The sequence below is a fragment of the Nomascus leucogenys genome, chromosome 8, assembly GCF_006542625.1.
Source record: "Nomascus leucogenys isolate Asia chromosome 8, Asia_NLE_v1, whole genome shotgun sequence".
In the NCBI taxonomy this organism is placed as follows: Eukaryota; Metazoa; Chordata; class Mammalia; order Primates; family Hylobatidae; genus Nomascus; species Nomascus leucogenys.
In genome coordinates, this window is record NC_044388.1 from 94,199,343 (window position 1) to 94,343,521 (window position 144,179).

The following is a 144,179-nucleotide window of genomic DNA, read 5'->3' on the forward strand; positions in this document are numbered from 1 at the left end:
AAACCCAGCAGGTCTGGCTTAATTTTCTGGGGTTTCCTTCTTGTTAGGAACTTGGATCCTCAAGCCCAGCTGCCTTGACAAATTCAGACTCCAATTTCTGTCTCCCTATCCTTTTCAGATTGCCAAAACATCTGATTGTTTTCCTGCCTCTTAACCTTGACTTTCTGTTAGTATCTTCAAACTTTTGCTATGATCTCCAACTTGCCAAATGCTTTGAGAGGAAATATGACTTCTAGAATATTGGTTCATCACTTTCTGGTTACTTTTTCCCTTGAATTTTGTCCATTCAAATTCTGAATTTTTTATTGATACTTTGATGCCTTCATTCAGATGTTTTTACTATTTTTAAAATATTTTATTCACCTTTTCTAATTATTCTTGGTGTGTATGTTCTGCCATAAATTATTTCACTTTAGCCAGAAATAGATACTTAGTATATATTTTAGTTGAGTAGAAACAGTCATGATTTTTCTCATTTTGAAGATGGACATCGAACCTTAGAGACATAGAGAGATATGTCTAAATTCCCCTAGTTAACAAGAGTCTGGGCTAGATCAGGAAACTATAGTTTGCTGAGTTTAGCCTAGTGTTCTCTGTACCAATTTCAGGCCATTTTAATTTCAGCTGATCAACCAATTATTGACCTAGTGGAAAAATACATATGAGACTATAAATTACTATCTACACATCATGGTATGAAAATAAAATTGGAATAAAATGGACTCAGTGACAGAAATAGTTAGTTTTATAAAACTCAAATAGTATATTTCTTTTCTCTTCTTGGTAGGGTTGTCCTTTTAAGGATCTCAATTTTTCTCTCATATTTCTATCACACAACAGGTAGTACTTTTTGCATTGTGTTTAATATTAAACATTTTGTTCCAAAACAAAATCTTGCCTCAGTACTCCATACTCATATGAATAATTGTCTACTTAATATTTCCACTTCAATGACACACAGATATTTCAAACTTAAACCAAATGTTATGAATTCTCGACTCCAGCTTTCTCATCTCTATTGCTGAAGCTGAAAATCTAGGAATTGTCCTTGATTTTTTATTTCCTTCTCACGTCACATCTGTGCATCTCTAAGTCCTTTTTCTATTTTCAAATTATATTTCAAATCAATCTATTTTTTACATGCCCACTGTCATATTCAAGTCCAAGTTTATGTTATCTCTGCTTTCCAATAGGCTTCTAACTCATCTCCCTGCCTCAATTTCTGCCCAATTTATTCTCATAATAACCCTTTTACAAAAACACAAACTTGATCATATATCTCACCTGCTTAATATTGCTTTATTTAGAATAGGAAATGAAAAGTGCTGTTTCACTATTTGGAAAATATCTGTTTGTCCACTGTTCATTATCAAGTTCCACTTCTAGATAGTAAATCCCGACAGGACAGGGTCTGGTCTCTTATGTGCATCATCCTCTGCCTGGTACTTGCATCCTAGAGGTCCAGCAAATATCACCTGCAATGAATAAATAAATAAATTAAACTTGTTTTTTGGATGATGTGTGTATATCCAAATTTGGGTCCACTTCTGAAATGTGACTTTCTGGAACAAAAAGATATGCCTTTATTTCTTGCTATTTTACTATCTAACTCAGAGACTGGGACACTGTATGTCTTAAAACATGTTTGTGGGGCCAACCTTTTCCAAATAACTAACTGTACCTGGGCAGTGCTGAAAACACACTCACGTTTTTCCTGTAAGTTTCTTTTCTGTCATTTATGCAGAACACTTGTGTTATTATATATTGCCAATTTTATTATTTTAGACCTGCAAGTTACAGTGGAATTGATTGACTTTTATATTTTGGTTACTCTAGAATTATTGGTACTCACAAACAGGACTTAAAGTTACACTAATTATACTCCTGTGCTTAGATTCATAGACATATTCAGTTATATTGTGTTTTCCGTATTGAATCCTGGAAAACCTGTTGTTTTGGCTAGACCCACGGGCAATATCACTAACACAATTATCAAATGCATTTTAAGGAAATTTCTTTTTAACCGTCAGTTGGCTTCAATATATCTATTTAATTGAATTAAAATCTACTTTGTGTCAAATACATTCTCTTGGTTTTCATATCAAGGGTTGGCAATTTCTGATATTATTCCCACTTTTAAAGAGTGCTGATAACTAACTTAGCACCTTAAGTGGTGGGCTGAGAGATGAAGTAAGAACGGCCAGAACTTTGCGCTTGATGTGTTGTCTACAGTAGGTCTGGAGATGGAGAAACGGACCTGCATATATTATTTTATTTGTTGGGGAAGGCAGAGTCTGATCACATTCTAGGAAAGAAGCCTCAAACTTAAATGTCTAAAGGGCTATGTAAGTGAGAGAATGAGACCAGTGGGTACTTTTGTGAATGGACAGTACACATTTCACCTAAAAGGACATGATTTATACTTAGCTCCAGTTGGCAAGAGCCAAAGAAAGAATGTGACCCCTATATCATTATCTCTGAGACAAATGCCCTCAGGCTGTCAGAGTCCCACATCTGATGCAGGTGAACAGAGAAACAGGTCCTGCTGAACTTTGGGAGATCTTAGCCAGTGTACAAGGCACAATCCTAAAATGATAGCTGTTAGTTGGAAAGTTGGCAATGAAGATGTTAGATCAAATAACAAAAATAATCAACAAGGCCAGTCCACTGAAGAGGAGTTTAAAAACAATAAAAAAATAATGCTTCATTCTGAGAAGAAGAGATACCTGTAAGTCAGGACAAGTCTAGCAATAGAGAATCTGAAAAAAAAAAAAAAAAGCAGAACTAATTATTTAAATTTAAACAACCGCTTATTGAGTACTTACTTTGGAAAAGACTCTGTGCTAAATTTACTGGCAGCAAAATTTTACTATTATATCCTATAATTTTGCTAGTGCATTCTTTGATAGTTTCAAAAATAGAGTAGTAGTGGCTATAATAGCAGAAATGGTAGCACTTGGAGAAACGTTTTTTATTTGTACAGATCATTATACTTTGTACAAAATTTTACTTCTTGTCTTAACTCTCAGCAGAATTGTAAGAAAATCAAGGCAAATAATACAACCCCCAGTTTGTGCATGAAGAAAGAGATGTTCAATGGCATTAGGTGACTTACTCATAATCATGTAGCTATTAAGTGGTGGAGTCTGTAGCAGAGCAAGGATATCCTGGATCCAGTCTGTTGCTTCATCCTGCAAGATGCCATTTGATTTCTCGCTCCAATTTGTGTTGTTCTGGACTACAATGCTCTTGTCTTACTCTCTGCTTCAAACCTTTAATTAAGACATTCTTCTGATTCTGTGGTGGGTTACAGTAGCCTGCCCCTCATTCCATCATTTTTTTTGCTTCTTCCAGACTCCTGTTTTTGATTAAGGACACGTTAGTCCCTGGTTCCCTAAAAACAACAACTCAACACAATGGGAAATAAACTGACCCAGGAACCAAGAAGCCTGAGTTCTGCCTCTCATTAGCTAACTGGGTGACACATGCAACCTCTTTGATCCACACTATTCCTCACCCAAAGAAGAGGACCAGTGAAAACTACCTCACTAAGTTCTTTAGAAAATTAAGATGTTATGTGCGAATGCATTTTGTAAACTTTACAGTTACTTAAAGTTGAAATTTTTATTAACTAACATCATCGCCATTCCCAAAGCTTCTTATATTTTTGTGGATAAGCAACAGTTCCTGCCAAACCAGAAGGTATAATTCCTTGGGTTCTAGAATACTGTTCATTTCCACTATTTCTACCTCTTTCAGGTATATGCCAGCACCAGGAAAAAAAGAGCTATAAACAGCTCATTTTAGATTCAGCCAGAGTGTTTTCTCTTTTGGGATAAATCGCAGCATAACTACACTGCACAGTCCTATGGATCCTGAATGTATCAATTAAGAATACAGCAGATACACTGTATAAAGACAAGGAAGGCATCACTGATAACCTTGCTGGATAACCCTGTAATCTATACTCTGCTGATCCCAATGGCTGATTTATTGAAATGAAGGATGCAAGTGGTTCTTGGACAGGCCTATTCCTTGGACATGATTGGTGATCACAGAGGAAAAGACTATCTCTTATGTTTAATTTCATTTGGCTACCTCCAGAGCAGAACAAGAGTTCTTCCACACTTCTTTCCTTTCATTTCTCTAAAAGCATAAGGAATCCTTAATAACAAATGTCTGAAATGGGAATAGAGTTTGAAAATTAAAGTTGAAGTGCTGTAACACCTACTTTTTTCTCTTTCACACACACACACACACACACACACACACACACACACACACGTTTTAGGATGTTAGGAAGGACTGAATTATTGTGTCTGCCTTATTCAGTCATGAGACTTGGCTACACTCATACAGTGACTTAGCAATTGTGCTGCAAATGCTGTAATAATACCTGCACAGGCTGCCTTCAGATTTAAATAGGCTTGTGTCTGCAACCCAGGTGTGTGATTTTAGGCAGGCTATCTGGCCCCTTCTAGCACTGTCTCCTGATATGTAAAATAGGAATAATAATACCTGTATCACAAAATTGTTATAAATATTAAACAGTTTGCCTTATGAAATAACAGTCCCTTAGCACAACCTAATATTTAGTAAGCATGCAATATGCCGGGCTCAGTGGCTCACGCCTGTAATCCCAGCACTTTGAACACCTGAGGTCAGGAGTTCAAGACCAGCCTCAACATGGAGAAACCCTGTCTCTACTAAAAATGCAAAAAATTAGCCGGGCTTGGTGGTGCATGCCTGTAATCCCAGCTACTCAGGAGGCTGAGACAGGAGAATTGCTTGAACCTGGGAGGTGGAGGTTGCAGTTAGCCGAGATCACGCCACTGCACTCCAGCCTGGGCAACAAGAGCGAAACTGTGTCTCAAAAAAAAAAAAAAAAAAAAAACATGCAATAAATGGTTGGGTTATTTTTCCCTTAGAACTTAATATTGCAAATAAATTCTGTCGAACCTCATCATTGTTCTTCGAGGTAGGGAGTGTGTGGAATATTATCCATACCACTTGAAAAGAAAAAAGTTAAGGAGTGCCGTTGCTGAATAAGTGATGCAAGGTTATATAATCAGAAAATGACGGAGCTGTTTCTTCAAACCGGATCTTTTGACTCCAACATTCATGCTATTGCTACAGTTTTACAATCTCCCCTGGGACTTGCACCGCTGCTGGCCTTTTATGCTATAAAGTTTGCGAAATAAGTATATCATGAATGACCTAAATTGCTCTTCACATATTGTTTGATTAGAAAGGAAGTACACACTGTTATGATAGAAATAAAATGTATGTAGAATGGACATCTCTTATTTCAAAGGCTGCTAGTATACACAAATAAATGTTCTCATTGGCATACAATTTTGCAAGGCACAGTGACACTTTGGGCAGGACAGAAAAAATGAGAAAAGCCCCTTCTCTGTCTGTAATATTATAATAAAAATTTAAAGATAATACTCTTAATAATCATATAAATAATGACATTTTACAGTACTTTGCAATTCGTAAATCTGTTTCAAAACAATTAAATTGGCCATGATGGAGTAGCTGATACTGGACTTACTTTCCATTATAAACACTAACAAAACCTGAAAAAAATACGAAAACAACCCAAATAAAAATGGGCAAAGTATTTGAATAGGCACTTTATAAAATAGGATATCTATTTATATTTAAATTTAAACCTAAATTTAGGTTTAAATTTAAACCTAAATGAGATGCCACTGCACAATCACTAGAATGACAATAATTGAAAAGACTGACATTATCATTTGTTAGTGAGAATGTAGAACCCCTGGAACTCTCATGTATTGCCAGTGGAAGTGTAAATAGTTTTATCCACTTTGCCAGTACATTCTGAAACTAGATTTGATTGGTGAGCTAACAGTTTCACTCCTGGGTATATAACCCCTCAAACCAACCCAAATGTCATACATACACACACACACACACACACACACACACACACACACACACACACTATGTACAAGGATAGATGTAGCAGCAGTATTTGTAATATCCCTAACCTGGTAATAAAATGAATCCATCAATAAGAGAATAAATAATCTGTAGTATATTCCAGAGCAAACTATGACATAGCAGCATGGATGAATTTCAAAAACATTGTGTCGAGCAAAAGAAGCTGGACATAAAAAGTATATACTGTATAATTCCTTTTATATGAAGTTCAATACTATGCAAAGGGAATCTGGTTGATAGAAATAAGAATAGTGGTTACTAAGAGGAAGCAGGCATGAAATTTGCTAAGAAAAGACATGGCAGGGAGTCACAAATATTGCGTGGAACATATATTAACACATGGTTTTTTATATGATATTCAACTGTAAGTGGGTGTCTCATTTTTTATTTGCTAAATCTGTAACATTATTGGGAGAACCTTTTGGGATTATGGAACTATTCTATATCTTGATCTGTGTTCATTTACCTTTATACTTTAGATTTAGGCACTTAGTTGCATACACATTTATTTCAATAAGCATGTGAAAAAAAGTAAAACTATAACCAGAAAAATTAAATTAAAAAATTGGCTATCAGTTAATTATCTGAACAGTACTTTGATTTACTCACTAAGCCGTTGATAAAAAAAAAATCTAGAAGTCGTTAAATGGCTTTCTTGAGGTCACTTCACAAATAGTAGAACCAAGCCTGGGATCCAAGTCATTTGATTCTGTCACCAGGTACTGAGCTGTCATGAGCATGGCTAAACCTGGTAAGAAGGTAATCTTAGTAAATTTGGTGAGGAGTGCTTCAAGTTCCCCTATAACCAAATATATTCTCTCATTGTCCTCTCTTATGCCTGGTACACACTTTGGGAGGCCAAGGCGGGTGGATCACAATGTCAGGAGTTCAAGACCAGCCTGGCTAACAGGGTGAAACCTCGTCTCTACTAAAAATACAAAAATTAGCTGGGTGTGATGGCGGGCGCCTGTAATCCCAGCTACTCAGGAGGCTGAGGCAGGAGAATCGCTTGAAACCGGAAGGCAGAGTTTGCAGTGATCCGAGATCGGGCCTCTGTACTCCAGCCTGGGCAACAAGAGTGAAGCTCAGTCTCAAAAAAAAAAAAAAAAAAAAATTAAGCTAGGTAAAGTACATGGACTGGCAACCTATTAGTTATCATAATCCCATCATCTAAATTTGAATCTTGCTAATCAGTAAGATTTATATGTAACTATATTGGATTGGGTCTTAAAAATTATGGGTTCTGCTTATAGTTCTGCCTTTAGGAACACACATTGTCCTGGGGGAAAGTCTTTTCTTGTCCTTGGATACTGTTTATTCACATGTAAAGTTAAGTCACAGGGAATATTCATCAAGTCTATCTAGCTTATACATTACATGATCTATAAACCGGGGATATCACAAGTAATTTCATGAGATGGAATGAAGATAGAAGGTTGTGCTTTGCTAATGAGCATAGTTTGATGCTGTCTGAATGAGAATGTGGGGACACTGGGCTGATAAAAATAATAAAAATCACTTGGCTTAGACCTTACAATGTGCCTTATGCTTGACAAGTGCTATCTTGATTAATTTTCTCAACGTCTTGTTTATAGGTATTAATATCTGACTTTATAGAAAGGCAAACTAAGTATTAGAAATGCTAAGTAACCTAACCAAGATTACATAAGTAGTAAATGGTGTAGGCAGGGTGGGAACCCAAATCACTGTCATTAAAGCTATATTGTCTCTCTAAATAGAATTCCTGAGGCCATGGTCTTTTGCTACATCTTGTTTTCAAGTAAATGAAAAGAGGGAAATAAATAGTTCATTATACTCTATCTTTTCTGAGATTAAAAAAAAAACTTTGGCAGTGTTTATAGAAGAAGCTGTGAGTAACACATTGAGGGTCTCCATAGTTACAATAAAAACTGTGGGGAGAGAAAAAATTGATGGAAGGGATTGACATAAAAGTTCAGTAGAAGTAAGAATTGAGAATTTATTGGAGAAAAAAGAGGATATTAAACTGAGGAAGAAAGAACTCAAGAGAAATATGACCACTTCCTGTAAGTATCTGTAGGTTTGCCATGGGAAAGATGAAGACTATTACGTCCAGTGTGACCCAAAAGCACGGCTAACACCAAAGAGAGGTGATTGATGTATCAGAATAATTAAGAACACAGAATAATACTGGAGTTAACCCCAGCTATGGCACCTGTATACTACGGGATGTTTCTCAAAATTCCCAAGCATCAATTTTCCCATATGTAAAACGAGGATAAAAACACCTACCTGACAGTGCCATTGTAAGCATTAACAGACCAAATATATGTGAAACATGTACAGTGTCTGGCATATAGTAAAGATTATTTAAATGTAGTCCTCCTTCCTGCAATGTATTTGCTCCATACTCTCAAATCTTTCCCTTTCTTTTCCCACTCCTTTGTTCCTTCTCTCTTCTTTTTGTTCTTCCCAATTCTCATTCTTATTCCTATTCTCTGTTCTCCCCTACTCATTATTTTACTTTTCCTTCTTAGGAAATCACATATAACCACCAAGGTGAAGCAACTATTGATCCCAAAGCACAATTTTATATTCCTGAGAAATTCTAATAAATGGTAGGGCTTAATTTTGGAAGAAGCTGTCTCAAGTGTTAGAGTACTCCATCATCGTCATTAAGATTATCCAAACTCAGCCAGCTTAAGCCCAGATGAAGAATGAGGTAGATGGATATTCTTAGAGTACAGTATTGACCAAAACAAACAAATACATGAAAATAAAAATCAACCAATATTGTCTACAGAGTAAAACATTTAATGAGGTTTTACTATATAATGAATGGAATTTCAGTTACTTATAGTTAAGAAGAACAGAAACCATTTCCAAACTTAGAGAGGTTTAAGAATGAATGTCAGAGACAAAATCTAAAGTCAAGCCTCAGGGTCCTCATTTACATGAGTTCCTTCCCAATCCCTGAGAGTTAACAATAATTTACATTGTTCATATCCTTCCCTTATGACTCCCACACCGTCATACAGCTCCTTGTACTAGGTGTTTTTGTAGTAGCCATGAGAAGTTTTGCCTAATAAGAGGCAAATAATTTGAGTTTAATGGATCACTTGCATACTATTTGCAAATATTCAAGCTGGTCTGTGATGAATAGGAGTTTACTGGCTTGGAACGTGAAAGAGGGAAATCACAAAAGAAAATGTTTAGATGGGATGGATGAATACCGGGCAGAAAGATGAAGATGATGGTACGTGAAGTTGGGAAGTTTAGTTAGAGCTAAATTGTACGTAAAAGGTCATGGTCAGTAAAAGGATACATGTTGCCAAAGGAATTTTTAAGCAGGGGAATTATAGGAGGGTAACAGAATGTCATATAATGGGAATGGGTCATATCCTGGATTCATATCCTGTATCTGTCCTCTCTAGATGCATAAGCTGGTGAAATATGCTTAAGCTTACATCTAACTGGGGGATAAATTAGCCTAATGATTGAGAGAATGCGTGCTTGAGTCTGCCAGCCTGGTTCTGAAGCTTGGCTTCATCATTTGCCAAGTTTGTGATCATGAAAAGGTTTCCTAATATCACTGACTCTTAAGTTCTCTTCACCTGAAAAATGGGCATATAGAAAAACACAAAACAGCCTGTAATTCTTAGCATGGATTAAATAGGTAGGAAATGTAAAGATGCTGGCCAAATGGGAGGCTTGATTATTCCAGTTTAGGTTTTCCTTCTATAAAAAAATTATTCCAGCTGGGCATGGTGGCTCATGCCTGTAATCCCAGTACTTTGGGAGGCCAAGGTGGGCGGATCACCTGAGGTCAGGAGTTCGAGACCAGCCTGACCAACATGGAGAAACCCCGTCTCTACTAAAAATAAAAAATTAGCCAGGTATGGTGGCGCATGCCTGTAATCCCAGCTACTAGGGAGGCTGAGGCAGGAGAATCACTTGAACCCGGGAGGCGGAGGTTGCGGTGAGCTAAGATTGTGCCATTGCACTCCAGCCTGGGCAATAAGAGCAAAACTCTGTCTCAAAAAAAAAAAAAAAAAAAAAATTCCTCTTTCATGGCAGAGAATTAATCCAAAGGAGGCAAGATGAGAATTCTAGTTAAGAGGTACCAAAGTTTACACAAATATTTGAGCTATAGGAATGTGTGGAATGGAGAATGGATTTTAGAGGTGAAATAATTAGGCTTTATATTTGGTTGCATAGGCAATTTGAGAAGGGGAGGGAAGGTCACTAAGAAGGGACAGAGGCTTATATCCTCTATTGCTGGAGTTGGCGGTGGCTTAAAAATGACGTGGTTGAAAAAAGGAAGAGCTTTATCAAACTTTTTCATACAAATGAAAGAAAACATTTGGAAGGATAGTAGGGTTTCATAATCCAAGGAAAAGGTCAACAGCCACATCTGAGGAATAAGGCAGTTCCAGTGTAAAAATAATTATTCACTATCCCTTAAATAGGTGATTTACTACAAATATGACTCAGTTCCCTAGTGTCCAAGTCTCTTGTATCTTATTTGAAATTATTAGAAGAGATAGACTGATAGGCCATTGGCCAGACTATTATGTCTCTGAGCCAGATATTCAGCCATATGGGAAGTGGAAGGAATTCACAGAAAAGAGAAAGGACCTACTAAAGGCGGCAATGTTATTAATTTTGAATCAGCAAATTGTGTCACGGGAGCAGGAAGAGAGAAATGGAAATGAAGTACCTTCCAATTCTAAAGTCAGACAAAATAATGCAAGTTCAGACTCAGTATTTGCTGCCTGCTGTGGATGTCATCTCTGACACTTTTCTTATTCACAAAAATCAAATTTATTTGGTCCTGGTTTATCCACAACATCCACCTCAGGACGACTTCTCAGCACTCACAAATGTGAAACTGTAATAACCTGGCAGGTGAATCTGAAATTGCTCTCATTGAGAGAATCAAAGAGATCTTCTGAACCTCCAGCTCACATTGGTACAAGTTGTTTCTTTTGTATAAGAACAGTCAGCAAGTGCAGTTGCTTACAAACTGATATGTGACCTGTTAGTATAACCCAGACTTATGAAAGAGTCACTGTAATTATGTGCTTATTGGCATTTTAGAGTTTCAGGTCACTGGGATCTGGGATGAAGTGCTGTGGTTAGGATTCCACCTCGCAATGGCAGTAAGTTGTCAACCTCGCCATCGCTGGTTTCTAAGCAACCTGCTTAAACAGCTGCCCTTACTTCCAGGTCACAGATTGAGTTGGAAAAATGTATATAAGAATTACAAAGAAAAGTAACTGCAAGAAAGAGAAGAAGGTCACAGACATTTGTTTCTCCTGCCAGGTTCACTTAATAGGCTTTCTGAAATTTGAGGGTCATACTGGCTGAGAGAACCTCTCAGAGGCACAGCAGAGATGGGCAATATTGCTTGACCAATGAAACAGTAGGAGTGCCTGGCAAAAAGTTTCTGTAATTTATACTGAGCTTCTCATGTAAAGCACTTAGGAAAAAAAAAAAATCACCAACTGTTTTATCAGCAGATAGAGGGTTGAGTCTCAGCACTGCCATTAATTTCCTTGGGTGATTATTCATATGTTTCTCAACCTCAGTATGTACATCTGTTAAATGCTAGCAGTCATATCGAATTCTCTAGAGAGTTCACTTGAAGAGGAGATGAATGCATGCTGAGGTGCTTTGGAACTATACAAAGCTGTATAAATGCTAAATGTAATTGTTGAGTTTTAGGCTACATGATGTAGTTAAAATGAGTATACCTGTTTTCCAGGTAAGCACTAAGCTTTCCTACCCCTTTTTTCTTTATTTCTTTTTTTGAGACAGAATCTCCCTCTGTCATCCAGGCTGGAGGGCAGTGGCATGATTACGGCTCACTGCAACTTTGACCTCTCAGGCTCAAGAGATCTTCCCACCCTAGTCTCCCAAGTGGCTGTGTCTACAGGTATACAATATCAAGGCTGGCACTTTCCTACTCTTATGTGAAAACATCTACCACCATCACTGTCTACATATACAGAACCTTGAAATGGATATGTATTTCTTACTATGATTAGCATTGTATAAACACTTTGCTAGTGTTTTCTCATTTAATCCTGACTACATACTTTGAAGTAGTAGGCATTATTCCTAATATAAAGATGAAGAAGCTGAGGCTCAGAGAAACTTAAGTACTTTTCCAAGGTGGGCAATAGATCTGGGAATCAAACTCAAGTATGTTTAAAGCCAAAAACTATAGTACTCACAATGTCATACCTTCCCCCTGCTTAAATTCCATTGTTCCCATGAAGTCCTTATTGAGATGGCAAATCAAAAGTGTTTTTTCCTTCCTTTGGACCTTCATAAAACTTTGTACTGGGCAATTATATTTATCTCAGTTATTTGTGAATGCCTTCTGTAGACAAGCCACCTTCTTTTTTTTTTTTTTTTTTTTTTTTTTTTGAGACGGAGTCTTGCTCTTTCACCCAGGCTGGAGTGCAGTGGCGCGATCTCGGCTCACTGCAAGCTCCGCCTCCCGGGTTCACGCCATTCTCCTGCCTCAGCCTCTCCGAGTAGCTGGGACTACAGGCGCCCGCCACCACGCCCGGCTAATTTTTTGTATTTTTAGTAGAGACGGGGTTTCACCGTGGTCTCGATCTCCTGACCTCGTGATCCACCCGCCTCGGCCTCCCAAAGTGCTGGGATTACAAGCGTGAGCCACTGCGCCCGGCCGACAAGCCACCTTCTAAGAGTGATAGCTACAAAACTGATAAGAAATCTATTTCTTTGTTAATCAGCATAGGCTGTGTTATACTGTGGTAACAAAGAGGCCAAAAATTCTCAGTGGTTTATCATAACAAAGAAGTTTTTTCTTTCTCATGCTACATATTTAGCTCCACGTGGAATGATGTCAGGCTCTGCTCCATATAGTCCCATAGAGACTCAGATTAAGTCTTGAACAGTGCTTTTCTTTTTTGTAACTTTTATTTTAAGTTCGGGGGTACATATACGAGTTTGTTATATAGGTAAACTTGTGTCATGGGAGTTTGTTGTACAGATTAGGTATTAAGTCTAGTATCCATTCGTTATTTTTCCTGATCCTTTCCCTCCTCCCAACCCTTCTCTCTCCAATAGGTCTCAGCGTGTGGTGTTCCCCTCTATGTGCCCATGTGTTCTCATCATTTAGCTCCCACTTATAAGTGAGAACATGCTGTATTTGGTTTGTCTGTCTTTGTACCTAAACTGTGCTTTTCTAGCTTTGTTGAGCAAGAAGTAGAATGAAAAATTATACATTCGTTTCTTAATTCTTTACTGCTTCAACTAAGAAGTGATACATATTATTTTTGCTCACATTTTTTGGCCTGGACTAGTCACATGCCAGTAACTGATGGCAAAAGAGAGGGCATTTTGAGGAGTAAATGGAATGACTCTGCTACATGCTTGCCCCTTAGAAACTCATAGTCCAATGTCATTTTCTAAAATACAAGCATCACAAGGACAATAATTTTTTTTTGCCTTTTTTGTTCACTGGCATATTCTAAGCACTTAGGACAGTGTCTGGCACATAGTCAGCATTCGAGAAACATTTGCTACTTGATTTCCTGTAGAGAGATTCACAACAGTAGTTATTTTGGTTATTTGTACCCAGGTATTTTGTTCTTTGGTAGACTGGGCAAGCTTTGAGGAAATCATCTGTATCTTATACACCTTCATCTTCCCTGCCTTTCACTGCCCAGCATAATATTACACATAAAAGAAAGTGAACAAACATTTATTGATTAATCACATAATGCATTTCTGAACTTTGTGAGGTGATGACAGTTCTTTCTACCCCATCACAGTTTACTTGGAAATGTGTGCATTATATATTCAAAGACAATGTACAACTCAATACATGTTGCTCATGCTCTGTCTTAAAGTGGGTCAGAGATGTTGCTAATGCACCTTTGGAGATGAGGAGAATATGGCTTCCTCCCTTCCTCTCTCCATCCGTTCCTTTCTCTCTCTCCTTGTGTTTCTCTTTCCTTCCTTCCTCCTTTCCTTCCTTCCTCCTTTCCTTCCTTCCTCCCTCCCTCCCTCCCTTCCTCCTTCCCTCCCTCCTTCCCTCCTTCCCTCCTTCTTTCTTTCTTTCTTTCTTTCTTTCTTTCTTTCTTTCTTTCTTTCTCTTTCTTTCTTTCTTTTTCTTTCTCCCTTCCCTTCCCTTTCCTTCTCCTTCCCCCCTTCCTCCCTTCCTCCCTCCCTCCTTCTCTTCCTACCTTCCTTCCTTCCCTCCTTCCTTCATTTCTTCCTTTCTTCTTTCCTAGAAACACATTAGCAGGGTCCTGCTCTGCACATAAATGGTCTTAAATCTTAGAAAAGTTCCTATTGACTCAAAACAAAAATAACTAATCATGTATTAGGTCCTTCTAAAAAGTGAAGAAAAAATGAAGAATTGGCAAGAAACCAATATAACCTGTTTTCTGTATGTTTACAGTGAATAGAATATGATCAATGTCTAATTTGGCTTGAGGCCTCACGTACATGGGACTTAAACTCTACCCATTTTCCTCGGTGGCCAATCACACCTATTCAAGGAATAAGAATGTCAAAAGAAAAAAAAAATTGTAGTGCTCCCAACCATACATTTTCATTAAAACCTTATTTTTAGTTTATTCATTTTTCAAACAACACTAATTTATTTTAAAATATATAACAGCACGTAGGGTTAACAATGATCAATAGGATTTAGCAATACAGCAAGTCATGTTTGGATCTGGCTGAATGGCCTTGAGGAAATGAATTAGTTGCCCTTTGTTTTGTAGTAAATATTGTATTGAATAATACAGAAATGATGCTGAGCGTCTGAAGGAACTGTTTTGAGATTTAAATGAGATAATGTCTATAAAGGTTTCGGTCCGGTACCTTGCCTATGGGGACCACACAACAAATCATGGGATAGAAAGAATTTTTTTTAAAGTACTGATGTGAGCTTGAGTATCAAAACTTCTTGTTCTCTATGGACAAGCAAGCTGTCTTTCTTCAATTTGACTCTATTTCTGTTTCTGCTGTTCTTACAATGAGAATCCAGTTATGTCTTTACTTTCAAAATGAGATCCAATGAACATCTACAAGGAACCTAAGACACTACTGTTTTTGGCTATAAGATAAACATTGTCGGCCGGGCGCGGTGGCTCACGCTTGTAATCCCAGCACTTTGGGAGGCCGAGGCGGGCGGATCACGAGGTCAGGAGATCGAGACCACGGTGAAACCCCGTCTCTACTAAAAATACAAAAAATTAGCTGGGCGTGGTGGCGGGCGCCTGTAGTCCCAGCTACTCGGAGAGGCTGAGGCAGGAGAATGGCGTGAACCCGGGAGGCGGAGCTTGCAGTGAGCCGAGATTGCGCCACTGCACTCCAGCCTGGGCGACAGAGCGAGACTCCGTCTCAAAAACAAAACAAAACAAAAAAAGATAAACGTTGTCTCACAAACAGTAGCTTAAAATAATTTAGAGTTTTTTGGGTTTGTTTTCTTTTGTTTTAGAAATGAGGTCTCTCTACGTAGTTCAGGCTGGTCTAAAACTCCTGGGCTTAAGCAATCCTCCTGTCTCAGATTCCCAAAATTCTGGGATTATGGGCGCAAGCCACGCAGTGGCCCAAGAGTTCATTTTCATCTCACACAAAAAAGTTCAGATGTTAACACTCCCAGGATCACAAGTCATCAGAGACCTAGGCTTTTTCCAGCTCTTGACTACCATCTTTAGGGTGTTTTCAAACTTTAAAATGACTGCTAGAACTCCAACCAGCAAGTCTGTATTCCAGCAAGGAAGAAGAGAAAGAGCAAAGGGGGATTGACCCTTTAAAAACAACAATTTAGAAGTCCTTCCTAAGACTATCCACTTACATTTCGTTGACCGTTTTTAGCCACATGGGAGGATAGAAAATGTAATTTTAATTTTAACTGTTTATTGCTCTTCTCCAACACTCCCCCACCTCCACCTCAATTTGTTTGTTTACTATTCATCATGAGGGATGGAAGAGGAGATTTTGGGTAGGTCACAAGTAGTCTTTGCCACAATAGCCATTCTCCATTTGTTGAGTCAATGCTTATTTATTGACCACCTCCTATGTGACAGGCATTGCGTTGGGCTGCAGAAGTGATTATGGAGACAATTACCTGCCCTTACTGAGAGCCAAAGAAACAGAGAGAGTAGAGGATCTAGGTTCAGGAGATATGTGCTATACAGCCAGGAGATAAATACTGGAAGTAAGGTACTAGTAGAGTCAAGGATCAGAAGCCAGTAGCCAAGATACTGCTGGAATCCTGGTAATCACAGCAGAGAGAGAGAGTCCAGTTGGCAATGAAAGGGTTACACCAGATATCAGACACTTTCTCTAACTGTAAATTCCCTACCCTAAATCCTAAAGTGGATTTCTAAATGATGAAGCTTATAATTGTGTAGTCAACTATGGTTTTATGGTAATTTGGGATATTGTTCTGCATTCACTATCCCTTCTCTTTGGTAAAATTATACATTCACACCCTTTCCAAGGGACTTACACGTCTGTCACCAGAGTAGGCAGAGCATATTTCCTAACCCAGAAATGGGCTTGGTCATGTGACTTCATTTGGCCTATGGGATGTCAGTAGATATAACGTGAGTAGGGCCACTAAGTATGTTAATGTGGTTTGCCTTATCCTCCTATGCTTCTGCCATCTGCCATAATACCCTGGGTAGCTTATTCGCCACAGAATGAGAAAACATGTTGAGCAGTTGTGAACAGACATATAGCCAAGAGCCAAGCCCATTCTGTTGGAGCAGAATCACAGCCAACCCATAGGGTTAAGAAATAAACTTGTTGTAAGCCACAGAAATTTGAGTTTGTTTATTACTCAGAATTATTACAGCAATATACAATGCACTTTTTTCTTTTTTATATCTTGCTTAGTGCCTCTGACAATCATGCATTTCATGCTCAGTTTACAGATACATAATTGAGGTTATAATAAGTTACATAGCTTTAATAGAAGGCACAGAAGTAAAAGATTCAGAAGAGTCATAAATACACTGATGCCTGTTAGCCTCTAAGACTTTCTAGTTTTCCAAGCTACCACTCCTAACTTTCGTCCACTTTTTCTCATAGGGTTGTCATATAATCACATAAGATAATATAATGAAAATATCTTTGTACAGCATAGGAAGTCCTCAATTTTTAGTTCATGAGTTTCAGGTGGATCTAAGTCAATGCCTGGCCTTCGGGGTGAGAACATGACGCAGGCCTGACCAATCAAAATACTGAAAAACTCTGGTTAAAATGACTGGTTCAGGGATGGGCAAAGTCAGGTCAATCAGAAACCTGAAATCAGCCACAAAGGGTCACTTCCTCTCCCTGAGACACTGAGCACTGAGGCCCAGGTAGACCTGAGGCTGCCAAAGACCATCTTTGTCACCATAAGAGGAAAACCTGCTTGCGTTTTCTCTACACAGAAGAAACCACAGCAGAGAATACACCCCGAAAAAGACAGAAAAAAAAAAAAAAACTAAGTTGTGATGACCTCAGTTATACAGCTGGATTCAGTCATTCCTGAAGTATTTTCTTATTTTTTGGCTAAAAGAAGAAAACAGGAAAAGATAACCAATATTAAGTACATTAGAAATAATGTGAGATCAGAACCTTGCTTTTGAGTTTAAAAAAAGGTCCTTGGAATCACGTATTTTAACTACCATTTATTGCCTCTGCCTCTTAAAATTCTTGGTAACAAACAGAACCAGGATAATTGAGGGGTGATATTGCTGGAGTCTGATTAATCAAATCAAAGATTCATTGTAACTGTTTCCAAATTTTGCTTACCTTCTGAAAAGCGAAGTTAACCTCTAGCACACCATCTCCTCCCTGCCTCCCAGATAAAAAACTCTACCCTTGTCTGAAAACTTATACATTTTTTTATTTTTGGTTACAGTGTTTTAAATCTATCTGCTGTATGAAGCTCAGTGATCTTTTCTACTCTTGAGAAAACCAAAAGAGGCTCTGTGTGTGGAGAAGGCATAGCATATTAGTGGCGACACATTCCTTATTCTTTTAATTTCACATATTAGAGGACTGGTTACAAAGGAATGGCCTGATTATTTGATACTCCCCCTTTTCTGATTTGTAATAACCTGCTTCCACTCAGCTCCTGCCTTTCAGAGACTATTGTCCTATATGAAACCTCTTCTTTATCCAGCAGTCAGGTATTGCTAAGAAGTGGGGATCATGGTGGAAGAAAGCAGGATGTGCTAATTACCAGGAAAAAGATATCAGTATCTAGCTAGCATTATTTGCTGAAATAATTTTGGACTACTGAGAAAATAGGGCTAGAGTATTTTCCCCTGTAACAGGAGATAGCAGGAGGGCCTGAAAGAGAACACAGAATCTGAGCAATGGGAGGGAAAGTGGCAATTCCAAATACATGAGGATTTACTCTTTCAAGCCATCATGAGAAAATGAACAGTGTGGGATATGTAAGATGTGCTGGTTAGTTTAATATTTTTGGTTTAATAACCAAAATCACATAACTAGGAAATCAGGCAGTGATGATTAAACCTTGGGTTTGTCTGATGCCGAAACATATCTACTTTATTTTTTTATTCCTTTTTCTAAAAACATGTATACTTTACAGGTGAGTCATGTACATCTATTAATTAGTTCTAGATATGCTTTTGGAGTTCAAAAGAATTATTCAAAATCTTCTTTCTTTTCAAGTGAAAGCCTTTTGGATATTTATACTTAATTTTCATGTATCCGATAGTTTTCTCTGGGCCACACCTCTCCGTTATTTACGATATATCATTGATTACATAGTTTATGGTCACTATTATGAAGATGTGGTGATGATGATGATGATAACCCATATACTTCCATCATATATTTAATCAGTCACTGCTATGTACATGCTCTACTGTCTCTATGTGCTTGGGATACAGAGGTGAATACAAAAGACACAAATATTTTTCTATGTGAAGCTTAATTTTAGTGGAAAGAGACGATAAAACGAATACATAAGTTATAGTATGTAAGAAGAGAATAATTGTATGAAGAAAAATAAATAAACACACAGCATGTTATCATGCTGTTAGCCAAATGCTCCTGTTTCTCCCTATTTCTAAAGCAAATGGTAAGATTTTACTTGCTGCTCCTTGCGATTCTGGCTAATGAATTGTTTGCTGATGTAATGTGTATTCCTTCTAGGCCAGCATATTCAAGTGCCAGAGTAGCATCCCTGAGGGCCCCCTTCTTCATTTTGCACAGGAACCAGAAAAGGTCAAGATGATCACTTGCCTATCATCCTGAGTCTCTAAATGGCCAGAGTCAACCTCGATAGACAAGTAGAATAAGGGCAAAATACTTATTCTTTTAATCCATTAAAGCTTAAGGTTTTCTGAAAGTTACTTTTCATGAACAGAAATATTTTGATGGGTGTATGTTATATTACAGACACTATACAAGGCATATTACTTACATTACACAATTTAATATGTACAACAATGTTGCAAGTTATGTACTTTTATTTCCATTTTATATAGACATGAAGCATATCACACAGTGTTCAAATTACCTTTTGCTTTATAACAAACAATCCTAAAACCTAGTGAACTGAAACAATTTATGATTATCTCTCAAGGTTCTATAGTTGTCTTGGTATCATCTGGGCAGTTCTAAACTGGGCTTTCTCATGTTATGGCAGTCAGACGTTGGCTGGGAATGCAGTCATTGAAGGCTTGACTCAGCTGGCATCCAAGATGGCTCATGAACATGACTGACAATTGGTGCTGGTTTGGGGCTGGGAAATCACCAGGGTTGTCAACTAAAACTCCTACATGTGTCTTGTTTAGGTGACTTGGACATTTCAATCATGGTAGCTGGAGTGCTTGACAGAGGATTACGCAAGATACAGGGAGAAGATTTAGGTCTTATTATGTCTTACTCTTGAAAGATGTGTTTTTCACTGCATTCCACTAGTAAAGAAAGTTGTTAAGACCAGCTCAGGCTTAAGGGGTGGATAATTTGACAAAAGGCACAACATACTTGCACAAGAAGAAAAGGAATGCATGGTGGCCATCTTTGGAGTCCTATATGTTATATGCAATTTATAAAATACAATCCTTTTTCTTGGTGAGCTTATCATATGTAAGAGCTTTACAAGCTTTCATGAAAATAATCTACTTATGGGGGCAGGGATTGAAGCTGAGCAGAGCATGGTGGTTGATATCCTTTGTGTAGGTCAAGATAGGTGAGATTATGTGTGAAAGTATACCAGCCCCAAACCACAGCCTTAACACAATAAATTTACTTTTTGTTTACACTCTGTGTACAAAATTGTTGAAATGGGAGTCTGCTTATTATAGTCACTCAGGGATTTAAACAGATGAAGTTTCATTGCATTACACTGTACCTTTTGAACATTTTCAGTATCAGCATAGCAGAAGAAGAAAACACAGGACATTATATTCTTAATTATAAAGCTTCCACCTGGGAGTGAAAAACATCATTTTTCTTACCTCGCATTGGCCAATGCAAACCATATGGCCCTGTCTAAATTCCTGCTATGTGCCCATAAGGTATGTCAGAATATTTGAAATTGCTCTAATGCCTCTACACCATGTTATCTGAATTCCTAGACATTAGGACCAGATTGAATTTAGATAAAGCAGGGAAACTGAAAATCATCTTTATCTTCTGGGTCTCATATTTCCTTCAATGTGCATTAATTTTCAAAGGCCATTACATTTGCTGAGTGTAATAGGCACAATTATTACATTAATATTTGATATCATATACAATTTGCAGCTGGGTAAGTTCATACATAGTTATATAAATTTATGTCTATAAGCTATATGTGGAGTTTTCACATACCTATAATTTCTGATTTTTTTTTTCCACTTCAATTTAGGTAGAGGGGTTAATATTTGTTCTGGTTTGTCAATCTAAAAGTAAAGAGTCAAAAAACAAAATGATTGGCTTAAGATTACATCACACAGTTCTTTGACCCTCAAACAAGACATTTACTTCTATACCAGAGATCCTGTACTTGGAGTCTTAGTGAGGGTTCAAATTATCCATGAAGCCTGTAAACTTGCAGCATTGTGTATGTTAGTGTGAGTGTGTGTGTGCATGTGTGTGTGCTAGGTCTGTGTGTGTGTTCTTTTTTGAGTGGCTTAGGTTCACTATACCACAGCATTGTTGCAAACAATTAATAGGTAAATGGACATTTGAGACTGGAATGCCATTAATTCATCTGATTTCTACACATATAGCAGGTCTTAACATCAAAAGGTTGACAAATTGTTTAAAGAAAAACATGATGGGGCTTCCTAGACCTCCTCATTTACCAGATTTCACACTTGGGCTTCTTGCTGAGCCTTTTCTTCTGCCTCTTGCCATTGATTATAAAAATCGAAGCTTCCTTCACAGGAAGCACTGAACAAGACATTCCATGTTTTCAGTGTAAAGTCCATCATTTCCAGTGTGGCTCACATCTCAGTGGGTGACAAAACTTCCTGATGTCCTGGAAAAGCTCTACAAGTACTCAGGCCCTTGCCCACTTATTTCAGATCACTGGTTTGTTTCCATTAAGTAAGCATTTTTATTTTAAGTCTTTATTTACACTTATCAGGGCCCTTTTGACTCAATTTGCAAAATGATGATTTGTATATATCTAAAACAGTACATCATGGGGTTCAGGTCACTTGCATTCCACAGTCGTTTACTGAATACGTGCTTTTTGCAATACAGCCATACAAGAAGTCACAAGCATAAGGCATGGGTCATGTCAGTTTTGCATATATGAAATCTAAACATCAGTATGCATAAGCAAATATGGTATAGAGGAGTCAAACTGGCCTGATTTGAGTCTCTTTTTCTGCTAGCTCTATGACTTAACTTTCTTGAGTCTCAGTGATTTCAACTATAAAGATGAGGAAACTGAGACCTATTAGAGAGTTATTGTGAAGATATAATGTAAAATGCCACATCAAATTGGGGGTAACACAGGTAAAAATACACAAATGAGGGTATGTGCATGACCTATTCAGGGAATAAATTTTGAGTATAAGATATAGGGAAGTTATAAGGAAAAGTGAGGCCAGAGAGAGAAACTGGGATCTTAAATCTCAAACTCACCCATTTGGACTTCATCCTGAAGTTAAAGAAAAGCCAATAAAAGGTTGAGAAAATATTAGAAACAATATAATCAACTTTTAAAAAACTTTTTATATAAAAACAATTTAATATTTGATAAGAAGTTTCAAAACTTATATTTTCAACGTCCTTCATGCAGCTTACATCTTACATAACTATAGTACAATGCCAAATCGAGGAAATCAGCATTGATGTGATACTATTAAACCGCAGACCTTACTCAGGTTTCACTGGGTTTTTTAAACATTTAATTAATTACTTAATTTTTAGTTTACAAATTAAAATTATATATATTTATCAAGTACAACGTGATGCTTTCAAATATGTACCCATTGTAGAATGGCTCAGTTGAGTTAATTGAACATATGTATTATTTCACACTTAACATTTATTGTGGTGAGAACACTTAAAATCTACTGTATTAATGATTTCCAAAATATAATACATTGCTATATTAAATATAGTCACTGTGTTGTGCAATAGCTCTCTTGAATTTATTCCTCCTATCTAACTGAAATTGTGTGTCCTTCGGCTAGTATCTTCTCAACTCTGCTCTATTCCCACCCCAAACTCTTGTAATCATCATTCTACTCTCTACTTCTATGAGTTCAATGTTTTTAGATTCCATATATAGGTGAGATCGCACAGTATATGTCTTTCTGTGTCGGTGTATGTCATTTAACATAATAAAGCCTGTCACTTGTGACAACATGGATGAACTTGTTGGACTTTATGTTAAGTGAAATAAAGTTTCACTGATTTTTACATGCAATTTACTTTTGGTGTATAATATAATGCAATGTTATTTCATGTATAGTTGGTTTAACCACTAACACAATCAAGATATATAACTGTTCCATCACTACAGAGAAAATTCCTGCTGTTATTTCTTTATAGTCACACTCTCCACTCTCCCATAGTCCTAACTCCTGGCAACCACTGAACTCTTCTCCACCCCTAAAGTTTTGTCATTTTGAAAGTGTTATACAAGTAGACTCATACAATATGTAACCTTTCAGGATGTTTTTTTTTTTTTTTCACTTAGCATAAGGCCTCTGAGATCTACATATTAGATGGGATGAGTGCTGTTCCATTTTGTGGATGTACCAGAGATTGTTTATCCGTCAGTCCACTGAAAGAAGTACATTTGAGTTTTCTTCAGTTTAGAGTTATTACAAATAAAGCTGAAATAAGAAATTATTTACAGGTTTCTATGTGGACATATTTTAATCTTACTTTAGAAAGAAAATAGGAAAAAAAGGCTTTAACTTTTTGAAGAAGTAAGTCTTTAGGAATGAGAGAAACAATTCATGTGTTCATCTCTAATCCTTTCAAGGATGGAGTGTAAACTTAGGACAGTGGTGGGAGGATAGAAGAGAAAGATGTGGGAAAAGTCCATGAGAATGTTGACTTAACTGATTCCTTAGATGTGAGTAGTGGTAGTTTGGATGGTGCGTAGACAAAAGTAGTTCGAAAATTCCCAGCTGGAGAATGTGGTGTTGATTTTGTCATCAACTAAAAGGCACAAAGAATAAAGAACAAAGAGTTTATGTTGGTGCTATTGAATAGGAAAGTAGGAAGCATTCATGTGGAAATGTGTAACAGGCATTTGGAGATTTGAACCTAGTACTCAGAAGTGAAATCAATGTTGGCAATAGAGATACATGAGTCATTGCCAGGGAAGGGATAGATTCAGCCAAGGCTGTAGAGAAGAGCAGCAAACATCCCAATAGAAAGAGATTGGGTATGATTTCAGTGTGACTATTTCTAGTCCAGATTACAACAAAAATCTTTAGACTTTATCCACCTAGGTGCATAAGATGACTTTAATCTCCAATTTATGTTCTGTAGAAGTTTACAATTCTCTCCAAGTTTCCCAGAAATTCGCAAGAGCATATTTTCTCCTGGTCACTTCTGGCATGGTGTGGGTGTACCTCCACATGAGCTGTTTTCACTGGACTCTGTCGTTTGCCCAGACATCCTACTCAACCTTTTTCTTTTATCCCTTCCACCACACACTCTCAAACAAAACAAAACAAAACAAAACAAAATAAATAAATAAAAAATAAATAAAAAAGAGGCAACAATGGCAACAGTAAAACTTTAGCACAAACCACTTAGCATCTACGTAATATTAACTTATCTCTTACTAAAGCATCCAAGTAATTCTGTGGATGCTTTGAACAACAAAATCATCCTTAATGTGATCAAATAATTAGTGAACAAAATATAAAATTTTTGAAGCATTTTAATTTTATGGTTGTTTCCCCCAATTTGATATTTTATCAGACTATTGGGATTTTCAGATGCAACATCATTTTGGGAAGCTGAGGACAGGATAATTTATATCAAACACAGAGTCATAACTAACTAGATTTGTGATTTAAGAAAGGCACTGAATTTCTAGGAGTCTAAGTAGCCTCATCTTTGAAATGTGTGCAATCTAAGTCATTTGTACTTAAGAGCACTTTGAGGATAAGATAAAAATTTTGATGGGGAAAACATGGAAAATCAGAAGTACTGAAAAATGTTAGTCTTTCTTACTACCAATAGAGTAATATTTTTATTCTTTCATTAGTTCATTCCAGAATCATTTATTGTATGTATGTTACATTCTAAAACACAAAATAGTCCTGTAATTTTCCTGCTCAAAACACTTTTATCGCTTCTTATTAACCTCAGGATAAAGGGAACATTTTTATTATGACTTGAAGGGCCATTTCTGATCTGGTCCATGTCTATCAAATCAGCCATGTTGTAGGACCAGCTCACCATGCCATCTTCCATATACTGCTTCTTCCTGAAATACTTCTCCCTGCCCTTTTCCTAATATACCAGGACACTGTGTCATCTGCCTTGCATTTATGAAGCATTCTTTAAAGGGACTCTTGCTTATGTTTCTGGGTTAATCTTTATTTTCTTTAATATAGCATTTATCACTCTTAATTATATATCTTTTTAGTTATTGTGTCTATCCCTTTGATAGTAAACTCTCTGAACACCCAGGTTATACACATCATTTTTGTCTACCATTTTATCTTTAGTACCTGGAGCAATGTTTGTGGGATAACAATTTATAGCCCATCTCTATTAGGTGTAAGAAGTTTAGAGAGGAAAGAGTCACAGAGTCTTCCTTCAAGGTGTTTACAGTCTAGTTAGTAACATTTTTAAAAGAGAGAAACATTTATTTATTCAGTTCGTTAAAAAAATCTTAGCTTGAATTTTTGGCTTCCTTTGCCGTGGTTTGGATGTCCTCTTAATGGATGGATCCATATGGCTACTAGGTCACCAGGAGACTTGTTATTTGACGCTGCAAGCACTACAAACAAAATTAAGCTGGGTTAAATGCCTGTGGTAGAGTCCAGCCAAGGCAGAGCCCAGATTTATGGGGCAGTGTTTACAATGAAGAGACACGACCTATTTTTATTTGATCTGCACTATCCAAAAAGAAAATTGGAATTATAATTAAAGCAGGGGAAATGATAACTTAAGCATTGATTTTCCCATAAACGTGCCAACCTTCAGAACAGTGGCTGGTCTCTATGTTCTATACTCTGCTGCGTAACTTTAGATGGATGAAATCTTCTTCTTCAATAAGACGACTTACAGCGGAGTGTATAAATTTTAGCTTGTAGGCCCTGATGACTCATCTTTATAGCTGAGATACTGCTCAGAGTTTGGATTAAAAGAAGAGACCCTTAAAAAATCAGGAAGAGGTATCCTACTGGGACCCGCAGCTTTGTATTTGAGACTCTTTATAGACCCACTGCTGATAAACATTCAGCTCCACCACTAATTTAGATTTCCCCAGCCTCTTTTGGAGATTAAATACAAAAGAATCACCATTTATTTGTAAAGGTAAAATTTACATCACCTATAGTCCTTTCATAAATAGATTTATCAACCACCACATTAATACAAACGTGCAATCTGAAGGAAGAAGGCCATTATATTTGCTTACTGTCAGATATATAGCTGCAGTTGCAAGTCATGCATGATTTTAATAAGGCTTGATAATATGCTATCAGTTGGTGGGAGCTATAGATTGAACTCTTATAGATTTTTTTTTGGCTTCAGCTTCCAAATAATCAATCATGTCAAGATAAGAAAATCATTTCATTCCCTTCAATTGAAAAGAAGATGTGATTTAAAATGTCAGCTCTTGGATACACGAGCAGGATTCCTGTAATCAATCATGTGAAATAAACCATCTTATTTAGTAGCTCTTTTAAAGATAGGAAGCTTTAGGGAGAAAAATAAACTTTTATTTGCATAATTTGGATGAAGCTCAGGCATCGTATGCAAATAAATAACAAAGTTAAACATAGACCTGGGTTTTCTCATTTTTTTTTCTCCATTCAGTAACCTTGGCAAGGAATTGAGTAGATTCAGAAGACCTTAAACCCCAGGGTATGGGAGGGTAATATTGTCTACGGTATCTGAATACTTTCAACCACAAACTGGGGACTGGTTTCAGACCCAGGTAATCCTATTTCTTTTAGACCCATGTGCCTAGATTTAGTCCAGCTCTATCGCAAACTGGCTGGGCCACGCAAAACAAGACTCTAAACTTGAGTTTCATGTTCCCTAGGTCACAAGTTTAGGACAAAACTCGAAACTTGAGCTTTAATTCCCCTAGCTGTGATCTGGCGAATTTCTTCTGTTCATACTCATGTAGGAGATCATGTTAGAAAATAGATGAGAGAGTGTTTCTGCAAATGGAAATTCTATAAAGCTCTAGACAACCCTAAGTGGTTAGCATCATGGCTAGAGAAAAAGATGTTAAAAGACACCAGGCCGGCTTCTTGGCAAACCGTAAAGACACAGCTAGACTGAAATCACACTCAAAGCAGGACTTGTCTGAAGAAATTGCTTTTACTCTCAATAAGTGAAACTCTAGATTTTGCTAAACATTCTGTGTGCCTTTAGGCAAGTCATTTAACCTCTTTGAACTGTAGTTTCCTCCTAAGTTAAAAAAAAAAAAAAAGTTTGGATGATACGATTTCTAAGGTTTTATTCCAGCAATAAAAATTGGTGTTTTTTTGAGAGTAGTTATTAATCCAATAGAAATACAGATCACAGCTGAAACACATTCCTTCCACACCTAACAGGAACCCACAACCTGGGCCAAATCTCTTTAATTTACACAGAATTTGGAAAAGTACAATAAGATTGTGTCATTAAGACCATTATGGCAATAATGACAAGAAACAGCATAAGTAAAATCATTTTTAACAGGCAAAATTATTTTATTTATGTTATGCTTAACAAAATTATTTGTGTCATCACAGCTCCTTCCAAATATAACCTTCTATGGGCTCTTTGCTTACATAGCCTAAGAAAGTGTGCTGGGATAGAAGTCCTTAAGAGACCCAGGCCTGGCGCTGAGGCTCACACCTGTAATCCCAGCACTTTGGGAGGCCCAGGTGGGCGGATCACCTGAGATTGGGAGTTCGAGACCAGCCTGACCAACATGGAGAAAGCCCTTCTCTACTACAAATACAAAATTAGCTGGGTGTGGTGGTGAATGCCTTTAATCCCAGCTACTTGGGAGGCTGAGGCAGGAGAATCACTTGAACCCGGGAGGCAGAGGTTGCAGTGAGCCAAGATCGTGCCATGGCACTCCAGCCTAGGCAACAAGAGCGAAATTCCATCTCAAAAAAAAAAAAAAGAAGAAGTCCTTAAGAGACCTACTTTAATGATTCACTGTAAGCACACATAATTATTTTGTCAAGGCTTATGTATTCCTGGATGCTTTTAATGTGCTTTGGAATATTTAAAAATTGTAAATTATCTTGAAGTGTTTAAATATTTACACAATTGATTTCTCTATTTTTAAAAATAAAAGGACTTTTTTAATTAAGGGAAGTTTAGTACACAGTCCTTTTCTGTATGTTATTGGGGCCAAAATTCATGGATATTGAATACAAAAACAGTTGAGAAAAGATAATTTCATTCTTCAGAAGGAAAAAGTAGCACGTAAAAGTACAAACTAAGATAGTCAGTGTAGAAAATGTGTTTGACATTTGCTGCCTACATCCGGAATTTTATATATATGTATGTATGTATAATAGCTTACCTTCTCATCCTCAGCAAATCAACCTTGAAGCTCTGGTTTCTTCTATCTCACCCTGCATGTGCACAAGAGTACGTGTGTGTTTTGCATATTTTCTCTTTCATTTTGACTGGTTGCCAAAAGTTACCCATATTTTATGAAGCACAGAGAGTGGTATGATAAGAGTTGCTTGCTCCATAATTTCTTCATACCGGGGAGAGATGGGTTTCTCTCCCTTCTTGTTCATTAATGATGCACGAAGCTTAGACTTTTAACTTTCTCTCGTTTTTTCCTTTTCTGGTTCTGAGGAATTTCTCACATTACTTGACATACGAGGTTACATGATAAAGACTCGCTAGCATCTTTTTATCCTGCTGGTATGCTTCCTGAGCAATCTTAGCTCGTCAACTGGCTGGAAAAGCAGCCTCTGTCATTGCAGAATGTCTGTTATATCTTTAAAAGAAAAGAAAGAAAAAATTACCATTACCTGAACATCCGCTAGCCCTGACAGTGCTGCCACTCTTTCTCACTTCCAGAAGGTAGATGCTTTCTCTCCATTCTGCCAAATAATGGAAAATAGTGATTCACTGAGTCTGATTGAAGCAACTGGCATTGGTGATCATACTTCAATATTTCTCTCATATTTGAAGTTAGAATTAGTTGATGTGAGATCTTATATTAGCCTTAACTAACTCAAGGTGTGATGTGAACTTACTATTAACCCTCTCCTTCGTGAAATTCTTCACTCAACATCCAGTCTACCATAAATCTTGTCTTTTCCACCAGGTTGCTCCTTCTCAGTCTCCTTTACTTGCTTTCCTTCATCTCTGAGATCCCTTAGTACTGCAACGAGCCACATTACTCACTCTCCTAGTGATTTATTCCAGTCCATGGATATAAATAGTATTTATACTTAGAAGATCACTCACATTTCTACCTCCAGCCCCAGACTCTCTCTTAACCAGGCTGATATATCTACCCATGTATTTGACATTTACACTTAAATATCTAAACATTTCAAGATGGTATCGGGGTATATGTATATGTCCATACTTATCAAGATATTATACACTAAATATGTATAAATGTTGGTATATCAATTATACCTCAATAAGATAGATCCAAAACAAAACTCTTCTTACCCACAGTGTTTCTCATCTTAATAATTTACAAATCTGTCTTTTCAGTTGTTTAGCGCACGTCCTTTAGAATTAGTTTTGACTCTTCTCTTTCTTATAGTTCACTTTCAATCCAAAGTAAACCTGGCAATTCAATCATCAAGAATGAGATATTTCAAACACTTCTTACCAAATTCACCAAGCTCAGCCTTGTCCAAGCCACTATGATTACTTGCCTATGTAATTGCAATTGCTTCTCAACTGGTCTTTCTACTTCTGTCCACATTCTTCTATGTCTGTTCTTAACAGGTGTAATCTGGTGAGACATAACACATCGCGCTGCTCCTCTGAGCAAAGCCTCCAACATATTTGCAGTTCATTTGAAGTAAAAAGCCAAAGCCTTTCAATGGCTAACAGGGCCCTATACAATGACCTCTACCCACTACCTCTCTGAGTTTGTCTTCTAGGACTCTCCCTCTGGCTTACTCTTCTGCAGCCACACTGCTCTCATCATTCCTTAAAAGTCCCAGGGACAAGCTGTCTGAGGTTTCTGCTGTTGCTGTGCCTTCTGTGTAGAAGGCTCTTCTGCTGGATATTCACGTGGCCTGCTCCCCTATTACCTTCAGGTCTTTGCACAATGTTCACCTTCTCAATGAGGTCTTCCTTGACCGTTTTATTTAAAAACAGACCAAGCCCAACACTACCTAAACTCCTAGAATGCAAACTGTCTGGAAACAGGGATTGTTATCTATTTTATTTCGGCTGTTCCCCAGTGCACAGAACAGTACCCAACAGAAAACACTTGCTCCTTTAATGCTTGCTGAATTAATGAGAATGAAAGCTAGGCAATCTGAGGTCTCTCTCTTTTCTTGTCACTCTCTCTTAATTGTCTATGATCATTCCAATTACTCTGAAAATTCTTTTTCATCTGGAAATATACTACTGTCTTTTTTAGCTCTAGCCTTTTACCCACAGTGCTCTATAGCCTTCAACCCCTCTTTTGATTGGAAATATTTTCCAATCAAATTCAGTTTTGTTACTTGTTAGCCACAAGCAACAAAAATCACATTGAACAGTGACTTAAACAAATGGAGCTTCATTTTTATTACTTACAGATGTGTTTGAAAGTCAATGTTTGTTAGCACTGATGCAGTAACTCAAGAAGTACTGCGAATTTTGGCTTCATAACTCTTGTGGCCCCTGTCTCTTGGTCACAGGATAGCTGCAGCAGCTCCAAGAAACATCTTTCCATGTAGAAAAGATAGTGGTTTTTTTGTAAGTATCTTCCTCTAAGCAAGTAGGAAAAGACCTTTTTCACACTGTCATCCTTCCCCTGGTAGACTTACACTTGTATGTTTTTGAACATAAATAGGCTCCAACTCTCTGAGAAAAAAAAAATGGGGGTGGTGGGGGAGGATACATTTTGATAGGCAAAACCTACCATTCTTTATCCCTTATACTTCCTATTACTTTCTTCTCAGGTCTTAACTCAGATCTGTTATTTCATGTTGGATGTCCTTCCTGACCAGTCTTCTCCCTTCACAATTCTGGGATAAATGCTCTACTTCTTGGGTCCATAGGCCTTGAAGTTGTCTTAGATCAGTGCTTTAATGCAGAGCTATAAATCTGTGTTCATTTTCTGTTCACCCCCTCCACATACAAACACATTATGCATTTCAGCAGAAGAAAGGAGTGAGACCTCTGGATAAATACTAAATTTTTGTCATTCACATTTGAACTTGCAGGATCTAGCCTCCATTTACAGAATGAATGGATTTTTTTAAATGAAGAATTTTTCCCTTAATGGTCTTTAAAATCAATTTTAATATTAAATAAATGTTTTTATGATTATTTCAATCCTTTTCTCATGTATCTGTAGACTATGCCAACATTTAGACTTTTATTATCACCAAACTTCCTCCCTCATTTATTTAAGGACTTGAAACCTCGCCACTTACATAATGTAATGCACGTTACTAAATTCTTAGTTGTCATTTGAACATTGTTTGGCACAACTAGGGAAACAAAATAATATTTTGTTTTCCAAATTGTGCCAACTATCAAGATGCAGGTAAAAAAATAAAAATAGATACCGTTTGTTCTCTGATTATCATAACAGACACACTCTGCCTTCAGCATGGATATACCATGACAATATTTTGGACTAAGGGTAGGCAAGGCTGAAGGATACAGTGTTACTAGTGATGGAAATAGAGTCAACATAGTTACACATTAGACAGAGTGATTAATGCTAAAGTTGAGAGAAAGCATTTCAGAGCAGGTGAAGTGTGCAGGCAGGCACTGGTAACTCCCGCCTGGGTTTAATTTCCAGCCTTTTTTTTTTTTGAGATGGAGTCTCACTCTGTAACCAGGCTGGAGTGGCACAATCTTGGCTCACTGCAACCTCTGCTTCCTGTGTTCAAACGACTCTCCAACCTTAGCCTCCCGAGTAGCTGGGACTACAGGTGTGTGCCACCACACCCGGCTAATTTTTTGTATTTTTAGTAGAGACGGGGTTTCACTGTGTTAACCAGGATGGTCTCGATCTCCTTACCTCGTAATCCACACACCTTGGGCTCCCGAAGTGCTGGGATTACAGGTGTGAGCCACCCCGCCCGGCCCCAGCTTTGTTTTGTAAATCACATAAAAATGGGCACATTAGTTAACTACCCAAGTCTCAGTTTCTTCATCTGCGAAATGGGGATCACACTTAACCCCTCTCAGGAATCATTCTGAGTTTTAAATTACATACTTCTTGTATAGTGATTAGTCCAGTGTCTGGCACACAGTTTGTTTTCAATAAGTGCTAAAATTTATTATTGTCATTATTATAAACAAGGCACTATTCGATAATAAGATGTGAAGTAATTGACTGTACAAAATTGTGTGTTCAACTAATTATAATAAATTAAATCGATATTTGCTTCTCCTACTGTTTGGGAATATAGTTCTCTATTTTTTCTACTTCTAGATTCAATTATCTGAAGAGTGAGCCCCCTGCAAATGGCAAAATCAACGAGATTTTGCAATGCGTCCCACTTTCTCGTGTCCTGTGTTATGCAACTATTTCACTTGCCCTGCTTCTTCTCACCATTTTATTTCAGACTTGCACTTCTAGTAACTGTAACATTGATGTGAGTTTAAAGGACTTTAAATCAGAGTACCTTTCGACATAGAGGGTATCTTCAAGTTCAATTGGCTCAATCCCTTCTTTGCATACATGTGAAAATGAGCCCTGCTGTTATTGGCTTGAGACTGCAGAACTGTTTTGTGCAAGAGCAAGAGTTGAAACACAGGCCACTGAAATGCATACTTATCCCATATCTGATGTTACCTCCTCTTGAATTATTCATGGGAGCAGGGAGTAGAAATGCGGAGGTGGTACTTTTCATCAGAGGAATGCAGGACCAAGTCAATTTTGGTACTTCTGACATGGGCAATAGAGATGATATTGGATAGGCAATGGGAGGTCTTTAATATTCTTAATTGTTGTCAACTATTTTGCTTTCCTCTCAAGACAGGACTTTTGCTTAAACTGGCCATCTATTGAAGATAAGCTTATTTTCTTAGGGGAGTTAAAAAAAATACATGTAATAAATTAGTAAATTTTATAGTAGGCTACAAGGTCACATGTACTATTATTAAAATAAAAAAGGGAGTCCAGGAGTGGTAGCTCACGCCTGTAATCCCAGTACTTTGGGAGGCCAAGGTGGGTGGATCACGAGGTCAGGAGTTCGAGACCAGCCTGACCAACGTGGTGAAACCCCGCCTCTACTAAAAATACAAAAATTAGCCAAGCATGGTGGCATGTGCCTGTAATCCCAGCTACTTGGGAGGCTAAGGCAGGAGAATCGCTTGAACCCAGGAGGTGGAGGTTTCGTTAAGCCAAGATGGCACCACTGCACTCCAGCCTAGGTGACAGAGCAAGATTCCGTCTCAAAAAAAATAAAAATAAAAATAAAAATAAATAAAGAAGAGGAATAAAGTAGAGCAGGGTAAGTGGGATTAGAAGGGCAGGGAGTAGGAAAGTCACAAGGTAACATTAAATAAAGTGGTCATTGTAGGTTAGAGTAGCCTAGATGTCATCCTGAATCTCAGGAGCCTTCCATCTAAACATCTTGTTGAGCACTATTCTCTGGGCAGTCTATTTCTCAAGAATTTGTGTGAAATATGTGATTACACATGAATGCATAGAAACATATATGAATGTATACATGGCTAGAAAAAGGACCTTAAGATAATATATTTAGTCCCCTAGCCAGAATGTGAATCTCTTTTATAGCAGCATTATGAGCTTAGATCAAAACATAGGTGAGAACAATTAGAAAGTTCACGAGTCAATGATTTGTTGACACATTTCTTATGAAGGCTAATTGCTTGTTAGCTGAAACATGCACCTCAGTTTTAGTTAGAGACACCAGCATAACAAAGGATTGGCTGAGAATCTGGATCTGGAACTCTTCTGTCATATAGAGCTGTCAAGAAACTATACATAAAGGTTGAAATTCTAATTTTTTACATATTGCCATATAAGGCTTTAACAGAAGCAAATTCTTATTGAAAAATTTTCATCTCTCTCCCTCTCTTTCTCTCTCTCACACACACATGCATATATATATATATATACACACACGAGTTAATCAGTTCTTTATACAATACTGAAGTTTTTTTTAAATTTTAACTACCAACCCCTGCCATCTTTGATAGTTTCTGATTTCTAACACTGAACCAGATTGGTCTTTAGAGTTACCACATAAAACCCAGAGGCATCAGCTGAATTTAAATTTCTGATAAACAATGAATATTTTTCAGTATAAGTATATCCCAAATATTGCATGGGACACATTTATACTTAAAATTATCTATTGCATATCTGAAATTAAAATTTAACTGGGCATCCTGTATTTTATTTGCAAAACCTGACAACCCTAAGAGTCTTCAGTTCCCCAGAGAAAATTCTGATTGAACACTTCCTGTTTTCTTTCTTGTGCTCTAAACCAGCATGACTATGTACATCTGAGCAGTACTGCTGTATAACTGGCCATGCCTCAATCATTAATTAATTCATGTATTCATTCATACAATATTATTTTTGCATGCCTGCTACATGTCAGGCACTATGCTAGATGCAAAGTGAAATACAGTATATCTGATATAATGGTAGGCTAAATAGATCTGAATCTTTACCTGATTTGGTTTATCATAAAATAGGTAAATAATTACCTATTAGAAAAATGCCCCTAAAGTGTGATAGTGTTAGTGGACCCAGCACATACCACGAATGTGTGAATTTGCTGATATGCACAGTGGAAGTCGGTAATTGCTGTGCTGACATCCCCTGCATAAATGAGGGAGATGAAGTCTTTTCAAAGAGTGGTTTCCAAATGCTTGCTGATTTTGCATTAGTCCTGGACATATTGCATGACATTTCTGAGCACTTTATATGTGTCAAACACAGTGCTGGGCTCAGCACTTCATTTAAAACTCAAAGCAGTGCTAAAAGATAAATCCAATTATAATCTCCATGTTACTAATGAGGAAGGTGGGACTTAGAAAGCTAAATAAATTGCACAATTCTACGCAACAAAAATATGATGAAAAAGCTCAGATTCCCACAGAGGTCTGATCTTTCTAAATAGATAGTCTTAACCTCTATGCTATGCTACTTGAATGACTTAGGAAACTTGCTAAATATTATTGATCTCCAGAGTTTCTGAATCAGTAAGTCTAGGATAAATTTTGAAGAATATATTTTAAACAAGTGCCCTCAGTGATTCTGATAACAGCAAGATTTAGGTTCCACTAATTAAGAATGTCAAATTCATCAAATATCATCAAAATAACTTTGAGTATTATTATACAACACTCTGGTTTACAACTGCCAAGGACCTCTGCTGTAGGATTTTCCACATACAAGGCAGTGAGACGCTTAAGAAAAGGAGATAAATATCCAGGGTTCCTAGCACATATATACCTTAAGAAAGGAGATAAATATCCAGGGTTCCTAGCACATATATACCTTGTTATTATTTTTTTAAGACCAAACTTTTCCTAGTTTGCACAATTCCTCAGGTGATCTAACTCTAATGTCCCTTCCTCCTGATTATTCCCCTCTAAGATTAGGCTAGTTTACTAAGGCTTGTGACAGGTTTAACATTAAACATGTATTCTTTCCCAGACATGACTTCTCTAGAGAAGATGAGAAGGAACTAATTTTAAACACCTGGCCTTGGTCTGATGCATCCGTTACCTCCACCAGAGAGGATGGCTAAAGGTAGAAGAGCCTGAGAGAGGAGACCCACGTGGCACACACTGCCGTAGACTTCCACAAAGAGTAAGTGAAAATTCAATGCAGAATTGAACATAGTTGACGGTGAGGTCTCTACAGTAAGTCTGTGGAAGTTCCAGCAGTTTGACAAGAAGTAATAAAATGTAACCATACTATTTTCTTTCTTTCATTTGTTTCTTCTTTTTCTCCTCTTCTTTCCTTCTCACTCTCTCTTCTTTCCTTCTCACTCTCTCTTCTTTCCTTTCTTTCTCTCTTCCTTCATTAAAACAATAATTGCTTATTTAACATTTTTTAATGATGTATACTTACATGCAGAAAAATGCAGAGATTCTGGGCACAAATCCTGAAGATTTTTCACTAAGATAACATATCCATGTAACCACCACCCAGATTAGGAAAGAGACCATTATCAACATATTAAAATCCCACACTAACCCACAGGTTATCATTCTATCCAACAAACAGGACCATTATCCTTATTCATATCATCAGAAATTAGTTCTGCCTGTTTTTGAACTTGTACTAGAGAAAATGATACTGATGTACTGTTTAGTCTGTGACTTATTTTGCTAAATATTATGCTTATAAAATTTGTTCAAATTATTTGGTATAGCAGTAATTTGCTCTTTTTCATTTGTTCTTTTTCATTCCTTTTTCATTGTGGGGATATATCAAAACTTATTGCTTCTACTATTTATGGGCATTTGGCTTGTTTCCAATTTGGGGCTATTGCTGTAAGTACTAGTAATAGAATTAATAATACTAGTGATAGTGCTAATAGCTATTGCTAACAGCACTGCTGTGAGTATTCTTGCACTCCTCTGTAGGTACACATACCTGCATTGCTTCTGGCTATATAACCTTGAAGAGAATTTCAGAGTTCTAGGGTAAGCATGTTCACTTGTAGAAGATGCTGCCAACAGTTTACCAAAGTAGTGGGGGTCAATTAATTTACAATCAAACTGCAGTAACTGAGAGCTGTGAATGTTCCAGATCTTTGATAATAATTAGTCTATCTATCTATCATCTATTTATCTATCAATCTGTTATATTCTATATTTCTATCTGTCAGCATCTACTTTTACCTATCTATCATCTATCTATCTAGATTCCATCATCTGTCAATCCATCTATCTGTTCCTTTCTGTTGTATGAATGTGAATTTTTTCTCACAGTTTTAATTTACATCTCCTTGACATATGATGATGTTGAGCATGGTTTCATTTGCATGTGCGTGTGCTTTATTTTTCGTAAAGTGTCTGTCAATTTTTTACCTATTTTTATATTGAGTTTTCTGGTTTTTTTTAACTGATTTGTACTAGTTTTCTCTATATTCTGGAATTGAATTTTTGTTATATATACTATTGCAAATATCTTCGTGAACTCTGTAACTTGTTTACAATGGTATCGTTTGATGAACAAAAATTCTTAATTTAAATATCTATCTACTTTTTTAATATTTACTTTATACTTAGAGCATTTTGTGTTCTTTTTAAAGATTTTAATACACAAAGTCATAAACATATTTTCCTATGATAGCTTCTAGAAGTATTATTGTCCTACTTTTCACAACTGAAGATGCAATCCAGCTTAAAATAATTTTTGTATGGTATAATATAGAGATCAGATTTTTTAAATGTGGGATCCAATTGACCCACTCAGCACAATTTACTAAAAACACTATCTTTTTCCTACTAAACTTCTGTTTCACCTTTTACTCAAAAGAAGTGACAATGTATATTCAACCAATATCACTTGAGCACTTAACTCTGATCTATTGCTGTATTGAGTCCTAGTTATAGAGATAAAATATATATTGAGTACATACTCTGAGCCCTGTACTGGAAATATGCCAGAAGTCATCTTTTCTCTTTTAGTCATTCCCTATCCTAATTGGGGACATGGATAATAAATAAGTAAACCATCAAATAAATAATTTTAGCATACAATGAGTGGGAAATTAAAGGAATAAAAGTAAAAGAAGAAGAAGAAAAGATGATACAGGAGAGAATTGGAGGAGGCAGAGGTGGAGGAAGCTTTCCTTGAAAGGTACCATTTAAACAGATACCTGAAGGAACGTGCCAGCAGTTTAAGAAAATACTTTTTCCAATATAAGAAAAATAAACCACGCATTTGCTGAGGTATCACCCAGCCTGGCTTACTGTGGGAATGTCAGGAGACCAGGATGGCAAGATAGTGGAAATGGTGCTGAAAATAGCATAAAAAAAAAGAATTGAGAGGCAATTGTGGGATTACCTAGTCCATGGCACATAGTAAGAGGTTTCCGTTTTCAACTAAGGCTATAATGAAAAACCTGGAGAGTGTTAAGAGGAAAATGTTATAATCACTTTGCATGGTTGTACAGAAAACATCTGGAGTGTGAGAGATGCATCAGTGTAAAAGAAGTGAGGATTCTGCCCTGATGGTCTCCAAGAATCATGTAATAGATTAGAGTAAGGACAGTGCAAAGGGTCAAGCTCTGATGCTCTCATCCTCCATTTGCCCAGTTGAAAGTTTTGTTTTCTGCTTAGTAAAGAATCTTACTTTTCTTGTCCCTAAGGAACTTAAGCATTTTCAGTCCTTTCTAATGAATGACCCAGCAGTGCATTCTATATGATGCTACCGTCTGTCTATTTAACTACTCCCTATGCCTGAGTTCTGATTGCCAATTAATTTACTAACTGTGAAAGAAAGAATAACTTTCATCACTGTCTTCTTCGGGATAGAAGGCAAAATAAGTTCTAACAAAAAACAACAAAAAGATGAAATTATTGATTTTAATTCTGGCATTTAAAAACAATGAAATCTCTAGAACATTCAGGTGACACTCTGTGAAGAAATGGAATCCTGGGTTTTACACCCTGAACTTGTCAAAGCATTATATAGAGTTTCTGGAGAACTGTGTGCTTGGTGTTAATAACCAGGGCCACTTGGGATTGGTGTTTTGTCCCTGCCGTTTGCTGTAGGTGACCTTGGGTCGCATCTCCCTTGGCCTCACTGTTTTCATCCATAGAATTAGGCATGATCCTTTTTTTCAGAGACTGCTATTCAGGGTTAATTTGAGGATGGAATGAGCTATTTCCCACATAAACTGTGAGCATTATTTCAATGGAAAGAAATTGTTAATACATTCAGGATTATTTGATCCAATAGCAGCCTCCTGTTCATTAATCTCTACCACTGCTATTTGTGCTCATCCATAGTGGGGAGCTCAGAGTTTACTTAATTCCCTGGGGAATAGCAATTAAACCATGTTAAAGGATTTCTTTTAAACAAGTTGCTTTAGTATCAGCCATCCGGAGCTGTGACTATAAGGACAATAGCCTTGTCTCACAGGCCACTAGATGGTGCCAGAATTCCTTTCTGGCTCTCCTTCCTCTGCATCCCTGCAATTCCCACCCATTCTGCTTTTGCATCTGCGCAGGCTCCACTGGGGTGGTGATGAATTTGTTTGCTGGGGAAAACGTTACTCCCTCAGGAATCTTTGGGACAGAAAATGCCTCCTGGTTTTGGAGATTGTGGAACTTTCTCTTTCTTTGGCCTTGCTTTGATTTACCTCCCCACAGCTTCCCACTCTTCCAAAACTTGACTCTTCCAAAAATTTAGAAGAAAAAAAAAATGAGAACATTGGTGTATGGGAGTTTTCACATCTTTGGGAGCCCTAGTCCTGAGGCAAAATCACACAGCACTTCTGTTTGTATACGTGATGCATGATGCATGCCAAGCTGTTCCTAATGAAGATATTATCTGCCTGCCTCTTCCTATCCCTAAGCACCAGGAGAGACTTCTCCCATATTGTCACTGTTTCCTTTCCAGGTGGCCAGAGAAACCTTTCCCAGGATTTTCTCCCTGTGGGATCTGTAGTCATTAGTTAGGCCAGGTGACTCTTCTCCAAAGAGCAAATTCATTCTCCAAGTAGCTCATCCAAGCCAGCTTTCCCTCCCATTAGTAACTCGAGATCTCTTTTGCTCTCTCTCATTCAACCACCACAAGATCACAATATTTCACAGATGGTAGGGGCAAGGGAGCTTTGCATATCCTCCAGTCCAATGGCTCTTAAACTTTAGCATCAGAATCACCTGGAAGATTTGTTACAACACAGATTGCTGGACCTCACCCCAGAGTTTCTGGTGCAGTAGGTCTGGAGTACAGCCTGAGAATTTGCAGGTCTCCTGCTGATACTGATGCTGTTGCTCCAAGGACCACATCAAGAACCACTTCAATCCTATTGTTTCACAAGTCTGGAAACTGAGGTTCAGCGAAATTAAGTGATTGTTCAAGGTCACAAGGCAAATTGAAATTAGATAGGAGTAGGAATTCAGGAGTCTTTTAAGCAAAAGCTTTTAATGTCCTCATTCAAATGGAGCTGCTTGAAAATGTTCTTTCTACTCTTTATGGAGAAAGGATTTGCTGAGCAAATTTACAGATGAAATCAGATTGTAGAAGAATTGTTTAATTTGTAATCACTTAAAATAGAGTTCTATTTTTTTTTTTTTTTTAGTTTAAATTAAAGCATGAACTACAAGGAACCTGTATCTAAGTAAAGGGACTGACCTTTCAGTGTTACCACTACAGTAATGCTCTTTCTAATGCCCATTGTACTTAGGCAGAATTCCAGGGAAAATTGTTCTACTGTTTGACTCTTTCAGTGATGCATCCTCAACATTTACCCTATCCTACCTTCATCTAAAACAAGAATTCTTCCTTGTAATATCTTGAACATGTTGCCGTTTTTTCTTTCCTTCCTTCTTTCCTTCTTTCCTTCCTTCCTTCCTTCCTTTCTTCCTTCCTTCTTTCCTTCCTTCCTTCCTTCCTCCCTCCCTCCTTCCTTCCTTCCTTCCCTCCTTCCTTCCTTCCTTCCCTCCTTCCTTCCTTCCCTCCTTCCGTCCTTCCTTCCCTCCTTCCTTCCTTTCTTCTTTCCTTTCTTCTTTCCTTCCTCTTCCTTTATTCTTTTCTTTGGAGACAGGTTTCACCAGGTTCTCACTGTGTTGCTGAGGCTGGTCTCAAACTCATGGACTCAAGGGATCCTCCTGCCTCAGCCTCCTTAGTAGCTGGGACTACAAGCGTGTGTCGCTGCACTCAGCTGCATTTTCTAATAAAACAAATGGAAACAGAGTAATTTAAGGTTCACTTAAAGGGGTTTATTATAATAACTTTCTCCAAAAGCTTGGTGAACCCAGCATTTGTAAGTGCATGTTTCAGGTGTGTCTGTGTGTGTGTGTGTGTGTGTGTGTGTGTGTCTGTGTGTGTGTAGTTATATCAATAACAGTTATAGTTATTGATATTTATACTTATACCTTATATTTGGGCCAATGGGTACTGGTTCTCAAGTAGTTCCAATAAGAATATAAAGTTCCATTTCAAATGCACTGTCTAAAAAATGGGGGTCAAATAAATAAAATATTATCAAATAAATAATAGGAGAGATGGTTTGCAAATAACGCCAAACTCATTCAAATAATATTTGAATGAGGAAGCTTTGGTAAATACTATGCCAATGACTGAAATAATTCAATTCTGCAACTGCAGCAAGTATATTTTAATTTTTGCAGATGTCCAAGTAGTCTAGTCTCTACTGAATGACCTTGCGTGGAAATGATGGAAATGTCCCTAAGGATTAGATGACTTAGAAACCCTGACTAGTCTTGTGAGTTTTGATTTTTCCCACCATTCCATTAATCTGCCAAGTCATGTCAACCTCCAAGATTTTGAATACGGTCTTCTATTTTTGGAGGGAACCCTAGATTCTGTGACTAGTCTTAAGCCACAAGTCTTTCCTTTGCTTAAAGTTCAGTCCATGTCTCATGAAATATTCCCTGAAATCCTCATTCCCACTTGTCCTCCTCTGCTCTGTACTCTTTCAGTTTCTATGCTCTGAAACATCCATAGTCTGACTGATTCTGCCAAAATTGATTGAGTACTTAACAATGTTTGAGATTCTGGCATTTGAGAATTGAACCTGCCATCAGATAGGTCCACACAGCAGACAGGGAGGCAGATTTGCAAATCAATGACACTGTTGTGGGCTGAATTATGTACCTCCAAAGTTCATATGTTCAAGTCCTAACATTCAGTACTTCAGAATGTGACTGTATTTGGAGATAGGCACTTTAAAGAGGTAAAATGAGGTCTCAGGAGTGGGCTCCAATTCAATATCAATGGTGTCTTTATAAAAAAAGGAGATGAGGATACAGACATAGAGGGAAGACCATGTGAAGACACAGGAAAATGCGGCCATCTATAAGCCAAGGACAGAGGATTCAGAGGAAAACTAATCTACCAACACCTCATTTTTGGACTTCTAGTTTCCAGAAATGTGAGAAAATACATGTCTGTTGTTTAAGCCACATTGTCTGTGATACTTTGTTATGGCAATCATAGCCAAGCAATCGGGCACTAAGGTATGAATGTTAAGCAAGGCAAATAAATGGAAAATATTTTCAGAGAGCAGGAGTTCTGAGTTATTCTCTCCAAGATGAAGTCAAGTTCATGAGGCATGCATTAGGGAAGGGCATTCTTAAAAGTGAAGCATAAAATAATTAGTTGCTGTTCTGTCCAATAGAAGTGCCTGCTTCAGTGCACAGTGTAGAAAGATGTTCGTTCATTGAAGCATTATTTATAAAGTAAAAATGGAAAGATGATAAAAGTCTCTCAATGGAGAAGAGTTAAGGAAAATGAATAAATCCATTGAAAATTACATGGAAGAACTCAGGGTGTGTTTCCTGTCTGCCCTTAAGTGTCCTATACTCTATGGAGAAAAGTGCTTAAATTTTTCCAGGTGACTTTGGGTATTTAAAATCAACCAACAGCATAAACATGCCCACGAATAATTCTCATTAGAAAATTTTAAATTAAAAGTTACACTGATTATTGTAGTGATGGCTTGAAGATGAAATAAGAGGACTTCAACAGAAGTTGCTGTGATGAATAACAGACTATACTATATTTTCATCTGCATAATATATTTGAACAGTGAATATTAAAACATACAGTCAATGCAGTCTACTGTTAAAACAATAAATGTGTAATGGTTAAAAGCACAGATAGAGTCAGATTCTTAGTTTGGCTCTTTTGGGGTCTACTAAACTATTCTGAGATTCTTGTCTCTAATTTGTAAAATGAGGACAATTTAAGTATATTATTTTCTAAATATAAAAATAAACATCTTTATTGTTCATAATTTTAAACGCACATGGACATATTTTTTAAAAATAGCCCTTTTTCTCACTTACCAAGAAATAAGCACTCATAAAATTTTTTATATACTTCCTTTCAACCTTGTTAATACACATACAATACAAATTTGTATGTATTACAAATTTGGCATCATTCTGCGTTTACAAATTTGCACTGTTTTATCACCTCATATTACATAGTGACTATTTTCTTATGCTATTAAATATTCCTTGTAAACATAATTTTAATGGCTCTATAACATTCCATAGTATGGATTTATCATAATTTATTTAATCATTCTCCTCATTTTGGACATTTGGCTTTCTTCCAGTTTTCACCATCAAGGGTTATATTGCAATGAACCTCTTGGCACATAGAGTTATAAAGGGAATTTATCATTTAATTGTATCAACTAATTTGTAAGACCTCTGATATATTTTGCCAAGGTGTTTTTAAGAAATACTGTACAATTTATACTCCTACTATATTTTTCAGCTTTTGCTAGGTTATGCTGCAATAAAAACAACATCAACATTTCAGAGGGTTCAACAAACAAATCTGATATCTTGCTCCCAGTATCCCTTTACTGTGGGTCACTTGCAGCACTTGTTCATCTGTTTCCTTCATTCTGGAATCCAGGCTAAAGCAGCAGTTTTATCTGGGACATGTTCTTCTTAAGATAGAGGGACAAGATTAATGGCACTGTGACATGATTGCTCTTAAAGCTGCTGTTAAGGTGAGGCATCTGTCATTCTGCTCACATCCTACTGGCTAAAGCAAATCACATGGCCAAGCCTGATGTAATAAGGTGGGCAGCATAATCCTCCCTCAGAGAAGGGCCCAACAAGAGGCCCTATACAATGGAGCTAATAGAGGGGGGAAGCAAATATTTCAAATCAATAATATATCTACTAACACTGTAATGAGTTTAATTTTCCCACAGCTTCATGAATGCTGAGATTTTTTTTAATTTTTGTGTTTGAATATTTGATAGGAGAAAATGGTAACATACTTTACTTAATTGCATTGCTTTACTTGTGAGGTCAGAGTATTTTCATGTTTTTGTGCCATTTGGTTTGGTTTATTCAAGTTCACTACTTTTTTCTATTCTATTTTTTGTTTTCAAATAAATTAAGTTTTTTTAAAATTAAGAACATGAAATCTTAACCATCATGGTTAGTGTTTTTTTTTTTTTTTTCTGATTGCACCTTAAACTTATTTATTTAGTTGTTGATAAATGGCATGTTAACATTTATCTGCAGTTAAATTGATCATTTTTGGCAACTTTTTTTCATGCTTTCTGCTTAGAAATTGCTTCTTCTTCCTAATATAAAATACATTCGTATGTATACTTTCTTTTACAATTTTTCCCTTAACTCTTTAACTCAATTCAGACTGCTTTGCAGTTAAAGTATGAGGTAAGGATAAAACCAGATCTTCCAGTAGTGAGCCAGCATATAAGTTATGCCATCCTATATCTATCATTTTCTCACCTGCCTTTTTTAATTGGAAACAGAAGCACAGAGCAGAAAGCATACAGAATAGGGGGTCCGAAATAGCTTTGAGACTAAATTGTTGCATGACTTTGGGAAATTCAGATAACTTTTCTGGTTCCCTATCACTTCATCTATAAAATAAAAGCATTGGATCACAGGTAGCCTTTTTATCCCCAAATGTCTTTGGCTCTTCTGTGGATCTGGCATATTTTTATTACACATCCTACCACTGCCCACTCCTGTGGCCATGGCAGACATCACTGCTATAACAGGTCATTTGTTTTTTCTTTCTCAGTCTTTCTTGTCCTTGTAATAATCCAAGAAGTTGCTGAATAGGTAGGTCAACTATGACTTACCAGTAATGCTCTAAGAAGACAGAGCTGTTGTAGATTCCTAATCCAAATATCTGTTCTTAGGTAATTCTGCTTATTCTATTCAGAAATTGGCTACTTATCATGCACTTTAAGGTTTATTTTGATTCTACTAATATCCAACATTCTTTCTTTTCTTTTTTTATTATTATTATTATTATACTTTAAGTTTTAGGGTACATGTGCACAATGTGCAGGTTTGTTACACATGTATCCATGTGCCATGTTGGTGTGCTGCACCCATTAACTCGTCATTTAGCATTAGGTATATGTCCTAATGCTGTCCCTCCCCGCTGCCCTACCCCACAACAGTCCCCGGAGTGTGATGTTCCCCTTCCTGTGTCCATGTGTTCTCATTGTTCAATTCCTACCTATGAGTGAGAACATGCAGTGTTTGGTTTTTTGTCCTTGCAATAGTTTACTCAGAATGATGATTTCCAGTTTCATCCATGTCCCTACAAAGGATATGAACTCATCATTTTTTATGGCTGTATAGTATTCCATGGTGTATATGTGCCACATTTTCTTAATCCAGTCTATTGTTGTTGGACATTTGGGTTGGTTCCAAGTCTTTGCTATTGTGAATAGTGCCACAATAAACATATGTGTGCATGTGTCTTTATAGCAGCATGATTTATAGTCCTTTGGGTATATACCCAGTAATGGGATGGCTGGGTCAAATGGTATTTCTAGTTCTAGATCCCTGAGGAATCGCCACACTGACTTCCACAATGGTTGAACTAGTTTACAGTCTCTCCAACAGTGTAAAAGTGTTCCTATTTCTCCACATCCTCTCCAGTACCTGTTGTTTCCTGAGTTTTTAATGATGGCCATTCTAACTGGTGTGAGATGGTATCTCATTGTGATTTTGATTTGCATTTCTCTGATGGCCAGTGATGGTGAGCATTTTTTCATGTGTTTTTTGGCTGCATAAATGTCTTCTTTTGCGAAGTGTCTGTTCATATCCTTTGCCCACTTTTTGATGGGGTTGTTTGTTTTTTTCTTGTAAATTTGTTTGAGTTCATTGTAGATTCTGGATATTAGCCCTTTGTCAGATGAGTAAGTTGCGAAAATTTTCTCCCATTTTGTAGGTTGCCTGTTCACTCTGATGGTAGTTTCTTTTGCTGTGCAGAGGCTCTTTAGTTTAATTAGATTGCATTTGTCAATTTTGGCTTTTGTTGCCATTGCTTTTGGTGTTTTAGACATGAAGTCCTTGCACATGCTTATGTCCTGAATGGTATTGCCTAGGTTTTCTTCTAGGGTTTTTATGGTTTTAGGTCTAACATGTAAGTCTTTAATCCATCTTGAATTAATTTTTGTATAAGGTGTAAGGAAGGGATCCAGTTTCAGCTTTCTACAGTTTTCCAGCTAGCCAGTTTTCCCAGCACCATTTATTAAATAGGGAATCCTTATCCCATTGCTTTTTTTTGTCAGGTTTGTCAAAGATTAGATACTTGTAGATATGTGGCATTATTTCTGAGGGCTCTGTTCTGTTCCATTGATCTATGTCTCTGTTTTTGTACCAGTACCATGCTGTTTTGGTTACTGTAGCCTTGTAGTATAGTTTGAAGTCAGGTAGTGTGATGCCTCCAGCTTTGTTCTTTTGGCTTAGGATTGACATGACAATGCGGGCTCTTTTTTGGTTCCATATGAACTTTAAAGTAGTTTTTTCCAATTCTATGAAGAAAGTCTGGTAGCTTGATAGGGATGGCATTGAATCTACAAATTACCTTGGGCAGTATGGCCATTTTCATGATATTGATTCTTCCAACCCATGAGCATGGAATGTTCTTCCATTTGTTTGTATCCTCCTTTATTTCATTGAGCAGTGGTTTGTAGTTCTCCTTGAAGAGGTCCTTCACATCCCTTGTAAGTTGGATTCCTAGGTATTTTATTCTCTTTGAAGCAATTGTGAATGGGAGTTCACTCATGATTTGGCTCTCTGTTTGTCTGTGATTGGTGTACAAGAATGCCTGTGATTTTTGTACATTGATTGTGTATCCTGAGACTTTGCTGAAGTTGCTTCTCAGTTTAAGGAGATTTTGGGCTGAGACAATGGGGTTTTCTAGATATACAGTCATGTCATCTGCAAACAGGGACAATTTGACTTCCTCTTTTCCTAATTGAATACCCTTTATTTCCTTCTCCTGCCTGATTGCCCTGGCCAGAACTTCCAACACTACGTTGAATAGGAGTGGTGAGAGAGGGCATCCCTGTCTTGTGCCAGTTTTCAGAGGGAATGCTTCCAGTTTTTGCCCATTCAGTATGATATTGGCTGTGGGTTTGTCATAGACAGCTCTTATTATTTTGAGATACGTCCCATCAATACCTAATTTATTGAGAGTTTTTAGCATGAAGCATTGTTGAATTTTGTCAAAGGCCTTTTCTGCATCTATTGAGACAATCAGGGTTTTTGTCTTTGGTTCTGTTTATATGCTGGATTACATTTATTAATTTGCATATGTTGAACCAGCCTTGCATCCCAGGGATGAAGTCCACTTGATCATGATGGATAAGCTTTTTGATGGGCTTCTGGATTCCATTTGCCAGTATTTTATTGAGGATTTTTGCATCAATGTTCATCAAGGATATTGGTCTAAAATTCTCTTTTTTGGTTGTGTCTCTGCCAGGCTTTGGTATCAGGATGATGCTGATCTCATAAAATGTGTTAGGGAGGATTCCCTCTTTTTCTATTGATTGGAATAATTTCAGAAGGAATGGTACCAGTCCTCCTTGTACCTCTGGTAGAATTCGGCTGTGAATCCATCAGGTTCTGGGCTCTTTTTGGTTGGTAAGCTATTGATTATTGCCACAATTTCAGAGCCTGTTAATGGTCTATTCAGAGATTCAACTTCTCCTGGTTTAGTCTTGGGAGGGTGTATGTGTTGAGGAATTTATCCATTTCTTCTAGATTTTCTAGTTTATTTGCATAGAGGTGTTTTTAGTATTCTCTGATGGTAGATTGTATTTCTGTGGGATCGGTGGTAATATCCCCTTTATCATTTTTTATTGAGTCTATTTGATTCTTCTATCTTTTCTTCTTTATTAGTCTTGCTAGTAGTCTATCAATTTTGTTGATCTTTTCAAAAAACCAGCTCCTGGGTTCATTAATTTTTTGAAGGGTTTTTTGTGTCTCTATTTCCTTCAGTTCTGCTCTGATTTTAGTTATGTCTAGCCTTCTGCTAGCTTTTGAATGTGTTTGCTCTTGCTTTTCTAGTTCTTCTAATTGTGATGTTAGGGTGTCAATTCTGGATCTTTCCTGCTTTCTCTTGTGGGCATTTCGTGCTATAAATTTCCCTCTACACACTGCTTTGAATGTGTCCCAGAGATTCTGGTATATTGTGTCTTTGTTCTTGTTGGTTTCAAAAAACATCTTTATTTCTGCCTTCATTTTGTTGTGTACCCAGTAGTCATTCAGGAGCAGGTTGTTCAGTTTCCATGTAGTTGAGCGGTTTTGAGTGAGTTTCTTAATCCTGAGTTCTAGTTTGATTGCACTGTGGTCTGAGAGACAGTTTGTTATAATTTCTGTTCTTCTACATTTGCTGAGGAGAGCTTTACTTCCAACTATGTGGTCAATTTTGGAATTGGTGTGGTGTGGTGCTGAAAAAAATGTATATTCTGTTGATTTGGGGTGGAGAGTTCTGTAGATGTCTATTAGGTCCACTTGGTGCAGAGCTGAGTTCAATTCCTGTGTATCCTTGTTAACTTTCTGTCTCGTTGATCTGTCTAATGTTGACAGTGGGGTGTTAAAATCTCCCATTATTATTGTGTGGGAGTCTAAGTCTCTTTGTAGGTCACTCAGGACTTGCTTTATGAATCTGGGTGCTCCTGTATTGGGTGCATATATATTTAGGATAGTTAGCTCTTCTTGTTGAATTGATCCCTTTACCATTATGGAATGGCCTTCTTTGTCTCTTTTGATCTTTGTTGGTTTAAAGTCTATTTTATCAGAGACTAGGATTGCAACCCCTGCCTTTTTTTGTTTTCCATTTGCTTGGTAGGTCTTCCTCCATCCCTTTATTTTGAGTCTATGTGTGTCTGTGCACGTGAGATGGGTTTCCTGAATACAGCACACTGATGGGTCTTGACTCCTTATCCAGTTTGCCAGTCTGTGTCTTTTAATTGGAGCATTTAGCCCATTTACATTTAACGTTAATATTGTTATGTGTGAATTTGATCCTGTCATTATGACAGGTTATTTTGCTCGTTAGTTGATGCAGTTTCTTCCTAGCCTTGATGGTCTTTACAATTTGGCATGTTTTTGCAGTGGCTGGTACCAGTTGTTCCATTCCGTGTTTAGTGCTTCCTTCAGGAGCTCTTTTAGGGCAGGCCTGGTGGTGACAAAATCTCTCAGCATTTGCTTGTCTGTAAAGTATTTTACTTCTCCTTCACTTATGAAGCTTAGTTTGGCTGGATATGAAATTCTGGGTTGAAAATTCTTTTCTTTAAGAATGTTGAATATTGGCCCCCACTCTCTTCTGGCTTGTAGAGTTTCTGCCAAGAGATCAGCTGTTAGTCTGATGGGCTTCCCTTTGTGGGTAACTTGAACTTTCTCTCTGGCTGCCCTTAACATTTTTTCCTTCATTTCAACTTTGGTGGATCTGACAATTATGTGTCTTGGAGTTGCTCTTCTTGAGGAGTATCTTTGTGGCGTTCTCTGTATTTCCTGAATCTGAATGTTGGCCTGCCTTGCTAGATTGGGGAAGTTCTCCTGGATAATATCTTGCAGAGTGTTTTCCAACTTGGTTCCATTCTCCCCGTCACTTTCAGGTACACCAATCAGACGTAGGTTTGGTCTTTTCACATAGTCCCATATTTCTTGGAGGCTTTGTTCGTTTCTTTTTATTCTTTTTTCCTCTAAACTTCCCTTCTCGCTTCATTTCATTCATTTCATCTTCCATCAGCAATACCCTTTCTTCCAGTTGATCATGTCGGCTACTGAGGCTTCTATATTCTTCACGTAGTTCTCAAAACTTGGCTTTCAGCTCCATCAGCTCCTTTAAGCACTTCTCTGCATTGATTATTTTAGTTATACATTCATCTAATTTTTTTTCAAAGTTTTTAACTTCTTTGCCATTGGTTTGAATTTCCTCCTGTAGCTCAGAGTAGTTTGATTGTCTGAAGCCTTCTTCTCTCAACTCATCAAAGTCATTCTCCGTCCAGCTTTGTTCCATTGTTGGTGAGGAACTGCGTTCCTTTGGAGGAGGAGAGGCACTCTGCTTTTTAGAGTTTCCAGTTTTTCTGCTCTGTTTTCTCCCCATCTTTGCAGTTTTTTCTACTTTTGGTCTTTGATGATGGTGATGTACAGAGGGGTTTTTGGTGTGGGTGTCCTTTCTGTTTGTCAGTTTTCCTTCTACCAGACAGGACCCTCAGCTGCAGGTCTGTTGGAGTTTGCTAGAGTTCCACTCCAGACCCTGTTTGCCTGGGTGTCAGCAGCAGTGGCTGAAGAACAGCAGATTTTCGTGAACCACAAATTCAGCTGTCTGATCATTCCTCTGGGAGTTTTGTCTCAGAGGACTACCCAGCTGAGTGAGGTGTCAGTCTGTCCCTACTTGGGGGGTGCCTCCCAGTTAGGCTGCTCGGGGGTCAGGGACCCACTTTAGGAGGCAGTCTGCCTGTTCTGAGATCTCCAGCTGCGTGTTGGGAGAACCACTACTCTCTTCAAAGCTGTCAGACAGTGACGTTTAAGTCTGCAGAGGTTACTGCTGACTTTTTGTCTGTGCCCTGTCCCCAGAGGTGGAGCCTACAGAGGCAGGCAGGCCTCCTTGAGCTGTGGTGGGCTCCACCCAGTTCGAGCTTCCTGGCTGCTTTGTTTACCTAAGCAAGCCTGGGCCATGGCGGGCGCCCCTCCCCAGCCTAGCTGCCACCTTGCAGTTTGACCTCAGACTGCTGTGCTAGTGATGAGCAGGACTCTGTAGGCATAGGACCCTCTGAGCCAGGTGCGGGACACAATCTCCTGGTGTGCTGTTTTCTAAGCCCATTGGAAAAGTGCAGTATTAGGGTGGGAGTGACCCAATTTTCCAGGTGCCGTCTGTCACCCCTTTCTTTGACTAGGAAAGGGAACTCCCTGACCCCTTGCACTTCCCAAGTGAGGCAATGCCTCGCCCTGCTTTGGCTTGGCTCCTGCACAGTGTGCTAAACCAGCTGTCCTGCACCCACTGTTTGGCACTCCCTAGTGAGATGAACCCAGTACCTCAGATGGAAATGCAGAAGTCACCCATCTTCTGTGTCGCTCACGCTGGGAGCTGTAGACCGGAGCTGTTCCTATTCGGCCATCTTGGCTCCCAATATCCAACATTCTAATCCAACTGCCCTTCATTGGCCCCATACTAATATTTTATCTATATTTTCAAGAGTTGCTCAGATCACTGTGAGGCCATGAGGTGTATATGGTTAAACATATTTTCAGTATTGTTGGTCTAAACCAGTTGGATTTTGCTATAACATATAACATTAGTGTTCTTATTATAATATCAGTTCATTTTGGCTCAAATAAAAAACAGTACAAAATTTAAAAAGACATAGTCTATCAGAGTTGGAAAGAACTTCATATTATGTATTCTAAACCCATTCTATTCACAGAATAATCTTCTATAGTTCAGATATATCAACAAGCTCGCATGAGTCTCATAATATAAACCAGAAACTTAGAGGCATCAAGATTCTTGAATCCAATTCAAGGAACAAACACTAATAGATGCATCCTTTAAAGTCTCCTATGGTAATAAGCTTCACTGGCCAAGAGAGAGTGCTTTTAACTCACTTCTTTCATATCTGAGGTCTGAAATCATAACTACTGAAATTTTCAGCTGTATTTCAGCTTTGTGTCATTTTGTATTCAGCCATTTTATATTTTTTAGCCCATGCTTTCTCTATATTTATAGCCTGTATCTTAGTGAATGAAGATAAACCCCATAATAGCCACTCTTTTTTCCTGGTAGCAGTATGTACAATCTATTTAATTTTTTTTTTTTTTTAAAAAAAACAACCTACTAACCCATTGCTGGTAGATACAGTTCTGCAATTCACTTTATATTTATTCATGGCTATGGGTGTAGACGTAATATACTCAGAGATTACAAGAAAAATGTGGGAAAAGCTCCTCATAGAAAAAATACTAAAATGTTAAAATCTTATTTATCATATTGATACTGATAATCTCTCCTCTGTATTTTGATCCTTTACCTTCTGACACAAGGAAAGCACAATCTTGGTGTTGGGTTGAAAGGGAGTACAGAAAGCTATGCTAATGTCAGTATCTACCCATTTTTTGTGGACTCTCTTTCCTTTTGAGTCAGATTTACACTTTGAGTTACCTGTTAATAAAGATCTTGCTACCACTGGACTCTGTTTCATTGTAAATTACCTTGGAACCCAATATATTTTCGATTATTCTGTGGTGTAATGGACTAGGACAAGCTATTTCAATATCTTTTGTTGATAAGTCAAAAAACCAAAAATAAACAACAAAAAAAAACTAGCCAAAGATTTTCCAGGTTGGTAGTGACAGAGTAGAAACCATTACTCAGATCTTTAGACTTTCAAATTGAGTGCTTCCCAATATATTAAAAGTTAATCATAGCTCCTTCCATCCACATCGAGTCCCGGAGCCATGAATATTCCCCATTAGTTGGCCAAGAGGAGAAATGAAACATTTACTTTTTGTTTTCAATTGCTAGTGGCAAAAGAATATTGATGTGGTCGAGATGAATCATTAAAATCAAAATTATGTAGGAAATAAAAAGGCAGCATAAATTAAAAGCATTTGCTTCCCTTGTGGTTTAAAAGAGTTAGCATTACACCAGCCTCATATAACATTCTGGGGGTGGGTTTATGGATGTATTGGGCAATATATCAAAAACAACATTAAAGACCAATGAGTTAGATATGGCAAAAGGCCACTGCAGAGAAAATAAATGGTCATCAACACAGGCTGTTCTTGTGGAAGATTGAATTTTTTTTTTTTTTCTGAAAGATAGTAAGGTAGGACATGTACAATAACAGTGTTCAAGTTAGGAAGGATACATTGTTATGTTCTCTTCTGATGATTTCATTAATTTAGAAGTTTAAGGTTATGTCACCTACCCGACATCATGGAGTGAGCCAATAACAGGTTATTTATTTATTGTTGTATAACACATTACTCTAAACATAATAGTCTAAAACAACAGTACACCTTTAATATCTGTCACAGTTTCTTTGCATCAGAAATCTTTGAAGGAATTAGGTAAATACTGTCTCAGAGTCCCTCATGAAGTTGTAATTAAGATGGTGATGGGAGCCAGGCATGGTGGCTCATGCTTGTAATCTCAGCACTTTGGGAGGCCGAGGCAGGTGGGTCACGAGGTCAAGAGATCGAGACCATCCTGGCCAACATGGTGAAACCCCGTCTCTACTAAAAATACGAAAATTAGCTGGGCATGCTGGTGCATGCCCATAATCCCAGCTACTTGGGAGGCTGAGGCAGGAGAATCACTTGAACCCGGGAGGCAGAGGTTGCAGTGAGCCGAGATTGTGCCACTGCACTCCAGCCTGGCAACAGCACGAGACTCTGTCTCAAAAAAAGAAGATGGTAACAGGAACTGCAGTTATCTGAAGTTTTGACTAGGGATGAGGGTCTGTTTCAAAGGAGGTTCATTTGTCTGGCTGGCAAGTTGGTAATGGCCATGAGCAGAAGGCCTCAGCTTCATCCCATGTAGTCCTCTCCACAGGCTGCTTAGGTGTTCCCTTGACATGGGGAGCAGATGTAAGTGACCCAAAATAAATCAAGATGAAGACCTTAATGTATTTTAGGATCTACTCTTAGATGTTACACATCATCATTTCTGCAATACTTCATTTGGTATAAGGTCAGCCCTACTCAGTGTGGGAGGGGAGTAGACAAGTGCATGAATCTTAAGAAGTGAGGATCATTGGAGGCCATCTTGAGGCTGTAGTGTTTTGAAATGCACCCAGCATATTGTAAGTGCTCTGCCAGTGTTAATTGTTATGATAGTACAATTATTGCTGTCACTATTAATATTTCATAGCATATAATTCTGAAGATTTGTATATTTTAAGAGTACATGTCATAATTCTAAAGATTCATAATTTTAATTTTTTGTTATTAATTGAAGTGTAGTTTTTATAGGTTAAAGAAAGAAGACCAGAAAGATTAGTAATAAAGTGAGAAACTGGGTTCTTTGATTGTGGCCTTTATAAGCTGTTGCTATACTTTGGACATAATTGGTTTGTCCCCACCAAAACTCATGTTGAAATTTAATCCTCAATATGGCACTGTTGGGAGGTGGAGCCAAGTGGGAGGTGTTTGGGTTATGGGGACAAATCCCTCATGAATGTCTTGGTGCTTTTCTCACTCTCGAGAGACTGTGTTAGTCCTTGCAGGAATGAATTCATTCCCATGAGGGTAGTTGTTGTAAAGCCAGAACACCCCTCAGGTTTTCTCCTCTTTGTAGTTGTCCATTTCCCCTTGGACTTTCTCTACCATGTTGTGATGCAGCACAAAAGCCCTCACCAGAAGCCAAGTCCATGCTCTTCGACTTCTCAACCTGCAGAACCATGAGCCAAATAAATATATTTTCCTTATAAGGTACCCAGTCTCAGGTATTCTCTTACAGCAAAACAAAACAGACTAATCTAGTTATAAATCTTCCCTTAAAATAGTAGGAAAATATAAGGAGTATAATAATGTTTTATATGTATTTGGACATGGATTGGAAGGTGAATGAGTAAAATATACAAATAACTATAATACATGCTATAAAACAACAACAAAGATCACAAGAAAAATTCAGAAGTAATTATATGATAGTTTAGGGGTTTTGACATTTTGTAGAATGAGGAAAGGCTTTAAAAGAGGAAGGTCATTGTAAGACATTTTTTTTTTTTTGCTTTTTTATTTTTATTTTTATTTTTTTTGAGACAGGGTTTCACTCTATCACCAAGGCTGGAGTGCAATCGTGCAATCACACCTCACTGCAGCTTCCACCTTCTTAGCTCAACTGATCCTTCCCCCTCAGACTCCCCAGAATGTGGGTCTATAGGCACACACTACCATCTACCACTAAGTTTTGTATTTTTTGTAGAGACAGTTTCATAATGTTTCTTAGGCTGATTTTGAACTCCTAGGCTCAAGGAATCCACCTGCCTCAGCTTCCCAAAGTGCTGGGATAACAGGCATGAGCCACTGCTTCTGGCTTTAGCAAATGCTTTAAAAATAATTAGATTGTATATAACTTAGAAAGGAAGTTATATGTGGAGGAAACAGAAAGATTTAAAATGTGATAAGAAATCAAAGGGCATCTCCATAACACAGAGAAAACCATTGTTTCATTTGTCTGGAACATGGGCTAAAGGCGTGAAGTCTGAAGTTTATTCTTCATGCAATGTAGAAACATTGCAAGTGAAGAATAGTCTGATTGAGGACAACTCATCAGACAGTTTTTACACATCAAACTAGGGAAGTAAGGGAATGGACACAGGGAGATCAGTTAGGTGGTAATTGTAGGAGGTACCTGAGATTCAATGAGATCTAAAAAGAGATGTGTCAAGAATTAACATAGCTTATTTTAAAGATACAGTTTACAGCCTGGGGCACCTGAATGAGTGTGGGTACTGAGGAAGAGGCATTATCTAAATACTTTTTCTCCTGGAGTTAAATGAGTTGAATTTAGTAGACAGTCATTATTTTCTCACTTCATTTAATCAAAACGATTTTGTTAGTGACAACATTGGTCTAGTTACTATAAAATTTCAGTGTGGTGAACATGAAGAACATCCAATCTATGTCCTATTTCTCTGTTCTTGTAGGAGAAGATATCCTCAATAAAAGTTGTTTACACATATCTTAGATTCCTCTCCTCTCATTTCCTCTTAAACTCAGGCTACGGTAGTCTTTGCCTCCATCATTTGATTAAAACTCTTTTTTGGTGTCAAGTTTGCCAATAACGTTCTTATTACTAAAACCAGTGGTCAATTCTCAGTTCTCAACCTACCTGTTTTTCACAGGTATTTGACTTGGTTTATTTTTCTGCTTTTTCACATTCTTTTCTCTCAGCTTCCTTTATCCCTCTGCTAATTTTTCTCTAGCTTCACTGGTTACCACTTCATAACTTATTTTGGTGGTTCTATGTCTTCTTCTCTACTACTTAATTTTAAGGTGATTGCGGGCTCAGTCCTTGACTTTTCCTTCTGTATTGCCACCCCTTTCCTGGTGACCACATTTAAACACTTGGATTAATCCTGGTACTCTCTTGATGCTGAAGATGTCAAAATGTATATTTTTATCTTAGATTTTTCTCCTGACATCAGAACCATGTATCCATCTGCCTAGTCAATCTGTCCATATAGATGTAGAATTGACATTTCGAATCAACGTGTCCAAAACTGAACTACTCTTTTCCCCTAAATCTGCTACTTCCACCTGCTTTCCCATCTAAGTTAGATATCTCCTTCCTTGGATTGATTCTTGGTTTCTCTCCTTGTCTTATACCATCACACTCCATAAATACATTACAAATCCCAATGGCTGTATCATCAAAATATATTTAAAATCCACCGATTATTTTGGTCTGCATCCCAGTCATCTCTCACCTGGATGACAGCACTAGCCTGCTATGTTTGCCTACCCTTTCTCTCTCCTCTTCCCCACAACACCAACCTAATTTTACTACAATTCAAGAATAATTATTTTAAAATGCAAGTCATATTGTATCACTTCATTGTACAACATGCTGCATTGGTTCCACATTTCACTCACTGCAAAAACCCAAGTCCTTACAATCATCTGCAAGGCACCATTCAATCTGTCCACCATCATCAACGTGTTACTGCTCTGAGATAATATTGTATCATTTTCACTATTTTATTATTGCTCTTTTTTTTTTCCTCTAGGCTGCCTGGTCTTTAAGCTATTTAGAAACACACAAAGAACAGCCTTATTTTGGGATCTTTGCCTAGAAATCTCTCTCCATTGATATTGGCAACTACGAATCTCTCACCTTTTCACGTCTAATGAAATGTCATCTCCTCAAATATCCATCTGTACTGTTTCTCTTACTGAAAATTACAGACTTCTCTTCTCCTCCAATACTGGCTACCATATTACCCTCTTCTCCTTTTGTTTTGTTCCCTAGGTTCTGTTGTGGCAAATTATATACCTTTATAAATATATGCACATATAAGTATTATTCATTATGGTTATCACCTGTCTCTCCTTATTAGAACATATCCTTCATGAGGATAGCAATCTACATCTTTTTGTCCCTAGAAGAATCCCTGGCACAAAGTAGACACTTGACAAATGAATCCATAGCTCTGTGGGGTTACAGATACATCAATGTAGTGTGTACAGCTATGATCAAGTACTGCTGTAACAAAGAAGGAGAAGATATGCTCCTTTCTTGGGTAAAAAATCTTCTTCAGAAAATAAGCATATCTGAGTGAATTGTGAAAGTATCAATTTTGAAACTTGATTGTTGAATTTTAATAAGGATGAAAAATCTCTTATCTTGACATCTATCCTATAATGGAGTTTCTGGTGAAGAATAGCAGAAATGTTAAAGATTTTTCTATCACATGGGAGTACAAAACTTGAGATCCAAATAAGCCCACTTGTATGAAACTTTAAATCAACATAGACGTTCTCCTGATCTACCTGCAAAAATCCTACTAATTCTTGAAGGTTCAGCTCCAATGTAAGATACTCCAAGAAGCCCTACTTACCTCCCAATAATCAGAAATAAGCACTTCCTTTTGCAATTATTGGCTGACATCCAATTCTCCATTCTAAATTATAAACTCATTGTGAATATAGAACTCTAGACCTATTTTTGTGTTCCCTACAATTCATTAAAAAGATGCCTACACAGAGTTGAAGATAAGAGGTTACACTAAATTATTTCTTAAAACTCTTCTAAACCTTATAGTATATTGGAATATCTCAATCCAGTTTCATTGAGATATCCAATTTTGTTGTACTGCCATAGGGCATACAGAAATTGAACCTATGAATTTGGTTTTATAGGCCCCTTCAACTAAGGAGAAGAAAGGGAAAAATCGTTCAACACCTCTTATGTTCCAGGAAATGCGTTAGGGATTTTTACATACGTTATCTCATGCAATGTTCAAAATAGCACCATTATGCAGGCATAATTGTCCTTTTTTGTTTTGCAAATGAGAAAACTGAGTCTCAAATGTTAAATAACATCTTGAAGGTCACACATCCTTTAAGTGACAGAGCTAGAATTCTAACTCAGTTGTGTATTATTCCACTAAATCACCATCCACATGACAAGGAAATGAACAAATGAGAAATGATAGCAAATTCAAAATGTTGAAAAACCAAAGGGGATGCAATAAAATAGATATGATGAATGTCACACTGGGGCATAGTTTGTGGAACTAATTCCACAGTGCCATAAACAATGGGTTCTGGGAAGAGTTCACACTAAAACTTACAAGACAAGGAGCTATTCTTGACTCTATCTTGAGGAAAACACTGGTGTCATCAGAGGCATTAAAAGAGGTTACAATGCTAAGGCAGGATGATGGTTATATAATTAAGTTTGGCATCTTTACTGGAGATCACATCAGTTACTTTTGGCCCAATGAATTAAATAAAATAGAGTAAGTTAGAAACTGCTGAAGGGAAAGTTAGAAATTTAAAATCTATAGAATCTGAAAGAAACTGGTTTAAGAATAATTTATGAGAAATCTCAAAGTTTTGTCAGTTACAGAACAACCAAAAAGCAGGAGGTAAGAGGCTGATAACAAAACTAAACTGGCTAGATGCAGAAATAGAACTTGATTTAGGTCAAGAAAGTCTATTTTAAACATTTAACATTAGTATATGTAATTTCAATGATGACTAATATATTTAAGTGACTATAATATAAAAAAGAAAATAAAAGAATATTATCTTATAAATATCTGAAGTAAGCCTTATGCCTTATTAAATACTTGCAACAGCCCTACATATCCTATAGTTATATAATATGAGAAATTAGATGGCACTGTGCAGATGTCAGAGGCATATGAACCAGAGCAACTTCATCTTACATAGGAGCTGGGTAAAATGAGGCTTAAGCCTACTGGGCTGCATTCCCAGACAGTTAAGACATTCTAAGTCACAGGATGAGACATGAGGTCAGCACAAAATACAGGTCATACAGACCTTGCTGACAAAACAGCTCACAGTGAAGGAGCCAGCCAAAACCCACCAAAACCAAAATGGCCACAAGAGTGACCTCTGGTCATCCTTATTGCTACATTCCACCAGCACCATGACAGTTTACGAGTGCCATGGCAACCTCAGGAAGTTACCCTATATGGTCTAAAAAGGGGAGGCATGAATAATCCACCCCTTGTTTAGTGTATCATCAAGAAATAACCATAAAAATAGGCAACCAGCAGCCCTCAGGGCTGCTCTGTCTATGGAGTAGCCATTCTTTTATTCCCTTACTTAATAAACTTGCTTTCACTTTGCATGGCAGACTTGTCCTGAATTCTTGCGCTAGATCCAAGAACCCTCTCTTGGGGTCTGGATCAGGACCCCTTTCCTGTAACATATTTCTCTGTCCTGTAACACAGACACTATGGAAGGTCACTCTTATTAAAACTTTTCTTCTTCTTTCTGAGCATACATTTTCCACAATTCCTTGCATTATTTGCGGCCAAGTCACTGAATACTTGCTAGCAGAACATGACCAGAACTAATGTGTGCTTCTCCAGGCTGAGCCATAAAACCCTTCTTATAGATGAGTGTCCATGTTCTTTCCCATTCCACTTCAGCTAAATAAAGGAGGCATCTTTGGCAGGCATAATTGACAACGATGGAAGTGCAACATGAAAAGACCCCACATCACTGAGCTGCTCACCAATTAGGAATATTGCTTTTTGAGTTTATTTGAGTAAAAAGTACATTTCTATAATGTTTGACCTATCATATATTTGGGGTTTTTGTGTTACAGCAAGTAGTATTACCTTAAACAATATAAAGATGATTTATCCAACCTAATCAATAGACAAATGAGGAAGTGAAGACTAGAAAAGTTAGGATTAGGATGAAGATCAGGGATCTGGCTTTTTAAATGCTTCTGTGTGAGGCTAAGGGTCCACAACTATGGGAAGAATTGGAGCACAGGGGCAGAAAACCAGGGAGTGATTGACGTGAGTTACTTAGTAGATATTTATTTAAGGAAAACACCTTAATTCTTAATGTAAAATATAATTTTAGGGCATAGTCTGGTTTCAGCCAGATTTCCAAACTTGGAATCAGTGAAAATCACACATAAATGCAAGACATTGCCTCAATGTGATGAAACCTATATGAAAGTAGCAATAGAACATCCATGTTTTTGAAAATCTCTGGTGAAATTCTAGTTGTTAGTCATTGCTTATTTAAAGATTAGGCATATTTAATAAGCATTTTCTTTGGAAATTTAATGGGAGATGGTCATGAAGACAAAATTATTAATAGGTTTTTAAACTGGCAGAGGAAATGAAAACAATTTTTAAATAATTCAAATAAGTACCAGAACAGTATAACATGAACATAAAGCTAGGATTCACACCATGTAGATATTGATTCTGACTCTTTGATTAATTTGCTTAATATCGAAAAAAAAACCATTTAAATCTGTGCATTAGCTCTTTTATCTGTGAAATAGAAATTATGGGTATTGGTTTCTAATTTACACTGAAGATAAAATAGAGGGGCTGTGTCCACTAGATAGTACTCTATGCCAGGGATCCTACCTGTGCTCTATTATTAGTAAGTAGATATTTATTATAGAAAACAAAATATGCTCCTCTCTTCAAAATGTCAAACTTGGCCAAGACCTTGCTAAAAAGTTAAGAATTCTTAGAATAATTTTGATATGGAAATTTCAGGACACACACACAAAAACAGTCACAGGTTCTACTCCCTGTAGATTACCTAAAAATATACTCAGATATTTCCTACACAGCAATACCTCCTCTGACCAATAGTAGGAATCTTTTTCTATGAATCTATTTGATTCTTCGGTGGATATCTTTTTCCTTGATTTTAGGGTGTAGAAAACAGAGAGGAGTTGCCTTTCTGTGGCTAAGTCTGCAGGCTTTCAAAAAAGGGGGAGACATGCTGTGATCCCCTTTTCTACCCTATTCCAGAACAGAATTTCTTGGCTAAACATCACATCAAATCACGACCCTCTTAGCTCACAGGAGATACTTAGGGGCAAGCTTAAAATGCAAATTTCATCATTTACAAACAAAAATGTCTGAAGTATAAGGCTCAGCAGGTTTTACATTTTTCTCTTCCCTCAATGTAGTCATTGTTTTTGAATGAAGTTTACATACAAGGAAGCCCAGGCAAGAACTTAGATAATAGTCACTATCTGCTAAAGCCACCTGTTTCCAATGGAAAAGGCAACAATAGGATATGCTGATTTCCTGGTGTATCAGGGCTACTTAGGGAATTCACCAGAATCTTGAACAGAGAAACACAGCACTGGGATTTTCTATCATCTTTTACTTCCATCTATTCATTAAGAAATGGGCATCAGGGGAGTAGAGAACATATTGGTATTATCCATACTGAGAGATAGAGATTAGGTGGTGATTCAATCTTAGTGTCAAGCAATTAATTCTAATAAAAATCAAAAAAATGCCCAATAGGTCCAAGAGCCTCCACAACCCAATAGCAGATGAGATTTTGGACAGACAGATGAGAAGTGCTGGTGGAAATTATGGTTTTAATGACTACCTACTGATGGCTGCTGAATTAGTTGAAAGCTTTTCATGAAAGAGATGGAAGAATTATGGCAGGAAGTTCAATAAAGACTTCAGAGGTTGGTGTACCCTGACAGTTGGCAAAGTGAGTTTTATAGAAAGAGAGAATTATATTCAGCTGCTACATAAGTCATTCTCACAGATTATGTTTTTAGGTTAATAATACTGATGAGGAGAAATAGAAACAGTTTTAAAAAAATGACAATTTCAGCATACTGAGGGCATTTTAGGTTGTAAGAATTTTGTTGAAAATAAAGAAATGAAAGGAATGATGAGTGTGATGATAAGTTGAAATATGTCCACAGGGTTGTCATTATAGGAAGGGATCTGAAAGCCATGTCCAAGAAGAATTGGAGAAGAAACATGGCTAATTTTTTCCATAAAAAGAGAAAATATGAGGGCAGCAGGATAGCCACATTCAAATGTTGTAGGGCTCCATTTGAGAATAAAAGGAAGACTTGGCTGAAAGACACTTGAACTTATATTATGAATCAGAAAATGTGCTATTATAGGCTTTAACTGAATCATCCCTTTCCATGCTCACAATATACATTGAGAAAGGTGTTCTTTTTCTTTATTTTGTAGATGAAGATATAAGATTCAGAGTAAATTATAAAAGACTGTAAGTAGGTAGCTGGTGTTTAAAACCATGGATCAAATTTCCCATTTATTTGCCCAAAGGACCCTCAGGCTTTTTACAAAATTAGCAAATTTTTATTTTTCTTCGGAAAAAAAATATAAAATTTCCGGATACTGACTATGAAGTTACAACAAGATCAGTGTGCAACATTCTCAGAAAGCTATTATTTCCCATGTTGCAATAAATAGAATACATTCTATATAATGCTTGAAAGTTTCTGTAAGATATCTCTGTTCAAAATCTGTACAATCTTGCTTTTTTACTTTATCATAAACAGTTTATTTACCATTTCTTAAAATTTCATAATCTTAAATTTTTTTCACACATCCTCATACAGGCATATTTTTTTCTTAGTGTTTCTGCTTTCCATCCAGATACTCATATCTTAAATGAGAGCAAAGATAATTGTATACATTGAGAAGATACCAGACACATAAACACATAAAAGCTTTTGTTTTCTCTCCTCTCTCTCCTTAGCTTGTCATCTGAAAGGCACTTGGCAAATGGTGAATAAATTATAATAAAATATTACTGCTTTGCTAAAAAGTGTTCAACATTGAGCATTTCCTAAAGAAATACCCACATGACCTTTATTATAAACAAATACCATCTATTTCACAAGTGCATTAGTCATCTTAAAATTCCCAAAAATATTGATTCTAAAACTCCATCCCTGGAAGTCCATCCTAAGGAAATAATAACAAACACAGATAAAAGCTTGATGAACCAATCCCATAAAAAGTGTAATATGTGTATCTATAACACATTCTTTGTATCTATAACACATTCTTCTGAAATATCAGATACCCATCAAAATATTTATATGAATTTTGTAATAAAATGAAAAAATGTGTGCATATAAAACAGATGTTAAGTCAATGAATTAGAATAAAATTTGTATATACACCATGATTTCAGTCACTGAAACATGCCCAGAAAAATTGGATAGAAATGATCAAAACATGACCAATAGCCAAAACTGAATCATGGGATAATGTAGGGGATTTTTTTCTATTCTTCATAGTTTTGTGTACTTTTAAAAATATTTACCTATTACTTTTATAATGCATAAACCATTAATTAGTTTTTAAATGAATTAACCGGTTTTTAAAATATTTATGACATGCAAGACTACAACATCTAATGAGAACAAAGCATTTAAAATTAATGTCAAGACTCCAGCTGCCCTTGATGACATTTTTGTCTTCCCCAGAGAGAGAAAATCCAGTCACTATTATTGGTTTCAAGGATATGGTTCCTGAGACAATCTATGAAAATACAGTTTATTCAAGCATTTGCCTACCGATACACAGCTAGATCACCTTTAATCCACTGATAATGTGAAACAGATAAAAATAATATCTTGAAATTAAGTCATTTAGAAGCGTATGTCTGGCTATTGGCCATTTTGTATTAACATTTTCTAGTGTGGTGCTTCAATCAGTGATTTCAGAGTTTTTTGATAACTTATTTTTATTTACCTTTATCTGTTTCTCCAGAAGTAGAATCAAAGACTCATTGTCTTCTTCATAGTTCACTGTCTTTTCTTGACTCCCAGCTACCTTAAAAGTGCTTTGCTCTATATTCCTCTGAAAGGCACAACAGGAATCAAATAGCTGAAGTCACAGGGAAACACATTTCAGGTCACCACAAAGAGGTGATGTCTAGTAAGAGCAATAATGACATTGGCACTGAACTCTAATTCCATAATTATTTACCAGTTCTAATGTCTTCTCTTCTGAGCTACCTTATGAGACAGTGAGTTCTTAAGCATTGCAACTGTTCCCAGACAGCCTGGAGTGACCCATCAAATATGTTGTGGGAGAAATTATAAATGTTTGAAAGGGATGGATTAGAATACTTTTAAGATCTCTTTTAAGTCCAACGTTCCCTTTTGTGTATGTTAGAGGGGTTTTTGGACTAAAAATTTAGTTAACATTCGAATGAACTTGTGGTGAAAGGGTTGGAAAATTCACTTAGCTGTTAGTTTTCCACACTATAAAAATAGTGAATGAAATTGTCATGTCAGAAGGATACTACACAGATTAATTAGCTGATGTCTGCACAGCAATAAAGATTATACAACACAAGGTCTACCTAATAATAAATGCTGTGCAAAAAGGCCAATTGGAATTTACCCAGCACTTTGTAATGGTAAAATGGGGGGCAAAGGGTGAAATGGCCTAAGAGAAGTAGGAAAAGAAAAAAAAAAAAGAAAAAGGGTGCATAGCACACAAACGCAAATGCTTAAAAAACACACACACCCATACATACAACAACTTAATTAACCTGTAGAGACCTCTGCCACTCAATGGTTGCCAAGTAGTTAGATTAGACAGGACATTTAAAAAGAGTTAGTGGTTAGTAATGAGAAAAGGATCTGCAGTTAACCAGCTTATCCTGGTTTAGGCTTTTAAAATGACCTAATTTTACCCGTGTTAAAATTAACTTTATTTTTTAGAACAGCTTTAGATTTACAGAAAAATTGCAAAGACAGGTCATAAAATTCCCGTAGGCCTCACAGCCAGTTTCTTCTATTATTAACATTTTACATTAGCATGGTACATCTGTAATAATTAATAAACCAATATTTGTACCTTTTTATTGACTAACGTTCATGCTTTACCCAGATTTCCTTACTTTTTAATTAACATTCTTTTTTTGTTCCATGATCCCATCTAGAATACTACGTGCATTTTAGTCGCCATGGTTCCTTAGGTTCCTGTTGGTTGTGGCAGATTATCAAAATTTTCTCCTTATTAATAACTATTATGGAATGAACTATGATTTCTTCTAAGTTCATATTTCAAAGCCCTAACTCCCAATATGATGGCATTTGGAGTTAGAGCCTTTGAGATGTCATTAGTGTTAGATGAGGTCTTGAGTGCGGAGGCCTCATGATGGGATTGGTGCCCTTATAAGCAGACACCAAAGAGTTTTCTCTCTCTCTCTCTGTCCACCATGAGAGGACATAGCAGAAAGGCAGCTGTCTGCAAGTCAGAAAGAGGGTCCTCACCAGAACCCAATGATGCTACTATCCTGATCTGTGCCAGCATCCAGAACTGTGAGAAAATAAGCTCCTGTTGTTTAAGACACCTAGTTTATGTTATTTTGTTATGGCACCCGGGCTGACTAAAATAATTATCTTGATGGTTTTGCTGAGTACTTATCAGATTATATTGTAGAATGTCTCTCAAATGGGCTTTTTTGATGTTTTTCTCCTGGTTAGAGATGTGTTATGTATCTGTGGGAGGAAGACCACAGAGGTAAAGTGCCATTTTCATTTCATCAGATCAAAGGAACATAATATCAGTATGACTTTTCGTTCTTGATGTTGACCTTGATCAACTAGCTGAGGTCATGTTTGTCAGGTTTCCACTGTAGAGCTATATTTTTCCCCTATCCATATTGTATTCATTAGAAAGAAGTCTGGCACAGGCCACACTTAATGAATAAGGAGTTCTGTGGTAAAGTGTCTACATCAATTATTTGGAATTCTTCTGTATGAGAGATTTGTCTCTTTCTCCCTACTAATCTACTTATTCAATTGTTTATTTGTATCAATATCAACTCATGAATGTTTACTTTGTATTTTGATTCATGGTCCAAAATGATTTTATTTAAATTGTTACTAAAACTTTTCCAAATTTAACAAGCAGGAACCCTTCCTATTGGACCCTATGTTTGCCTTTGACATACTCCCAGACTTTTCTTTCCTTAAGTGCTATAATTTTTGCTACTAGAAGATACTCCAAGTTCATTTTGATACACCTTGCATCAATCCAAGAATCAGCCATTTCTCCAAGGATCTTTTTTTTTATTTATTTATTTTAAAAATTTTACTTTTATTGATACATAATGGATGTATTTTGGGAGTTCATGTGATAATTTAATACATGAACTTTTCCAGAGAAACAGGGGGAGCACGATGACCACATAGAACCATCCAGTGATTGTCCTTGCTGCAGGAATATCAAATTGAAAAATTATCCACATAAGAAAGCACCTTCTTCATAAGTACCAAAAATCAGTTGAGTAATCACAGTCACTGGTTTTAACATAATATCACTGAAAGAGTCACTAAAAAGGGTAGGAAAGACAGTCTTCAATTGCTGACACTTCCTTCCCAACCCCTGCAGTGACCATGTGTCACAGAGAGAGAATCTGTACGCTTGAGGAAGACAGAGTACAGTGATTGTGGGACTTCGCATTGGAACTCAGTACTGCCCTTTCACAGCAGAAAGCAACATGGGACAGAATTCAGCTGATATCCATGGAGGCAGCATTTAGACCAGCTTCTGCCAGAGGCGAATGTCTCACACCAGCAGTCAGAACCTGAGTTCTGGCTAGCCACACCACCATGGGTTAAAGTGCTATGGGTTTCAAAGTAAACTTGAAAGCCAGTATAGGCAACAAGAACTGCAATTCCTGGGCAAGTTCTGGTGTTGTCCTGGGCTCAGAGCCAGTCAACTTGGGGTGCACATGACCCAGCGGTGACACAATGGCCAGGACAGCCAAGGGAGTCGAGTGCAGCTCATATCTCCGGGAATGATTTCTTCCTTCTGCTTGGGGAGAGGAGGGGAAAGGAAAGAGTAAAGAAGGCTTTGTTTTGCAACTTGGATGCAACCTCAACTACAGTAGGATAGGACACTGGGAGGAGTCCTGAGATCTCCATTCCAGGCCCTAGCTCTCAGAAGACATTTTTAGACACACCTGGGCCAGAGGGAAATTGTAGCTTTGAAGGTAAAGAACCAGTCTCGGCAGGATTCATCACCTGTTGACTAAAGAGCCCTTGGGCCTTAAATAAACATCAGTGGTACCCAGGCAGTTCTAACTGAGGGCCTTGGGTGAGACCAGAGCAGTGCTGGCTTCAGGTATGACCCAGCACATTCCCAGCAGCTGTGGTAGCTATGGGGAGAAACAACCTCTGCAAAACAAAACAAAACAAAACAAAACAAAACAGGAAAGGAGTAAAGGGGACTTTGTCTTGCAGCTTGGGTACCAGCTCCACCGTAGTGGGGTAGAGCACCAAGCAGGCTTCTGAGATTAGTGATTCCAGGCCTTGGCTCTTGGACAACATTTCTGGACCCACCCTGGGCCAGAGGGAAGATCAATACCCTGAAGGGAGAGATGCAGGCCTGGGAGCATTCAACACAAGCTGATTGAAGAGCCCTTTGGTCTTCAGTGAATATTGGCAGTAGCCAGGCTATAATCACCATGGGCCTGGGGAGTGGTGGCCATAGGGAGAGAATTCTTCTCTATGAGGAAAGGAGAGGGAGGAGTGGGAAGGACTTTGTCTATGGGTTGGGTATCAGCTCAGCCACAGTAGAATAGAATACCAGGTAGATTCCTAAATTTCCCACCTCCAGGCCTTTGGCTCTCAGATGATATTCCAGGACCTGCCCTGTGCCAAAGTTTAGTCACCACCCTGAAGGGAAGGACACAAGCCTGGCTGGATTAACCACTTGCTGACTGAAGAACACTTGGGCCTTGCATGAACATCAGCAGCAACCAGACAAGGATTGCTACAGGCCTTGGGCAACACCCAGTGCTGTTCTGGCTTCAAGTGAGACCCAGCCCAGTCCCAGTGGTGGTGGCCACAGTGGTGCTTGTGTCACCCCTCCCCCAGCTCCAGGCAGCTCAGCATGGAGAGAGAGACTCTGTTTGTTTAAGGTTAAGTTTGAGAAAAAAAAAAAAGTCTCTGCCTGGTAATCCAAGGAATTCTCTGGGATCATATCCAAGACCACCAGTGTGATACCTCCATGAGTGTGCAAGAGTCATAGTGTTAGTAAGCTTGCGGCACCCCCAATGCAGATATGGCTGCAGTGACCAAAATTTAGATCACAATACTCAATTCCCTTTGAATGCTTGGAAAACCTTCCACAGAAGGACAGGTACAAACAAACATAGACTGCAAATACTGCAATAAATACCTTACTTTTTAGTGCCCAGGCATCGATAAACATCCACCAGCATCAAGACATTCCAGAAAAACATGACATCATCAAACAAACTACATAAGGCAGCAGTGACCAATCTTGGAGTGACAGAGATATGTGACTTTTCAGACAGAGAATTGAAAATAACTGTGTTGATGAATGTCTGTGAAATTCAAGATAACATAGAGAAGGAATTCAGAATCCTATCAGATAAATTTAAGAAAGAGATTGAAATAATCTTTTAAAAACATCAAGCAGAAATTCTGGAGTTGAAAAATGCAAATGACATACTGAAAAGTCTCTCAACAGCAAAATTGAACAAGAAAAAGAAAGAATTAGTGAGCCTGAAGACAGCCTATTTGAAAATATTCAGTCAGAGAAGACAAAAGAAAAAAGAATAAAAAATAATAAAGCACAACAACAAGATATAGAAAACAGCTTCACACAGGGCAAATCTGAGAGTTATTGGCCTAAAAGAGTACATAGGGAGAGAGATCATCATAGAAAATTTATTTAAAGGGATAATTAAAGATAACTTTCCAAACCTAGTGAAATATATCAACATTCACATGCAGGAAAGTTATAGAACACCAAGCAAATTTAACTCAAATAAGACTACCTCAAGGCATTTAATATTCAAACTTCCAAAAATCAAAGATAAAGATAGAATATTAAAAGCATCAAGAGAAAAGAAACAAATAACATAAAAATGAGTTCTGATATGTCTGACAACAAACTTTTCAGTGGAAACCTTAAAGGCCAGAAGAGTGTGGGATGACATATTTAAAGTGCTGAAAGAAAAAAGTCTTTTATCCTGAAAATGTATATTCACTGAAAATATCCTTCAAACATGAAGGAGAAATAAAGACTTTCCCAGACAAAAAAAAAGCTGAGAATTTTTCATCACCAGACCTGTCCTACAAGAAATGCTAAAGGAATTTCTTCAGACCTGTCCTACAAGAAATGCTAAAGGAATTTCTTCAATCAGAAAAAGAAGAATGTTAATGAGTAATAAGAAGTTAACTGAAGATACAAAACTCACTGGTAGTAGTAAGTACACAGACAAATAGAGAATATTTAACACTGCAATTGTAGTGTGTAAACCACTCATATCTTGAGTAGAACGACTAAACAATGAACCTATCAAAAATGATAACTACAAGGCTGGGCATGATGGCTCACGCCTGTAATCCTAGCACTTTAGGAGGCTGAGGTGGGCAGATCATGAGGTCAGGAGTTTGAGACCAGCCTGGTCAACGTGGTGAAACCCCATCTCTGCTAAAAATACAAAACTTACAGGGGCATGGTGGTGCACACCTATAATCCCAACTACTCACGAGGCTGAGGCAGGAGAATTGCTTGAACCCAGGAGGCAGAGGTTTCAGTGAGCCAAGATTGCACTGTTGCACTCCAGCCTGGGTGACAGAGCAAGATACCATCTCAAAAAAAAAAAAAAAAAAAAAAAAAAAAAAAAAAGATAACTACAACAACTTTCAACAACTTTTCAAGACATAGATAGTATAATAAGATATCATAGAAACAGCACAAAGTCAAAAAGTGGCAAAGAATGAAGTTAAAGTGTACAGTTTATATTAGTTCTCTCTTTGTTAACTACTTTGTTTTTGCAATCAATGTTAAGATGCCATCAGTTTAAAATAATGAGTTATAAGATGTTATTAATATTTGCAATCCTTATGGCACCCTTAAATAAAAAAAAACTACAACAGATATACCAAAAATAAAAAGCAAGACATTAAAATACACAACCAGAGAAAACCACCTTCGCATAAAGAAAAATAGTGAAAAAAGAAGGAAGGAAGAGAAAACAATAAAAAAAAAACAGAAAACAAACAAGAAAATGTCAGGAGTAACTCCTTACTTACCAATAATAGCATTGAATGTAAATGGACTAAACCCTCCAATTAAAAAACATAAAGTGGCTGGATGCATTAAAAAGACAAGACCCAGTGATCTGTTGTCTACAAGAAACACATTTTATCTATAAGGGCACACATAGACTTAAAATAACAAAATGAAAAAAGATATTTCATGCAAATGGAAACCAAAAAAGAGCAGGAGCAGATATGCTTATACTATACAAAATCTATTTCAAGACAAATCTATAAAAAAGACAAAGGGGATCATTATACAATAATAGAGGGGTGAATTCTGCAAGAGGATATAATAATTATAGATATATATGTAGCCAACACTGGAGCTCCCAGATACATAAGAAAAATATTATCAGAGCTAAAGAGAGAGATAAACTCCAATACAATAATAGCTGGAGACTTCAACATCCCATTTTCAGTATTGGACAGATCATCCAGACAGAAAATCATAATAATAAAAAAAACTTTAGGCTGAATCAGCACTATAGGCCAAATGGACCTATTGGACATTTACAGAACATTTCATCTAATGGCTGCAGAATGTACATTCTTATCCTCAGCACCTGGGTTATTCTCAAGGATGGAACATATGCCACACCACAAAACAAGTCTTAAAGATTCAAAAAATTGATATTACATTAAGTATCTTCTCTGACCACAATGTAGTAAAACTAGATATCAATAATGGGAGGAAATTTGCAAACTATAAAAACACATGAACATTTAACAATAGGCTTCCGAATGACCAGTGGGTGTATGAAGAAATAAAGAAATAAATTTTAAAATTTCTTGGGCAAATGAAAATGCAACATTCAAAAGTTTATGAGCTAGAGCAAAAGCAGTACTAGGAGGAAAGTTTACAGCATAAGTCTATACATAAAAAATAGAAAATTTTCAAATAACAACCTAACAATGCATCTTAAGGAATGAGAAAAGCAAGAGCAAACCAAAAACAAAGGAGGAGGAAAAAAAATAATAAAAATTAGGGCAGAAATAGATGAAATTAAAACAAAAATTACAAAAGATTAATGAAACAAACATTTGGTTCTTTGGAAAGATAAAAAAATTGACAAACCTTTAGCTAGATTAAGAAACAAGAGAGAAGACTCAAATATGTATAATTATAAATGAAGAGTAGACATTACAAGTGATACTGCAGAAATTCAAAAAATCATTACAGACTTCAATGAGCAACTATTTGACAACAAATTGAACAACTTAGAAGAAATAGGTAAATTCCTAGATACATACAACCTAGCAGGGCTGATCCATGAGCCAATCTGAAACCTGAATAAATTTATAACAAATAATGAGATTGAAGCCATAAGAAAAAATCTCCTGGCAAAGAAAAGCCCAGGACCCAAAGCCTTTACTGCTGAATTTTACCAAGCATATTGAAAAAAAGTAATATCAATCCTACTCAAACTATTCTGAAAATAGAGCAGGGAGTACTTCCAAACTCATTCTAAAAGGCAAGTATTACCCTTATATCAAAACCAGACAAGGACACATTAATGAAAGAAAACTATAGGCCATTATCCCTCATGAATATTGATGTGAAAATCCTCAACAAAATATTAGCAAAGTTAATTCAACATCACGTTAAAAAGATCACTCATCATGACCAAGTGGGATTTATCTGAGGGATGCAAGGAGAATTCAACATATACAAATCAATCAATGTGATATGTCATATCAAACAATTGAAGGACAAAAACCATACGGTCATTTTAATTGATGCTGAAAAAGCATTTGATAAAACTCAACATCCCTTGGTGTTTAAAATAAAAACAAAAACAAAACCTCAGGGCTGGGCGTAGTGGCTTATGCCTGTAATCCCAGCACTTTGGGAGGCAGAGACAGGCAGATCGCCTGAGGCCAGAAGTTCAAGACCGGCCTGGCCAACATGGTGCAACCCCATCTCTACTAAAAATACAAAAAAATTAGGTGGGCATGCTGGTGGGCACCTGTAATCCTAGCTACTTGGGAGACTGAGGTGGGAGAATCACTTGAACCCAGGAGGCAGAGGTTGCAGTGAGTCAAGATCACGCCATTGCACTCCAGCCTGGACAACAACAGCGAAACTCCATCTAAAAAAAAAACTCAAAAAAACTGGAGATAGAAGGAACATACCTAAACACAATAAAAGTCATATATGACAGATCCACGCATAGTATCATACCAAACAGGGAAAAACTGAAAGCCTTTCCTCTAAGATCTGGAAAAAGACAAGGATATTCACTTTCACCACTGTTATTCAACATAGAACAGGATGTCCTAACTAGGGCAATCACACAATAGAAAGAAATAAAAAACATCCAAATTGGAAAAGAAGAAGTCAAATTATCCTTGTGTGCAGATGATATGATCTTATATTTCAAAAAGCCTAAAGACTCCACCAAAAAAAAACTGTTAGAACTGACAAACAAAATCAGTAAATTTTCAGAATACAAAATCAATAGACAAAAGTCATTAGTATTTCCATAGCCAACAGAGAACAACATGAAAAGGAGAACAAGAAAGTAATTTCACTTACAATAACTGCAATTAAAATAACATACACTGGAATAAACTTAACCAAAGAAATGAAAGATCTCTGCAATAATACCTATAAAACATTGATGCAAGAAATTAAAAAGGAAACAAAAAAGATAAAGATACTCCATGTTTATGGTTTGCAAGAATCAATATTACTGAAATGTCCATACTACCCAAAGCAATCTACAATTCAATGCAATCCCTATGAAAATACTAATGACATTCTTCATGGAAATAAAAAAAATCCTAAAATTTGTATGAAACCACAAAAGGCCTGGAATAGCCAAAGCTATCCTAAACAAAAAGAACAAAACTGGAAGAAGCACATTACCTGACTTCAAATTATAATACAGAGCTATAGTAAATAAAACAGCATGGTTTTTGGCATAAAAACAGGCACATTGATCGACAGAACAGAATAGGGAACCCAGAAATAAATTCATACATCTACAGTGAAATTACTTTTGACAATGGTGCCAAGGACATACAATGGGGAAAGGACAGTCTCTTCTATAATACTGCAAAAGAATGAAGCTAGATTATGCAAAAGAATGAAACTAGATTTTATCTCTCATTGTATACAAAAATTAAATCCAAATTGATTAGAAAACTTAAATCTAAGAACTCAGACTAAGGAACTGCTAAAAGAAAACATTAAGGAAATTCTCCAGGACATTGGTCTAAGCAAAAATTTCTTGAGTAATATCCCAAGAGCACAGGAAACCAAAGAAAAAATGGACAAATGGGAGCACGTCAAGTTAAAAAGTTTCTGCACACCCAAGGAAATAATTGACAAAGTGAAAAGACAACCCACAGAATGAGAGAAAATATTTGCAAACTATCCATATATATGGATATATATGAATATATCTATGAATATATATGGATATATATATGAATATATATATGAATATATATTCATATATATATATATTCATATATATATGAATATATATATGAATATATATTCATATATATATATATATCCATATATATCCATATATATGGATAGTTTGCATATATATATAGCATATATATAGCATACATATATATAGCATATATATAGCATACATATTGCATATATATAGCGCCTATATATAACATGCATATATATAGCATATATATATATATAGCATATATATATGCAATTAGTTCCTAAATCAAAAAAGTAAAAAAAAAAGTTCAAATAAAAAGAGAAAGCTCAAATAACTCTCTCTCTCACTATATATATACATGTGTGTGTATACACACACCTACTATGTACACATAAACATTTACAAACAATTAAAAATACATTGATATAATTTTTGAAGATCAAAACAGTATAATTAAGGCATCCATCACTTTAAATATTTGTCTCCTCTTTATCCTAGAAATTTTGAATTACTGGAAATTTGAATATCCTCTAGCTATTTAGAAATATTCGGCTGGGCGTGGTGGCGCACACCTGTAATCCCAGCACTTTGGGAGGCTGAGGTGGGTGGATTACGAGGTCAGGAGATCAAGATCATCCTGGCTAACACGGTGAAACCCCATCTCTACTAAAAATACAAAAAAATTAGCCGGGTGTGGTGGTGCATGCCTTTAGTCCCAGCTACTCTGGAGGCTGAGGCAGGAGAATAGCTTGAACCAGGGAGGTGGAGGTTGTTGTGAGCTGAGATCGCACCACTGCACTCCAGCCTGGGCAACAAAGTGAGACTCCATCTCAAAAAAAAAAAAAAAAAAAAAAAAAAAAAAGAAAAAGAAGAGATTGATTGTATTTAATTGGTGAATAGTATTGGAGAACAATATCTAGGCACTAAATAATATGGACTCACACTTTTGAGACAGTTTTTTAAAATTTTTCCCAGGGCTATACGTAAGAAGTTTCTGCTGCCGCTGAGAAGAAAACTGCTTAGTTCTCATGTTAAGCAAGATGGTATATGTGATGGATATTGGTAAGCTATTAAGTGCACAGATATGCAAATGATGCCTTCTGTCTTATATTATTATTACGTTATAATACAATTATATTAATAAAATATTTTATTAATATAATTAATATTGTATTATTACACATACTATTATATTATTATATAATTACTGTATTAACTATGGTAGTATATTAATATAATTAACATACAATATATAATAGTATATATAATATTAGTGTAATATAATGTATAATTATAATTATAGTATCTGTGTTACATTATATTATTATAGGTCATAGGATGAATTGTCATATTGAGATTACTTATACATGGCTAATGGGCAGTAACCAAAGAAATGAGGGAAAATATTACCTATGCCCATGTACACACACACACACACACACACACACACACCCCTGTGTATCTCTTTAGTCATTTTCACTCACTAAGATTAATAACTTTAATAAGCTGGTTTCCAGCTTATTAAAAATAACAGTATCAAGAATAGTGTGGTCTTTTGAAAGAAATATGATTCTGGCTTTCTCTAAATTTTGGACTCCTCTGGATATATTTATCAAAATATGAATGTCTCCATTAGCACCGTCTTCTGGATTTTAAGAATTTTTTTTTGCTTGTTTTTGCATTGTTTCTTTCACTTAAAGAGCCTTAATATTATTAGTTCTAATTATCTAATTTTGAACAGCATAAATATTTAAAGTGTTCTGAAAAGACTTCAATAATAGTCTAAAATAGATGAGCATATTGGCCAAATTATTCATGCAAAATTAAAATCAAAGCAGCCTATAAGTGTAGAACAGTGGGGATTAGGAATACTGAGGGTTCATTGGTCAAGTTTTTCAGTTTCATAAGGAAAGCTGACTACAATCTCTAAGAAGGAGAGAAACTGAGTCAAATAGATTGTCAAATGGAATTTGTAGACAGCACAGTTCTGGGCAATCCCATGAAAAAGTAGGTCATTCACTTGACGAGATTGTTTTGGTTGGTTGGGCCTGAGTTTTAAAAGGAAGTTTCATTTTCTTTTAGAAAAGATTGTTCATTGTTTTCAGCTCTATCACTGATATCATATAATCTCCATGATTTTGGCTATGCACATATAAATAAAACCTTCCCATGGTACTAGAAATCAAATTCATTTCTTACCATAGCTCACAGAAACCTACACTGACACCTGTCTTTTTCTCCAGGCAGATCCTCTTCTGCTTTTAATTTGTTCTGTACACATAAGCCATACTCTCTTTCTTTCTGTTCCTCAAACAAGCGGGGATTATGCTGTACTTAGGTCCTTCATAAACTCTCAGTCCTGGGTGGAATTTTCTGTGCTCATTTTTTTCCCAGGGCTGGCTCCTTATTACCATTTCAGTTCTTATCTCAAATGCTCCAGAAGACCTTTTCTAATTGCCACTTCTTTAGTCATTTATTCCATTGTTTTCTTATTTTTTCCCCAACTTTTAGGTTTATGGGGTACATGTGCTGAGTAGTTACATGGGTAAAATATGTGTAGCAGACGTTTGCTGTACAGATTATTTCTTAATCCAGCTAATGAGCACAGTACCCAATAGGCATTTTTATTTGTTTGTTTTTCAATCCTCGCCTTCCTCCCACCCTCCACCCTCAAGTAGGCCCTGGGTTCTATTGTTCACTTATTTGTGTCTATGTGTACTCAATGTTTAGCTCACACTTATAAGCGAGAATATGCAGTATCTGGTTTTCTGTTCCTGTGTTAATTCACTTAGGATAATGGCCTCCAGCTCCATTCATGTTGCTGAAAAGGACATGATTTTGTTCTTTCTTATGGATATGTAATATTCTATGGTGTATATGTACCACATTTTCTTTATCCAGTCTACCACTGATAGACTTCTAGGTTAATTCTCTGTCTTTAATATTGTGAATAGTGCTGGAATGAACATAGGCATGCATGTCTTTTTGGCAGGATGATGTATATTATTTTGGGTATAAACCCAGTAATGGGACTGCTGGGTTGAATGGTAGTTTTAAGTTATTTGAAAAATTGCCATACTCCTTTCCACAGTGGCTGAACTAATTTACATTCATGCCAGCAGTGTATAAGCTGTGGGAATGTAAATTTCCTGTGCTGCCTCGCCAGCATCTGTAATTTTTGACTTCTTAATAGCCATTCTGACTGGTGTGAGATGATATCTCTTTGTGGTTTTGATTTGCATTTCCCTAATGATCAGTGATGTTCAGTATTTTTTCATATGCTTGCTGGTCATGTGTATGTCTTTTATTGAGAACTATCGATGTCCTTTGCCCATTTTTTTAAATGGTATTGTTTGTTTTTGCTTGTTAATTTGTTTCAGTTACTTGTAGATTCTGGACATTAAACCTTTATTGGATGCAGAGTTCACAAATTTTCTCCAATTCCATGGGTTATCTATTTACTCTGTTGGTAATTTCTTTTGCTGTTCAGAAGCTCTTTAATTTAATTAGATCTCAATTGTCTATTTTTGTTGTTTGCTGTAATTGCTTTGGTGGCTTCATCATAAAATCTTTGCTAGGACATATGTATAGAATGATATTTCTTAGGTTTTATTCAAGCTTTTTTAGTTTTAGGTTTTACATGTAAGTCTTTAATCAATCTTGAGTTGATTGTATATGGTGTAGGGAAGGGGCCCAGTTTCCATCTTCTGACTATGGCTATCCATTTATTGCAGCACCACTTATTGAATAGGGAACAATTTCCCCATTTCTTGTTCTCATCTGCTTGTTTGAAGATCAGATGGTTGTGGATGTTTTGCATTCTTCTTGGGCTCTCTATTCTGTTCTATTTGTCTATGTGTTTGTTTTTGTACCAGTACCATGCTGTTTCGGTTACTGTAATCTTGTAATATAATTTGTAGTCAGGTAATGTGATACATCCAGTTTTGTTCTTTTTGCTTAGGACTCCTCTAGCTAGCCTTGCTCTTTTTTGGTCCCAAGTGAATTTTGGAATAGTTTTTTTTCCTACTTTTATGAAGAATGTCATTGGGAGTTTGATAGGAATATCATTGAATCTGTACATTGCATTGGGTAGCATGGCCATTTTAACAACATTGATTCTTTCTAACTTTGAGTAGGGGATGTTTTTTCATTTGTTTGTGTTATCTCTTATTTCTTTCAGCAGTGTTTGTGATTCTCCTTGTGGAGGTCTTTTATCTCCTTGCCTAGTTGTATTCCTAAGTATTCTTTTTTCCTGTGGCTACTGTGAATGCTATTGCATTTTTTATTTGGCACTGTGTGTGCTAGAAACCATAAAATTACATGAAAATTAAACCACCTATTCCTGAATAACTTTTGGGTAAACAATGAAATTAAGACCAAAATCAAGAAATTTTTTGAAACTAATGGAAAGAAAGATACAATATAACAAAGCCTCTGGGACACAGCTAAAGCAGTGTTAAAAGTTTATTGTGCTAAACATGCCCATAAAAATTAGAAATATCTCAAATGGGCAACCTAACATCTCACCTTAGAGAACTAGAAAAACAAGAACAAACAATCCCAAAGCTAGCAGAAGACACAAAATAACCAAACCAGATCTGAAATGAATTAAATCTAGATGAGAAAAACCATGCAAAAGATCAATGAAACAAGAAGTTGGTTCTTTGAACAAATAAAATGGATAGACCACTAGCTAGACTATTAAGGAAAAAAGAAAGAAGATCCAAATAAGCAAAGTGAGAAATGCCAAAGGAAATATGACCCCCAATCCCACAGAAATTTAGAAAAAACCATCACAGACTAATACAAATATCTCTATACACACAAGATAGAAAACCTAGAAAAAAATGGATAAATTCCTGATGACATGCTATCTCCCTAGATGGAACAAGGAAGGAATGGAATCCCTGAACAGACCAGTAACTAGTTCCACAATCGAATGAGTAATAAAAAGCTTACCAACCAGAAATGCCCAAACCAGATGGATTCATGTTCAAATTCTACCAGATATATAAAGAAGAGCTAGTATCATTCCCACTGAAACTATTCCAAAAAATCAAAGAGGAGGGACTCCTCTTGAACTTATCCTATGAGTCCAAAATTTCTTGATACCAAAACCTTTCAAAGACACAGCACTAAAGAAAATTTCAGGCCAATATTGTTGATGAACGTAGATGCAAAATTTTCTCAGTAAAATACCAGCATGCTGAATCTAGCAGTTTATCAAAAAACGAATCCACCATGATCAAGTAGGCTTTATCCCTTGGTTGCAAATTTTGTTCAACATATACAAATCAATAAATATGATTCATCACATAAATAGAACTAAAAAAAAACCCCACATGATCATCTCAATAGATGCAGAAAAAAGTTTTGATTAAACTCAGCATCTCTTCATGTTTAAAAGCCTCAATAAAGTAGCCATCAAAGGAATATAACTCAAATAATAAGAGCCATCTATGACAAACCCACAGCCAATATCATACTGAACAGGCAAAAGCAAAAAGCATTCCCCCAGAGAACTGGAACAAGACCATAATGTCCACTATCACCACTCCTAGTCAACATAGTACTGGAAGTCCTAGCCAGAGCAATCAGGCAAGAGAAAGAAAAGCAACTTGAATAGGAACAGAGTAAGTCAAACTATCTCTGTTTACAGGTGATATGATTTTATACATATTTTATTGTCTCTGTCCAAAAGTCCCTAGATCTGATAAACAGCATCAGCAGAGTTTCTGGATACAAAATTAATGTACAAAAATCAGTAGCAAATCAATATACCAATAGCATTGTTTGTTTTTGTTGTGACCAGTAATGGTCTTTTGTTTCCATGTTTAGCATTCCATTAAGGACGTCTTGTAAGTCAGGTCTGTTGGTAATGAACTCTGTTAGTATTTCCTTGTCTAAAAAGGATTTATTTCTTCTTCACTTATGAAGCTTAGTTTGGCTGGATATAAAATTCTTTGTTGGAATTTCTTTTCTTTAAAGATGCTGAATATAGGTCCGCAATCTCTTCTGGCTTGTAGGGTTTCTGCTGAGAAGTCACTGTTAGCCTAATAAGGTTCCCTCTGTAGGTGACTTGCCTTTTTCTAGCTGCTTTTAACATTTTCTTCTTTCATGTTGAGCTTAGAGAATCTAATTACTGTGTGTCTTGGCAGTGGTCATCTTCTATAGTATCTCACAGAAGTTCTCTGAATTTCCTGAATTTGAATGTTGACCTCTCTAGGAAGACTGAAAAAATTTTCATGGACAATATCCTCAAATGTGTTTTCCAAGTTGTTTGCTATATCTCCCTCTTTTTTAGCAATGCTAATGAGTCATAGGTTTGGTTTCTTTACATAATCCCACATTTCTCTGAGGTCTTGTTCATTATTTTTTATTCTTCTTTCTTTATTTTTATCTGACTGAACTGCTTTGAAGAACCATTCTTCAAGTTCTGAGATTCTTTCCTCAGCTTGGTCTATTCTGTTGTTAATACTTCTTATTATATTATGAAATTATTATCATGAGTTTTTCAGCTTTATCACATCAGTTTGATTTTATCTTAATGTAGCTATTTCATTTTTAGCTCTTATTCCATTTCACTGGATTCTTTAGATTCCATGGCTTGGGTTTCAACTTTCTCCTGAATGAACCTCAATGTTCTTAATTGCCATCCAGATTCTCAATTCTATATTCATCATTCCAGCAAATTCTGAATTCTATATCCATCATTCCAGCAATTTCAGTCTGTTTAAGAACCATTGTTGAGGAGTTAGTACAGTCGTTTGGAGGTAAGAAGATACTCTGGCTCTTTGAGTTGCCAGGGTTTTTGTGCTGGTTCTTTCTCATCTGTGTGAGCTGATATTCTTTCAATCTTTGAAGTTGCTGTTTTTTGGATAAGCGTTTTTGCCTTTATGTTTTTTGATGTCCTTGAGTGTCTGACTGTGGTGTAAGTGGGGTTCAGTCAACTGGCTTTGTTTTTGGATGATTTCAGGGAGCCAAGAGCTCAACACTCCTGGGCTGCATGCTCTAGCCCTGGGGGGCTTAGACCAGACCTACTGCTTTGAGGGCACCTTTCCATAAGTGGGCATGTAAGCAAACTTAATGAAACAGTGGAGTTTGTAATGTGGATCCAAGCAGAAAAGATTCTGAAGCATAAATGCACTTGTATTTGGAGAACACAATCAGAGTCTGGGCTTTGTGAGTGGATGAAATGAGGCAGGGAGTGGTAGTTAGTTGATAAGTTTCAAGATAAAATGACCATGTAGGAGATTGAAGCCACTGGGAGCACTGGCTCTTGCTCTGGGGAAGACGGGAAATGACAGGGAGAATGAGTGACATGATCTGACTTAAATTTTAAAAGGATCAATCTGAGGCTCTCTTGAAGACAGATTGCAGGGGTGCAAGTGCCTAAGCAGGTGGGGCTAATTCATATATATATATACCCATTTAATATGTAAATTTGTAAAATGCAAATTATTCGAAAGCAGAGATTGGTCTGTCTCTCTCTCTCTCTTTTTTTTTTTTTTTTTTTTGACAGAGTCTTGCTCTGTTGCCCAGGCTAGAGTGCAGTGGCATGATCATGGCACACTGCAGCCTCAACCTTGTAGGCTCAAGCACTCCTACCACCTTAGTCTCCCAAGTATCTGGGACCACAGTCGTGTGCTTCAGGATCTGGCTACTTTTTTAACTTTTTTGTAGCAATAGGGTCTCATGAAGTGTTCCAGGCTGGTCTCAAACTCCTGGGCTCAAGCGATACTCTTGCCTCATCCTCCCAAATTGCTGGGACTGCAGAAGTGAACCACCATGCTTGGCTCATCCTTCTTTTTCAATAATTTATACCCTAGTGCCACTCACAGTATCTTTTTCATGGATATGGTTTTTCTTAGCTGTAAAATGGGGAGATAACATTCAACTCAAGGTATTAAATGAGATAATAATCAGAAAGTTTTAATATCTCTTCCCTGAAACATTAAACAAAATTTTTATTTTTAAATGTCACAATAAAAGATTAATTCACTAATTCCTCCATAAATATGAAGGCACTTGCTCTGAAAAAATTTGAAATAATAAGATTTTCCAACCTCCCTCTCCATTCTCTCCAGGAGTAGGGGAGAAGGAACTATTTAGTATTACTCCAAAGAGCTGAGATTGCAATAGGTTCAGAAGTGATGATGATAGTAAAATATCAGAGTTGAATTACTGGGAGAGTGATTGCTACATCTAATTCATCAGGTCTAGTTCAATGATTATGTAAATATATTATGAAAGCTCTTTAGGTTAAAAAAATGTCCTACAATATTCTTAAACAGACCTAAAAAGAAAACTAGCCATAGTTGTTTATATGTAGTTTGCTATAGCTTAAAAATACTGTAAAATGTAAGCAGGTGTTTTAATAAATAGAATTGAATAATATTAGTGAAGGCTTAATTCACATAAATTAATTTCGTGTTTGTGTGTGTGTGTGTGTGTGTGTGTGTGTGTGTGTGTGTGTGTGTGCAGAGATGTCTTATCCAGGAGACTCCATTCTTTGGCCAAATTCTTGCTGTAACCCTCATTCTTGGTTTTCTCTTTAAAGATAGCATCTGCATTAGATAGATATGCCAAAAGTGTCATGGATAACAGATAACAGTATTTTTTATGGGTACTATGGAAATGATTGATATTTGTGAAGAATAGTGTTCTGGAATGTCATCCTATACATCATTTTGGGCAAAAACAAACAAACAAAAAATCCAAAATGGAGCCGGGCGTGGTGGCTCATGCCTGTAATCTCTTGAGATCAGGAGTTTGAGACCAGCCTGGCCAACATAGTGAAACTCTGTCTCTACTAAAAATACAAAAATTAGCTGGGCGTGGTCGTGCACACTTGTAATCCCAGCTACTTGGGAGGCTGAGGCAGGATAATTCTTGAACCCGGGAGGCAGGGGTTGCAGTGAGCTGAGATCACACCCCTGAACTCCAGCCTGGGTGACAGTGCGAGACTCTGTCTCAAGAAGAAGAAGAAAAACAAGGTGTTCCACTCCCTTTTACCACAAATATGTTGTTTATCATGATATTCATACAGATATCTTTAATCCACAAAATGAGTCATAAATATGATTGCATTTGGTCCGTCATCCCTACCCTTTGAAAACAAACCCAGTTTTGCTGTTTCAGCTCTACAGATAAGGATACAAAATTGTCCATGCTTACCTGGTAAGTCAAATCATCAGATTCCAACTGAAAATGTTGAAGACCAAAGGGCTGTTGTGTATTTCAAGTGATGTGCCTAGTCAATGTTAATGTTTAATTGAATGTTTGATTTTCTCTTATTTTTCCCTTGTTCTGGATGTCTGTAGTTGTAAACTGAGGAATTCATGAGTGAGGTGTTCAAAAATTTCTGGCTATACTACAGAATTGAATTAAAATCTATTAATCCTTTCTCCATTACTGATATCCCTATACCAGCTCACATTGTTTCTTTATTGGGCAGACATACCATACTGGCATCCCAGGACAATTTAAAAAGCATAATAGCAGGATATAAATATGTATCAGAATGGGTAACTCATCATATCTCCAACTGATTTGTGCATTTTTTAAAATGAAAGCAAAATTGCCAGAAGATATAAAAGAATGCTTCTATGACAATTTTGGACCCTGGTTTCATTCCCAACTTGACCATTTGGTCTCCAAAACACGCCACTATTTTTCCTTGTGCAATAATGTTGAGATCTGTCCCCAGTTCACAAAGGCATTGTGGAGCTTATTAAATATAGGTAATGTGTTTTGGAGCTGTCTTTGAAATGAATGAGGTGTATGCAAAACAAGATTAGCCTCCGTTGCGTGGCTGTTCTGAGTCTAATCAAATGCATAACACAGCTTTTTCAAAATGTACATGGGAAAATCTACAATATATGCAAAAGTTAATAAACTTCCCCTAGCTTTTATGATCCCTGTTAGGACACGACAAAGTTTAGTTGTATTGTCAAATGTATTTGAGACGCACATTTGGTTGTACATAATGTACAAAGGAGGGAAAGGTATTTTCTCCATCAGAGGAAATTCATTTCATCTCACTGAATGATTGAAACTATGGTTTGGGAAAGGGAGGTGCAGTAAGCATGAAACTGAATAAATTTACTTACTTAATACAGATACTGCAGGAACTACTAAGTCCACTAATAGTAACAATAATTGTAATTATGATTGAGATTATTAAAACACTATGAAAGCTATATAACACTTTCTACAGGTAAAAAAAAAAAACTTAAAATTGTTAATAATCCCAGACACATTTTGTTTCTTCTGTTAAACATTCATTTATTCATTCATTCATATCTGTATTAAATAAATATTTATCAAAAAAACTGCTACATGCCAGGCATTATACGAGTACTTGTAAATACAGCAGTGAATAAAAAGAGGTGAAAACCTCTCTCCTTATTGAGCTTAAACTGACAGTTATTAGTTTATCATATTGGTGTTTATTATGTTATATAAAGTATGTTAGGTGCTGGTAGTTGATTTGAGAAAAAATAATGCAAGAGATGTGTGGCAATAGTGTGAACAGGGTTGCATTTTAAAATAGGGTGGTTGAGGAAAGGCACAATGAAAAATTAAAATTAGAGCAGACTGGTGGGGGAGCAAAGAATGAGCCATGTAGATTCTTAAGGTAAGAGTATTTCTGGTGGAAGTGAAGCAAGCAGTTGAAATGAAGGTAGGTGTGAATGCCTAGCAGTCATTGATCATGTGACCGAAGTAGACTCAGTGACAGGAAGAGTAATAACAGCTGGAGGAAGAGATAATAACAAAACTGATCTTATAGGGCTTTTTAGGCCATTTTAAGGATCTTTGGTGTTTGGAAATATAAAGAAGTTAATAAGTTAGGAGACAAAGAGAAAGATCTTGGCACACTAGAAGCCAAAAAAAGAGAGCGTTTCCAGGATAATTTTAATAGTACTTGGTACAATTACATTCTAATAAAAAAAAATCGTTTGTTAAATACTGGGATATATACAAAGCTTTACGCTGTATGTGAGGGGCTATCACGCTTATCTCATTCTCTATTGTCTCTGCTGCAACTGGCCCATGCCGGACACATAGAGACTCCAGGAAACGTGTATTTTTTAAAAAGATGAATGCGTTTTCTAATTGAATGATCACAGCATTACTCTATCATTCTTCCATTTTACAAATGAGGGAGAGAAGACCAAGAGAGGGTAAGGAACTCCAAGAGAACCCCTCAGTTTTCTTAGCCTATGTCCTGTATTTCTGGCTTTGATAAGAGATCCCCAAATTTTTAGAGTAAATGCCTGAAATCTGGGACTTTCCCTCCCTCTTGGATACCAGAAAAATCTGAACCTTACCTGCTGCTCATTTCTGGCTGGAAATAGACCTCTAGGTGCCAATTTGCCTCCCCACTCTCAGATGTCATAAGCTACCCTGCTGAATTCTCATCTTGCCAGCCAAGGCCTAGCTTGGGCATCAAATGGCCAGGGTAAACAAACAAGGAATTATCACTTGGAACAAACATCTGATTATCTCAGCAGCAATTGCTATGAAAACAGAACACAGGAAAGGGCAGCTGCTGGCTTCTCTACTTTCATTCCAGGCTCTGATTGTCATGGAATGAGGTGGCCTTTCCACCTGGCATTGGATTATAGGGCCAGGTGGTGCCAGGTGGCATGGACTGTGGGGAAGAAGTCAGAACATCTGTGGCCCACCCATTCAAGCTCTGATGAGTCTTTTCAAGTCTCCAGGGTGCTCTAATATGGAAAAAATAAAAATAGAAGAAAGAAGAATCCTAGAGACCCGGTTTGGGACCCTGCCTCTACAATTTATGTGCTGGAGGTTTTAAGCAATTTTTTTTTTTTTTAATTCTCTAAGGTATTGTTTCAACAGTGATGGAATGCTGTTCATAGTGCCTAATTTAAAATATAGTTGTGGGACTTAATGCAAAAGTATGTGGAAATAACTGGTTTCAGTGGAGACCAAAAATGGTAGTTGACTCTAATTAAAAATGGCCCTTGTACTGTCCAGCTTACTAGAGTTCTCCATGAGGATCTGGAGTGCAAGCATATTCAATTAAGAAAATATTATGTGCATTGCCTAGACACCATAAATGAAAAACTTTCTGTGCCTGAAGGCAAAATTTTGGTATTACTGGCATATGATCTTCGGGCTTCATACTAGAAGTAATTTGGAAGCCATCTTTAACAAGTGCATTTTTATTAGTTATAAATGGATCTCATTAGTTATGGATGGATCTTAGTAAAAGTGAGGTAGATCTTCATAGCCAACTGTGATTGAATAGTGCTTTTGAGAATGAGTAAGAGAAAGTGAGGTGCATGGCAGACATAAAATAATTAAACTTTGCCTTGGTTTGTGAAGACAAGATGGACATTTGACTAATAAAGGTCTTAGAAATGGCTGGGTGCAGTGGCTCACACCTGTAATCCCAGCACTTTGGGAGGTCAAGGGGAGCAGATCATGAGGTCAGGAGTTCAAGACCAGCCTGACCAACTTGGTGAAACTCTGCCTCTACTAAAAGTACAAAAATTAGCTGGGCAAAGTGACGCATGTTAGCTGTAATCCCAGCTACTCAGAAGGCTGAGGCAGAAGAATCGCTTGAACCTGGGAGGCGGAGGTTGCAGTGAGCCCAGATCACGCCATTGCCCTCCAGCCTTGGCGACAAAGTGAGATTCCATCTCAAGAAAAAGAAAAGTCTTAGAAATAATTTGTCCTGTGCCTCTGAAGAGACATAGGGAGCAGAGAGAAACAGAAAGATCAGGAAAGATGCTTATAAGGTTGTACAAGTCTCTTGGAGGTTAAATCTAGTAGGTCAGTAAAGGTAACACCAATACTAGTCCAAAGGGACCATTGTGAAAACCAGAAAAATGATGCCCCTTGCTCCACAAGCCTTATTGCTACCTGCCTGAAGGTTATCACGAATATGCAATGTTGTGGAAACTAGGATGCGAATAGGGACTGCTAGAGGTTTTCATAGCTCGATTTGCACAACCATGAGCTGCAGCTTTAAATCTGGAAATTTGGTTATATTTGGTTGTTAAATGCTTGGAAGGAAGGGGAAGTTTTCTGTGGTGGATGGAATCAGAAGCTTTAATTTTGGAAATTTGGTTATATTTGGTTGTTAAATGCTTGGAAGAAAGGGGAAGTTTTCTGTGGTGGATGCCTTTCTCTTAGTCTTCAACATCCAGTAACTTTTGTTGGTTTCTTGGGTGGCAACTTTGTACATTAGTTGCAGATGTATATCAGGTGCTAATGGCAAGAAGAAAGAAGACTATTTTATGAAACATATACTAGGTGCCAGATATTATATCATTAACTTTATATGTATTTTTCGTTTAATTCTTATTTTTTAAGAAACTTAGTGAGGTAGAGGAATTATTTATTCCATTTTATGAGTGAGAAGAATGAAAAAGTTAAAAATTTCTAGTATGTGGCAGACTGGTATTTGTATCTGGACCTGACTGACTCCAAGGTAGTGTTAGTGAGAATAATACAAGTAAAACCAAACAAAACCTCACCTTTTCTCATTTCAATTTAGTTTAGCTCTGCCAGCAAAGATGATGATTCTGGAAAGCCTGTCCTTTTTGAAGCCTTTTTCATATCCTCAAAAGGATGGAAGCATTTTAGGTCATTGGTGTTCAAAACAATGTCTGTGGATAAGTAGAATTGCCAGCATCTGAGAGTTTGTTAGCAATTCTGAGTCCCATCCAGACCTACTAAATCGGAACCTACGTTTTTAACAACATCTGTAGCTAACTTGGTCATTAAAGTTGGATAAATACTGATCTAGGACTTCGAGATCTTCTTCAACTTTAATATCCTTTGAGCCCCTTTGCCTGCAGCTCTTAATTGTAAATGAGGCAGTGTGTCATAAAAAGCGCATAAATTTTGGAATCAAGAAGTCCTCACTCAAATATGAGCTACCTTTAATTATCTAAGTTGTTTTAAGTGGTCTCTTATCTTTTCTGGGAAAGTTAAAAATGGCCTGACTCAACAGCCAGTTTCTTATGTCCTACAAATAGGAAGATCCAGGCTGCCTTCCTGCCACTAGGTCAAAATAGAGTTTAGTGTCAGATGTGTTCACATTTTAGGAAGACACAATCCCTTTGAGTCATATGCCTCATCACAAGTTATAGACACCATCCTGCCCTCCCTAGTAACCCTGAACTCAATTGCTGTGTAGCACCAACAAATTTGCTTTAATGTTCCTGCTCTCTGGCTATCACTCAGGAATACTCTGATTAACTGCATCGTAAGGAATGACAAATGGATGCATGAGCTGTTTCTTTTTTTGTGGTTAGATTCTATCTGTGCTCTGTCATTAGATTCAGGAAGGAGAGTGACCCTGTAATGAAGTCTGCATAACCTCACCCCAACCCTTTGGCAAGTAAAATAACATTTTTAAACCATCAGTGTTTTGAGGCCATCTATTCTGGGTTTAGACCACTCCTACTTTTTGAATCCTATTTTAAACTCTCCTCTGTAGCTAACAAGCTGTAACAAATAGATCTTTTCCTTGTCATTACTCATTCTCCTATGAATCTGCTTGTCTTCCTGGGCCCATACCTGGATACCAGAGGAAAACTAAGACAGCCGGCCCACTCACAGGGATGCTTCTCCCTGACTCCCCGATACATGAGGAAGGTGGAAACACTGGAACTCGGGCAGGATAGAGATAAAAGACAGAAAGAATGAGAATGTGAATGGGAGATAGATAAGAAGATATAGACAGAGATAGAGATGAGGGTTGGGGAAGGAAGAGAGGAGATTAAAAAAGAATGAAGAACAAGAAATGGAGATAGCTATTTGAGAAGGAGATGGCTAGGGACGCAGTGTAAAGGGAAGAATAAAGAGAAAGAGAAAATAAAATGCTTAAGTAAAGGGAAGACTTAAAAGAGGAGTAAAGTAACCAGAATACAATGAGATTGAAATGCATATTAAAAAAGAGTGTGTGTGTGTGTGTGTGTGTGTGTGAGAGAGAGAGAGAGAGAGAGAGAGAGAGACAGACAGACAGAGAGAACAAGAATTATAGAGGGAGATACAAAGGCTGAAAGGGTAGAATGGCTATATAATAACTTATCATCCAAACTTCAGTAGTAAAAAAGAAGGAAATAATGGCATGAAGCCAACAGAGGAAAACAAGATTTTCCTGAGCAAATTGGGATATGTGGTCAGTAACCAAAATGCCTCTTTAAATTCTATTTAACGTAATTCCTACTTCCCATGTATCACTTGTTAATTGAGGGTCTTGGTGGATCTGTTGCAAGACAGAGGGACTGTAGGGTAGGGTGCAGTGCACAGTGTAGTGGATATGTTGGAGGAAAGGAAAAAGGTGAGCTTGGGGCTTAGAATTGTTTTCCAGGAAATAAAACCCATAAGTCTAGTGAAGTTGTTTGATAGAAAACCATTTTGTGGTCTCTACAATAACCAGTTATTCCCACACACTCTTTCATTATGTTTTAGAACAACATTGTGAGTTAAGCATTATTATCAGAATTTCACCCCTGATGAGGAAAAAAATATATGAATGCCTGGAAAAGCACTCTGAGGATAAGTTAAGGTAGGCTCAATTCTGCAATGAAGCTTTATTCTGCCACCAAAATCAGTCTCTAATCCGTACACATCCTTATCATACCATTCTCATCATTCCTTCTGCTCCACATTATTTCTGCTCTCCCGGTCCCATTCTCCATTTCCTTCTGTGTTGCTCTATACTTCCTAGAGGAAGAGCAACTGCAACCTCACCATGCTTCTCCTCCCTTTAAAGCCCTCCAGAGCCCACTAAAGAAGCCCACTCATAACTTAAAATCCACCTTGTCCAGCTCTTTGCTATTTGTCCTCTACCTGAGTCATCATTTATTAGTCATTTCCTATTCCCTATCTATACTAAACTTTAGTGCATTTGGTAAATTAACCAAATATCTATAATTACTTGTTTCCTGTTTGGCTTGCCTTCTATTCTTGAGGGGAGGATCTATCTCAGACTTTTCTTTCTACCATTTTATTACCCCAGACCTATTATAGACATAATGATAGGGTTTTAATTATTTTTTTGAATGAATGAAGAAATGAACTCAGGTGGCCATAGTAAAAAGATTTGAATTAGTTATAGGAAAATAGAGACAAATACTATTAGCCAGTACCAAAGTAACCATAGTTATACGCAGCAGAGACAAGTTCATCTCCCAAACATGTGTTTTTAAAAAATAATTACTTCTCATCTCTTCCATGTGAGAGATGAAAAGTATTAAGAATGAGCTGCAAGGTGTAGTTCACAAAGCCTTTCCTGACAGGCTGAGAGGAAGGACAAGACGTCCACCTCTTTATCTGCCTAGCACAGCACAACACTCGTAAGTAGTAGTATTTAGCAGAGAAAGACTAGATGTACTAATACATTCAACCATTTGCCCTTGTACAAGTTCCAGGTCAAATGACAGAGCCATATAATCTTGGCTTAAAATTAGTTCCTTAATATTATTTTTAGTCTGAACATCCTTGCTTTAAATGAAATTGTACTCAGAAAGCTTAATATATAAAACAAATGAAAGAAGTACTACTCTGTTTGAGATAAGGGATTAGGGCAGGTGTCTGACCACCAAGCACCCTCTTAATTTCCTGAAGATCTTGAGGTAATTCCTTGAGCAAAGTTTGAAAACAGTTGTTAAGAGGACAGAATACAGAGGAGTTTCAATTTGCAGACAGAGCTGATTAGTTGGGGCCTGGAAGTCATCAGTCCTGATGCCAAAATTGGAATATAGTCAAAATCTATGGGCAAGCCTTCTATCCATTCATCTATTTATTAATCTATCTATCCATCCATCCATCCATTATCCTATTTCACCATCTGTAAACTAAGTTTAATAATCTTTTCTACCTTGATAAAATAGAACCTTTAAACTACTAAAAGTTATCCAAAATAATGAATAAGTGAAGGTGTTCTAGATTAACTCCTGCTTCTGTATTTATAAGAGAAATTCTTGATTCTATCTGTATTTTCTATCTGTATCAAGCTTTAAAGTTGTGAATGTATTCATAGCTTCCAAAACACTGGAAATGTTTAAGAAAGCAATTAATACAGAGATGAAGGTCTCCATGATGATCAAGAAATAGAATCTCTAAGTTCAAATGACAAAACTGGGATTTAGAGCCATACTCTCTAGTTCAGTAGCCACTAGGCACATTTGGCTATTAAGCATTGTAAATGTATCTAATATGACTGGCACACTAAATCTTCAATTCTATTTAATTTTCAGTAATTTACATTTAAATTTAATAGCCACATGATGCTAATAACTGTCATATTGGACAAGAAAATATAGAATAGTCCCACCCATCTTGAAAAGTTGTATTGGATATTGCTATTCTAGGAGAGTAAATTACTTTTTAAGTATCATAGAATAGCATAAAGATAAAAATTCAGTTCAGTCTTATACTAAATATGAGACTCTTTACCATGGATGATTGGCTGGGAATCAACAGACCTAGCGTTAAATGCCAGCATGCCAATTTCCAATAATAGTTTACAGGAAAAGTCAACTTGATTCTCAATTTTTTTAACTACCAAGTAGAAATATGATATAAAATGACATTACATGTAAACTAATTATTACTTACTTATAACTATATATAATACTTGTATGCTTAGGTAATACTGAATAACAAACTACCATAAAACTTAATAGCTTACAACAGCAATGATCTTCGATCTCTTGTGAGACTATGTATCAGCCAGGTGGCTCTGCTGATCAGGGCAAAGCAAAGCTGATCAGCTGGGCTGTTCATATGTCTGGATCAGCTATGAACTGACCTGGAAAGGCTACAGCTAAGACAATTGGGGTGACTTGGCTCTACTCTCCCTATCTTATCCTACAGCAAGATAGACCTGGAAATGTTTATGGAGATGAAAGGGGAGCAAGAAAAGAAAGAGCAAAAGTGAAACCGTGTAGGCATTTTTACAAGTCCCTGTGTCAAGTCCTTTAACATCTTGTTGACCAAAGCAAGGCATAGGGCTAAATGGTGACCATGCCCACATGAGAGTCTGTTTAGTGAGAGGAACCTCAAAGTTAGAACACAGAGGGTGAAAACTGGCACATTTAATGAATTCAATATATAAGTGTTTAATAGCAATACTTAATTTTTACTTACATGGAAAATAATATCCAAGTCAAGGAGTTATTTTGAATACAAGTTTAAGTTATTATTTGATAATATTTTATAGTTATTTCAAATAAAGCATGTTGCATTACTTTGCAAGTTTTAAAGCTAATATAAGGTCCTGGATCATTTGAGTCATACTTCCTGAAAGGAACTATGCAAAGATAAATGGATGCAATGATTACCTTGGATCCAGTGTCCTCCAGCAAAGTGAACAATATAAAGGGAGCATATGAAACAAGAAATAGACAAGTGGACTGGTCTCAGCTTAAGTACTAACTGTGAAAACTAAAATCTCAAAATTCATTTTGTCTTTCTAGTCTCAGTCAATTAACCTGTGTAATAAGTGTTTTGGCAGGAAGGACATATTTGGGGAATCCTTGCTGTCCCTCATCCTTCCTATGCCAGTAACAGCCATCGTTAATTGGTCAGAACACACTGTTCCTCCCTTGTGATAGCTTCAGAATCTGCCCTAACAGAATACTTCAGATAGCCATCAACAACCAAATAGTGACTGGCCCTAATATTGTGTAGGATGTAGAAGATCTTGGCATGCGTTTTTGTAAGTTTGCTTTGCTTTTGTTTTATTTTTTGATGTAAAAAGCCAATTATTCCTTAATGTCTATTTCACATGACTCGTGTTCCTTTCTATTATCATGGTAAATATCTAGTTCAAGGTTTGTATCAATTTATTCCTGAAGCATTATAAAGATTTCCCTAATAGTTTCCCTGCCTCCAGTCTCTGCCCTCACCATAATTGCAATGGGATATTTCAAAAACTTAACAAGCTTGTAGCATGATGTTATTATTAACCTATTAATAGCTGAGTAACAAAACCAGTCATGTAAGTATGGCAAGCAGCAAAAATGTACTTCTTTATTTTCAACATAAGCAGTTAGATTGTTAGCATGATCTATAAACTATGCATAATCTAGTCCCTGCCTACCTAACCATCTTCATTTCACTTGCCTCCCTCTTTTTCTCTGCCCTCTAACCACACAGTCCTTTTTTTAGTTCCTCAGTCATGCTCCACACACCTACTATCAGCACATAGAAGGTTCCCGAAAAATATTTGTGAAATAAATAAGTAATGAGCTCCATCCAGAGTAACTAAATGGCCAGTGTCAAATAAATGTGCTTACTAATGACAGAGACTAGACATAAATCAGCTTTTCTAATCTGATGTCCAGTACATATGTTTGAGTGAGTGCATTTATCAAAACACAACACTGCCTTTCTGAATATTAATTTATTATTTTAAAGAAGGAAAGGGTGATAGACTGGATAAAGAAAATGTGGCATAGATACATCATGGAATACTATGCAGCCATAAAAAAGGGATGAGTTCATGTCCTTTGCAGGGACATGGATGAAGCTAGAAACCATCATTCTCAGCAAATTAACACAGGACAGAAAACCAAACACCACATGTTCTCACTCATAAGTGGGAGTTGAACAGTGAGAACACATGGATACAGGGAGGGGAACATCACACACCAGGGCCTGTTGGGAGGTGGGGGCTAGGGGAGGGATAGCATTAGGAGAAATATCTAATGTAGATGACAGATTGATGGGTGCAGCAAACCACCATGGCACATGTATAACTATGTAACAAACCTGCACTTTCGCACATGTATCCCAGAACTTAAAGTATAATAATAAAAAAAACCACAACATTGCCTTTCTGAATATAAATTCATTATTTTAAAGAAGGAAAGAGTGAAAGGAAGGAGAGAAGAAAGGAAGGAAAGAAGAAAGAAAAAGAAGAGAAAAAAATACATTTATAAAAAGAAATGAAGGGAAAAAAGATAAAAAGAGAGATAAAAAGAAAGAAAGACTTACAGAATTACAAGGACAAGTCATCTCTCTTGTAGTTCCCTTTAATGGTATCTTCAGTGTTTGACCAAGACTAATAAAGCTTCTTTTTGAAAGGAAATATATAAACTGGGATTAACTGAAATGAGAAGTCTTAAAAATCACCAATAATTTCCAAGTAGTCTTAAATGGAAGGCACTTTAGTTTCTGAGCTGAAGGTTATTTTTGAAGACTTCCAACCAACTCAAAGAAAAGACAGCCAACATTTTGTAAACTCTTCTTTATTTGTTGCGTACTGACACCTGTTGGTGTCATTTGTTGGTATTTGACACCTGTAACTTATTTTATACACACAAGAACTTAAAAGGTAAATACTTGTATTATGTTAATTTTATAGGTGGGAAAAATTAAGACATAGATAAGTTATATTAATAAGTGGAGAAATACTCTTCCCCAGTCCTCATGTGAAAAAAATAATTGTAGTATACATTGTTAGCGAGAATATAGAGAAAGGGTACTCACATATATTGATGAAGGGTCATAATTTTATACAACCTTTCTGTAGGACAATTTGGCAGTAGAGATCAAAATTGCAAAGAGCTTATCGTCTGGGTGCAGTGGCTTACACCCAGAATCCCAGCACTTTGGAAGACCAAGGCGGGAGGATCAAAGCTTTGTAGTACAATGTTTAAAGATTGATGCCATTTCTTTTTATAAATCAACTATCTGTGATTATAATTATCTAACAGAAAAACATTAAATTACATAATATAAAAATGGTAAGTGATATACAGAAACGCTCCTATACAATGGATCAGGGGATCAGGATGGAGTGAGAGGTGTCTATGACATAAAAATTTTACATAGTATTGATTGATTTTTTGAATCTTATTTTTCAGGAAACATCATATATTACTTCTATAATTAAAAAAACAGGGAAAACATTCAGATTTCACCAATTTTAACCATAGTTTGTGGCCCTGACATTCAAAGCCTTCAAGTAGAAGGGGTCATAGATAGAATGTAGCCCACTTGTGCGTACACAGAAAACTTTGCATCCACAATGCAACAGATGATAATCCTTTAATTGGATCCTTTGAGTAACAGGCATTTCTTTCCATCATTCATTCGGTTGTTCATTAATTGAACAAAAGTATTTGAGTACCTGCTCTGTGTCCTTTTCATGCCTTTTCCAGATCTAATATTCCATAATCATATTTTTACTTACATTAAAATGGCATAAGAGTAGGTTACTAATATATTAAGACAAAAAGGGTAATATGTTTGGAAGAGTTTATGGTGTTTAAAAGAAAATAGAACATATTTAATTTAATATTTATGGAAATATGTAAAAGATCTAAATAAAAGTTGGAAAAACTAACACTCTCCTTTCTGTAGTTACAGTTTTGTTTATACTTTTAATGTCTAATCTCCCAAATATAATTTTCTTGTGGAATTTATTACTTTTTCATCTCCAGAACCCAGCAACTTTCTTGGCATAGAGTAAATACTCCACACAAACTAGTTAAATTAATTGCCTTATTAAAAATAACTAAGGTAAATGTAAAACATTTTCAAAAGCATAATATGTTACATAGGAGGCTCCATTTTCTGGTGAAAAGAGCTCTGAGCTTGGAGTCAGCATTTTTGGGTTAAAAACCATCCTCTGCCTTTTATTAGTTGCTTAACCCTCTGAATGTCACTCAGTGTCTCTAAAATTGATGTCCTTTGCAGTAATCAGTGGGTCTAAATATTTTTTCTAAATAGTTTACATAGCTACTTTCAAAATCAAGTGGGATAATGGACACTGTGGGTTTTAAGAGTCTTTGAGTTTACTATAAATATTAGCAATTATTAATGTTACATATACAAATAAATTAATTCATCCATCACTCCCTCGGCTAGATTCCTGTAGCACGATGTTAGTACTTGCTTATAGCTTATTCATAAGGGTCATGGCTAGTCCATGAAGCTGAGCTCTGTGAAAGGAAAGGCTCTGTTTTTTACATTTTGAATCCACAAAACATATTATTTTAAATTTATTATTATTTTTTAAAAATTAAGGAAATGTTATTGATCTATAATGATTTGAGTAATTAAAGTGATATATGTTTTACTATTATCATTATCACTATGACAAAAGTGGAAAAACCTCTATAAGTAAAATAAAAATGAACAAAACCAGGAAAACAAACGCCCATAATACCACTTTTTAAAATAGTTCATCTTAAATTTTTAGGGTATAGCGTTTCAGGCCTTTCTCTGAGCATTTTTGAAGGCTTGAACTGCAGAATGAGAGTCATCTAAGAGGTGCTTGTAACACTGAACTGCTTACGTAACAGTTCTAAACTTGGTGATTTGCTCATGTTCAAAATGGGAATAATTGTACCTCAGGAAGTGATTGATGGTTAAGAAATTAGCATATGTCAATTGTTTAGTACAATACATATTGTTTCCTATATTCTGAGGGTCTTCAAATGTCAATGAATATACTTATCCAATACTGTATTAAATGATGACATATTCCAATAGAATTTATCTAAATGGATGTGCAGACAGTGTGAGACACCTCTCAGTCCTCCCATTTTCAGTTTTTTCTACTTTCTCTCTGCTGGCTGATTTCTCGCCATATTTTGCTTTAAGGCTCCACTTACAGAACTACTGCTTCCCAATGACTCTTCTCCAGTTCAGATTCCATTTTACTCTGCCTCTCCTTACAACATACCTACAAGGATAGCAAACTCCAGGCCAAGCACTTATGCTCACCAAGACAAATCTGACTGCTGGCATGGTCCTTTGGGCGGCCATCACTTCTACTCTGTTGAGCTAATAGGATAGACAGCAAAGGGCCAAGATGTATTTGGCTCCAATTCTTTGAGATATCTCAGTGTTCTACCTGGGAAGGGAGTATAAGGAAGCAAAAAATTCAATATTCCAGTAGAAACTCTCACCTTAAAGTCCTCCAGAACAGTGTGTTTCTGATAGGGGTCCGATGCCCTTGGTTGTACACGCTGCAAGGAGATGCATTCTATACACACTTACAAGTTCTGGTTTAAGTCTTTAGAAGCTGTTACTGAAAAGAGTGGTTGCCGCTTAAGAGGATGACACATTCCAGTTCTAAAATTAGTGCACAAAATCTGGAGTTAGTATAGATGGGTGTGATTCCAGCCCTTGTAACTTACTATCTCTGTTATCCTGTGAGAGTTTATTAACTTCTAAGCCATAGTTTGTTCAATTGTAACATGGTTCTAATAAGAATACCTACCATACTTACTTTGAGGGCTATTGTGAAAAGAAGGATAAAATCATATTTATGATGTGATTATATATTTTGATACTTAAAATATTCCAGTTTCCTTAATCTTCTAGTGGCAACATATTGCTTTGTTTGGTTTGGTTTGGTTTTTGAGAACAGGCTGTCCCCATAGTGAATTCACCCATTTTGGATTGTTCACTAAAATATTTTCACTATAGGTTGAAGCATGACCTCATCACATCCAACTGGTGTGTTCTATCTTCTGGGCTACTGTGACTGAGGTCCAATGGCCTGATTTTGGATCAACCTACCTCAGGATGGCTATTAAAACCATTAGGGAAAAAATGCTTTCTTGTCACTGGAGCTGCTCTGGACAGTAGTGTGTGACCCTGTAATTGCCATGAACACCACTTATCGGGACCCTACCTTGAGTGAAGCCAGCTCAGAGAAAGACACTGCTGAGTGGTGGAGATGACATTGAAACTTTTGTTCAAAAAAACAAAATCAGTTACATAAATCAATAATTTCCCTTTTGTTCTTAAAGAAAAATGTGTGTTAAGTTTTCTGTCACTTGTAACTAAGTGAATAAAACTAATAGAAATATTATTTTGCCATTTTTAGATAAACAAAACAAGTCTAAAAGAAGTCAGGTTACTGGCCCAATGCTTAGAGCTAGAAAGTGGAACATCTACGCAGTTTAGCATGCAGTTTCTAAAGCCTAGAGTACTGGGTTCAAGCACTTCAGGGTTCCATTACTCATTAGCTATAGGATCTGGGGCAAGGTGCTTACATTCTCTGAAGTTGCAGTTTCTTTGTCTATACAGCGAGGATCATGGACTCTAGCTTATAGGCTTGTGCTTTGATATATATCCTTTAGAACCTAGAAGCATTAAATAATTTTTAGCCCTAATAACAATAACAACAATAAAGACAATAGCTAAGAGTTACATGTATGTGAGAGTTATAGTAATCCCAATTATGTAATGATATCTAATATTATTTAGATACAAATATAGGGCTCTGATATTTAATCTTGTACTTTTTCCACTATGACTATTTTATTAGGATGTATGATACAAAGGGGTCAAAGAAGTATGAGTCATTGCATCCCAATGGGATAAAAAATGAAGAGATTGAAGCCTAAGTGACAGGACTTTTGTTGCTATAATCCAGGCCTGAGATTCTGAGAATTACAACTAGGCGGTGACAGTGGGAATGGAGTGAAGCAAGGGAAGAGGCTCTCCAGGCTTTTGAAGCCTCACTGGTCTGCTGGCAGCCATTTGGAAACGTTGCCATAAATTTCCCTGTGCTTCAGCACCACTGGCCTGACCAACTCCCTGGAGAGCTCATCTACTCCCCACTTACGTGAATTCCTCTGAGGGCATAGTGGCAGCATGGAGTGGCAGAGACACCACCTTAAATCACCAGCTTCATGCTCCAGCCCAGCTGCTCGCCTATTTCAGAGGCAGCTTGAAACACTGCATCACTGTCTCTGAGCAGCTTGGGGGACGATGGATGGCACAGACTTACTCAGGCAGCTGCTGGGATCTGTGTTTGTTTCTTCTCAGTGGGAGCTGGGTTCTCCTGGCGATATCTCATTCCTTAAGAAAAGAAGAGTCACCCTGACAGCAATTCCATAAAAAAAAGAGGTGGGACCTGAATGATGAATCTCAAAGGATTATGAACCGCTGATTGTGCTCTCCAGTCTGAAACTAGAATCCAAGATTTATTATAAATAGTACAGGCAGTGTTTAGGAGCCTAGGGTCTGTGGTCAGGCAGATCCCATCTCTGCTGCTTACTAACTCTGGCGATCTTGGAATGTATTAATCATCTATACTTTGTTCTTCTGCTGTCTAATTTTCAACATTTGTAGCAGTTAACTTTGCCACAGTAATTGTACCTATTAATCCAACCCAAAATGCTGTGGCTAAGACAAAAATCACTTATTTTCATAATCACTGGGCATTGGCTGATTGAGGCTGGGCTTCACTGGAGTTGAACTCTTCACAGGCTGCAGAATTGGAGGTAGCTCTGCCTCACCCTGTTAGTGGTTGTCTGGGTTGGCTCTGCAGCACTTGTCTCATCTTCCTAGGATTAGCATGTTAACTAGGACTCATTTTTCCTCTGGGATGAAAAAGGCAAAAGAGATCATGTGAAAACATGCAGCTTCTTCAGGCCAAGGAACAGGTACACTTTTACAATTGCCCTACATATTTAGCCATAGAAGATCAGATGTCCAAACCTCGAAGTCAAGAATGTAGGGAGAGAAACTTATCCCAGGAGGAGCCTATGGCAAGAGTAGGGATGCAGGGGAGGGGTGAAGAATTGAGCCAACATAACTCTGGATTATTGAGATGATTCCATAAGATAGGTATATAAAATGCTTGCTTGACATACTCCTTGGCAAATAGTAGGGCACTTAATATAGGACACTCAAATTATTTATTGTCTATTTTGCTAGTCTGTAAGCTCAATAATGTAAACTCTGTGTTGGTCATTTGACTTATTGCTGTCAAATTCATTCCTTACCGTTCTCTTTCTTTGTTCTGAATCACCAGAGAATGACATTACAACATTTTCCTTTTTTTTTTTTTTTTCTGAGATGGAGTCTCACTCTATTGCCCAGGCTGGAGTGCAGTGGCAAAATCTCAGCTCACTGCAACCTCCACCTCCCTGGTTCAAGCAATCTTCCAGCCTCAGCCTCCAGAGTGGCTGGGATTACAGGCATGCACCACCACGCCTGGCTAATTTTTGTATTTTTAGTAGAGATGGGGTTTCACCATGTTGGCCAGGCTGGTCTCAAACTCCTTAGGTGATCCACCCGCCTTTGCCTCTCAAGGTGCTGGGATTATAGGCATGAACCACTGTGCCTGGCCCCATTATAACATTTTCTAAGAGCCCTTGCTTTTTGGCCTCCTGGCAGATTTGCCAATGAGAAGGATTAATTGACAACTGGAGGGCAGAAGAAGGGGAAACCTTGGAGTAGATTCCCCTTGTTCTCTCTCTGACTTGGATGGCTTCCACAGTGTCTTCATCTCCTCTCTGGCTCCAACTCCCAATGGGCTGGCACCAGCGTCATTTCAGCTCTCGGCTCTGGCAACTTCACCTCCTCTCATTTTACCTCCAGCCCTAGAAGTGATGGTGGATTTCTTTCCTTAGAATCATTAGATTGACTCCAATTCCCTTATTTGAATTTTTAGATTTCCCCTCCATCCCCCATCTGTTTGACCAATTAAATTCAATTCCCTCCATTTGTAAGACTCAGAAGTATTTCTATTTTATTGACCAGTCTCTGGCTATATTACTTTTCTATTGTTGCATAATAAGTTACCACAAACTTAGAGGCTTAGAACAATACTATTTTTTATCACTCAGTTTCTGCTGGTGAAAAATCTAGATGGGCTTTTCTGGGTATTCTCCTCTAGGTCTGAGAAGAATAAAATCAAGGTGTTTGCTGGACTTGGCTCTTATTTGACAGCTCTGGAAAAGAATCTGTGTTCAAGCTCATTCAGATTGCTGAATTCACATATTTTTTCAATGGGATAAGGCTGAGATCCTCATTTCCTTGCTGATGTCTGCTTTGTGATGTTAGAGGCTTCTCACACTCTTTCTCACATGTTTTCCCCTTCCATTCTCAAAGCAACAACCACACGTTGAGTCTCTCATGCTCTAAATCTCTCTGACCCTACTTCTACCACCACTGGGAGAAAGCACTCTGCTTTTAGGGATTCATATGATTATGTTGGGGCTGCCCAGATAATCCAAGATGATCTAATTTATAGTAAACTATGCCATGTAACATAATTATGGGAGTGATGATTTGTCACCATAATCACACATGGCAAGGATAAGGCTAGAACAGGACATCTCTGGGTGGCCATTACAGAAATTAGCCTATCCCACTGACAAATACAAGAAGGGACTCAACTTTTCTTATTCACAATAATAATTCAGAGTATGCTGTATAGTTCTGTGTTCTAAGTAGCTATGGTAAATTATGAAATAGATAAATGGATATTTCCAAAACAGTGAGCCTTTCCAAGGCTCATAAAATCCAACACATTATATATATATATTTAGTTTTGTCGGAGGACCTGAATTTTACAACCTAATATGACATCTGAAACTCACTTGAATTAAGATAATAATTAAATTTAAAATCATATCTCAAAAGATCCCAGAAAGTTGGAAAAAACTTGCTTTAAAACAAATTTAAAAGGGATGAATATAAATTCCTGAATTTAGATTCCTAAAATATCTTTACACACAAGGAAATAAACCCTACCAGTAGCACATATAAAAAATTAGTTGTCAAGTTCAATGGGTATCAGCAGTATAAAATAGCTGCTCTCAAAACTATTTAAGGTTAGATTAAAGAAGTATAATGTTAGGCTCCAGGCAGGGGATAGCTTTGCTTTATGCATTCTGGCAAAACCACACCAGGTTTCAGATAGTGCAATTTAAAGGGGATTTGGACAAATATAAACAGATCAAGAGAAGAAAAATCATGTTATGTGTGGTCTCCAAATTATGCCATATGAGGGAATTTAGTCTGAAATGACTAGACTCAGGGGACAAACATGAAATATGTGAGTTATCAGGACATGAACTGGGTCAGATGACTCAGTGTAACAACTATCTTAAAGCTGGTGGAGGCGAAATACAGACTGACTGCATAATAGGCACAGATTTCCTTTTGGGTTGATGGAAAAGTTCTGAAAATAGTGATGATGGTTGCACAACATTGTGAATGTGTTTAATGCCACTGAAATATATACTTTAAAACTGTAAAAGTCATTTCTGCTGTGTATACTTTACTGCAATTAAAAAATGGTTAAATGATAAATTTGGCAATAGGTGTATTTTGCCAAAATAAAAATTAAGGTAACTACCTCAGTAAGGCTGCTCAAATCTGACTCTGCATCAGAACCACCTGGAAAGACTTTTACAAATATGTACCTGACACTTTACACTGTGAAGTCCTATTCAGAAAATTAAGGGTGATGGTTAATAATCCATCTATTTATCAGCTATTGATTGAATGCCTGATTTGCTCCTGACACTCTGCTGTCACTGGCCTGGAACAAGGACCAGCATTTGGGAACCATTAACCTGGAAGCTTAAGTTATTCCTATTAATGCAGACATTCAGGCAGTGACATCGGAACTGCAATTCCGTATTAAAAAGTGATGTGTCCAGAGACCTATTTTTTCTTGTCCAACTCTCAAAAGTATTTGAATTGATAACATTGCAAGAAATCAATCACAGGTTTATTGTGTATCTTGACTCCAATAAAAAAAAAAATATTCTCCTATTTTTTCTTTGTGCAAATAATAACATGCCCAAATTGATCTCAGGTTTCAGAGGAAACAGACATGATTATTTTCCAAATTCTTTACTTGTAATGCTTAAGTGACTAATAAGGAGTGATCACACAGTGTTTACCGCATGGGTTGTTTGTATGTGGGTTCAAACACTGGTCCTAGCTTTTATTAATACTATCTCTGTGAACTATGTCACGGCTTTTTTGTTTGTTTGTTTGTTTTTCATCTCCTTGTACTATGTCAGTTTCCCTGAAACAGATCCAGATACTGAGATTTGTAACAAAAGCCACAGCTGATCCAGTGAGAACTTCTGGGGCTGGATGTTGCATGCTCCTGTCTCAAGGTCAAGGGCCTGAGACTTCATAACCTACAGTTGCCATAACTGAATGTGACCTCCCTCTGGGGAGGGAGTGTGGCTCTGGGTGTGGTCAATTGTCTTCATCCAGTGATGCCTCCTGGAGAGGGACTGAGCTAAGAGTCCTCAACAACTAAATCTCCCAGCAATTGGGAGAGCAGGAGCTCAATCCTGAAGTGGGGAGGAAGAAGTTTGAGTGGTACCACAGCATCAACTGTAATCCCAAAGTCTCAGTTACCTCATAAAATGATTGTGCTGTTTAAATAAGATAATGCAAGCATAGTGCTTATCACAGTGCCTGTCTTATGGAGACTGTTCAAAAATGATACATGCAGTGGAGAGAATTCTAAGATGATCTCCAAAATCTCCTTAAAATCACTTCTGCTTTTTTTGTGGGTAGAGCCTGTGAATATGAGGAGATATTACTGTGGTGATAATGCTACATTATACAGCAAAAGCGAGGTTTTCCTAGGTGGGCCTGATCTAATCAGATAAGTCCTTTAAAAGCAGAGTTTTTGTGGTCATTGCAGAAGAGGAAGCCAGAGAGATGTGCTTGGCTGGCCTGGAAGAAGGCAGGCATCCGTCTTGTATGCTACCTATGGAGGAAGCCACATGGCAAAATCCTGAGACTGGCCTCTAAGAGTAGAGAGTGGTTCCCATCTGAAAGCTGGCAAGAAAATAAGAACTTCTGTCTTACAGCCACAAGAAAGAAAGTCTGCCAATGCCCAGCAAGCTTGGAAGAGGACCACAAAACTCTGATGATAACCATAGCCCTAGGAAATGCCTTGAGTTCAGCCTGGTGAAGAATCCAGTCACTCTATACCTGGCCTTTGGACCTATAGAAACTCTTACGACAACAAATTTAATGCCACTAAAGCCACCAAATTTGTAGTACCTTGTAATGTAGCAATTAAAAACTAAGATAGTTTATTATTATTACTACCACTACTTTTATTATTACTATCAATAAACTTTGTCTTAGACTCTCTGGCAACGTTTTGTATCCAAGGTTGAAGTCCTCCAGACCTTTCCCAGAGCAAGTAACCAAGACAACGGAGGAAGCATCAATGATTGAGCTCTAAAGTGTTATCTTTAAGGTTGCCTCTTTTGTCTTCTGTGAAATTTTGTATTAGACCAGGCTAAGCGCAGACAATAGTTGAGACAAGATGTAACTTAAAACCCTGACTTACCAAAGCAAGTCTCATTTATTCTTGTTGTCACAACAGAGTTAATAATTGCATCCTCTTTAGCTTTAATAATATCACAGGTGAAATGATAAATTATACAGTCACCTCCCAGCTCATCGACACAGTTCTAACTGCAGCCAAATTGGAAAAACTCCTTTCTCTCTTTTTCAGCAATCAATTGATCAGTCAACCCTTATTGAATATTCACTGTGTTCTAGATGATGTGGACATGGCAATGAGCAACACAAGACTGATACCACCATTCCCTGTCCCCCCACACACACACACACACACACACAGAGCGAAAGAGAGACAGAGAGACAGAGAGAGAGAGAGAGAGAGAGAGAGAGATATCTTTCCTGGAGTTTAAAGTCTAATGAGAAATATAGACACTTGGACAATATTACACTATACTCTACATTTTATGGTTGAGAGAGATGGGGGCTACTATGGGAGCACTGAAGAGGAAGAAGATTGGACTCGGGGAGTCACAGGTTTCTCAAAGAATGAGTACAGAAGAGTGGGTCAGATAAAGAAAACAGAGGAAGACTTATCTTTTAAATGATGCTAATGGTTTGGACATTTTTGTAAAGGAAAAGTTGAGATGTTGACGTGTTTAAAACACGGTAATTAATGTTTCATTGTTTTTCTACATTCATGACTTTATGTATGTCCTACTTACCAACTGAGATGCCTCATACCTGGCTTTGCCTATCAATACCACTTCCACTTCTTAAATTACACCTGATAATTTTATTTCCTGTTGCATGTGAACACATCTTATCTGAGTCTCTATTTTGACATATTACATACAAACTTTTTATTTCAGTTACCTAGATGCATATTTTATTTTTCCTAGGTAAGACTTGACTATCAGCTCATTGAGAATAGTGATAATGCCTATTAGAGGTTTTTTCATGTATTAAATTTGCAAGTTTTATTTAAAAATCCACATTCATAATTTTAACATATGTATTATGTGTTTACTATTTGTGCCAGGTACTTGGAGATTTCGAAGTAGAGCAAAATCTGCCTCCTAGTCTCAGGAGCTCACACTGCAGTGGGTGAGATAGTCAAGACAAATAAGAACAGGGAAGAGACATGGGTGTTTTAAAATATAGGTCTCATTGTTATTCAGGTATTCAGGCTTCTCCTGATCTGTTGGAGATCAGAAGAAGCCTAGCATTGAAAAGACAATTTGTTACTTACAGTTCCCAAGAGGTAGGAGCATGCCACACCATGCAAGAAGGTCACATGGAGAAGCATCAGAGTTGGGCAGGAAGCAGGAGGAATATTAAAAGAATGTGAGTAAGAGCTTTTATTGTGATTTTCATAGGAAGGACCAGTTGATGACTAGGCTTATGATTGCTTAGTTTGAATAATTTCAGTGAGCTCTGGGGTGTAGGAGCTGTCCTGAGTTGCCTGGTACCTGGACCTGGGGTGATTAGGTTAGAGGAACATTGGCCTGGAGTATAAGAGCCAGATAGAGAATGTATGTGGAGGGGCAAGGGACATGATGGGCTCTTGGCTAATTTGCATATGAAACATATGCTCACTGGTAGATTGTTTACTCTCTTTAGGAATTTTCCAGTTCTCAAAGTGGGATTTCTTCCATGGTCAGTAAGGCCCCAGATTTGAAAAGATCGGATGAAAAAGACATGCTTAACCCATTGAGCAAGAAACTATAAGAAATCAGAGAGGTAGCCTGTAATTCTGAATGAAATGAATACGTTATGAGATCAGCCCAGGATTAAAACTTGATTTCAGGCATCATTCTGCCACTGAACAGGTATGTGACGGTTGTGCAAGCACCTCATTTCTCCAAGTTTCAGTTTCCCAGCATGAAAAATGAGAGCACTGGATCAGTGGTTCAATGACTGTACTTGCCACAATCTCAATAGAGACCTTAGGAGGGCCCAGTGGGGCCAGCCAAGAAGGCTGGGCTTTTAGGCTTTTACCCCAGCGTCAATCAAAGCACCAATACCTTTTTCCACTTCACATGCTGGAACCAAGGATTTCTGAGTGTGAGTGCACGATTGCATCCCCTTTCCCCCAATACAGACCCAAATCTGAGAACAATTTGAGGAGGTGACAGCTCTTTCCTTTTCTCCTTCTTCCCTCTCCTTTCATTGTTTTTTGTTTGTTTGTTTGTTTGTTTTTGTTTTTTTTTTTTTCAGGAAGTCATTCTGGGACTCTGGATAGAAGAAGAAAAGATAACCAGAGCTGGAGCAGATGGCCAGAGGTAAGCAAAATCCTCTGTGGTGACCGCAGCAAGCTCCAAGAGCCTCCTTATCAGTAAACTAACTACATGCTACAATTTGCCATGTACGCAGGACTCTCGATGCTCTCTCTCTACGTCTGTCTCTCATTCTAGCTCCCAACCCTACCTTTTTGCACCATTCATACATTTCAGCCAGTAGTAATCCCCAGACCACTAATTCATGCACTGTAAATGATAACTGTCTGACTCACCATGGAGTAGACCATAGGAATGGATTGCTATGAGCCCACAGCAATGGAACAATTTGCAAACCAACAAACCATTATTTCTCTTTTTTTCAGCAACATCTTCGAAAGTTCTCCCCATTCACTTCTATTTGTAGTGCCTGAGTTCATACCTCATTACCTCTCATCTGGTCTATTTCAGTAGCCTTTAAGTAAGTCTCTTTATCTTCCAAATCATCTTGCACATACCAGTAATGAAATGCTGGTGTTACAAAGCAGCCTGGATCATGTTACTCCTCTCCTTAATACTATTTACTGGCTCCTTGTTTATATCACCATAAATTGCATATAACCTAGATATTCTAAATATTGGCCTCAGTCTACCTCTTTACCCCTTCCCAACTTATGCCCCAGCTACACTGGATGCCACTGTCTCTCCTCTTTTCCTCTGACTTATCCAATTATCAGTTTTCCTCCTCTTTCCAAGTCTTATAAATGTTGACTTTACCCATAAAACTGTTGCTGTTAGTCAAAATCAACTTATCCCATCCTAGAGGTTGATTGGTACTCCAGTTATTTTATTTTATGTTTTGACACATCAGTTGGTCTCCTTGGAATATAAATGTTTTATTCATTGCTAAAATTAGTGTATTGTTTAGAGTGGAACTTAGCTTACAATTAGATTATTTTAAAAATAATTTAATAAAGTTTGAGGATTTATGTAATTTTTTTTATTTCAGAGGCACTACTCTTTTTTTTTTTTTTTTTTTTGAGACACAGTCTCCCTCTGTCGCCCAGGCCGGAGTGCAGTGGTGCGATCTTGGCTCACCGCAAGCTGTACCTCCCGGATTCACTTCATTCTCCTGCCTCAGCCTCCCGAGTAGCTGGGACTACAGGCATCCCAGAGGCACTACTCTTATACCTTTGCCCATTTCTCTATGACATTTCTAACCAAGTTGACTATAATGGGATGGCTACTAAAAGGCCAACTTCTTCAAAATAAATCCTTTCCCCACAAACAAATGGCAAGTAATAGAGTATCAGTGTACTTTCTCTTCTGCATTCTCTCATAAACTCATTTCTATTTATTTGTGTATTTATTGAGATAGGATTTCACTCTGTTGCCCTGGCTGGAGTGTAATGGTGTGATCTTGACTCCGTAACCTCAACCTCTTGGGCTCAAATGATCCTCCTACCTCAGCCTCCCAAATAGCTGAGACGACAGGTGTGCACCACTGCATCTGGCTATTTTTTGTTTGTCTTTTTGGTAGAGATGGGGTTTCACCATGTTACCCAGGCTAATCTCTAACTCCTGAGCTCAGGTGATCCTCCCATATTGGCCTCCCAAAGTGCTGGGATTACATGCATGAGCCACAGTGCCTGGCCTAACTCATTTCTATTTAGGCTTTTATTGTCACCAGCCTTCTGAAATGGTATGATCATCAACTATCCCAAGTTATGTCTGATCGTCATTTCTTCTCCTTTTATTCAAACTTTCAGAAACACTCAACAAAATTGGTCACTTTTTCTTTTTTAAAGAAATACTTTTTTTCTCATTTAGAAAAACATGTTCTCCTAGGGTTAATCCTACTGCACTAGCTTTTCCTTCCCAGTTATCTTTGTCACTCTTTTTCAGCCTGACTGCTAATTTTTGGTTTGGCTTCTAAAATTATTTCTGGCCACCTCTGATCTCATATCTGAACTCTTTCTCTAGGTTAGCTTGTCCAGCCATTTGCCCCCATGGCTTCAATTACCATCTGTTTGCAGGTAACCACCATGTTTTTATCTTTGGTACAGGCTTCCTTGAATACCATACTTCTGTATAAAATATCTTTTTAAATATATATTCTTGGAATTACCAAATGCAGAGATTTTGAGCTTTTTTCCCACTTCATGACCTGAAGTATCATGAAATGTCATGAATTACCAAATGTAGAGATTTTGAGCCTTTTTCCCATTTCATGACCTGCTTCTACCCTAGTCATTGTCCTTTTAATATGTGGCCTTCAGACCCTAAAATCTAGAAGTTATTCTCAATAGTTTCACGCCTTAGAACCATTCTATCATTAAAAATCATTCTATCAGTAAATTCTGTCAACTGAACATCCAAAACTGTATTCCAAATTTGTTTACTTATAATTTTCACTACTATTGCCCTAGTTCAAGCCATCATTATTTCTTAGGATTACTTTAATACTTCTGGTTCGTCTTACGACTTACACTCTTAGTCATAAGACCAAAAAGGAGTATTAAAGTAATCCTACAGAGAAGTTTGTGTCATCTCTTTAAAACATACATTAGATTATGTAATTTGCCTGCTTAAAATCTTCCAACTGTTTCCAATTGCATTCAAAACTAAATCAAAACTGTTCACTATGATCTGCAAGTAGATCATGAGACCCCTTAAATAATCAAGACCCTGATTATCTTCTCAGAATCACTCACACTCAGCTTTCCTTATGTTCCAGCAATGCCTTCTCTCACTCAGAAGTCTAATGTCATTGTAGTCCTGTGGCCTGTGTATTAACTTTTCCCTCCTACTAGAATCATTCCCCACCAGATATTGCATGGCTGTACTTTCCTGTCATTTATAGCTAGGTGGCATTCACAGTCACCCAATGTAAAGAATCGCTTGCTTACTATCACAGCATCATATTTATCTTTTTTCACAGCACTTGTTACTATCTTAAATGTTTTATTTCCTTATTATTTCCAGTATCTCCTGATTAGAACATAAACCTTATAAAATCTGAGCCCCATGATTCTTACCATTTCTGTCACTTAGAAGAGTGCTTGGCTTATTGTAGTTATTAGTTTATTTATTAACTAAATAATTATAAACATGATTTTGAGAGCCATAGAAAGATAGATTTAAGTCTTAGCTGTTAGTTTTTCTACTCTTGTGACCCTGGGAAACCCAATTTGACTTTTTGAGACTTGATTTCCACATCTATAAAATGAGGGCAGTGATATTTTTGTTTTGTTATAGTGAAGCTTAAATGAGAGTGTGCTGCTGAAATCCTTAATATGGTACCCCAAACTTAGAGAGTACATAATAATGATAATTCATATTCTTCTTAAGTATGATTATTAGTACCATTGTTATATTATCATTGTTACCTAAGCACCTACGATATTTACCTCGTCATTATTTTCACTGCTAATCATTATTACCTCATCACTGTTTTCACTATTTTGGATTATGGATCATGTGCTTTAGGGTATGAATGTCACTTTCACAAGGGAATAAAAGCATTGTCAACTATTACCTTACTATAATCTTACCTTACTATAATCTTCTCTTCGAAATATCTTGTTTCTGAGTGGAAGAAGACTAAACTCTGGGCCGGGCGTGGTGGCTCATGCCTGTAATCCCAGCACTTTGGGAGGCCGAGGCAGGTGGATCACCTGAAATCAGAAGTTGGAGATCAGTCTGGCCAACATGGTGAAACCCCGTCTCTACTAAAACTACAAGAAATTAGCCAGGTGTGGTGACAGGTGCCTTTAAGCCCAGCTACTCGGGAGACTGAGGCAGGAGAACTGCTTGAACTCAGGAGGCAGAGGTTGCAGTGAGCCGAGATCTTGCCATTGCACTCCAGCCTGGGCAACAAGACCGAAACTCTATCTCAAAAAAAAAAAAAAAGATAAAAAGAAAAAATAAATAAAAAGAAAAGTAAGCTCTGAGTAATCAAAACATTTAACCCAGGCAAATCAAGATTTGAAAGGACTATAACCAGCTCTTTCTCTGCATTCCATTTTGTTCTCGACAAGCTCCTGTTGATCCTGGAGGAAAGATCAAATGACCCCCATACACTACAAATAACTCTAAAATTAGAGTGATTTCCATTATATCACTTAGACAGTTAGCTGTTGAGGCATGATAAACCACTGTAAAGCTTAGTGCCTTAAAACAGAAATCATTCTGTTAGCTCAGGGTTCTATGGCCTAGTAATTTGGGCTGGACTCAGTGGTTCTGCTGTCTTTGACTGGGTTTACTCATGCATCTGAGGTCAGTGATAGTCAGATAAGCAGCTCTGACTCCAACGTTTGCCTGGTTGTTAGTTGGGTTGACAGTGGCACCTGGTCTCCATGCCTTTTATTCTCTGGCAGGTTGGCCTGGGTTTATTTACATGTCGATAGCAGGTTACAAGAGCAAAAAGATTGGAAGTTTTAAGACTTCTTAAAGCCTAGGCTTCTAATTGGTACACTCTCTCTTCCTCCACATTCTATTGGCCAAAGCCAGTCACAAGGGCATCCCAGATTCAAACTGGAGAAATCAACTACTTATTAATTAAAGTTGATCCAAAGTATTGTGGCTACTTTTGCAATCTATCACAATCAAATCGCTTGAGTATAGTATGAGAGATGTTAGTAACATAGTAATATCTGGAGTCATGAACTCCTACCATTCCTCTAGTAATGTCAGATCAAACAGTTCACACCCAATCCACCCCATCTCCTTTGTAGAAGTCCTTTCATACGACGTTGGAGTAAATGCCTAACCTCATCTGCTTTTTGCTTCACTGGCTTATGTTCTACACTCTTTTAGCTGGTGGCTAATGTCCTCATCATCCATATCAGGGATATTAAACCTTTCATGTTCTTTTATCTCACCTAATATCATCTGTCATCTGTTCTATTCCTTCAGGACTCAATTAGAAAGGCACTGCTTAGCTAATAATCAATTCATTCAATTATATTACTAACTAATGATGATTTTATACCTTGGAACAAATTGGCAATTTTGTTTTCATCTTCAATTTTCAAAATGGGCAAAAAGGTAAAATTTCAGGCAAAGTGAGTGGGTGGGCCAGACAAAGAAAAATGTGGGGAAAAGGGGTGGTTTAGTTTATCTTGGGAATAAAATAACACATTCTTTCTATGCATATAGTTAACTCTATTTCCCAGATTCCAACAATTGTGGTGGTGGCTTTAAGACTTTGAAGCAACGGCATGTGTTACAAAAAGCTTTTTCCATCTTCCCAAAGAGCTGTCAGGCACCCACAAGGGCACACACAAGGTTCTCTATATGAACCACATGCATATGTAGCTCCAAAACATCTGGTGAATCCAGTACCCAAATTAGTCAAACTGATGATTTGGCGTCCCATAGACCAAGTATCTAAACAATCAACAAAACAGATTGAAATTACTGGGGTTTAGTATGTAATGTGAAAAGACCAACTGGGCTAGTAATGGTTGGTTGACGGGTTGTAGCTGGCTGGCTGGCTGCCTGAAACACATGGGGGCCCCACTGGTGTACGGCCTTCTTCCCAAAGGCGATAGTGCATGCAGTGGCTGTGGACAGAGGCCTCTTTTTCAAAGATACAGTCAGTGTCAGCTGGCTGGCTTTAACCAGCAAAGCAATATTCCATGTAAGCACAAGCTGTCCCCTGAGAGGGTTCATAGTGAGTGGGCAGTTATCCTTCACATGAATATAACACACTGTACAAAGCACTTTCACATAAACTGTCTCATTATAGTGAAGCATTATTTTGTTTTACTTTTATCAACACATAATAAGTGAGAAAATTGTTGAAAGCTTACTGATTTCCCCAAGGTCACTTACAAAATAGCTGAGCCAGGCCAAACATCTAGATATCCTAAGTCTGGGACACTATTTTCTGTGCAGAGATGAAGGAGGATAGCTATAGGAGTGACCATCGTGAACAAATAAGGAATGAAATTTTCAATATATGACACTGAAACCATATAGGGAGAGTAATCAGAGACGACACCAATTTAATAGTCCATGATCGTTTAGAGTTGGAATTATTTTAGATGTAATCTCTCTCCAGAATAAAATATTTTTCCATTTTGATGGTTACACAAGTTCAGAAAGTGAGGAAAAACATGATAGTTACATGTGTATAACCTAAACAAACTCATCAAAAATGGTGAAAACAAAGTTATTGTTATTCTTTTTGGTTACCTGAAATATTTGTATCTCATGAAACAGGATAAAGTCTCATGGATTAAAGAGGGTCAGCGATTCTTTGTTATATTCTCATTTAGAATTGATGTTCATTCATCCTCCCATTGTATCTGCCCTGGTCCTGTGAGTACTTGCCCCTATTAGGAGGAAGAAGTGATTTTACACCAGTTCTGGGCATACCCTTTAACAATGCAGAAAATGTTTGCTTTTTCCCTCTTAGAACATTTTTTTCCTACGATGCTATTTCTTGGAACCCAACTGCTAGGGTGTGGGAAGCCCAAGACACAGATATTGTCCATGTGTAGTCCCAGCAGACCATCTTGGCTCCTAGCCAACTGCCAGTATCAACTGCTAGTCACGTGCGAGAACCATCTTTGACCTTCTAGTTAGTCAAGCTCCTGTTGACTGGGATGAAAGTCATCATTTATAGAGCAGAAAACCACTCAGCAGAGCCCAGACAACAAAATAATTGTTTTAAAAATAATAAAATGGTTCTTAAGACAAATTTTGGATGATTACTTATTCAGCAACAGATAAACAAAACAGAAATTACTGCCTGGAAGTGTAACATTGTTTTAGCAGAAGTGTAAATATTTGGCACTGGCTTTGGAGCTAAGAGGTAGGCAGAATGTGGTTGAACATTAAGGAAACCATAACAAAAGGTGGGAAGGACAGGGAAAAACTTTTTATTTGAAGTTGAAAATAACATTGCTTATTTCATATAGTGTCAAAAGTTTGTCAACACTGTCGCCTAAGGTAACACAGAAAGTAGAAAAATGGCTAATGAACTTGTGAATTCAGCTGAGAATATTTATAGGCAAAATGTCAAAGGTCCCTACTCATTTATTTTAGCTGCATATAATATAATATCAAGATAGAGAGAGACAGAAGAAAGAGATATGAATTAGAGAAGGGATTTTTAGGTTTTCAAGATGAGACTTGCTGTTTTGTTTTGTTTTTTAAAGAATTTTCTTCACTAGACACTCCTGGAAAAAGACTCTTGAGACAATAATTACATCCAGGGCAATGCCAGAAAATGTAGTCTAAGGTCAAGTTTCAAGGGTGCATCTGTTAGACTCCTTGTTAGGATCTTAGACTTAAGGCAATGTTTTTCAGCTGGGCAATAAGGCTTCTAATCCTCTGGAGGCCATTTATCCTAGACTGTCTCTAGGATCTTAAGGGTGTTATTCCATATTACTCTGACTCCCAGGCTAAGCAAGGTAAAAAAGGACCAATCTCAAAATGATTTGTGGGTCCATTATTTTGGTTAATAGAGAAATGTAGACTGTGACTTATGAAGTGAATCATAAATTGATACACAAGAAACCTACACAATGTTTAAGGGATTTTATGGACTTTGAATTAAAGGAACAGAGGTAATTTATAATACAAGGAGATTTTGGGGCCTCCAACTTCCTATGGACAGGAAGAAGATGCACATGCTAATTAAATGCAAACTTGGGGCATTTCTTGTGGAAAAGGAAGGATGGCATGGAGAGAAGAGCCAAGAACCTAAAAAGTAGAGCCAAGAAGCATCAAAAATCACCCCCAAGGTACATGTCTCTAATACATTATTGCCAATATGTACCCAACTTGATTTCACAATTGCTGTGGATCATTGATATGGTTCCTATTTCCCAACTCCCCTTCTTGGATGGAACAGAGTGGTATGCAAGGGCCATTTGTTAAATGTTAAGGGATTTTGCAAGCTAGTTGATAACACATTGATAGATTGAAATTGACTATGCTATTCACACTATTAAAATCAGCAAATGTTAAAAATTGATACTTTTCCTGTCACTGGAGAATCTTTGATAAACATTTACTAGCAGAGCAGGGGATGGGAATGTGAATTGTGGTTCTCCTGTTCCTGTCTCTCTATTGTATGTTGAGTAGGTAGGGGTCAACTTTGTCACTTTTTTTAATTAGGTTTTCATATTGAAAGATATCACATCCAAGACATCCTATCTGTAAGGAAACCTCATTTAAATGATGAGATCCTGCTCTTGAAGCCACATCAGGTAAGAAAATGAGATTTTTGGAGGTCTGGGAGAAGAGGGAGTATATTTTACATGTGAAAGAAATATAAGTAATGTATGGCCATAGAGCAAAATCTAGGTATCTTAAAGATGTCCACAGCTTCTTTGTATTTCTCCCTAAAGTTGAAATGTTTATTCCTCATCTTGTTGAATCTGGTTCATCCTGTGGCTAACTGCTCAAGTAATATACTCTGATAGAAATGACACAGGACCAGTTCCAAGCCTACAATTTAAAAGGAATGAGAGCAGTCATTTCTTCCCTGTTTGGAACCCTTACATTTGAGAAGTCAAACCATAAGAATAGGCTGTATATAACTGCTCTGGTTAACAGCCCCAGTTGAGCTCCTAGCTAAGAGCCAGCATCAATCACCAGCTATGAGAATAAACCATCTTGGAGTTCCAATGCAGTTAAGCTCCTAGATGACTGCAGCACCAGCCAATGTTTCATGGAGTAGAAGAACTGCTCAGCTGAGCCCAGTCATTCCACAGAATTGTGAAAGAGAATAAATTGATAGTTTTTAAGCATAAAATTTTGGGAAAGTAGTAGTAGACTACCAAATCAACAAATAATTTTTATATTAAACTTTCAGTTTACACTGCTTGGGGTTGGAGAAGGCAGGAAAAGTCATGGTTGAGGTAAATGTTATAGTTAAACACCTAGTTTTAGAGATAAAGACACTGACATCTTAACTAGAGTAAAACAGCTTGTACAAGGTTACAGATATTGTTAGTTATTGAGCTTGCCTTGTAACTCATGTTTTCTGTAACTCATGTTTTCTAAATGGTATCACATATGCATTATTTTATATTTGTTTTTTTTCTTTTTTTTGGTCATTCTCAGACTCTTTTTCTTCATTCTCTGTAATGTTTACAGTATTTTTGCAAAACTTCCACTGAGTCAAAACTTCTGCCTCAAGTTTATCCTGCAAATCATGAAAACTCAACCCAACTGCCTCCCTGCCAAACCAGAAAAAGTGTTAGGACTCAAACGTATGTATCCATCTCCTCTACTTACTATAGCATCTACTAAGTGCTAGGCACTTAGTAGAGGTTTGATTTGAAAATATTTCTTGCTAAATTATTTGATCTCTTTTTCTCAGTATCTTAAGCAACATGTGTCCAGATGCATTCATTACTTGGTATTCAGCAAAAACTTTTTTACTTATGCAAGGTATACATAGAAATATATAATAAATATATCAAAATTAACTTGAAGCTCTTGGAAAAAAGAACATAAACATTTCAAGGAAAAATATAAACATATCTATATACACAAATGCAACAATATTAACTTATTTATAAACAATGACACAAGCAATGTTTGTTTGTTTGTTTTTGAGACAGAGTCTCACTCTGTCATCAGGCTGGAGTGCAGTGGTGTGATCTCGGCTCATTGCAACCTCTGCCTCCTGAGTTGAAGCGATTTTCATGCCTCAGCTTTTTGAGTAGCTGTGATTACAGGGGTGCATCACCATACTCTCTTAATTTTTGTATTTTTAGTAGAGATGGGGTTTTGCCATGTTGGCCAGGCTGGTCTTGAACTCCTGGCCTCAAATGATCTGCCTGCCTCAGCCTCTCAAAGTGCTGGGATTACAGGCATGAGCCACCACACCCAGCCCAAGCATAAAAGTTTTATGTTTGCTTTTGTGAAAATTTTCGAAAAGTTTACCAGCAAAAACATGTATATAACCACCATGTAAGCACACATATATACACACACTTAAACATCCAACACAACTTTGTTTGAATTATGAGAGAATGACTAAAGAGTCCCTTTTCAAGCTAAAAAAGTTAAAGACATTTTTTGCCCATCAATAATTCAAAACTTAAATGAAAAACATCGTGCTTCAGAGTTGACAGCTGACTTGACCTCCATGAAAAATTGCCTCCTACTAACCCCCAAGATAAAAAAATATATAAAAAAATGACTATAAATTGCATAACCTCCCCCCACCAATTGCTTCTGAATTGTGGCTACTAACTCCATCATGTTGTCTAATGGTTCACATCTACACTCAAGCAGGCCTTTCTAGTACCATATAATCTTAACGCATTGAACAAAAGCTCATCTCCTTTTAAATTTCCAGACAATTTTATTTGAATTTTCTTGAATAAGTTTGTATTAACTTAACTAACCCTATATGAAGTGTCCCTTACTTTAAAGCATTGATGATATTTACATACATGTGAACTTTGTGTATTTTTATAATTATGTATTATAATAACTCATTAAATATTCACTAGGGGCTAGGTATCGTTCTCCTATATTAACTCACTTAATATTTCCCCAAATTCTCTAATTTTAACAAATAAGGAAACTAAAGCAAAGACAAGTTATATAACTTTACCAGAGTCTTCTATCAGAGGAAATTCCAATAAGGATTACGATAATAATTGTCATTTAATAAGAGTCCACTTAGTGACAATTTCATTACCAAACATCAAATAAGGTAACTGAGGATCCAAAAGGTTAAGTAATTTGTCTAAGGTTATGCTAGTAGGAAGCAGTGAAGCCTGGATTTTAGTCCCAGTGTGTCTCCTTAATTCACTAAGAAAGTTTTGAAGAATAGTTATTGAATCTTCCATATTAGAATCTGATTAGATGATTACTATCTATGAATGAATGAATCATAATAGAAGAAAGGACTATTTTGGAGAGGACATTAAGAGTAGATTTACATAACTGCTGCTGATGGTTCTGCCAAGTTAACCTTTGTGGTCTCTCTTTTTTGTGAGATTTCTTGAGAAAAATAAAATTAAGAGCTATGAACAGCAGAACTCCTGTTTGATTGCCTGGGAAAAAATGCCTTAAGGCCAGGGCATAAAAAATATGACAATGCAGTCAATTTGCAGACAAATGAATATACAATGCTCTAGGCTTTCAGGACATCCTAGTAGTGGGCTTCTCAAGACTCAGTAAAGATCAATTTTTACTTTTTAAATTTTTTGCATAACAGTGAATTTTTGGAACAAAGAACATATGTCCACAGCAATGCAATTCATATTTCTTATTGGACAAATTTTATCTAGGTGTGAATGAGTAAATCTGAGCTCCTCTTTGCTTTTTAAGCCATGTGTTATGTTGGAACTGAAATTAAATTCCTGACATTTATGACAACACGGATGAACCTGGAAGACACTATGCTAAGTGAAATGAGCTACACACAGAAAGACAAATACTAGATGACCTAAAATAGTGAAACTCATGGAAGCAGAGAGTACAATGGTGGTTGCCAGCAGATGTGGGGAGCGAGATATCAGATGTTGCCCAAATGGTACAAAGTTTCATTTATGCAGGATAAATAAGTTCTGCTGATTTAATGTAGAGAATGACAACTATAGTTAATAATACTGTATTCTATACTTGGCAATTCACTAAGATGGTGTATTAGTCCATTCTCACACTGCTTTAAAGGACTGCTGGAGACTGGGTAATTTATAAAGGGAAAGGTTTAATTAACTCACAGTTCCACATGGCTAGGGAGGCCTCAGGAAACTTACAATCATGGCAGAAGAGGAAGCAAAGATGTCCTTCATATGATGGCAGGAAAAAGTGCCCCAAAAAAGGGGCAAAAGCCCCTTATAAAACTGTCAGGTCTCACGAGAACTCAATCACTATCATGAGAAAAGCAGCATGGGTGGTAACCATCCCCATGATTTAATTACCTTCCACTGGGTCCCTCCCACAACACATGGGAATTATGGGAACTACAATTCAAGATAAAATTTGTGTGGAGACACAGCCAAACCACATCATTCCATCCCTGGCCCTCCAAAATCTCATATCCTCATATTTCAAAACACAATCATGCCTTTCCAGAAGTCCCCCAAAGTGTTAACTCATTCCAGCATTAACCCAAAAGTCCAAGTGCAAAGTCTCATCTGACACAAGTTATTTCCTAGATACAATGGGTATACAGACATTGGGTAAATATACTCATTCCAAACAGGAGAAATTGGCCAAAACAGAGGGGCTACAGGCCCCATGCAAGTCCAAAATGCAATAAGGCAGTCATTAAACCTTAAAGTTCCAAAATCATCTCCTTTGACTCCATGTCTCATACCAAGGTCACATTGATGCAAGAGATGGGCTCCCATTGCCTTGGGCAGCTCTGCCAAGGATACAACCTTGTGGCTTTGCAGGGTACAACCCCCCTACTGGCTGCTTTCATGGGCTGGTGTTGAGTGTCTGCAGCTTTTCCAGGCACATGGTGCAAGCTGTCAGGGGCTCTACCATTTGGGAGTCTGGAAGACTCCACTAGGCAATGCCCCAGTGAGGACTCTGTGTGGGGGCTTCAACCCCACATTTCCTTTCCACACTGCTCTAGCAGAGGTTCTCCATGAGGGCCCTGCCCCTGCAGCAAGCTTCTGCCTGGACATCCAGGCATTTTCATACATACTCTGAAATCTAGGCAAAGGTTTCCAAACCTTAATTCTTGACTTCTCTGTACCTGCAGGCTCAAAAACATGTATAAGCTACCAAGGTTTGGGGCTTGCACCCTCTGAAGAAATGGTCTGAGTTGTACATTGGCTTATTTTAGCTTTGGCTGGAGCTAAAGCAGCTGGGGTGCAGGGCACCATGTCCTGAGGCTACATAGAACAGTGGGGGCCTGGGCCTGGCCCAGGAAACCATTTTTTCCTCCTAGGCTTCTGGGCCTGTGCTGGGAGGGGCTGCCATAAAGGTCTTTGACATGCCTGGAGACATTTTCCCCATTGTCTTGGAGATTAACATTCAGTTCCTCATTACTTATGCAGATTTCTGCAGCAGGCTTTAATTTCTTCCCTGAAGATGGGTTTTTCTTTTTCTATTGCATTGTCAGGCTGCAAATTTTTCAAACTTTTATTATCTACTTCCTTGCAAATGTTTTGCTGCTTAGAAATTTCTTCCAGCAGATACCCTAAATCATCTCTCTCGAGTTCAAAGTTTCACAGATCTCTAGGGCAGGGGCAAAATGCCACCAGTCTCTTTGCTAAGGCATTACAAGAATCACCTTTGCTCTAATTCACAACAGGTTGTCATCTCCATCTGAGACTACCTCAGCCTGGATTTATTGCTCATGTCATTATCAGCATTTTGGTCAGTGCCAGTCAACAAGTGTCTAGGAAGTTCCAAACTCCCACATCTTCCTGTCTTCTGAGCCCTCCTAGTCTCTAGGAAGCTCCAAACTTTCTCACATTTTCCTGTCTTATTCTAGCCCTCCAAACTGTTCCAACCTCTGCCTGTTACCTAGTTCCAAAGTTGCTTCCACATTTTTGGGTATCCTTAGAGCAGTACCCCACTCTACCAGTATTGATTTACTGTATTAGTTCGTTTTCATACTGCTATGAGGAAATACTCAAGACTGGGTAATTTAGAAATAAAAAGAGGTTTAGTGGACTCACAGTTACACATGATTGGGGAGGCCTCACAATTATGGAGGAAGGTGAAGGAGAGGCAAATGCATGTCTTACATGGTGGCAGGCAAGAAGTGGCAAGAAAAAGGGGGAAAAGCCCCTTATAAAACCATCAGATCTTGTGAGAACTCACAACATGTGGAGATTATGGGAGGTACATTTCAAGTTAAGATTTGGGTGGGAACACAGCAAAACCAAGTTGAGATTTGGGTGGGAACACAGGAAAACCATATCAGATCATAAATCTTAAGTGTTCAAATAGACACACACATACACACACAAAAGAAAATGGTAACTACATGAGGTAATCAATATATTAATTAGCTTGATTATGGTGATCATTCACATTATATTGCATATATATATATATATATCAAAACATCAAATTGTACACCTTAACTATACAAAGTTTTTTTTATTTATTACTTTTATCTCAAGCTGAAAAAAAATAGAATATACAGAGCCATAATGTCCACAACAGACATGCTTAAAAAGATATGTTGACATATTTAAAAAACTAACATGAAAATTTTAATATAATTTTAGGGGGGGGCAAAAAACTAGGATTTTCAAAAGCTAAAGTCTGTTTTGGAACCTTTCTCTGAAAATTTTCATGGCTTTAGATGGGTTCTGTAACCCCTCCTCCCCATATGTCTTTTTTTGCAACTGATTAGAAATGGAGTTTTTCATAGATTATCCAGAATGTCCATTCTTGCTTTACTATCTTTGCTATGCTTGAAAACATAGACTCTGAGATCAGGAAGTTCATGATTAAAACATTGACTCTGCATTTCCAGCTATCTGATTCTGAACAAATCACTTAAACTCTGAAAATTTGTTTCTTTGTGTCAAAAATGACGGCAGTAATAGCTGTCCCACCAACATGTTAAGAAAGTTTAAAAAATGAGATAATGCAGCTAAACTACTTATTTTAGTATCTGACTAACCGCTAAGGTTGTTTATGTATAATATGATTACTATTGTTACTTTAAAGTTTAAATTTCCAGTTCTTGAAGATGGGTGAGCTAGGGGGCTTTACAACCTTAGAAATAGGCCAACTATTGCATTTCCTTTTTCTCCACCAAAACATAGTTTCGTGACATATGTAGCATATATTTTTTGTATTAGTGTTTGTGTTTAGGTAGATTAGATAGATATTTGCATGTATGTACATAGAATTTAAGACTTTGAGGATGAGGATGAAAGAGGAAAGAAGATACAAAAAGAATTATGCTACAAAGAGCTGAAGTCCCCAGTTAAATGTTATAGATTCCAATACTATTATATTATTATTATCCAGAACTATGATCAGATATGTACTGACCATGTACATCTGTTATTAGTGCAAGAGAAAATTAAGCAGATTTTTAAAATACATTATTTAGATAAACATGCTGAGAGGATTTCTGATGGCATAATAGATTTAATGACTTGAGTAAATATAACTAACTCTTGAGTGTCCACGTGTGAAAAGATAAGGGATAAGTGGAACATACCCTTAATATAGATATTCACTTGAGAATATCATTTTCAATGTATTCTCTAGTTTGCTATTCTAAGAATTACACAAATAAAGTGACAGAGGTTACTGACAGAAATTTTAACCTCTCACTCTTCCTGGTAGCAATGCCTATACATTTTTCCCATTTTCCCAAGCTGCCTGTGTCTTCATAGAGTCACAAATAATATATTTGTTAAAAAGAAGAAGAAAGGGTAGATAAAAAAAGAAGTTGGAAGGAAAAAACGTAACACTTTAGAGCTTATTAACCATTTTCATTAGTGGCTTTTTTGATTTGTACTGGTACAGTTTGGCTGTGCCCCCACCCAAAACTCGTCTAGAATTGTAGCTCCCATAACTGCCACGTGTCATGGGAGGGACCCAGTGGGAGGTAATTGAACCATGGGGGTGGATTTTGCCCATGCTGTTCTCATGATAGTGAATAAGTCTCATGAGATCTGATCATTTCTTAAAGGGCAGTAACCCTGCACAAACTATTTTTGACTGCTGCCATGTAAGACATGCCTTTGCTCCTCCTTCACATTCTACCGTGATGCTGGGGCCTCCCTAGCCATGTGGATTTGTGAATCCATTAAACCTCTTTTTTTTATAAATTACCCACTCTTAGGTATGTCTTTATTTGTAGCATAAGAATTGATTAATACATGTATTAACTTGCACACATTCCAATTTTCAAAGCCTTCACCACCCACTCTCCTTGCCCCTCATTGCTGATGGCATGCACATATGCTACAGGCTCTCATGGGTATTTGGCCAGTCACAGGGTACTGTAACTCCACCCTTTCCTTTTATATCCAAAAATAATATCAAAGCACAAGTGTATTATCAGCCAGTCTTATATTTAAATTACTTACAAACTTTATTTATATTTAACCAATTACCTGCAATTTGAATTCTAATTGTCCTATTTTCTTTACATGAATTATTCCATTTAAGCCTGCAATAATCCTATGAGGTAGTGATTAATAGCTTTGTAGCCTAAATGACCAGCTGTCCAACCAAATATGTTATCTTCTTGAACAGGGTATGTATGTATTAGTTCCTGGGGCTGCCATAAAAAATTGCCACAGAATTGGTGGCTTAAAACAAGATAAATTTACTTTCTCACATTTCTGGAGGCCGGAAGTCAGAAATCAATTCCACTGAAACAAAAGCAAGATGCTGTCAGCTGTCTCTGGAGGCTGTAAGGGAGAATGTATTCCTTGCTTCTTCCAGCTTCTGGTGTTTCACCAGTTGGTCAAGTTATGCAGCAGGATGGACTATAGCATGAAAGTGGCCAAGGTGAAAACACAGGTAGGTACCTCTCAAGGAAGAGACCACTACATGATTTGAGGTCACTGAGAACAGACAGCATGCACATCAGGCTCAAGTGGTAGAGTGCTTACTTACAGCAAGAGGGTAGAGAGCACACCAAATACAGCCTTTTCAATGCCTTGGTCCCTCATGGATAGCAGATTCATTTTTCAGCCAATGCCCATGGTATGACCAGATGAAAAATACTTTATGTTGCAGTAGGAGGACATTAACCCTTGACCCATGGAGTCTGAAATACAAAAAGGTGGGGGCATTCCTGAAAACCATTGACTCATGCATAGCTAACCAGTTCCCAGAAAAGATTACATGTGCCTCATACAGAGAGCAGTGTACAGGGTTCACTTTTCTCCTCATTGTGGAAACGTGTTATCTTTGTCCTTTTGACAGTAGCCATTCTAACAGGTGTGAGGTGATATCTCCTAGTGGTTTTATTTTGTTTCTCTGATGATTCATGATTTTAAGCATTTTTCATGTATCTATTGGCCATTTGTATGTCTTCTTTTGAGATATGCATATTCTGATCCCTTAACCTTTTTATTTTATTAAATTTAATTTTTTATTGAGTTAAAATATACATATATAATTTACCAGCTTTACCGTTTCAAAGAGTACAGTTGATATGGTTTGGCTGTGTCCCCACTCAAATTTCATCTTGAATTGTAGCTCCCATAATTCTAATGTGTTGTGGGAGGGACCCAATGGGAGGCAATTGAATCATGTGGTGGATCTTTCCCATGCTGTTCTTGTGGTAGTAAGTCTTATGAGATCTGATGGGTTTATAAAGAGGAGTTTCCCTGCACACACTCTCTCTTTGCCTGCCAACAAGTGAGACGTGACTTTGCTCTTCATTTGTTTTCCACCATAATTGTGAGGCCTCCCTAGCCATGTGAAATTGTGAATCAATTAAACCTCTTTTCTTCATAAATTACTCTGTCTCAGGTATGTCTTTACTAGCAGTGTGAGAACAGATGAATACAACAGTTTAGTGGTGATAAAATGCATTTATATTCTTTGTTTCTCCCTTCGTTCCGTCTCCATGCTCCCCTTCTTAGCCTTTGGTTAATCACCGATCTACACTCCACCTCCATGAGATCCACTTTTTTAGCTCCCATATATGTGTAAGAACATATAGTATTTGTAAGTCCTTGATTGACTTGTTTCACTTAACGTAATGGCCTCTAGTTCCATTCTTGTTGCTGCAAATGACAGGACTTCATGCTTTTTTAATGGCTGAATAATAGTCCACTGTGTAATTGAGTTATTCATTTTCTTACTGTGGAGTTTTGTTCCTCATGTATTTTGGATATTTCTCCTTATCAGATGCATGATTTGTAAATATTTCTTCCATTCTGCAGGCTGTCTTTTCACCCTGTTGATTCGCTCTTTCCTTGGCTGTACAGAAGCTTTTTAGTTTTATGTAATCTCATTTGTCCATTTTGTGTCCACCTCTTTCTTTAAGGCCTACTTGAAGAATCCAGGGTAATCTCTCCATGACAAGATCCTTCATTTAATAAAATCTACAAAGACTCTTTTCCTCAGAAGGTAAAATTTACAGGATTCAGTGATTAGAACCTGCTATATTTTGATAGCTATTATTCAGCATACAGAAGTATAGAACTATACCTGAGAAACAATGGTTCAGTCCATTATACTTCCCTAACTGCTTTGCCTCTGGATGTAATAATGTGATGTTATTGTCAATAGAATGTAAGCAAAAAATATAATCATAATGTGAGCCATTTTTAGGCAAAAGCTTTTCTGAAGTAGGATAACCTCCTCCATGCATTTTCCTGCCTTCCACTCGGTAGTTGCAGATGATTACAGGATATTGGAGTATAGCAGAGCCAAGGGATACGGGGATCCTGGGATACTGGGTTACATGAGAAATAGATTTCCTTGAGTACTGTATGGAAGAGAGGTGTCTGATTATTAGAAACAGCACAGTGGGTTATAAGAAAGAGAAAAAACAAACAAAAAAGTCTACTGTGTGTTTGAGCCATGGTCTATGACAGTTGCTACTATCCTAATTAATTCAATCTCCGTTATAGCTTACTGAACTTCAGAAAGATAAAACAGAAATTTCACATTCAACATCCATTGTGAAAGAATGCATCCTTATGGGTCCTAAGTCAGGCCTTCAGCCCACATGCCCTGTCCAGCTGAATGTCATGGAGCAAATAATACCTAAATTGCAAGTCATGATAGATCACACACACACACACACACACACACACACACACACACACACACCATCAGATCATGTTTTTCCTCCCCTTTGGCTAAAGACATATGAACATTATGTTTCATAGTCAAGGCTGACCTTAATGTGTCACATGAGTTTTAATTCCATCCTCTGCCTGAGTTCCCACAAGTCTTCTTGTTTGATCACATATCCCTGCTGCTTCTTCTCACTGACTTTGTATCTCTTCAGCCTGCCTTTTATTCTCACTTGAATGACCTTGAATACAACTTCTGGCCCTGCTAACTTCCAGAATGTGCCAGTTCCCTCTCTCTTATTCAACTTTCTAGTCTGGGTCATTATGCTTAGATTAGTCTAGCGGTTGCAGGAAGCCTGAAACACATGTGGGCACTAACCTCCACCTTTGCAATACTGAACTAAATTGATTTAAAAAAGAATGAAGGGAAACCAGTTGCTAGTGTTGATTAAAAAACAACAAAACAAAACAAAAACAACTCATGTAATGTGTTTTGGGCAGAAACCAAGCATGGGCTATCCAAAAAATCATAAAGGGAGGTAGATATTCAAACGATATGTCCTTAGATGTAAATACCCATTTGCCATAGGCTATAATTGGACTTCGGTAAGTTCACCTAACCAGTTCATGAACGATACCCTTTCCAAAGCTGAAATATTTACAGATACCCCCTCCCAAGTAATTCAAAGTAGGTACTCTTTGCTATTGGAAATCTCTGCCTGTACCAGAAGTTGGCAATGAAAACCTCTGAACTCTTGTTGTCTATTAGCTTGTACAACCTTTGAAAAATGAAAAATTAATGTGCCACTAAGAAAAGAAACAGCCACATATCAATATAAATCAAGGCCAACCAAAGTAGAAAATAAAGAAAAATATAATCCTAAATTTATAAAACAATCTCAATATATTTGTTCCCCAGTTGGTTCCTCAATTTGGAGAATATTCCATCAGCATTGATTTTTGTAAAATTCTATTTTAAAAGTAATATACCAACATCAATAGAGTTATTTATATTTAATAAATATTGTCCTATCACACTAAAACGACAGCTGTGATCACTTTTACCTGAATTGATTCTCAACCAATATTATAAAAGTCTTAGTCCTAAAAAAAACTTCAGAGTTAATACAACAGGCACAATGTTCACTACTCAGGTGATGCTTACACCAAAAGCCCCAGATTTCACCATTATGTCATATATTCATGTAACAAAACTGCACATGGACATTCTCAATCTATAAAAATAAAAAAAATTAAAAGAAAAAGAAAATAATAAAAAAAAAAGTGATGTAGATGAAGGCTAACCCTCATCTACAATTCCCTGATGCATAAACATCTGCCTATTGTCTTCTTTAATTCATAGCCACACTCACCATGAGATTGGTTTCTGATTTAATAGGAAGTACACAGGAAAGTACTAGTAGATATGAATCCTGTTAATCTGTCTTCCAAGCTTGGCTGTTTCTCAACTTGTTTTATAACCTTGGGGAAATACCTGTCTCTCTCTTTCCTCAGTGATTGCTAAGAATCCTTATAACTGTAAAATAAAATGAAAATAAATCAACAAACATGAATAAACCCTATGCTATCTCTATAACTGAAATACGTTAATGGGTGCGTAATCATGCAGTGCAGAGCTTCAGGGGTGATGTTGAGGAAGATTGAAAGAGGCCTAGCCTAAGCAAAATATTATCTACTCAGAATTGTCTGTGGTAAGCTGACTGAGCTACATCTGCTACAACCAGCTCTGTTGTTGCATTTGTGCCCTCTAATTCAGATATGGACATAGCCCTTCCTGGGGCATGATATTCCCTTCTATCACCTCAGCGCTGTACCTTACGGTCCCTCTCTATAGCTACTTTTAGGTGTTATTTCAACTAAAATTTATTCATGAATTTACATTTTTCTTTGGTGCTAACAGGTTAAAAGGGCACTGCCTGACTCCTTGGTCCAAGGAAAAACATCTTCCCCTGGAGTCTTCCAGGGACAGGGTGTTTTTCTTAGTAGTTCATACAGTTTGAATCGCTTTGTTGATGGTGTGTGGTGAAGGATGGGGGAAAGGATGAGTCTGATTCCATTACCTATATTTGGTTGAGGAAGGGAGTGGAGCTGCCTCACCTGCCCATAACCAATCCTGGATACTGAATATTATTGCCCCACTGCTGTTCCTGAGACCAGATCCAACAGTGAAAAAACATTGTTCAGAGCCAGTATTTCATCAAGACTAAGTCACTAGGCTGATGGAATATTGCTTCTTGGAGATAAATTATGCTTTTAATTTTGCAAATGCATCTGGAGCTGCAAAGGCACACACATCTAGATGTAAAATTAAGAGCAATGCCTTAGATTAGGAAGAATTCTAATTTGCATTCTGCTGAGCAGGATCAGTGGGCATGGAGTGGTCTGAATCCCTCAGTTTCTGCTGTTTAATATTCTGCGTCACAGTGACTATGCTATTGTGTTTTATGTTCCATAGTCACAATAGAAGCATGCTTATTTGCTTTAAATTAAAAATATATATCCTAATCAATAACATAAAGAAACATAGCTTAAGTGCTTTTTATTCAGCAAATGTGTGCCTGGCCTAGGAAGAAGGCTTGTGAAGATATTTAAATGGCAGCAGATTTCTCTCAAATCATGAAATTGATTTTCTTGAAGGTCCACAAACAGCAGAAGCTAAACTATCGATTTTTAAATGTGCTTTTTAATTTTTTGGTTGTTATTAAAAATAAGTTAAAATATTGTAAATGGCAAAAAACTGCCTTAGTAGGAATTGGAAATGGATAGAAGTCTATCCTCTTCCCAACAAAGCTCTCCTAATTTCTTTCTCTTTGAATGAAACTCATGAAGAAAAATCAAAATAATAGTCATACTCAACTGCACATAATAGTCATTAAAATAAGTCATCAAAATAATAGTCATAATTAACTGCACACAATAATATATGCATGTATAAGTTTACTATATTTACACACATATACACATATATGCACAATATTGATGTACATAGGGATAGCACACCTTTCCATGTGTGTGTAGTTTAGAGATATGTACATGTGTGTACATGTGTATGTGTATGTGTACATGTGTGCATGCATGTGTGTACATATGTATGTGTGTGTACGTGTGTGTACATATCTCTATACTCCACACACATAGAAACCCTCAGACATGAAGTTACATATACATATTGATGAACATAAGCCATAACATTCCTCTTAACCCAAATGCCAAATCCAATCCAGAAAACCCATTTATGAGAATTCTAAGCCAAACTCATTCATTCCTAACATAATATTAATTACAAAGTCCTCTCTCTTCCCTACTCTATCACTCTTCTTTCCCCTGCAATTGATATATGCCATTTGCTATCCAAATTCAAGTGTGCAGATGACTGTAGTCAGGAATTCATTTTTCACTAATATGAGTGACCAGTCCTATGATAAGCATCCCCAGACATTAAACGAAATTCAGCGAAACACAGTCTCATAAACCGTAAATCATTACTATGTCTATTCTTTCTTAGGACAAGGAGCTAATCTCTGTAGATTTCTAATTTCTAATTTATTTAGTTTCAAATGGAATAAAACAAAGGATAATGAAACTCTCTCTAAATGTGTTCAAGTTCTTTTAGGTGCAGATTAAAAATAATCTTGACTCTACTGGCCCACCACTCTTTGATATTGTGTGGTTGCTGGGTTACATTGAGATTTGTGAAGATCCACATAATTGGATTTTACAGTGTCTTCAAGTAGAATATTTCTAGGAGAAGAAACTGGAAAGTTTGTTCCTTTAATAAAAGCTGACCTTATTAATTCCTATCATCCATCAAGTTTATTTACTCAATGAATTCTTGTTAAAATGTCTATCCTTTGCTAGGTACCTTAGAGTTACACCATAGAGATAAAATGTGGGCAAGAATACTCATGGTTTCTGTCCTTATATTGCATACTGTCTAGAGCAGAAAAAGAAATGAATGAAATAAATAAGCACAGAAATACATGTAAAGCTACAATAGGAAAAACCTTTTTCTGAAAGAAATAGCTCTAAAGGAATTTAACTAATTTGAGGTTTAAAAATAATTTTCCTTGGAGCAGTGACATTTGAACTAAAATCTGAAGAATAAGTAATGTATGAGGTGATCTGAAAATAGCAACCACAGAGGTTTGCTCAGGCAGATTTACTCTACTAGATATTATATTAATATTTATATTATACTTACATAATGCATTTCCCTCCAGAATGTAGCCTTTCTAGGATCAGGGACATTGTTTTGTTTCCTGTTTACCTCCAGCACAGTCTGTCCTTGTGTATATTGGATGCTCAGTAATAATTGTTTTAATCATGAATTCTTGCTTAATACTTACAAGAGTCCTACAAGGCTAGTAATATCATAATCTCTCTTATTAATGAAAATGTTAAGGCCAGGGTGGGTATGTGACTCTCTCAAAGTCAACAGGATTCACACAGATACATTTGACTCTTAAATACTCTGCCTTCCTGTCTCTGAACTGACACCATTATAATCTAAATGGGATATCACATGGAAAAACAGCAGACATTCCCAGCAGTAGAGAAATGGTCAATCAAGCAAATTGTGTTGTAATGTTATATGATGATATATAGTAATAAAATACAATTGAATATGTTATTAATATAATCTCCAATGAACATTGCATAGACATGCTATATAAAATAATGTGTTCTTAAAAATATATGTTAGTGCTTCTTACATGCATAGGCCCTGCTAGATATAATGGGGTACACAAAAATCATTCTGATGTGTATCTTATCTTCAGATTTCTTATAATCTGCTTATAATCACAGTATCGACTGTGAAAATATTTTCCTCCCTTTATTTTCTACTAGTGGCAGAACTTCAGGTAAGTGAATAAATATCTAACACTTAGATTTTTTAATTTTATTTTTAATTGACATAATATAGATTTTTATAGGGTATAGTGTGATGTTTTTATACCTGTACACATTGTGTAATGATTGAATCAAGGCATTTAGTTTATCCATCACCTCAAACATTTATCATTTTTTTGTAATGAGAATGTTCAGAACCTTCTCTTCTACTTATATTGATGTATACAATGTAATATTTTTTAGCTATAGTCATTCTATCTTATTATACCTCCTACTGGTAACTGTACATTTTGACCCATCTCTTCCCATATCCCCCTTCCCTTTACCCTCCTCAGCCTCTTGTAACCATATTCTATTCTGTACATCCATGAAATAAGTTTTCTTAAATTCTGAAAATGAGTGAAATCATGTGACATTTGTCTTTTTGTGCCTGGATTTTTTTAATATTATGTCCTCCAGATTTATCCATGTTGCCAATGCTGCAAGTGACAGGATTTCATCTTTATTTTATGACCAAATAGGGTTCCATTGTGTATATATACCACATTTTCTTTGTCCATTCTTCTGTTGATGGACACTTAGGTTGCTTCCATATCTTGGCTATTGTGAATAGTGCTTCAATAAACATGACAGTTCAGATATCTCTTAGCCATACTGATTTCATTTCTTTTGGATAAGTGGGATTACTGGATTATATGGTAGTTCTATTTTTAATTTTCTAGAAACCTCCATTTTGTTTTCCATAACAGCTGTAGTAATTTACATTCCCACCAACAGCATACAGGCAAGCCTTGTTTTATTGTGCTTCACTTTATTGTGCCCCATGGATATTGCATTTTTCAAAAATTTAAGGTTGATGACAATCTTGTGTCAAGCAAGTCTATCCATGCCATTTTTCGAAAGTATGTGCTCACTTCATGCCATTATGTCACATTTTGGTAATTCTCACAATATTTCAAATCTTTAAACTATCATAATATCTGTTATAATATTATATCTGTTATGACATTATGACATGATTTTGTCATTATTGATTATTATTATGTCATTATTATGACATTATTACAGACATGTATCCAGTGATCTTTGATATTACCATTGTAATTGTTTTTAGGACACCATGAACCACACCCATATAAGATGACAAACTTAATGGATAAAAGTTGTGTGTGTTCTGACCACTCCAATGACCAGTTGTTCTTTTATCTCTCTTCTATTCAGGTCTCCCTATTCTTTGAGACACAAGAATATTGAAATTAGGCCAATTAATAACCCTACAATGGCCTGTAAGTATTCAAATGAAAAACAAAGTTGCATGTCTCTGACTTTAAATAAAAAGCTAGAAATGATTAAGCTTAGTAAAGGGATGTGTCAAAAGCTGAAATAAGCCAAAAGCTAGTCTCTTGCATCAAACCACCAAGTTGTAAATGCAAAGGAAATGTTCTTGAAGGAAGTTAAAATTGCTACTTCAGGGAACACACGAATGATAAGGAAGTGGAACAATATTATTGCTGATATGAAGAAAGTTTTTTTTTTTTTTTTGAGACAGTCTCGCTCTGTTGCCCAGGCTGGAGTGCAGTGGCACAATCTCAGCTCACTGCAAGCTCCGCCTCCTGGGTTCACGCCATTCTCCTGCCTCAGCCTCTCCGAGTAGCTGGGACTACAGGTGCCCGCCACCACGCCCAGCTAATTTTTTGTATTTTTTAGTAGAGACGGGGTTTCACCGTGGTCTTGATCTCCTGACCTCGTGATCCGCCCGCCTCGGCCTCCCAAAGTGCTGGGATTACAAGCGTGAGCCACCGCGCCCGGCCTGAAGAAAGTTTTAGTGGTCTACTTAGATTAAACCAGCCACAATATTCCCTTAAGTCAAAACCTAATCCAGGGCAAGTCCCTAACTCTCTTTAATTCTATGACAGCTGAGAAAGGTAAGGAAGCTGCAGAAGAAAAGTCTGAAGCTAGCAGGAATTGTTTCATTAAGTTTAAGAGAAGAAGTCATCTCCATGACATAAAAGTGCAAGGTGAAGCAGAAAGAGTTAATGTAGAACCTGCAGCGAGTTACCCAGAAGACCTAGCTACTAAGATAATTCATGAAGTTGGCTACCCTAAATAACAGATTTTCATTAAAGACAAAATAGCCTTATATTGAAAAATATTCCATCTAGGACTTTCTTAGCTAGAAAGTAGAAGTCAATGCCTGGCTTCAAAGTTTCAAAGGACAGGCTGACTCTTGTTAGGAGGTAATGTAGTTGGTGACTTTAGGTTGAAGCCAATGTGCATTAACCATTCCAAAACTAGTAGTGCCTTAAGAATTATACTGAATCTTCTTTGCCTGTGTTCTGTAAATGGAACAATGAAGCATGGATCACAGCACATATGTTTATAAAATGGTTTACTGAACATTTTAAGCTCACAGTTGAGACCTACTGCTCAGAAAAAAGATTTTTTCAAAATATTACCGTCACTGACAATGCATCTCATCACCCAAGAATCCTGATGGAGATGTATAAGGAGATAAACATTTTCATGCTTGCTAGCCTATCATATATTTTGCAGCCCATAGAGCAAAGAGTCATTTTGACTTACAAGTTTTATTATTTAAGAAATACATTTCATAAGGCTGTAGCTACATAGAGAGGGATTGCACTGAAGCATGTGGACAAAGTAAAATGAAAAATTTCTGGAAATAATTCACCATTTTAGATGCCAAAAAGAACATTTGTGATTCATGGGAGAAGCTCAAAATATCAACATTAACAGGAGCTTGGAAGAAGTTGATTTCAATCATCTTGGATGGCTTTAAGGAGTTCAAGACATCAATGGAGAAAGTAACTGCAGACGTGGTAGAAAAAGCAAGAGAACTTGAATTAAAAGTGGAGCATGATGATGTGACTGAATTGCTGCAATCTGCTGATAAAATGTCAACCAATGAAGAGTTGTTTCTTGTGAATGAGCAAAGAAAGTAGGTTTCTGTTATGGAATCTACTTCTGGTGAAGATGCTATGAACATAATTTAAATGATAAGAACATATTTAGAATATTATGTAAGCTTAGTTAATAAAGCAATGGCATGTTGCAAAAACCGTGATGGTATTCTCCCACATTTTCGTGTAGCAGTTTTTATGGTGTAGGATCTTACATTTAAGCACCTTATCCATTTTGAGTTGACTTATGTATATGATGAGAGAGAATGGTCTAATTTCATTCTTCTGCATGTGTATATCCAATTTTCTCACCATTTAGTGAAGAGATTTTTCTTCCTCCACTGTGTGTTCTTTGTGACTTTGTCAAAAATCAGTTGGCTGAAAGTGTGCAGATTTGCCTCTCTGTTTTCTGTTCTATTTCACTGGTCTGTATGTCTATTTGAATGCTAATACCATACTGTTTTGGTTACCATAGCTTTACAGTATATTTTTAGATCAGGTAGTGTCATACCTCTGGCTTTGTTCTTTTTGCTCAAGATTGCTTTGGCTATTCAGGGTACTTTGTGGTTCCATACAAATTTAGAATTGTTTTCTATTTTTGTGAAGAATGCTATTGATATTTTGATAGAGATTTCACTGACTCTGTAGATTGCTTTGGGCGAATGGACATTTTAATAATACTATTTCTTCCAAGCCATACAAATGGGGTATCTTTTCATATATTTTTGATCCCTTCAATTTTTAAAATCAATGTTTTATAGTTTCTATTGTAAAGTTCGTTCACCTTCTTGGTTAAATTTATTCCTAGGTGTGCATTTTCTTTAATTATCTCGCAGCTATTGTAAATGGTATCTTAATATCTTTCTTTAGATAGCTTGCTATGGTGATATATAAGTGCTGCTGTTTTTTGTATGTTAATTTTGTATCCTGAAAATGTACTGTTATTTGTTTATTAGTTCTAACTGTTTTTAGTGGAGTCTTTGGGTTTTTTTTTAAATATATAAGATTACGTCACTTCAAACAGGAAAAATTTACTGTCTCCTTTCTAATTTGCATGTCTTTATTTCTTTGTTTTGCCTTATTGCTCTAGCTAGGAATTCCAGTACTCAGTTGAATAAAAGTGGTGAAAGTAGGCATCCTTGTCTTGTTCCAGATCTTTGGGAAAAGCTTTCATGTTTTCACTATTCAGTATGATGTTACTTGTGAGTTTGTCATATATGGCTTTCATTACGTGGAGGTATGTTTCCTCCATAATTAAAGAAATTCCCTCCAATTTTTGAAATCATTTGAAAAAAATTGATATTAATTTTTCTTTTAGTGTTTGATATAATTCACCAGTTAAGCCCTCAGGTTCTGGGCTTTTCTTTGATGAAAGACTTTTTATTGTTGACTTCATCTTTTTCCTTGTTATTGATTTGTTTAGATTTTCTATTTCTTCATGATTCAGTCTTGGTAGATTGTATACACCTAGGCATTTATCAATTTCTTCTAAATTATTCAATTTGTTGCCATATAATTGCTCATAGTAGTCTCTTATGATGATTTTTGTTTCTGTGATATCAGTTGTAATGTCTCCCTTTTCATTTCTGATTTTACTTAATTGAGTCTTCTCTCTATTTTCTTAGTCTAGCTAAAGGGTTTTCAATTTTGTCTTTTCAAAAAACTGTTCGTTTCATTGATCTTTTATAGGTTTTCATCTCTATTTTGTTTATTTTTGCTCTGATCCCTATTATTTACTTCCTTCTACTAATTTTGGATTTAGTTCATTCTTGTTTTTCCAATTCATTTTGCTGCAATATTAGATTGTTTATTTGAGAACTTTCTAAATTTTTGATGTATTTGTCTTAAAGCTGCTTTTGCTGTAGCTCATAGGTTTTGGTATGTTGTGTTTCCATTTTCATTTTTCTAAATAAATTTTTTAATTTCTTAAAATTTTTTTTATTGATGGAGCCACGATTTAGGAGTATGTTGTTTAGTTTACATGTGTTAGTATAGCTTCCAAAAGTTCCTTCTGTTATTAATTTCTAGTTTTATTCTATTCCAGTCTGAAAAAATACTTGATCAGATTTTGATATTGAAAAACTTGCTAATACTTGTTTTGTTGCCTACCACATTATCATTTTTGGAGAAAGTTCCATGTGATGATAAGAAGAATGTGTATTCTGAAACTGTTGAATGGAATGTTCTGTAAATATCTGTTAGGTCCATTTGATATAAAGTGCAGTTTAAAACTGACGTTTCTTTGTTAATTTTATGTGTGGGTTTGGATGATCTGTTCATTGCTGAAAGTGGAGTGTGAAAGTCCCCTATCATTATTGTATTGCAGTCTACTTTCCAGTTAGATCTAATAATGTTTGCTTTATATATCTGTGTGTTCTGGTGTTCGGCTTACATATAATTGTTATGCCTTCTTGCTGAATTGGCCTCTTTATTATTATATAATAATCATAATTTTCTCTTTTTATAGTCTTCATTTTAAAGTTTATTCTATCTGATACAAATATAGTGACTCTTGCTCGCTTTGGTTTTCATTTGCATAGAATATTACTTTCCATACCCTTTATTTTCAGTTAATATGTGCCCTTACCAGTGAGAGGCATCCCTTGTAGGCAGTATAGAGTGAGTCCTGTTTGTCTTTCTTTTTCAATACATTCATTCACTCTATATCTTTTTATTGGAGAGTTTAATCCATTTACACTCAAGGTTATTTTTGATAGATAAATACTTATTTATGCCATTTAGTTGATTGTTTTCTGTTATTTTGTAGACCTTTTCTTTCTCTTTTGTTGTTTACCTTTGTTATTTGGTGGTTTTCTGTAGTGATAAGCTTAGACTCTTTTCTCTTTTTCATTTGTGTTTCTGCTGTCATTTTTTATTTTCTTTGTAGTTCCTTTGAGGCTTATATAACAAATCTTATCGTTATAGAAGACTATTTTAAATTGGTAACAATTTAACTTTGGTTGCACACAAGTATTCTAGACTTTTACTCTCTTCCACAAAATTGGTAATTTTGTTGCCTTAATTTACATCTTTTTATACTGTGCATTCCTTAAAACTTTGTAGCTATAGTTTTTTTCATTATTTTAATTTTTTATTGCACTTTAAGTTCTGGGATACATGTGCAGAACTTTCAGGTTTGTTACAAATGTATACATGTGCCATGCTGGTTTGCTGCACCCATTAACCCGTCATCTAGGTTTTAAGCCCTGCATGCATTAGGTATTTCTTCTAAACCCCTCCCTCTCCTTGCTCCCTACCCCACTGGCAGGCCCTGGTGTGTGATGTTCCCCTCTCTGTGTCCATGTGTTCTCATTGTTCAACTCCCACTTGTAAGTGAGAACATGCAGTGTTTGGATTTCTGTTCCTGTGTTAGTTTGCTGAGAATGATGGTTTCCAGCGTCATCCATATCCCTGCAAAGGACATGAACTCATTCTTTTTTATGGTTGTATAGTATTCCATGGTGTATATGTGCCACATTTTCTTTATCCAGTCTATCATTGATGAGTAGTTGGGTTGGTTCCGAGTCTTTGCTATTGGGAATAGTGCTTCAATAAACATACGTGTGCATGTGTCTTCATAGTAGAATGATTTATAATCCTTTGGGTAGATATCCAGTAATGGGTTGCTGGGTCAAATGCTATTTCTGGTTCTAGATCCTTGAGGAATTGCCACACTGTCTTCCACAATGGTTCAACAAATTTACACTCCCACCAACAGTGTAAAAGCGTTTCTATTTCTAGCTATATTTCTAATTGACCATTTTGACTTGTCAACTTCACACTGGAGATTTAAAACATTGCGTATCACCATTACAGTAATCTGAATTTTATTATGCATTTATTTGTACAGTTGAATTTTATACTTTCATATGATTTTGGTAGCAATTAATGTTCTTTTGCTTCTGGTTAAAGCACTCCCTTACAGATTTCTTGTAAGGCTGGTCTAGTCATGATAATTTCCTTCAGCTTTTGCTTGTCTGAAAAAGACTTTTTTCTCCTTCATTTCTGAAAGATAGCTTTGCTGGAAATAGTGTCCCTGACTGACAGTATTTTGTTGTTGTTGCTGTTTTCAGCACTTTGAAATATCTCATTCTCTCTTGGCTTGCAAAGTTTTTGCTGAGAAATCTACTAATAGTCTAATCGAGATTGCCTTATGTATGACTTGATACTTTTGTGTTGCTGATTTTTGAATTATCTTTTTGTCTTTGATTTTTGACAGTTTAATCATAATGTGCCTCGGAGAGGACCTCTAATTAGGTCTTTTGAGCTTCATCAATCTGAATGTCTATATCACTCCCTAAAATCCGGAAATTTTCAGCTGTTATTTCCTTACTAATCTTTTTGTACCTTTCTTGTTTTCTTTTTTTCTAGAACTTCCATAATACAGATAACTGTTATCTTAATGGTGTCCATTTTCATTCGTTTTTCTTTTCATCTTACTTAGTTATTTTATATGATTTGTCTGTAGCTCAGGAATTATTTCTTCTGCTTGATCCAGTCTGCTGTTGAAGCTCTCAATTATATTTTTAAATCTGTTTCATTGACATATTTCTTGCCAAGATTTCCATTTCTTAGATGCTTATAATATCTATCTCTTTGTTGAATTTATCAGTCAGATCAGGAATTGCCTTCCTGATTTCATTGAATTATCTATCTCCTGTGCCTTGCTGAGTTTTCTTAAGACCATTATTTTGATTTTTTTCAGGCAATTCATACATTTCATTGATGGTGTGTCAGTTACTGAAGAGTTATTGTCTTACTTTGTTGGTATTATATTTTCTTGCTTTTTCATGTTTTATTTTTCCTCTGTTGATACTTGTGCATCTTATAGAATGGTTAGCTCTTCCAATTTTATAGAATGGCTTTTGTATTAAAATATTTTTACCTGCAAATACGTTATAGGGTTTCAGTTAGGTAGGATGTGTTCACTTTGGTTTTGCATAGGAGTATTAGTGTAGTCTCCATGCAGTTTCTTCAGCTATAGTCAATGTCAATGAAGTCTGTGAGTGCCTTAGTGGCCTAGGCTGTAGGAGTTGCTATGATGGCTGGGGCACTACCTCTCTGCTGAGGGTGAGAGTGATGGGATGCTCTGAATGCTGTGGGTGTGCAGGGACTTCTTTGCTACTGGTATGCCTGCCTGATGGGGTTTGAAGCACCAGGCTGTTCCATCAGGCTCTAAAGGTATTCAGTAGCTGTTTTTCTGCCATGTTTGTCACGGTCTCTCTGTTGAGCATAGCCTCCTGATTTTTGCGGAAAGAACACCTTATTGGCTCAGTTGTCAGTGTTCTGTTCTGCTAAGCGTAGGATCTGAGTAGTTGGGCTTGGGCTGCTGTAGTCACTAGGATGGGGAAGATGGACTGCCTTTTAGGCAGTTTATTCCCAGGGGGTCAGGAGCTATAGTAACTTCTCAGCTGGAGAATGATACACTACAATTTGTGAGCATAATATAAGGGCAGCAGAGCCTCAGGAAAAGGGAGATGCATTGACTACTGTCTTCTGTCATAAGACATACTCTCACAATGGCTCTGATCTCTAGATAATGTCTTACAGCCACAGCAGTTTGGATCACAGTGGAGAGGGGGCACAAAATAGGCTCCATCTTTGGAATTATGCAACCACGTGGGCTTTTTTGGCAGCTCCCTATACTGGGCTCAGGGCCTGGGAGGACTGCAGGGTTCTTCTGTAGCAAAGACTGTAGGTGTCTGCAGCTTTCATGGAGGTTGCTGGGGAGCCTCCTGCTTACCTTTCTTTGCAGAGAGAGTCCGTCCTGGTTCAGAGCCAATCCAAACTGAGAAAGTGGAGACAGGTGGCAAAGGCAGGGTGTTTTGTTCCATTTTACGTGCATCTATCCTGAGTCTCTGTGCTCTACAGGATTTCTGGCACTCCCCTGCTATACTAAAATGCTTTCTTTCAAATACTCCATCAAAATATCATTGTTTGTTTATATTTTTGGTCTTTTTTGTGGGGGAGACAAGCATTAGGTGCCTCCAGTCAGCCATCTTGCTAATGCCACCTGAGACTTAACTTTTTTTTCTAAATTAAGTATATGGGGAAAATAAGTCTCTCTCTAGAGTTTTGTGAGCATTGGAGATAATGTTTATAAGGTGTATGGTTAATCGTAGTTGCTCAAATAATGCCCTTGATGATAATGATGGAATGTAGATAATAATATGATGAGGATAAGAATGCCTACATGGATGATGAATTAGGGGATGTAAGACATACATAGATAGCAATAATAATGTAAGGCTGGATGTTATGAGTACCTTAAGAGAAATTTACTTATTTCACAATGGAATGTCAAAAAAGAAACATATAGGCTTACATATTAGTATTAAGAGAAATGTTGCGCTAATTTAGAAAATGATAACTCAAACTAGCAAATGTATGCCCTGGTTACAAATATGTGGAAGCATACATATATGTTAAGAGGCATCTAAAATGATTTGATATAATTTGTATATTTTTTCTATAGAGTTATTTTACGCTGTGGTAAAATATATGCAACAATACCTACACACACATCTATGCACACTCACACACTCACCTAGTGGGCTTTTTCTATGTCAAGAGGCCTTTTCTTCATACCAATCTTGGTTTCTAGAGCAAAGAACTCATTACCAGTCAAGGCTATTTTGGAAGGTATGACAAATGAATCCATGGCTTTGGTCCAGTTTCTAATGGACATGTGTCCTGTTGACAAATATCTCCTTTCACAGTGGTCATACTTGGATCACTCAGCTGTCAGATCACTATCAAGGGAAAAAGAATCAGTCAAGCATCCATCTTCTCTTTGAAATCTGAGACTATATTCATGGGCCACAGTGCCCATTTCTGCAAAGCAACCTTGGAAAGTATGCATGCATTAAGGATAGATGGAAACTTACCTGCAGAGGTTCTGAAATTCCAATATTACAGGAAGGAGGTAGAGATATCAGGAAATTGTGTTGTGCAAGTTGAAAGTGGACAGAAGTTGCTTGCATCTCCTCTATCAGAATATAGGGTCTTTTTCCACCCTTTGAATTTGGGTTGGCCTTGTGACTTGCTCTGATTAATATGAAGTAGCAATCATGCAATTGTGAAGTTCCAAGGCCTAAGCCTCAAGATACATTTAATTATTTTGATTGTTCTTTTAGAAATATTCTCTGAGACCATTATGCAAGAAAGCTAGAATGGCATTCCAGAAGATAAGATGCCACAAGAAAGAAAACAAAGGAGCCTCAGTTGAGTTTCTGCACCAATTGTCAGGTGTAGAAGTGTGGGCATCTGGGAGCTTCTAACACACTTGAGTGTACTTGCTTGAAATATTCCAGATGAAACCAGCCCAACCAACCATCTGAATTGTGAGAAATAATAAATCACCGTTGCTTTAAGTAACTAGGTTAAGGGGTTGCATGTTACACAACAATAGATAACTGATACATTTGGTCATGGGGATCAAGTGAATTCCATAAGTGCCTTTCTGTTTTCTCCCTGAAAAAGCAATTTAGAGAGCAAGACTGGGGTTGGTTACATCTTAAAACATGACATTATGAAGAGGAAATGGCCAATGGTTGTGGGTTCCACAATTAAAACAGATTTATTCATTTAATAGCTATTTGGGAATCTAGCCAGCACTTGCATTCCCTCTGTGCTCTGAAATTAGTCCATCTTGTTTGCTTTCTTCTTTCCCACCCCACCTGCCCTCAAATTTTCACTTCCATACTAACCAGGGAGCCAGAGAATTTTGCTTTCAGTTACACAGAGCAATGTGCTCTCTCCTTCTCATATTCAATCATTTATTCACTCATCAACTCACACTCTCACTCATCACATATTTATCGATTACTTACTTTATGTGAGGCAATATGCAGGGGATATTTCTTTTTTACCATAGGTAAAAAAAAAAAAATCATGTCATGGTTGCACATTCCAAATCCACTAATGTGCCTAGCTGGGAAAGTAAATAAATGAAATAAACTTTCTTTTCAAAGTACTCACCCTATTAAGAAAAATTTGGTTATAAAACTGGTATTTTCTTGTACTACATGTATCTATGCCTATGTGCACACGTTTAAGTGTATTATGTAGTATATGTGTATTATATGCAGTTTCATATGAGTTTATGCATTTTGGGGTATTCCTAGATGTGCATAGATGAGAATGCATATATTTTAGTTGCCATATGCCAGTTGGTATAGCATATGAGTTTTAACGTGTGTGTGTGTGTATGTGTGTGTGTGTGCGCTTATAAGTGGAAAAAAGTACAAGCAGGCTAGGGATAGTGGTTCATGACTGTAATCCCAGCACTTTGGAAAGCCGAGCCAGGTGGACTGCTTGAGCCCAGAAGTTCTAGACCAGCCTGGGCAACATAGAGAAACCCCAACTCTACATAAAATACAAACATTTGCTGGGTGTGATGGCATCAGCATGTGGTCCCAGATACTATGGAGCCTTAGGTGGGAGGATCACCTGAGCCTGGGGGTCAAAGCTATAGTGGGCTAAGACCGCACCACTGCACTCCAGCCTGGATGGCTGAGTGAGACCCTGTAAATAAAAGTAAAAAAAATAAAATAAAAGTAAATAAAAGTAAAATAAAATAAAATAAAAAGAGTACATGCAGAAAATATGCATTTAATATGGATACATTATGACTTGGGCGTACATGAATATGTGTATGTAAACATGTGTATGTATATGAGGAAGAGAGGAGGAAAACACATTGGATAAAGAATTTAGAAACAAAAGTTGGTTCATTTTCTATATATTTCTAATGAAGTAGCAGCTCCTCATATCTTTGTTTTAGGCATCCCTGCCTTGACATTCCTGAAAGCATCAAAAATAGGAAGAGAAAAGATGGCCCCCGAACTTCTAATATCCTCTAAATTTCAGTATTCTATTTATTCATCTCTAAACTTCACTCCTGGGTGTTAAAGTTCTCTAAAAGAAGACCATAGCCATCATTTAAATAAAAAGATCAAACCGGTGGAGCCAAGATGGCCAAATAGGAACAGCTCCGGTCTACAGCTCCCAGCCTGAGTGACACAGAAGACGGGTGATTTCTGCATTTCTGTTTGAGGTACTGGTTTCATCTCACTAAGGAGTGCCAAACAGTGGGTGCAGGACAGTCGGTGAAGTGCACTGTGTGCGAGCCAAAGCAGGGCGAGGCATTGCCTCACTCGGGAAGTCCAAGGGGTCAGGGAGTTCCCTTTCCTAGTCAAAGAAAGGGGTAACAGACGGCACCAGGAATATCGGGTCAGTCCCACCCTAATACTGCGCTTTTCCAACGGGCCTGGAAAACAGCACACTAGGAGATTGTGTCCCGCACCTGGCTCAGAGGGTCCTATGCCCACGGAGTCTCGCCGATTGCTAACACAGCAGTCTGAGATCAAGCTGCAAGGCGGCAGCGAGGCTAGGGAGGGGCGCCCGCCATTGCCCAGGCTTGCTTAGGTAAACAAAGCAGCCAGGAAGCTGGAACTGGGTGGAGCCCACCACAGCTCAAGGAGGCCTGCCTGCCTCTGTAGGCTCCACCTCTGGGGGCAGGGCACAGACAAACAAAAACTCAGCAAGAAACTCCACAGACTTAAATGTCCCTGTCTGACTGACAGCTTTGAAGAGAGTAGTGGTTCTCCCAGCACGCAGCTGGAGATCTGAGAATGGACAAACTGCCTCCTAAAGTGGGTCCCTCACCCCTGAGCAGCCTAACTGGGAGGCAACCCCCAAGTAGGGACAGACTGACACCTCATTCGGCTGGGTACTCCTCTGAGACAAAACTTCCAGAGGAACTATCAGACAGCTGAATTTGTGGTCTCACGAAAATCCGCTGTTCTGCAGCCACCATTGCTGACACCCAGCCAAACAGGGTCTGGAGTGGACCTCTACTAAACTCCAACAGACCTGCAGCTGAGGGTCCTGTCTGGTAGAAGGAAAACTAACAAACAGAAAGGACATCCACACCAAAAACCCATCTGTACATCACCATCATCAAAGACCAAAAGTAGATAAAACCACAAAGATGGGGAAAAAACAGAGCAGAAAAACTGGAAACTCTAAAAAGCAGAGCACCTCTCCTCCTCCAAAGGAATGCAGTTCCTCACCAGCAACGGAACAAAGCTGGATGGAGGATGACTTTGACGAGATGAGAGAAGAAGGCTTCAGATGATCAAACTACTCCGAGCTATGGGAGGAAATTCAAAACAATAGCAAAGAAGTTAAAAACTTTGAAAAAAAATTAGAAGAATGGATAACTAGAATAACCAATGGAGAGAAGGGCTTAAAGGAGCTGATGGAGCTGAAAGCCAAGTTTCGAGAACTACATGAAGATTGCAGAAGCCTCAGTAGCAGATGCGATCAACTGGAAGAAAGGGTATCACTGATGGAAGGTGAAATGAATGAAATGAAGCGAGAAGGGAAGTTTAGAGAAAAAAGAATAAAAAGAAATGAACAAAGCCTCCAAGAAATTTGGGACTATGTGAAAAGACCAAACCTACATCTGATTGGTGTACCTGAAAATGATGGGGAGAATGGAACCAAGTTGGAAAACACTCTGCAAGATATTATCCAGGAGAACTTCCCCCATCTAGCAAGGCAGGCCAACATTCAGATTCAGGAAATACAGAGAACGCCACAAAGATACTCCTCGAGAAGAGCAACTCCAAGACACATAATTGTCAGATTCACCAAAGTTGAAATGAAGCAAAAAAATGTTAAGGGCAGCCAGAGAGAAAGGTCGGGTTACCCACAAAGGGAAGCCCATCAGACTAACAGCTGATCCCTTGGCAGAAACTCTACAAGCCAGAAGAGAGTGGGGGCTGATATTCAACATTCTTACAGAAAAGAATTTTCAACCCAGAATTTCATATCCAGCCAAACTAAGCTTCATAAGTGAAGGAGAAATAAAATACTTTACACACAAGCAAATGCTGAGTGATTTTGTCACCACCAGGCCTGCCCTAAAAGAGCTCCTGAAGGAAGCACTAAACACGGAAAGGAACAACCAGTACCAGCCACTGCAAAAACATGCCAAATTGTAAAGACCATCGAGGCTAGGAAGAAACTGCATCAACTAATGAGCAAAATAACCAACTAACATCATAATGACAGGATCAGATTCACACATAACAATATTAACGTTAAATGTAAATGGGCTAAATGCTCCAATTAAAAGACACAGACTGGCAAACTGGATAAGGAGTCAGGACCCATCACTGTGCTGTATTCAGGAAACCCATCTCACGTGCAGAGACACACATAGACTCAAAATAAAGGGATGGAGGAAGATCTATCAAGCAAATGGAAAACAAAAAAAGGCAGGGGTTGCAATCCTAGTTTCTTATAAAATAGACTTTAAACCAACAAAGATCAAAAGACACAAAGAAGGCCATTACATAATGGTAAAGGGATCAATTCAACAAGAAGAGCTAACTATCCGAAATATATATGCACCCAACACAGGAGCACCCAGATTCATAAAGCAAGTCCTGAGTGACCTACAAAGGGACTTAAACTCCCACACAATAATAATGGGAGATTTTAACACCCCACTGTCAACATTAGACAGATCAAGGAGACAGAAAGTTAACAAGGATATCCAGGAATTGAACTCAGCTCTACACAAAGTGGACCTAATAGACATCTACAGAACTCTCCACCCCAAATCAACAGAATATACATTTTTTTCAGCACCACACCACACCTATTCCAAAATTGACCACATAGTTGGAAGTAAAGCTCTCCTCAGCAAATGTAAAAGAACAGAAATTATAACAAACTGTCTCTCAGACCACAGTGCAATCAAACTAGAACTCAGGATTCAGAAACTCACTCAAAACCGCTCAACTACATGGAAACTGAACAACATGCTCCTGAATGACTATTGGGTACATAATGCAATGAAGGCAGAAATAAAGATGTTCTTTGAAACCAACGAGAACAAAGACACAACATACCAGAATCTCTGAGACACGTTCAAAGCAGTGTGTAGAGGGAAATTTATAGCACTAAATGCCCACAAGAGAAAGCAGGAAAGATCCAAAATTGACACCCTAACATCACAATTAAAAGAACTAGAAAAGCAAGAGCAAACACATTCAAAAGCTAGCAGAAGGCTAGAAATAACTAAAATCAGAGCAGAACTGAAGGAAATAGAGACACAAAAAACCCTTCAAAAAATTAATGAATCCAGGAGCTGGTTTTTTGAAAAGATCAACAAAATT